Consider the following 144,179-nt stretch of genomic DNA (forward strand, 5'->3'; position numbering starts at 1 on the left):
CAGGCCTGGGTGAGCAGCGGCTACCGTTAGCGTTTTGCTGCAGGAGCGCCGCAGAGGCGACCGTAGATGCTTCGGTTGTAACTGTGTCTCGAGACGGGAAACGGCGATTTTCCGCGCGAGTGCTGCCGAAGTCGGACGGAGGAGATGAGGCATGACAGACATGCCAGGATGATGAAACCTCGGGAATCACGTGGTGGACTTCTACTGACGAAGGCGATCCCCGAAGGGCTTCTTGGGTCTGGAGAGTCCCATGGCCAAGACTTCAGGTGCCAGAGTGGTTCATATGATGTCTGGAACAAGTGGACTACCACCTGACTGACGCGCCCTCGGTGATTCCCGGATATATAAGGAGCGGTGGTGCAGTCAGGTCACGAAGGCTGTTGTGGGAGGAGAAATTGGCCCCAGAGTGGATGAGAGACGTCGCCAAGTGGAGCACCCACCAGGAGGAGGCGGGGCTTCCGTCATTAGGGCGTCGGTGGGTGGCTCGCTTGGGTCGAAAGTCGTAAGACCTGACCTCACTCGTTACTGGTGGTGGACTGTGCGAGCTCATTGAGGTCAGAGAGTCTCATAGAGAGGTTAGGTCAACGGCTGCTTAATGTGATAATTACAACGGCAACTGTGTACCAGATTCCGTCGCCCAACACTACAGAATGAGTACAACTTCTGTGGTTGTAGCTAAGAGTCTTAAAGGAGAGGAGAGGAGAGGGAAGAGAATCATGTGCCTCTTGAAGGCATAATTTGGAATATTAGTTAGCATTATTAGCATGATTATTGTTTTTATTATTATTAGTGTTAGTATCATTTCATTAGCATTATTATTGTAATTATTATTATTATTATTATCATTATTATTATTATTATTATTATTATTATTATTATTATTATTATCATTATTATTATTATTATTATTGTTATCATTATTACTGTTTATTATTATATTTCATCGCCGTTTCCCACGTCATCGAGGTAGCGCCAGGAAACAGACGAAGAAAGACCCATCCACTCACATGCACACATATATACGTACATATTCATAAACGTACATTTACATATCAACATATACACATATACATACACATACACAGCCATATAGATATATATTAGTAGTACTAACAGTAATATCAATATTACTAAAGTTGTTATTATCATTATTATTATTGCCGTTATCATTATTATTTATCAAGTTTGCTCATCGTCCCTAATCAAAATGACTCCGTCTTATCGTCTCCTACCCTCTGCCTGCTCGAAGTCCTCACTATTTTCGTCTATACTTCACCACTGTGCTTAATGTAGCCAGTAGTACATTAGGATGAGTCAATGTGTGGCCCGGTTTGGGTGCATAACATTTGGAGAAAGAGAGGGACCTATGGACTCATAGGAATATAGGGGTCCCGGGTTCGATCCTGGCTGTTGGAGGTTTGTATGTTCTATGAAGGTGAGCGTTTTTATGCACTTTGTTCGTACATATACCTCCGCGTTGTACAATTAGGTTCGGTAAAATGTTATCTGCTGGCTATGTGCGCCTGTTGGGAAATGACCGGTGTAGACCCCGTTGCTCACCAACGTGAGACGAAGGGTATTCGAGTACATTATATATATATATATATATATATATATATATATATATATATATATATATATATATATACCATATGGCGTCCTAGCTACGTCTCTTCGTTGTATATCAACTGACTTAAATTTCTCTCTTGTGTCTCCCCTGATGACGTGATTATTACACGAAAGTGCACTTGAGAACTTATCGTGTTTCATTTTCCCCGTGGACTCATAGGAATATACTTGATCACGTACAAAATTATGATCCTTTCCAATATATATATATATATATATATATATATATACATACATACATTAGCGTTAATTAGATGGCCTTCATCAGCGCCTCATTTGCCCCTACCGTCTGAAATACCATAATGAAAATCACTCACGGATTTGGAGAAAGCGTATTATAAAGTTGACCAGAGCGGCCATGCGGGAGGTGCCGAGTGAGGCAAGGAGTTTTTGCTGTCAGGATAAGTAATCCTTATTCATCACTAATCACATTAGTTCATCACCAGCTCAATCCCTGTTCATCATCGCTACCCGTTATCAGCACAGCCCCTTGTCTTCAATCGGCAATAATCACCTTGTAATCTAATCGGAGAAATTTATGTACACGACGAAGGTGATGACGAGGTTAACCTCTTTGTTCACAATACCAGGTGATGACATCCAAGTCCCCGATCGGCCTCCGTCAGTCGATTGTTTGCAGGAAACTTCTAAATCATTAGTTTAGATTGTTTACACCTGGACTTGGCACTGTTTACAGTAGATAGCTTACGAGTACCTTATAGTACCCTGTTGACTGCAGTCAAGATAGTCAGAATTCTAATTGGGTTCGTGTGTGTGTGTTCGTTGATATATTGAGATCTTGATGTCAAGGTTGCTTCACCCCCTTATTACAAAACCGACGACAACAGAAATAGGAGGAAAAATGTTTTGTGGGTTGGATATGTTTATAATGCAGGAGGTTTGGGGAAGGAGTGGAGGGGGGACGGGGAGGGTTTTAAGTATTCAGACTCGCCACTTCGAAAATATGAGTAGAGTGAGTGAGATTTTGCGTGCAGGTGTTGCTACGAGCGCACACACTGGCTCAGCGGTTTCGTGCCTACTTCTTACAAATTTTTAATTTATTGATCAGCGGGACAAACAGGGCGCCCCTGGGGTGTGTGTGTGTGGTGAGGTCGCAGCTGGGCCCGGTGAGGGTGGGGTGTGAGGAGGTGTGAGGACGTTGTGTCATGGGTAACACGTATCTGGACGCTGACTAGGTCTTGGCTGGGTCGGGCGAAGAGGATCATGGCGGGTGCTGGCTCGAGCCGCTACCGCTGAGGCGGCGCTCCGCCGGCGCCTCCAGCAGCCCACATCGTCCGCTCATGGTTCCTCCTCCTTCAGGAAGGGGAGAGTAGGAAGAATGAGCCTCCGGGTTGACCTTGCGGGTAGATATAACGGTTGAGAGAGATAACGGGTGGGCAGAGATAACAGATGATAGAGATTACGGACGAGTTGAGATAACAGGTGATAGAGATAACTGGCGGGTAGAGATAACAGATAGATAACGAAGATAGATAATGAAAAAGGTGGAGATAAAGACAGGCGTTACTGACTGCGTCAAAGATAACGGACGGACGTAAGTAACGGGCACTGTGGGTACTTCATAGGAACGGGGGATAAAGGAGGGGCATTATGGCATGATAATGATAAAGGTCATGATAATGATGATAATAGTAATAATGATTATTGAAATAATGATAATGATAATTTACCACTTTTACAGTCCACAAAAGTTGAAAACCTAAAGAAAATGCACATAATATAGACAGCAGGATTAAGCATTGGGGTTAACAACCTTTACACATATATGAGGACAGACTATTGATTATGGTCGATGTTCACGGTGGTTGAGATGTGGCTCTTCCTGTGATGGTCTGTACGTGCTATATCGATGGGGTTCGATGCCCTTGTTGGGGAAAACTGCGAATGGATCTCGGTTGGCATGAGATGAGGACGGCGAAGAGAGTGTAGTGGTCTGTTTCAGCTGCTGGATGGTAGGATGATGGTGGTGGTGGTGTAGGAGGCACGAAGGATGATCCTGCATGCTCTTTTGCAGCTCTCCTAGTAGCCATGTTGGGCTCTAGATTAGGAGGAAGACCAGGCCGGTGGAGGAGACATGAATGAATTCAGGAAAGATGACAAGTAATGTAGATATTTTTGAGTTTGGTTGCAGTATGGACACCAAGTGAACTGACCCCGACGGAGAGTACAGAGATGTCAGCTGAGATATTTGATGATGTTTCTGACGTGTTTTCTTTCCAGATTAGTATCCACTGTGACGCTAAGAACCTTGGTGGACTGAGCATCCTGGAAGGGTTTGTGGCTTAGTGAGATAAACCTGAAGAAGGTCAGAAGCGAGGATATAATGTGTATGACTGCGGCCTTTGCCGGGCTGATGATGATCGGCTTGGCTGAACCAGTTTCAGGAGGCTGTTGACCATGTTTTGCAGGATAGCGAAGTCGAGAGGTCTGACATGTCGCCGACACTGAGTCAACCTGTGGTGCTGTCGTCAACGCGCTTCCATCAAGCACGTACGTCAGTCAGGATTTCACTTATAACGAAGAGTAAGCACGAAGAGGATCCTTCTTTTGTGGCCTTTGGCTATGGGATCCCACAGCTGTAGAACTATGGAAGATGGAGATGACCCCAGGGGATGCGTATGGTCTGACGTCTCTCACTGGGGAAGTCTGTTATCCATGGACTGAGATTTCTTGGCAGCCCAAGGTTTATTATGTGGGGTCATTGATGGCGACTGCCACAGATCCCTTGCGTCTTTCTATGTTGCTATGGATAAAATCTGGGCCACTGACGAGACGGTGGTTGGCAAAAGGGGTTTTCCGAGGAACTGCTGATGGTGCAGAGACCTTGCTGCGTCTGTGTAAGGCCAGTTAAACACATCTCCTGTGGCTAGCGGTAAGCTTGGTGCTGCTCGTCACCGTTGTTCGGTCTGCCTCGCTCTCCAGGCCGGGACTCATTTGCATGTATATTGGCTGGCCGCCATCACGAGCAGCGGAAAGGGCGGGGTCAGCCGTGGATTTCCCGCCCAGTGAGGACCGCTGGATCTCCGGCACCAGCTGGAGGAACATTCCCAGGGGCGCTGAGATGTAGGCGCATCTACCGCTCTCGTGCCTCAAAACACAACGGACGCGTCTTCACTGTGGACCGACATCAGCGGTGTGGTGTTGTGGCAAGGTGTTGCGGTAGGCGGAGCGCTGTCTTGCTCTGACGAGGTATTGTGAAAGCTTCGTGCGCCCTGTATGACGAGGTGTTGCGGCCCACTGGTGTGACGCGCTGTTGTGACGAGGTGTTGTAATGGCTATTCGCATGGTGAGGGAGGTAAGGGAGTGTTGCTGTGGCTTGTCTTGCGGTAAGCGAGGCGGTGTGTTGCGGTGGCGAGGTGTGGCATCGGCTGTGTTTTGTGGTGTGCGCAGTGAGGGGGATCAACGCGCGGTGTTGCTGTGGTTTGGTTACCAGTGAACAAGACTATGTGGTGGTGAGGTGTATGGCTGTGGCTTAGTCTGTAGTGGACAAGGCAGTTCGCTTTTTTCCTCCTCTGTGTTAGCTGTTACGCTACGGGCAACTGATTGCCCTACTCAAGGCTGTCTCATCAACGCTATATATCTATCGATCTATATATATATATATATATATATATATATATATATATATATATACACATATATATCCCTGGGGATAGGGTAGAAAGAATACTTCTCCCGTATTCCCAGCGTGTCGTTGAAGGCGACTAAAAGGGAAGGCAGCGAGGGGCTGGAAATCCTCCCCTCTCTTTTTCAAGCTTCCAAAAGAAGGAACAGAGAAGGGGGCTAAGTGAGGATATTCCCTCTCAGGCTCAGTCCTCTGTTCTTAACGCTACCTGGCTAACGCGAGAAATGGCGAACATGTATAAAGGATATATATATATATATATATATATATATATATATATATATATATATATATATATATATATATATATATATATATATATATCTATTCTAGCCTAAGCCGGGTAGCCAAGTTATCGACCATCCTCTAAAGGAGGAGGAACATCTGGGTTGACTGTGACCCGACTGCCGAACCCACGATTCGAACCCGTCCGACCCCTGGCGGCCCGTGAATTTGTCACTGTGTATGTGACTAAGTGTTGTGGAAATTTACCTTGCGTTCGGCGGGGAATTGTCTTAGTGAAGTTGTATAGTGTGTTACGGGGTTTTGAGCGGGGCAGAGTGTGTTGCTGTAGCGAAGACCTGTGGTTTGCCAGGTTTTAAGGCGGTGTGTTGCATGCCGGTGTTTGGAAACTGTCTAGGGAGAGTGGCTGGAGTATTTGCTGGTCTATGGCTTGAGTGGTGGACTAAATAGAAGGTACGTTGCTGATTATACTTCCGTGAAGTGTAGTCACTCCCTTCCCACTCGACCACACTCCAGAGCTCATGATTCTTGATATTATGAAATGTTTACGTCACGTATTTACATTTATGTCTATATCCAGTACGCGGCCCGCAGCTAGCCTAGCTGTTCATCCTCCTCTCGGGGCTAGTCAGTAAATAGGCGTAGACCGTAATATATATATATATATATATATATATATATATATATATATATATATATATATATATATATATATATATATATATATATATAAACACACACGCACTCACACAATATGGGTGCTTTTGTGTTTGTTTATTAAGACAGATAGATACATGAAGAACGGCTCATGAAATCAAGCAGACATTGGGCTGAAGATACAGTTGAGGAATTACAGAATTGGGTGGTTACAGTGGTAACTGGTCAATCACAAGAGAGCTTAAGGTCAAGGTGAGGCTGGATACATCCTACTACCCTTTGGTTAAGCACAATTGAAATCCATCAACATAATACAGGAAGTTTGACAGAGCAAAGTTTGTGATTTGTACTTTATACATTTAGTGGTGATTCGTCGAACATTTCGTGATGTAAAGTTACATATTGGTTGAATTGCAGCGGCGTTGATATACATTATTCATTTGATAGTGAACATTAAGTTGCTGTAAAGTTAAATACTTGTGGAACTGCAGTAATACTGTGTTGACATATGTATTTCATGGTGAATATTAAGTGATGAATAGTTTGACGTTGGTTGTGTTGCATTAATATCGTAGTTGACATACACATGATTATGGTCAAATTTATCTATTTACTTGCTCACATCTGTACTTCTTCATGGATTGTTTATGACGTGTGTGTGTGTGTGTGTGTGTGTGTGTGTGTGTGTGTGTGTGTGTGTGTGTGTGTGTGTGTGTGTGCATGTGTGTGTGTGTGTGTGTGTGTGTGTGTGTGTGTGTGTGTGACTGGACCCCGTCTGCTGAGGTTGCACCGTGAGTGAAAAGTCACCGTTGGCGAGGCTGTATCACCCAGGAGTACATTCTCGTCAAAGAACTTATAACTCCAAAGGAGACTACATTACCCTGGCACTTGAAAGTAGCGCAGCCTTGGGCTATAGAGCAGTCAGTTCTGGTTCGGTCAGGACCAGACATCACTGGGGTACAATTAGGAGTTATGTTCATATATTTTTCAAACTTCAAAATCAATCACAAGTTCGTTTGAATGATGATTATGACCTACATTTTATGAACATATTTTGAACACAGACGAATGAGTTTGGAACAGGCACCACTGGTATCTAAGTGTTCATTAACAAGTATTTCTTAACAAGTTTGTTCATCTTAGATCAAAAGACTTTTAACGACTTCATAACACGACAGGAGTGGAACACGGCCAAGTTGGATGGACATCTGTTTAACAGATGTTCGTTTTCGTGGTTTCATTCGTTTTGGTAGGTTGAGGGTGGGGATGAGGGGAGTGTGTTTGACATTTCTTGACAGTTGTGGAAGGGTTGTGGTTCCTCAATTGTCGTAGATACTGTCAGACTTCGTATCACAGGTTATGTATTGAATACAATGTGATGGGAATGTCAGATATAAGACTGGAAGAAACAGTATGACTTCGTGTATAGTATGGTATGGTTTGTGGAAATTGGTTTAACAGGTGTATGGTATACTAGACTTGGTTTAACAGGTGTATGGTATACAAGACTTGGTTTAACAGGTGTATGGTATACAAGACTTGGTTTAACAGGTGTATGGTATACAAGACTTGGTTTAACAGGTGTATGGTATGCAAGACCTGGTTTAACAGGTGTATGGTATACAAGACTTGGTTTAACAGGTGTATGGTATGCAAGACTTGGTTTAACAGGTGTATGGTATGCAAGACTTGGTTTAACAGGTGTATGGTATGCAAGACTTGGTGTAACAAGTCTACAGTATGCAAGACTTGGTGTAACAAGTCTACAGTATGCAAGACTTGGTTTAACAGGTGTATGGTATGCAAGACTTGGTTTAACAGGTGTATGGTATACAAGACTTGGTTAAACAGGTGTATGGTATGCAAGACTTGGTTTAACAGGTGTATGGTATGCAAGACTTGGTGTAACAAGTCTACAGTATGCAAGACTTGGTTTAACAGGTCTATCGTATGCAAGACTTGGTTTAACAGGTCTATCGTAATCAAGACTTGGTTAAACAGGTGTATGGTATACAAGACTTGGTTTAACAGGTCTATCGTAATCAAGACTTGGTTAAACAGGTGTATGGTATGCAAGACTTGGTTTAACAGGTGTATGGTATACAAGACTTGGTTTAACAGGTGTATGGTATGCAAGACTTGGTTTAACAGGTCTATCGTAATCAAGACTTGGTTAAACAGGTGTATGGTATACAAGACTTGGTTTAACAGGTGTATGGTATGCAAGACCTGGTTAAACAGATGTATGGTATGCAAGACTTGGTTTAACAGGTGTATGGTATGCAAGACTTGGTGTAACAAGTCTACAGTATGCAAGACTTGGTTTAACAGGTGTATGGTATGCAAGACTTGGTTTAACAGGTGTATGGTATACAAGACTTGGTTTAACAGGTGTATGGTATGCAAGACTTGGTTTAACAGGTGTATGGTATGCAAGACTTGGTTTAACAGGTGTATGGTATGCAAGACTTGGTGTAACAAGTCTACAGTATGCAAGACTTGGTGTAACAAGTCTACAGTATGCAAGACTTGGTTTAACAGGTCTATCGTAATCAAGACTTGGTTAAACAGGTGTATGGTATACAAGACTTGGTTTAACAGGTCTATCGTAATCAAGACTTGGTTAAACAGGTGTATGGTATGCAAGACTTGGTTAACAGGTGTATGGTATGCAAGACCTGGTTTAACAGGTGTATGGTATGCAAGACTTGGTTTAACAGGTCTATCGTAATCAAGACTTGGTTAAACAGGTGTATGGTATACAAGACTTGGTTTAACAGGTCTATCGTAATCAAGACTTGGTTAAACAGGTGTATGGTATGCAAGACTTGGTTTAACAGGTCTATCGTAATCAAGACTTGGTTAAACAGGTGTATGGTATGCAAGACTTGGTGTAACAAGTCTACAGTATGCAAGACTTGGTTTAACAGGTGTATGGTATGCAAGACTTGGTTTAACAGGTGTATGGTATACAAGTCTTGGTTTAACAGGTCTATCGTAATCAAGACTTGGTTAAACAGGTGTATGGTATGCAAGACGGTTAAACAGGTGTATGGTATGCAAGACTTGGTTTAACAGGTGTATGGTATACAAGACTTGGTTTAACAGGTGTATGGTATGCAAGACCTGGTTTAACAGGTGTATGGTATGCAAGACTTGGTTTAACAGGTCTATCGTAATCAAGACTTGGTTAAACAGGTGTATGGTATACAAGACTTGGTTTAACAGGTGTATGGTATACAAGACTTGGTTTAACAGGTGTATGGTATACAAGACTTGGTTTAACAGGTCTATCGTAATCAAGACTTGGTTAAACAGGTGTATGGTATACAAGACTTGGTTTAACAGGTGTATGGTATGCAAGACCTGGTTTAACAGGTGTATGGTATGCAAGACCTGGTTTAACAGGTGTATGGTATACAAGACTTGGTTTAACAGGTCTATCGTAATCAAGACTTGGTTAAACAGGTGTATGGTATGCAAGACTTGGTGTAACAAGTCTACAGTATGCAAGACTTGGTGTAACAAGTCTACAGTATGCAAGACTTGGTTTAACAGGTGTATGGTATGCAAGACTTGGTGTAACAAGTCTACAGTATGCAAGACTTGGTGTAACAAGTCTACAGTATGCAAGACTTGGTGTAACAAGTCTACAGTATGCAAGACTTGGTGTAACAAGTCTACAGTATGCAAGACTTGGTTTAACAGGTGTATGGTATGCAAGACTTGGTGTAACAAGTCTACAGTATGCAAGACTTGGTGTAACAAGTCTACAGTATGCAAGACTTGGTGTAACAAGTCTACAGTATGCAAGACTTGGTTTAACAGGTGTATGGTATGCAAGACTTGGTTTAACAGGTCTATCGTAATCAAGACTTGGTTAAACAGGTGTATGGTATGCAAGACTTGGTTTAACAGGTCTATCGTAATCAAGACTTGGTTAAACAGGTGTATGGTATGCAAGACTTGGTGTAACAAGTCTACAGTATGCAAGACTTGGTTTAACAGGTGTATGGTATGCAAGACTTGGTTTAACAGGTGTATGGTATACAAGACTTGGTTTAACAGGTGTATGGTATACAAGACTTGGTTTAACAGGTGTATGGTATGCAAGACTTGGTTTAACAGGTCTATCGTAATCAAGACTTGGTTAAACAGGTGTATGGTATGCAAGACTTGGTTTAACAGGTCTATCGTAATCAAGACTTGGTTAAACAGGTGTATGGTATGCAAGACTTGGTTTAACAGGTGTATGGTATGCAAGACTTGGTGTAACAAGTCTACAGTATGCAAGACTTGGTTTAACAGGTGTATGGTATACAAGACTTGGTTTAACAGGTCTATCGTAATCAAGACTTGGTTAAACAGGTGTATGGTATGCAAGACTTGGTTTAACAGGTCTATCGTAATCAAGACTTGGTTAAACAGGTGTATGGTATGCAAGACTTGGTGTAACAAGTCTACAGTATGCAAGACTTGGTGTAACAAGTCTACAGTATGCAAGACTTGGTGTAACAAGTCTACAGTATGCAAGACTTGGTGTAACAAGTCTACAGTATGCAAGACTTGGTTTAACAGGTCTATCGTAATCAAGACTTGGTTAAACAGGTGTATGGTATGCAAGACTTGGTTTAACAGGTGTATGGTATGCAAGACTTGGTGTAACAAGTCTACAGTATGCAAGACTTGGTTTAACAGGTGTATGGTATACAAGACTTGGTTTAACAGGTGTATGGTATGCAAGACTTGGTGTAACAAGTCTACAGTATGCAAGACTTGGTTTAACAGGTGTATGGTATGCAAGACTTGGTGTAACAAGTCTATCGTAATCAAGACTTGGTTAAACAGGTGTATGGTATACAAGACTTGGTTTAACAGGTGTATGGTATGCAAGACTTGGTGTAACAAGTCTACAGTATGCAAGACTTGGTTTAACAGGTGTATGGTATGCAAGACTTGGTGTAACAAGTCTACAGTATGCAAGACTTGGTTTAACAGGTCTATCGTAATCAAGACTTGGTTAAACAGGTGTATGGTATGCAAGACTTGGTTTAACAGGTGTATGGTATACAAGACTTGGTTTAACAGGTCTATCGTAATCAAGACTTGGTTAAACAGGTGTATGGTATGCAAGACTTGGTGTAACAAGTCTACAGTATGCAAGACTTGGTGTAACAAGTCTACAGTATGCAAGACTTGGTGTAACAAGTCTCGCCTTCCAGGGTCTCTCCCAGCCCCTGCCGGTGTCCCTGGGTCAGGGCCTCACCCAGCCGCCACCCCTGCCGGTGTCGCTGCCGCAGTCGTTGCCGGTGTCCCTGTCGCAAACTGTCTCCCAGAATCTGCCGCGCCTCAGCCACGTCCCCTCCCTTGCCTTGTGAAGACCACCGCAGCAGTGAAAGAGAAGGGATACACACAGCGTCAGGTTGACTGTGAGGCTACGACGAACGCGTGGCGCACGCGAGTAGACGACCCTGGTTTACGGTGACTGGTTGAATGAGGTGTCCGACGACCAAGGACAACAGCATTCCTTACCCACACCACACTTTGTCATGAAGAGGTCTGCCACATGACTGAATGAGGCGCTGGACTACGAAACAAACTGTGTATCTTGCTTAGAGAAGGATGAATAAAATGATGAGTCGTTATTTCAGAAAGAGTCACTTCGGCTGAACCTAATGAATGCATGACGAAGGGGGAGAAGCTGTTGTCAAGGAGAACTTGACTGACTCAAGACTTTTCCACGTCATGCGAGGTAGGTACGCTGTCAATCCCTGAGTAACTAGCAGGATGTTATTGTCTGACACACTACAGCTGTGCCCAGAGACTGAGCTAATTTGTTAACTCAGTGCACAACAGGAGCAATTTACTGCGAGTAGGCTAGACATGTGTGGCGCCTTCCCCAGGCGCACGGCCAGACCAGAGCTGTTTACTTGCTCCGTCCTATATGTCAACGGAGAGAAGCGAGGCCCACGCATGTTGACTCTTGGCTGTCATACAAGAACTCTTCTCATTCACACGCTGATTATTTGTCATTCATTATCTTAAAACTGTAATTTCTACCCCATGTAAATTTGTGTTTGCCATCACTACGTAATGGAAGACTCTGATGTCCTTGCTTCGTGTAGATGATGAGTGGAGTAACTGAATACATCCAAGAATAATTGGGTCGCAAACTCTTCTATACGAGGTTCAGTCACAACCCAAGTGGTTGTGGCTGGCAGCTGTGCACTCTGGACCAGCGCCATGCCATCTCACAAGGATCCGACACCAACGAATGTTTCAGTGAATCACTGAATCAAAATTAAGTAGAATCCAGCCATGTGACTAGGGATTTATGCCAAAATTCTCCTGTAGTCTCCCTTATCTTGCCGTTATGTAAAGTCCTGATGTACACCATTAGGATAATCCTACTGTTAGAGTTTGTATTAAGACTTTATACATCTGGAGCCAGCGAGTCCTTGTGCCATGGAGACCAGTTTACCACGAAGAAAGGATCACATAGGAAGGGGGCGACGGCACACGAACCTGGAGGATCCGTTAACTGATACGTAAATACTGTCGTGCCACAGGACAGGTGTAGGCAGCTGTGTGGTTGTGATCGAGTATTCATGATACGAGACTAATGCAGGCAGCTATGTGTGTGTGTGTGTGTGGAGGGTAAACAAGCGTCGTGTCACAGGACGAGTGTAGGCAGCCATGTGTGAGGGAGTGGCCGAGTGTCGCGGTGGAAGATTAGCACAGGCAGCCATGTGTGTGGAGAAGTGAACGGGTGTCGTGAGACAGGACGAGTACAGGCGGCTGTGTGTGTGTGTGTGTGTGTGTGTGTGGGAGTGAACGAGAATCATGATACAGAACCACCGCAGAGAGGAGGCAAGAGCTGCACATGGCGCTAGTTGTCTCCAGTCGAATCTAGTTAACATAAGAGCGAATATCATACGTGTTTACTGACGTGGCGCTGACATGATCGACGGCGGATGAGCCTTGGTGGATGGAGTTCCGCTGGATGTGATGACGTGGGGAGCCAGAGCCGGGGTTGTGAGGCAGTGGGAGGCGGTTAATGTCTCGTCCTTGTATATAGTGAGTGTTTAGAGGGTCTGGTGTCGTGCCGTCGGCGTCGCTTGTCGTTTACACAAGCGACTGTAGTTGTAGTGAGTGCTGCTGTGAAGCTGCCAGTCCTCATACCAACTGTTGAGATTACTTTCCCGTACTTCAGGATTGAGAGAATGACCTTTACTGGGTCGCTGTATATAGTATTTTCATGCCTTCCGACCCCCTGACTGTTGTATGCACATGCTACAACCAGTATCTTGTGTGTATAAAATCCAGAAAGATAAGCTATTTACATTTTTCCTTTGTTCATACTGATGAAGACAGACGATAGTGTTGTTTAAGAGACTAAACTGATAGGAATGTACATATGTGTGAGAGAGAGTGAGTGAGGAATGGTGACCATCTGACTGTACTCTCACGCGGCCAGTCTCCCCGCCAACCTTGTGAGAGGCAGGTGGTGCCACTTTGTGTGTGAGAGGTGGTGTCCACCTGGTGAGTGGCAGCTGGGGCTCACCCAGTGAGTGGCAGATGGTACCGGCCCTGTGTGTGGCAAGTGGTTTCCATCCCTGTGAGTGGCAGATCGTGCCCATCTTGTGCGTGACACGTGGGCCCATCTTGTGAGTGGTAGGTGGTACCTTCCCTGTGAGTGACAGATGGTGCCTCACTACTCACCACGTGCTGAGTGTTATCTGATAAGGTCCTTGTTATTCGAAGTCATTATTCTAAAATGTTTATATCCAGTGTGAGCTGCCCTCTGGTTGTACGACACCAGACATGTTAAACTACCTATTAGAGATTCTGCATTAACTAAAACAAACCTGATGATCAAATTATGTATTTTCCAGTAAAGACTTGAATGTTTCCTGAGAGATTCTGTCCCCATGTAGAGATGTGAGCAGTGGTGTCTGTGAGGCAGCCTCAACACCGCCGCTCTTATGTATGTCTGGCTGTTACATGAGTCATGTAGCTTGGCTGTCCCAGGTGTTCTGTCTGTGTCCCCTGGCTGCATATCTCCTCCCCTGTACTACCTCTCCCATGAGCACCGTCGTGTCCCCTGGCCGTATATCTCCTCCCCTGTACTACCTCTTCCATGAGCTCTGTCGTGTCCCCTGGCCGTATATCTCTTCCCCTGTTAACAATGCCCCAGTTCCATATGCATGCCTCTGTCTCTTCACCTTCAGGAGTACCTCAACATCCTCATTTATCCCCGGCAGTGGTTTAACAACCCCCATCTCCGCCCCAGCAGTGCCATGACAGCCCAGCCTCCACCCCAACAGTGCCATGAAAGCCCTTTCTCCCATCCCAACAGTACCCTAACATCCCTATCCCCATCCTAGCCGAACCCTGGCAGATCTATCCCAATCCTAACGGATGATTGCCTTTCCCATGTTAGTCCTACGTAACTCTTCCCTCCCTCCACATTTCCCGCACAGGAGCTCTTACCTCACCCTCACGCCCGGACAGCCATGCCTCCCGTTGTCCTCAACAGTAACACAGCCCGTACCCCAACAGGAAGGGGAGCCAATGTTCCTACGTATTAATCAAAGCTGATCTAACCCACAGGGTAGCGTGTAGACTTACTCGAAATGTTTATACATACTACTAATAAAGATACATTTATGTACTGAGACATTATTATCCCAATGGCATTTATTGGTCTTATTTTGTTGTAACAAAGCAGTGAATGCGATATGTGATGCTGATGTAGCAAATAGCTGTATCACTGAGGACAGTGAATATACAAACATGTCAGCGAGGTACCGTGGGCCAATGATTACTGGAGGTGAGGAGACGAGAATGACTTGGTTGGCGGGAACCCGGGGCTCTGTACACACGCACACACCACAGACAGAGAATTACCGTGTCCTTTCCGTGTGGCCGGATGCAGACGGGAGTCTAGCATTTGTCATAATTTATTGGCCGTTAAGAATATGTGGGACCATCTATAGCCTTCCTCAGAGTACAGATAATGTAATCATAATACTTGGGATAATTTATCATCATTTATTTGGCCATTTCCCACCATCATCCCTTGACTGTGTCCTTCCCAAGACAACTGCTTCCTCCGTGCATCGTGGCGGGCGGCCCAGCAGTGTTGGACGCCTCTTTGCCAGTAGTGTATCGCCGCTGTATTAGCGCTGAATGCTACGCGATGTCGCCTTCCACTACACCTCCTACACTCGCTGGAGTCTCCCTGTATATCTGTGAGTCGTATGAGCTTGTTAAAGGCCAGCGTTCGGTAGAACCTACCAGTAGTATTACAACTTTCTTTCGGCTGGGATGGAGGTGGTGTTTGGGCGGCGACAGGGAGACTGAACGCGAAGTGTTCTATCCCCGGAGATCATATTGCGAACTCGGGGTTCCACTTGTGTTGAGGGTTCAGCCATCGTATCTCGTCGATGCAATCTTGAATTCTAGCGAAGTGGGATGGCTTTGTTTATCGTAATTTGAAAATAGATTTGATGTATGCCGAATGATTCATGAACTACTAAAGTTAGCGAAAAAGAGATTACTGATTATCCGTTATGAGTTGAGCGGTTAGCGTTCCTAACCATGAAGCATTCACTAGCCGCGCGGGGTCGGAAGCATAGGTTCGAGTCCTGGTTGCGGCAGTCGGCTCACAGTGAACCCAGCTGTTCTTCCTCTAATAGGGGTTTGTCGACAAAATGGGTACGTAGCTTAGGTCAGGATATATATATATATATATATATATATATATATATATAGATAGATAGATAGATAGATAGATAGATAGATAGATATATATGGGATTGCAAGCTGTTGCCCATGCCCTCTCGGCTCGCTTGAAAATATAAAACAGTTCATCTCTTAATACAGTTCATCACTAACCTAACTAAAGTACCGCCGTTCAAATGTGCTCTACGTCCTATCAGAGTTTACGTTATTCAGAAAGAGACTTTCTCATAGTTACTACAAAATTGCTTCCTGTCATAACAATATATATATATATATATATATATATATATATATATATATATATATATATATATATATTATTTTTATTCATTTTGCTTTGTCGCTGTCTCCCGCGTTTGCGAGGTAGCGCAAGGAAACAGACGAAAGAAATGGCCCAACCCACCCCCATACACATGTATCTACACTCACGTCCACACACGCAAATATACATACCTATACATATATATACAGACACATACATATATACCCATGCACACAATTCACACAGTCTGCTTTTATTCATTCCCATCGCCACCTCGCCACACATGGAAAACCATCCCCCTCCCCCCTCATGTGTGCGAGGTAGCGCGAGGAAAAGACAACAAAGGCCTCATTCGTTCACACTCAGTCTTTAGCTGTCATGCAATAATGCCTGAAACCACAGCTCCCTTTCCACATCCAGGCCCCACACAACTTTCCATGGTTTACCCCAGACGCTTCACATGCCCTGATTCAATCCACTGACAGCATGTCAACCCCGGTATACCACATCGATCCAATTCACTCTATTCCTTGCCCGCCTTTCATTCTCCTGCATGTTCAGGCCCCGATCACTCAAAATCTTTTTCACTCCATCTTTCCACTTCCAATTTGGTCTCCCACTTCTCCTCGTTCCCTCCACCTCCGACACATATATCCTCTTGGTCAATCTTTCCTCACTCATTCTCTCCATGTGCCCAAACCATTTCAAAACACCCTCTTCTGCTCTCTCAACCACGCTCTTTTTATTTCCACACATCTCTCTTATCCTTACGTTACTTACTCGATCAAAACACCTCACCCACACATTGTCCTCAAACATCTCATTTCCAGTACATCCACCCTCCTGCGCACAACTCTATCCATAGCCCACGCCTCGCAGCCATACAACATTGTTGGAACCACTATTCCTTCAAACATACCCATTTTTGCTTTCCGAGATAATGTTCTCGACTTCCACACATTCTTCAAGGCTCCCAGGATTTTCGCTCCCTCCCCCACCCTATGATTCACTTCCGCTTCCATGGTTCCATCCGCTGCCAGATCCACTCCCAGATATCTAAAACACTTTACTTCCTCCAGTTTTTCTCTATTCAAACTTACCTCCCAATTGACTTGACCCTCAACCCTACTGTACCTAATAATTACCTTGCTCTTATTCACATTTACTCTTAACTTTCTTCTTTCACACACTTTACCAAACTCAGTCACCAGCTTCTGCAGTTTCTCACATGAATCAGCCACCAGCGCTGTATCATCAGCGAACAACAACTGACTCACTTCCCAAGCTCTCTCATCCACAACAGACTTCATACTTGCCCCTCTTTCCAAAACTCTTGCATTCACCTCCCTAACAACCCCATCCATAAACAAATTAAACAGCCATGGAGACATCACACACCCCTGCCGCAAACCTACATTCACTGAGAACCAATCACTTTCCTCTCTTCCTACACGTACATATATATATGTATATATATATATATATATATATATATATATATATATATATATATATATATATATATATATATATATATATGCAATTGTTCACTGCACTTTTTTTTTCCCCTACAATTTTCTCGTTGTCTGTGATATATCCAACCTGAATTTATCTAGTGATCACCAAACTTGGTGGATTTACCGCTTGTAACTGAAATAAGTACTGGGTTTATGTGGATAATGGCACAGAAAGGTCAAAATTCGAGGTCTCGCGTGTGTGTGTATGTGTTTATAATATATATATATCTATACAGCGCAGTGTACACACAACCCCCCTCCTCCTCCTCCTCCTCTACCCCCCCACTGATTGTGGTTCCCTCTGTCAGTGAGACGAGGAAGTAATCTTTCATCATAACCATGGAATTACTATCGCCTGTATCACCATTGATTTAACTCGCCTGTAATCACAAACGTTTGAAATAAGGTCTATTTATAGGATTTAGCATCAGCTACTGTAGGGTATATGACTAATTTTTGTTTTCTTTTTTTGTGTAATTTTGAAAGTATAGTTAAACAAGTGAATACGTGTGTGAATTACTTTAGTCGTATTCGACGGCCAACAGCATTCGGTAAACAATAATACAAACAAAAATACCACAACAATATATTAAAGATATTAAAAAACACTACTGCTCGTACGTTTGTTTACATGATGAACATCAACGCGTATACAATCAAATCTCGATCAAAAAACCGAAAGCGTACGCTGTCCGCCACCTTTGATAGATTCCCCTAGACCGTGCTGTTCCAATGCACCCGTTACGTCAACATGCGCATCGGCGCGCGGCGCCGGAGCGTTGCTCGAACTAAGTTTCCCATAAGATCGTCGATACTACGCATGTCTCGCTTTCATATCAGTGTTCGTTATTTGATAACGTATATAGTGAACAGAACCAAGCAACCATGGGTCCTAGTGATGTGCAAAGAAAAGCAATCGGTGAGTAAAGATACATTTAATGTACATTATTTACATTATATTGATAGTGAACAGAACCGAGCAACCATGGGCCCTAAAGATAGTGATGTACAAAGAATAACAATCGGTGAGTAAATATACATTTAATGTACATTATTTACATCAATTTATATTGATTTTGTTTGTAATTTTGATCGTAGGATATGGCCATTACCATAGAAATCATCCTGATTGATAGGATAATCGACATTAACGGACGTCCCTCTTCCCCGTTATCTCTCTGTTAAATCAAAGTTACATTGTAATACGTTTATTTTAAAAGTGCAATCGAGGAAACTGCTCGTATAACGACCGTCCGACAATTGTTACCCAGTTCTAGTACAGTAGTTTGGCCCGTTGTTGCCACTGTTTCGAGCCTGACTTCTTACACTCACGCAATCAGGTAAATTCTGGTAAATTCATGATCCATCAGGTGGTGACTGACCATCTAATGCTGTGTCGCCATTCATCCCTTAGTGAGGGAGGTCATGGTGGCTGTGTGGGCAGCACACAGACCATAGTAGTGGTTGTAGCTCGCACAACACAGCTTACAACTCAGAGATCGAACATCCTCCTCACCAACACGCAAGCCTCCACACACGGTTCATATAACCATGGCAGGTTGCACACACACACACATACACGTCTCTACTTAATACAGGAAATATGAGGAGCAAAGCTTGCTGTTCCATGAATTGTAATCGTGAAGGTAAGTTAGGAACGCACTGGAGTTAGCGGGAGAGCGACCTGAGTGTTTACTTACGAACAATGTCTGATAGATGAAAAATTGCAATTAATAAATGTAATCAATGATTACGTAGAAGTTGTATGAGCGCGGTCTGATACATGAAAAATTGCATTTAATAAATGTAATCAATAATTACGTAGAAGTTGTACGAGCGCGGTCTGATACATGAAAAATTGCAATTAATAAATGTAATCAATGATTACGTAGAAGTTGTATGAGCGCGGTCTGATACATGAAAAATTGCATTTAATAAATGTAATCAATGATTACGTAGAAGTTGTACGAGCGCGGTCTGATAGATGAAAAATTGCATTTAATAAATGTAATCAATAATTACGTAGAAGTTGTACGAGCGCGGTCTGATACATGAAAAATTGCATTTAATAAATGTAATCAATAATTACGTAGAAGTTGTACGAGCGCGGTCTGATACATGAAAAATTGCATTTAATAAATGTAATCAATAATTACGTAGAAGTTGTACGAGCGCGGTCTGATACATGAAAAATTGCATTTAATAAATGTAATCAATAATTACGTAGAAGTTGTACGAGCGCGGTCTGATACATGAAAAATTGCATTTAATAAATGTAATCAATAATTACGTAGAAGTTGTACGAGCGCGATGTCAGATCTTGTACTCCCCCTCATTCTCTCTCCCTCCCCCACCCCGTTACTCCTCCTTCCCCACATCAGTGATGACCAACCAACTCATTTCCATATATTCACAACTTCTTTTTCCCCCACAGTCAAATGATAACAGGGAATCAACACATTATATAATGTCATTTTGGTTATCGTTTTACACGTGAGATGTTTCCATTCATTTGAGTAATGTAAAGGCATTTGATATGTTTCCGGGAGTAAACATGGTAACTTGCACAGCTATTGCCGTCATATTATACTGCAATACTATAATTATGAATTCTTGTATACCCACTCCTGTTGTTTAGTAGATACCTATGAATTAATTATTGCTAGCACTGTATTGCATCTATAGGGATAAATACGAATAAATGAATTAATACAACAAGACTGAAGGCAGAAGCTCACATTACAGATAACATAGGAAGGAGGAAATGTGTTGTTTCCAGTTACGTGTGTGTAACGCTTGCACATCTCTCGTATACGCGTTACTCTATCCCTTACGTCTTCTTACTATCCTCCATCCATCCCTTCCTACAGCCATCCTATAGTGCCTGTCCCTCCATCATCCCGTCCTCCACAAATCCCCCCACTTCTCCCCACACACATGACTACCGCCATCATCTGGCCCCACATTTGACGAGCTTTCGTCGTACGTGCTCGTACGTAGGCAGCCCACATCCCATCACCAGTCTGCCCTCTTCCCTCCTCCCACCATCAATCCCCATCTCCCCGCCTCCCATCACCGATCTCCCCACCTCGCCTCCCTCCGTCGCTCCCTCCTCTCAAGCCTTCCTTCATCACCCCGCCACGCCCTCCCAACACCACATGCACCAGGAGAGGGAGGGAAACGCAGAGGGAAAGGCGAAAATGGGAATGAGACTCAGACTGCCGGAGAAGTGTGTGACGTGCGCGAAGGTGAAGAAGAAACAGAAAAAACAAAGTTAAGATGAAGCGGCAGAGAAAGCAAGGTTGGTGCTTGATGTGGCCGTGAGATAAGGATAAGATGTAGGGAAGGGAACATAAAAAGATGAGAAAGAGAGAGTTACATAGATACACAGACCACACAGGTCCGAGGTCCAATAGATAGAGAGGGGAGGGGGGAGTGAAATAAGGATAGGCAACAGGAATTATTAAAGAAAATGAAAGGTTAGAATCAAGATATCGCGTCAGGTGATGAACATAGAGTGCCAGCTGGGTTGCAGTGAGGACCAGTAGTGTTGACATCTTGAGCACGACGGTACGACCCTTGAGCACAACGGTACGACCCCTGAGCACGACAGTACGACCCGTGAGCACGACGGTACGACCCTTGAGCACGACGTTACGACCCTTGACCATGACGGTACGACCCCTGAGCACGCCTCACGACCCTGGGCATTTGTGTTATGTTCTTGCAAAATCGTGTCGACTATTTTTCGTGTAACTATCGTCGATGATTTGTTCCCATTTTCGTTTTCTATATTTTCTTGCTATGAACCCCAGTCTAATCTATTTTAGCAAGAGAAGAATTCTAAGTTAGTTCGCTTGTATCCCTACTGCCATTTTTCCTTTGTCTTCCGAAAAGACCCACGGGTTTGCTGTTATTTGAATACCTTTATATTCATTCTTCCGCTTCTAACTTGACATTATTTGCGCCTCATCAGCTGTACGACAAGTTAACAAGTCCTCCTCTATAATAATTCTGTATATCCTCAACTCCTATTATCACAAACAGCATCTTTAGGACCCAGTGGTCTGTCGCTGTTTGAGTTCATTTGTGTTACAGTTTGTGGTCACTATGATGAAGTCATGATCAGAGATGGTAGTGTTGCTGGCTCCACTGGTGAGTGTGACATCGTAAGTAACCAGTAGGCACAATGTGTTGCTGATCCATGTTGGTTTGTGTATAACTTGGATTTGATCGAACGTTTTACAACATTTGGTGACAAGGCTGATGAGAGAGACATATAAAACGATAGAGAATATCATAGGAAAAGTAGTGAGAAAGAGATAGACACAATTCTAATTACAAACTCAGAAAAAAAGTAATTAGATGTGCGATGACGTAGGAAGAAGACGCCATACACGATGTATAGTCATGCTGGTCGCTCGGCCTTCATCACTGACTACAGCACATACACCAGAGTTCCGTGGTGGAAAGAGGGTTGTGATTTATGTCCTGTTCTGTTGACTGTGGACGTGTCAGGAGGAGGTCAGGAGATAGCATCGTCAGCACTACTGAAACAGCTGCTGCATTAGCAAGAATGTCCTTCACACAGAGGCTCCACCTCTGACGACCATCTGCACTGTGACGACAGGAAGTGTTCAAAAACATAAGTCTTAACATGAACGAGTCTTGCATAGCCTCTTGTCCTGTTTATCTCAAACGAGGAACGCAAAAAAAGGTCTCCTGCTCAGCTCTGTTCAGCGCCTGGGGAAGAACGCATGGTGATTTCAGAGGTATCGGGAGTAATGTGTTGAAGGAGAGACGTAGACTCATCCTTCACCAAAGAAGACGTAGATACACACCCTCGTTTCCTTGATCATCAGAGACCAGCCAATTCCCAGTCGATGAGTTAAGGAGAGGCACCTGGCGTGTGAGCAGCTTGCTTGTGCTGGTGGCTTTCGATCCAGACGCGTAGGTACTTCGTGGAGACGTAGTGGGGTGGCGTATATTGACAAGACGTATGTTGAAGGTGGGAAGGGGAGGTGGGCAGTGAGTACGTTACGCACGATGGGGAAATACGTGGTTATGGCCCGTACGCACTCTCCAGTGACCCTCACTCTCTTCACCCCATGAGTACGATGGTGTGGCATTTGACCTGATCCGTAATGGTTAAGGAAGTGTATATTAGAAACCCTAACTAAAGACAGGGATACCACATAGTGGATATATATATATATATATATATATATATATATATATATATATATATATATATATATATATATATATATATATATATATACATATATATATAGCAACGTAGCGCATGGAAACAGACGAAAGAATGGCCCAACCTACCCACATACACATGTATTACATACATATCCACACACGCACATATACATACCTATACATTTCAACGTATACATATATGTACATACACAGACATATACATATATACACATGTACATAATTCATACTTGCTGCCTTTATTCATTCCCGTCGCCACCCCGCCACACATGGAATGACAACCCCTCCCCCCCGCATGCGCGCGAGGTAGCGCTAGGAAAAGACAACAAAGGCCACACTCGTTCACACCATCTCCAGCTGTCATGTATAATGCACCGAAACCACAGCTCCCTTTCCACATCCAGGCCCCACAAAACTTTCCATGGTTTACTGAATTCAGGCTGGCTTTCGACTGATAATGTTCAGTTCAGATATTACAGAACTGGGGATTATAATACTGACTCGTTGATTCATTGCAAAAGAGCTTTTAAGCTTAAGTTGGGGCAGGATACTTCTACGCTTTGGATAAGCATGTGAGTGAGGCATATCTACATTGTATAGTATGTTTTCACTGATCAAATTCTGTGGTTTATACATTATACATTTAGTGGCGATTGTTCGACCATTAAGTGATGAAAGGTTACATATTGGTTGAATTGCAATGATATTATGATTGAGATTCATTACGTATCTATTGTTGAATATCAATTGATGAATAACTTTACGTTGGTTGAGTTACAGTAACATGGGAAAATTGAGCTGTTTACTTGTTTAGATGTGCCATTGTTCATGGATTTGTTTACATTTACAATAGAAGGTATAAGACTATCTTGTATCGGTAAGTACGAGCAGTGTTGAAGACGAGACGATTGTGGTACCTGACGTATATGGGCTGCGCTACACTCAGTAGCAGGGATAGGATGGACTCTTTTAAAGCAAAATGTTTGGTGACGAGACTCCTTCGTTCCGTCAAATGACGATGATCCAGCCTGGTCAAATGCTGCTCGTTCGCTATTGTTAGTGTGGTGTCGAGGTGTTGTGTGGTCGTCTGCACACGAAATCATGAGAGTAAGCAAGTCATATAGTATTCATGGACGTGTTAGGTTCTGTTACCTAAAGTACTCCCTCATCTTTACTGGTACTGCTATATGATAAGCTACAGGTTAAATGCAAAGAGTGATTCGTGATAATCAGTTCATTGGTATATGATCAGCAACAGGAGTAGGTATACAAGTATACGTAACGATAGTATTGCAGTGTTTGATAATGGTGTACTGCTGTGGCAACCATTAAGTTGATTACCGAAAATGTAAAATGTCTTAATGATAGTCAGATGATGAACGAAATTATCTTACATGTGTCTGTGCAGCTGCTGTGTTGGTGTGGAGGCTGCTTGATCTGTGCAGCTGCTGTGTTGGTGTGGAGGCTGCTTGATCTGTGCAGCTGTTGTGCTGGTGTGGAGGATGTTCCGTCTGTGTGGCTGCTGTGTTGGTGTGGAGGCTGTTCGGTCTGTGCAGCTGCTGTGTTGGTGTGGAGATTGCTCTGTCTATGCGGCTGCTGTGATGGTGTGGAGGCACCTGTGCAGCTGCTGTGTTGGTGTGGAGGCGTCTGTGCAGCTGCTGTGTTGGTGTGAAGGCGTTTGTGCAGCTGCTGTGTTGGTGTGGAGGCGCCTGTGCAGCTGCTGTGTTGGTGTGAAGGCGTTTGTACAGCTGCTGTGTTGGTGTGGGGATTGCTCTGTCTGTGCGTCTGCTGTGTTGGTGTGGAGGCTGTTCGGTCTCAAGAGCTGTAGGCTATGCATCGTTGTAGAAGGTACACCACTGATGTGGTCTGTGTGCTGGCCGCACAGCCATCACGACTTCTCTCGCTAAGGTTGGAACAGAAGACAGCAACTTTGCGTTAGTCACCACCTGATCATCAATAATGATAAACTGCTATGGTTACCTACTTGTGTGAGTCGAGTGTGAAACAGTGGCAACAGTGGGCCAGGGTATCCTACCATGATTAAGATCACAACTGGGTAACGACCGTGGGACGGTCGTTATACGAGCAGTTTCCTCGTTTGCCATTTCACTCTGCAATTTATGCATAATTAGCATAGATGTTTATTATGGAAGTAAACGTAGTAGTAACAGTAGTCAGTACTAATATCATTTCACATAAAACATATGTTCTGGGGACTTTGTTTACCAAATCATATGTTGCTGGTCGAATATGACCACAATCATTTTTACAGGTTTTTTCCTTACGTTTTCATATACTTCCAGAGTTGCAAAACAACCTTAATTAACGTTATACATCCTATAACAGGTCATACTAAATCCTATAAACAGATCTTATTTGAGACGTTTATGATTTTAGGATGGTTGAGTCATTAATGATAACAGGCGATAGTAATTCCATAGTTATCAGGATACAATACTTCGTCGTCTTACCGACAGAGGGAACCACAAGCAGTGGTAAGAGGCTAGTTGCGAACTTTCCGTGCCCAGGTATGCTGTATCGTGTTGCATCCCCGTAATCTTACCACCTCTGGCGGAAAGTCTTGTGCCAGTGGAAAGTTAAGTAGTGTTCGCATGAGGCAACATAGTAGCGTTACTCTCAACCTGAAAATTGATGTGGTAAAGCCACATTAGAAATGGAGAACGGGCTGTCGACATTACGTGCCCTCTTGGCCTACCTGCGAACGCTCTGGGTACCATCATCGCCAAGAACTCTGACGAGATTTTGGCAAAAGCGAAGTGTACGACGCAGCGAGCCCAACCAGGCCATTTTATGTCTGTGTGTTACAGATGTACATTCGTTATGGGTTTTAGTTACGTATATGTAAGCTAGTTGGTCATATGAACGTATCTCAAGGTAATGTGATTTCGGAATTCTTTATGGGAGGAAAATTCCCTCGTTATACGTCGTTTCGCTGTAAGTGTTACGGGGACGTAACGCTATCTTACATCGAGGACGCTGTGTTGTCTTGCGTGTTATTCTCAACGGTGTTTTAGTGTCAGATTCTCCTTAGTGATGTTATGTTGGGAGGAAAATTGAATTCGATTACTTAACCTCATGAGCTCACGATGGTACAACTTAAGTGATCAGGTGACGGTCCAAGCCATTATACACAAGGGTCGTACCGTCGTGCTAAAGGGTCGTACTGTCGTGCCTAAGGGCCCCATCCGTCGTGCTCAAGGGTCCCTCCGTCGTGCTCAAGGGTCATTCCGTCGTGCTTAAGGGCCCCTCCGTCGTGTTCAAGGGTCCTTCCGTCGTGCTCAAGGGTCCTTCGGTCATGCTCAAGGGTTCTTCCGTCGTGCTCAAGGGTTCTTCCGTCGTGCTCAAGGGTCCTTCGGTCATGCTCAAGGGTCCTTCCGTCGTGCTCAAGGGTTCTTCCGTCATGCTCAAGGGTCCTTCCGTCGTGCTCAAGGGTCCTTCCGTCGTGCTCAAGAGTCCTTCCGTCGTGCTCAAGGGTCCTTCCGTCGTGCTCAAGAGTCCTTCCGTCGTGCCCGCGGATCCTGCCAGCGTTACACTAAAGACTCTGAAACCCATTTTCCTCGGAGCGCCCCACACGCGGGGGAGTGGCTACCAAGCCATGATTGAAGAAGGGTAACCACGACGCAGACAGTGGTGGTGTAGGAGGCACGCCCTCACAACCCCTCACCCTCCCTCCCCCAGGCTCCCGTCCGGGGTCTCTATTCACGCCGCACCACCGCCACTGTGGCTAGCCCCACCGCCACACCCCGCTAGCTGTAATACCCACGCGACGCTCTGGGTACGACCATCGGTGACCTGTGTCTGTTTGTTATCTTTTTCTCTCTCCAGTTATCTCAAGGTCTCCTGGCGATCTCTCCCGCCTGACCCACCTCTGGTCCTCGTCTGCCTCAGGGATTTTGGTGAATCTCTTACCGTGGTGTTTGACATCTCCAAAGCATTGGATGGCATGGTACAAACCTCTCCTTTCCTAATGTTCTTTCCTTTGTCTTCTCTGCGCCTGTCTCATCTTTGGTTCATGACTTCCTCTAGTCGATATCTTACAGCAGTGGTTCCCAAAAGTTGTGGGTGTTGTAGAGGTATTGGAATCATTTACCTTGTGATCAGGTATCTCATTATGAAGTACTGTATGCATATCTGGGATGGATCCTCATTCACCTTTCTATGAGCCAGAGTGGAATAGAAAAAACTAATCTCATTAAGTCTACTGCCGCCACCTCTCTTCAACCATCCTATTTTCTCCCATTGTGATGTTGCTGCCTTCTTCAACGTGTTATTTGGACCACTGGTTCCGTGAAGTGCCTGCCGGTGCCCCAACCACTGAGACATGAACCCGTGGTATGCCATTCGTTGCTCTTTCTTTCTTTTTTTTTTTTTGCTTTGACCAGCCACATGAGGACTGACAGTCATGATACTTCCTTCTTTCCTCGAAAGCCACGGAATAACCTTCCTTCTTTTATCTTCCCCGTCTTCGTTATAACTTTTCTACACCTATGGATCTGGTCGACAAATACATAAGAGGCTTCGCTTAACCTCCTCCCCACATTTTCCTCACACACGCTAGTTTTCTATTGATCCAACATGACCAATATCAGGGTATGATTTCCTCCGTGTCACGTCGGTTACCGGAAGATGAAGAAGTACAATTAAGACACGGTACAGGGATCACTGAAAGGCCAGTTCACGGTGATGACTTGGCTATTACAGTTTGCTGTTGACTGAACATGTTGAACATGGTCTGTGCACCCCACTGGTGCTCTGTTTTGAGCCTTGAATTTGAAGGTCAGGTTAATGGGGTCATTAAATTGGGACTGGCTGGGTTAGCGTGGGTGAGCATTTTGCTCGAGAGCAATTTACGTCCATTTCTTTGTTTGGCTGCTTCTTGTGTTGTTACGCTGAACCAGTTCAGCAAGGCTGTGCTTCGTGCACACTGATATACTCGCATCACTGTCGAATATCATACACATTTTTTTTCATGAACAGCCTTGAAAATGGTTGTCATATATTGTCGTCCCTTCCGTGTTTGCCGTCCCTTCCGTGTTTGCCGTGCCTTACGTGGGTGTCGTGCCTTACGTGGGTGTCGTACCTTACGTGGGTGTCGTGCCTTACGTGGGTGTCGTGCCTTACGTGGGTGTCGTGCCTTACGTGGGTGTTGTACCTTACGTGAGTGTCGTACCTTACGTGGGTGTCGTGCCTTACGTGGGTGTCGTGCCTTACGTGGGTGTCGTGCCTTACGTGGGTGTACATATACTCCGGTTCTCACGTGCCCTCACCCAGCTGGGAGACTGTGAAGGAGCCACAGTGTAGTACATTTATCCTAGGAATCCTCAGGATCCGTCACGCCTCTGGTGTGTGTGTGTGTGTGTGTGTGTGTGTGTGTGTGTGTGTGTGTGTTCCTGGTCTTCTCCTCCACACAAATTGCTCGTCCAGTCTTTTCTCTTCGTCTCACAAAATAGATTTAACGAGGACTGGATCTACAAACAGTTTTTACAGGAACCAGATTACAGGAACTTACAAGATCCTTTTGTAAATACTTTGTGTACCTTTCTTCCTTATCTTTCCCCGACATTGTCTGCCTCTTCCTGGGTCTTCTCTTCCATCTTCTCTAGTTATGCCTCCCTTCCCAACCACCCTACCCAACACCTCTTCCCCCTTCCTACAAGAGCCTCTTATTCCCCTCCCCCTACATCAAAGCTGTGAGTCATGCACGGTCGTTACGTCTCATGAACCTTGTTGTTGGACTATTAAGCTTATTTGCGAAGGCGGGGGCAGCTTTATGTCATCTGGGGTTGTTGGCGGAGACGATGATCCCCAGAACCGTGCGAGGGATTGCCAGTCCTTCCGCTAGGAGGCCGCGTTCATCACCCCGACCCTGTCCCTCCAACCATGGAGTCCCCCTGACGTACTTACTAGGTGGATTTGGTCGTTCTTCCCCCGCCACTTCCCCGTGTCTCAGACCTGTGTCTCCGCTAGTCTGTGTTGGGATAGTTGGACTTCACGCAAGATGGGTTTTAAGGATTGTATCTCCAGGGTTTGTACTCCCATGTGAGGTGGGTTAGGCAGCAGCGTCGAAGAGCATCATATCTGTACACGTTGGATGGATGGAACACTGTCTACTGAGTTATCTTTATGAAAGGGGCAATTGTTTACTTCCTTCTCTGCCCCTTCATAGAGGCTTCCTGTTCACCCCGCCGCCACCTTCCCCCTTCCCCGCACACTCCTCCTCACCCACGTCTCCTTCCTCCTCCCTTGCCTCACACCTCTCGTCCTTCCGTCTGTAGTTCCTGTACTCCTCTTCCTCATCTTTTTCTTCCTTCGTTGTCTGTTTTTCCTGTGGCCCCACAGACCGTATCCCTTGTGTTCCATCTTGCCTCTCTTGCCTTTCTTTTTCTTCTTCCTTCCTTCCTTCCTTCTTTCAAAGGCCTGCGCCATTCCTTCATTACTGAATCAAATGACACGACACCTGGCAGGGCTGCATCTTAGCTCAGTACTCCCACCCGCCTTTATCAGTCTTTCATCTGGTTATCTTACCGGATTTTTCGAGATCAAAAGATCAGACAAGTTAAGGACACTTTGAGCAGTGACTAAGACGATATACCGTAAACATATGATTATCCACGAGCCATATTTTTGTGTTTCTCTGCATATCATTTGCCCATACTTCATCTGGTGTTTATGAAATTTGGAATAAAGATTGAATTGTGACTTTCATCACATTATGCATGCGTAAAATTTGTGATTTAACCAATTTTGACCAGTCTTATATGGTCAAAACTTACTTAGAGGTGCGGTATATATGGTTTTTGCCCACTGCTCATCCATATTTATATATATATATATATATATATATATATATATATATATATATATATATATATATATATATATATATATATACATATACCCCATATAATGCATTCTCCCTTCCTCCACTTATCACCCCATCTCCCGCCCCACACCCCCTGCGCCACAGAGTCGTGGAGATTGTGATGAACGTGGCTCTCAGCGCTGCTGCTGGTCATGTCTCCAACACTGTGATGATCTTGGCATCATCTCTCGTAACCCGCGGGAATGACTCCTCATTTAAGGAAGGCCCTGATGGGACCAGCTTTTAGCCCCAGTAGCGCCAGACTTTATCTAACCGGAGACTGAATTAAGCAACTTGGATTTTTCAGTGTGAAATTATCTGATTATTTTTCTTTTCTTCTCAGTTATTGAGGAAAGAGACAAAGTCTTGTAGAGTGTTGTAGTGTGGTACGAGAGAGCAGTTTATAGTAAATGCCGTCATGACACATGTGAGACGGAACTCTCTCTCTCTCTCTCTCTCTCTCTCTCTCTCTCTCTCTCTCTCTCTCTCTCTCTCTCTCTCTCTCTCTCTCTCTCTCTCTCTCTTTATATGTGTGCGTGTTACCGGATTCCGCCTTCCTGTTCGAGGCCGCAACACGTGAAAAGTCACATGTAGCGATGCTCTGTCGTTGGCAGTACAGTCTCGTCGTCGAAGAACTTCTCATTCCAGAGGAGTCCACATCTCCCTGCTACTGGAAGTAACGCAGTTTTGGGTTGCTAGAGGCCTTGGATAACGCCAGGACTCTTTCTTAGTAAATGGTCTTGGTGTAATGCTATTTCATGTGTGGCGGGGTAGCTACGGGAATGGATGAAGGCAGTAAGTATGAGTATGTACATGTGTGTATATGTATATGTCTGTGTATGTATACGTGCGTGTGTGGGCGTGCATGTATACCCATGTGTATGTGGGTGGGTTTCGCCATTCCCCGTCTGTTTCCTTGCGCTAGCTCGCTAAGACATGGTACACATATATACAAAGTTAAGAGACGGGGGCAACACGAGTGTAAAACTGTCTCACCTCGTAACACACAAACATAATTCAAACACATTTTTATGTTTACAAGCTGTCGTTGTTGTCCTGTATATCATCAAGAGGGTGTGGGTGTAGGGGGAGTATATCTGTACCCCAGGCTATGACCCTCATAAAAGCTTCACTAAAAAGAGTCATTACTTTGTCCTCAGTGTAAATGTTGAGTGGATCAGTGTGTGGAATCATGCCAGTGAGAGGAGCCAGTGTCCCGATACGTCTTGGGTGATCCATTGTGGTTTTTGAGTATTACTGATGCTCTGATGAGACTCTCGTCACTGTGGTTGAGGGGTTTGAAAGCAAGCACAATTTGACCCGTATCGGTGAGAAGCAAGCACAGTTCTCATTATGAGGTTAGAGGTAAGACGAGCCACAGGATCTGAAGACTGGGAGATAGATTTCGTTGATTAAGATGGAAACCAACTCAGTCCAATCCTAAATTCGGGTTCTGTTCTCGATTTCTCCAACAAATGATAGTGGGGACGCTAAGCTTAAGTGATGGTGAAGACTCCAAGCTCAGGTTATAGTGAAGATGCTAAGTTCAAATGATAGTGAAAGACTCCAAGTTCAGATTACAATGAAGAAGCTAAGTTCGAGTGATAGTGAACACCCTAGGACGTTCAAATGATAGTGTCACCGTCAACTTATAGTGAAGACTCCAATTTCAAATGATAGTGAAGACTCCAAGTTCAAATGATTGTGACACATGTTTGTACAGATCCATACGTATGCTCAAGTTCGTCGGTCGCAATGTAACATCTTGTCCTCGCCGTAGCATGTGGAGAGAGAGAGAGATAGAGAGAGAGAGAGAGAGAGAGAGAGAGAGAGAGAGAGAGAGAGAGAGAGAGAGAGAGAGAGAGATTAATGAATTCACAACAAGAGACGAACACTGGAATCAAGACGACGCTGTCTGAGGAGAGGTATGAGGCGTTGTACTTCTCTTGTGGTGGTAGTAAGAAGAGGGTCGACCAGGATAGGGTTCGATATGGGGCGACCCCAGTGATGGTAATGATACTCCGTTATGAGTCAGGAGTTGAAAAGTCCTCCTCATGGCCATGAGGTGAGGTGAATGGTGCGTTGAGGGTACACATGAAAAGGCCACATGAACAGAGGAACCTCATATCCTATGACGAAGTCATGCGCAGAGGGACAGTAATGGTATAATGCTCTCTATGGAGCTAGGATAGTGAAGAGGGATAGGTCTGGCTGGCTAGGCGCTCTGTACGTGCTGAGTTGTGTGTGTGTGTGTGTGTGTGTGTGTGTTGGGGAGGGTGGAGGGTCACAGGCTGACGAGCGAGGTAGGAAGTGCCACGGTAATGATGTCTGTCTCTCATCCACTTATCTCCAACACTCACATTTGATGCTTCGTATTGATGCACTCAGAGCGGTGACTACGTCAGCATGGGGCCACAGTGGACGGTGATATATATATATGTATATATATATAGGCAGTAAATGGTTTCGATACTAGCAGACTGTGGTAAAAGCAACAAGACAGAGAAGCTGGATTATCATCAACACGGGAGGTTAATGATTAATGATGCAAGAATTGATTCATCCTACTGAATAAGATTCCCGAGAGTACAATCAATTTATAGAAAAATGTATATACATAAATCAGGGACAAAATGATACCAGAAATACACAAGAAGTTTTGCTACTTATGGTTTTGTCTTTATTTTCAAGTCACCAAAGCTACTGAGACGTAAGTCCGCTGTTGCTGGCCTCACTCGCCATTTTGTTAACACTGGGTTCCCCCTCTGCCGCCCGCGGAACACGCCGCCTCCCCCCCACCTATTTCCCAATTAGGCAGACTCTTGAGGTTCAGCCAATTTTTCCCTCCCATTTAACCTCCGCCTCCTATAACCTCAGAGCCGAATCTTTGCTGTTATTGCTACTGACGAGGACGATGCTGCAGCTGCTCCTGTTGCTGCTGCTGGCTACAGCTGTTACAGCAAGAACAGCAGAAGCAGCAGCAGCAGCGTCAGTCATAACAGCCACAGTAAAGGGATCTGTGTTTGTATATTTGTCCTGATCATGACCGACCTGACTGGTGAGTTAGTCTCAACTCCTTTAGCAGAGGAAGATATTTGTGCAATTCAGATAAGATAACTACGATCGCTGTGCAATCCAGATCAAGCTAGGCTACGATTGCTGTGCAATCCAGATCAAGCTAGGCTACGATCACTGTGCAATCTAGATCAAGCTAGGCTACGATTGCTGTGCAACCCAGATCAAGCTGAGCTATGATCGTTGTGCAATCCGGTGGGAGGCTAGGCTATGATGACGCGGCCTTTGACTTGACCTGCAAGGGTCGGGGTGCAAGACCAAGCCATCATGTACCCAGAGGATCGTCTCGTCGTCCTCAGAGGTTCGCACAGTTCATGCAGAAGGATCCTACCAGGTCTGAGAATATGGAGCATCGCATTCTGTAGACACAACATGATCCGAATCACCAGACAAAAGTTTCAATCCTGTCATAAGATGGATAACAGATATCCTCACTGTAAGTAATGTCTGCTTCAGTGAGTCATTCTGGGCCAAATAGCATAATTCTTACTGTCATTCATGTAAAGCGTCATGTGTCCTTTGATTGTGTGGTGACTTGTTAAGCACCATCCTCTCAAGTGCTTCGCACAAGCAAATCATCAAGGAGTCGGGACGAAATTCATCAGGCTGGATGAGTTTTGTTTATGATATGATAAGACGTGTTGGTCCATATGGAAGGTAATTGCCAGCTGCATTATTCACACAGCTTTACTCATGGGTTACCAGGTACGTGTCTTAGAAGACCAGTCATGTCTTAAGTGATACTATCCTCCCCAGGGACATTGTCCATACCTCCTGGTAAGGGCGACATGAAGGTCTTACTCAGTGAATGGGACAACACATTTATTATTTATCTTGAACACAAACTGTGTTAGGTCATTTTTGTCTCTGGATTCGATATGCAAAATAGTCTTAGAAGACGTCATGGCAGAGTTGGAAAGATGAATTTATTTTGTAATTATTTCGTTTTCCTTTTGCAGCGAATTTGGCTAAGATGATTTTTTCATTTTTCTCTCCAATGTAATCCATTCTTGTTCAATTGTTGTGAAATTCACTTACCATGTAAATTGCCGAATGATTCGTTGTTTCCCAAATTCAAATTATCATTTTTCTCACTGTGCATCCTGTAATGTATTTCAGTCATTGCGGCTCAGTCCCTGAAACTTTTGTGCACTCTGTAACCTCTTTCGCGCCACCTCCCTCAGGATAAGTAGGACTGCGCCATGAACTAGTCGATCTTTGCGGCAAAAATCAAAATAAAAGAATGAATGATTTTGTGTTTACTTTTCCAGGCTTGGCTTAAATGATTGTGTTGTGTTAATCCCTTGGCCGACTCTTCCCAGGCATTTTAGTCTAAGTTCAGTCATTTGTTCCCTCGCAGCTGCAGGCGAGATGTGAAATACTTTTTGATATTTGGGGTATTTGATTTTCTTATAACCACCTCTTTACCCGGATATAGACTTAGATTCTTTCAATGTGGAGTCATTATAGTAGTGGTGTGGTTTAGTAGTGTGAGGCTCCTTTCCTTCTACTCTTTCGATTACTGTCGGGTGTTCGAGAGGAGAGAGGCGTTCAAGAGGCAGTGAATTATTTTTATGCACAGTAAACAAGTGTTACATAGATAAACAGACCATACGTACCCAAGGTCCAAGACATACAGTAAACAAGTGTTGCGTAGATACACAGACCACACAGACCCAAGGTCTGAGACATACAGTAAACAAGTGTTGTGTAGATACACAGACCACACAGACCGAAGGTCTGAGACATACAGTAAACAAGTGTTGCGTAGATAAACAGACCACATAGACCCAAGATCTAAGACATACAGTAAACAAGTGTTACGTAGATACACAGACCACATAGACCCAAGGTCTAAGACATACAGTAAACAAGAGTTACGCAGATACACATACCACATAGACCCAAGGTCAAACAGAGGTGTTCAGGCCTTAACACTCCAGCCATTTCTGTTCCTCGCCACACTCACCCGTCACCTTCTCTATCCCATCTCTCATGCTACCTTTCCTTCCCTCCTTCCTCCATCCTCTCTCCCTTATGCCTCTAACCCCACTCATCCTGCCACTACCCCCGAGCCCGCCAATAATGTACCCCCTCTGATATGAACCCCTTACCCCACCCCACCGCCCTTGCGGTCGCCCATATACTACGCGCCCTTCCTACCACTACCCGGCTCTGCCTACCACTACCCAATCCTTCCTTTCACTAATGAACCTCCTCTTCCCCTTTCTTTATCTCTAACAAGGTGGTTAGTGAAGATGGGAGGAGGGATTGGGTGCAGGAGAAGATAAGTTTTGAAATGGTAAAGAGAATTATGGAGTATACATAGGTAGATGTGGTATGGGGTGTGTGGCGTGTGTGGAAAAGTATTTTGGAGTCGTGTTAGCTAAGTTAGTTAGTTCGTAAGTTAGCTGAGTATTGTTTGTTGTATACATCAGTGAAGGGTTGGGAGTTCCCTCAGTGTACTGTAGGAACCAGGGGATGTTCCATGTTTGTTTTGGTGAACAGGTCGCGGGTACGTCTCTCGTCTGTATCCTCGTAAACTTCTAGCCTCATCCATAGGCCTGCTGCCTCCGCCCCTTCTCTTGAATACTACGCGCCACTTGGTTCAGTTTTCTCTGCCACTACCTCACTCTTCCCGTCACTACCTTACCCTTCGTGCCACTACACCACTTCGCTGCTATTGACTCGTTTTTCCTGCTCTTACTACCACTATTTCCCCTCTTCCTGCCACTACCCACCCCCCTTCTCGTGCCACAACAGTTGTTCTTCTTACCACAACCAATGACATACCTCCCACCACCTCATCCCTCTTACCACCACCTCATACGAAGCCACTGCCTCAGACTTCACGCTACTGCCTCGCCCCTTCACTGACCTTGATGCCACTGCCTCTGCTCTTGTCTCTCCAACCATATCCTGCCTCCAACACCCGGGGCGTCCGTCTCCCACTGCCTCGACCCATGCCTCTACAGCCTTCATCCTGCCCCCAACACCCGGGGCGTCCGTCTCCCACTGCCTCGACCCTTGCCTCTCCGACCATTATCTTGCCCCCAACACCCGGGGCGTCCGTCTCCGTCACCTTCTCGGTCGTTAAGCACGAGGTTCGCGCCGCCCAGACGACCATTACTGTAACTAGAGGCGACATCAGCGCCGCCGCCAACGCCCTGCGTCACACAACCCCTTGGCCTCACGCAGCCTCATGCATGGCTGTGGTGTGGCCTCATGCATGGCTGTGGTGTGGCCTCATGCATGGCTGTGGTGTGGCCTCATGCATAGCTGTGGTGTGGCCTCATGCATGGCTGTGGTGTGGCCTCATGCATAACTGTGGTGTGGACTCATGCATGGCTGTGGTGTGGCCTCATACATGGCTCTGGTGTGGCCTCATACTTGGCTCTGGTGTGGCCTCATACATAGCTCTGGTGTGGCTTCATACATAGCTCTGGTGTGGCTTCATACATAGCTGTGATGTGGCCTCATACATGGCTGTGGTGTGGCCTCATACATGGCTGTGACATAGCCTCATAAATAGCTCCGGTGTGACTCCAAACCTCTCGGTGTGATGTCGTCATCTATGAGGCCTGATGTGGTGTTCTACGGTGGGTCTAGTGATATCCTACACTTGCTTTGTTATGACGTCAGAAGTTGAGTTAGCATGACGTCATACAATGAGTATCGTTGCAGCAGTGTAGTGTTTCGTCATAATGGGTCTTACTTATCGCTATAGACAGTCTTGTGGCGTCATAGTGGGTCTTATGTGTCGTTATAGAAGGTCTTGTGTGGCGTCATAGTGGGTCTTATGTGTCGTTATAGAAGGTCTTGTGTGGCGTCATAGTGGGTCTTATGTGTCGTTATAGAAGGTCTTGTGTGGCGTCATAGTGGGTCTTATGTGTCGTTATAGAAGGTCTTGTGTGGCGTCATAGTGGGCCTTATGTGTCATTATTGACAGTCTTGTGTGGCGTCATAATGGGTCTTATGTGTCGTTATTGAAGGTCTTGTGTGGCGTCATAGTGGGTCTTATGTGTCGTTATTGAAGGTCTTGTGTGTCGTTATAGTGGGTCTTATGAGTCGTTATAGAAGGTCTTGTGTGGCGTTATAGTGGGTCTCATGTGTCATTATTGACAGTCTTGTGTGGCATCACAGTGAGTTTTATGTTTTACCACATTAGTCTTGTGTGTCGTCATAATAGGTCTTGTGTGTCGTGTAAGTGAGTCTTGCGTTTTACCACATGGGTCTCGTGTGTTGCCGTACGTCATCAGTAGAGCAGTTGGTGTGGTGGTGGTGGTGGTGTGTCATGTTATATGTTGTGATGATGCAGGAGGCGTAACCCGCTGCCATGGTGTGTGTTGCGATCCTCCAGTCTCGCTCATCCACTGATGGTGTAATGTAAACAAACGCTTGGCCAAACGGAATTGATCTCACAACAAACTACTTATATCTCATTACTACACTAGACTCGCCCTTCCCTACACTTCTCTCCTGTTCCGTCCTTCCACCTTTCCATCGCATTCCGCCACCATATCTACCTTTCCCATAATACTCCGCTTTCCTGTCTTGTCCCATCCCTTCCACTGGCACCCTTCTCTTCCTCTCTCCCACCTTGTCATATTACTTACGTCTCTCCCATCCTCCTTCACCTTTCCATCCCGCATCTTCCCCTTCCTTCACACTATTCCTTCCCCATACTCCATCCCTTTTCTCTCTCTCTCCACAACACACTCCTATCCCTCCTGTCTCACTCCATAATGTTCACCATCCCACTCCTATCCCTCCCATTACCTCCAGGCTCGCTCCCCCGCCGTACCCCGACATCACACGATCGTGGCGTCCAAACACATACTCTCCAGATACCTTCTCGCGCTTATAACTTCTGGCTCAGGCAATATTTCCTATGATAATAGTAATACTTGGCCGCTGACGTACGGGGCCTGCCCGCCCACACCGTTAACTGTTCCCAAAAACAGTCTACTCTTGGTCGCCAAGTGGTTCTGTTGGCGACAACAGGTGTGTGTGTGTGTGTGTGTGTGTGTGTGTGTGTGTGTGTGTGTGTGTGTGTGTATGAGTTTATTCATTGTTCATAGACTTTGTATGGAGCATTATTGTAATGTTGGTCACGCGTTATGCATATATGTTCGTCTCCACGACCACGACGGTACGACTCTTGATCACGACGGTACGACCCCTGAGCACGACGTTACGACCCTTGAGCGCGACGGTACGACCCTTGAGTATGACGGTACAACCCTTAGTACGACAGTGCGACCCTTGAGCACGATGGTACAATCCTTGATCACGACGGTATGACCCTTGATCACGACTGTTCGACCCTTGAACACGATGGTACGACCCTTAAGCACGATGGTGTAAACCATTACTTATGTTAGAATTACCCTTCACCTAAATTTGAAGGAGTTAGTTCAAAGGCCGGGTTATTATCATACCCAAGGGTCATACAGTCGTATTCATCGTGTCGTCGTGTTCAAGGGTCGTATAGTCGTTTTCATCGTGCCGTCGTGTTCAAGGGTCGTACAGTCGTATTCATTGTGTCGTCATGTTCAAGGGTCGTATAGTCGTGTTCATCGTGTCGTCGTGTTCAAGGGTCATACAGTCGTGTTCATCGTGCCGTCGTGTTAAAGGGTCGTACAGTCATGTTCATCGTGCCGTCGTGTTCAAGGGTCGCACCATCGTGTTCGTTGTGCCGTCGTGTTCAATGGTCGTACCGCCGTGTTCAAGGGTCGTCCCGTTGCGCTAAAGGATCGTATCCACCATCCTGAGGGAAGTAAGTAAAATCACTTGCACTGCCACTTGCCGTAGAGCATGAAACACACCTTTTCCTTTAGTCCCTGGCGTCACTATACATTACATCTGTCATGCTATCATGAGAAACATGCAGTACATCTGATTGCCAGCGGCAGACCGCATGACAGCCAGCACTCACGACGGCATTGGCTGGCGGGAATCACAGAGCGCTCTGCTGTTATAACCCCATAACCCAGTTCTTTATGTGCACGTAATGCAGTCCTTACAGCGTCATGATGGGAAGTTACGTCTTAGACGTGATCAACCACCTGGGGTTTTCTTTCAATAAAAAAAGAATCATATTTTGTTTCTAATCTCGTCGAGAGACTTTATCTATGGAGCTGTTTCAGACAATGACCTTATAAGTGGCCTTTACGTTCAACGATATGCTATAAATTCTAATGATAAGCTGGATTGCTAGGCGTGAATGAAACAGAAAATGTGTCCATGATGGCCTGCCTTACTGGTTAACCTAGGATATCCAGCCTAGCCCGGTCCAACCTAGCCCAGCTTAGCTCAGCCCCATCCCAGTTTAGCTTAGCCCAGCTTAATGATACGTCACCAGATACCGAAGAGGCTGTACTGTCCAGCAGAAGAGATGAAGTTTGAATAATCCAGTTAGTTTCCCTTACATATTTCTAACTCTGGTGCTCCAGGCAGAGCACAACCATACATACTGGTTGGTTGGGTGACAGACTCTTTGGTATAGTGGTGCTCCAGGCAGAGCACAACCATACATACTGGTTGGTTGGGTGACACACTCTTTGGTATAGGTCCTTGATTCAACTGCAGAATGGCTGGTTGTTTTGGACTTTAGCCTCTCTCATCTTCCTTATTACACCGTCATCGTCAAGCTACGTCCGCCAACATCATCTTAAGGTGTTGAGGATGAGTGTAAGACCACGTACACTCCCACTACATATGTGGCACTTGATTACACTCGTCTTTGTCTTTTTTCCAGTGATATTGCTGATGGCTGATGATGGGTTTGTTTTTTCAGTTACTTTCTTTTTATCATTTTTGTTTCGTCTGTTGCTCTTGTGTTCATCATGTAAGGAAAACTGAATACAGTGAATGCAATTGAAGTTACACTGTAACAGACCATTAAGTACCAACCAGGATGTTTGTAATAGTGGAAGAAAACGGAGACTTAGAGACTAGTGTGGTAGGAGCAGGAAGATATGCAGCTTTTGCAAAGAGGAAGACCTGTACACTTATCGTGTAGCTCAAGGAGACGTAAATAATGTCACTCATGGATTTAAAGCGAAATATCAAATACGTTCTTGAAACGTTATCTAATGGCACTTTTTTCAATTACTCACATTAGGAAATCGCTCCATATGTCAACAATCCTGCTGAGGAAAGAGTGCTGAAAAGGGCGTTGATATGTGAACAAGTTCTGCATTGAAGAACGTCTTTCTTTACCCTTAGGTGCTGGGGGAGAGGAGGAAGAGGTGGATAGAGCGACGTTGTGGTGTTTTCCTCCATCGCTTCTTATACCATCTCACAGTCTCTGCTGGGAAGTCTTAAGTTACGTTCAGTAAGGTGAAGTTTAAGCTATTTTTTGTATCTTTGATAGAATAGTTTGCCTTACCATAGGAAAACCAGCGCTGGACTTTCATTGTTTTAGCACAAATTCAGGTACTACTTTCGTGCCACAAACATTTTCATTTCTTGATAACCATAACAACTTTACACAGGTGAAATCAACTGCAGACATCGATGGCATTATTTCCCACTGATCTAGACACTTTAGTAACAAGTTGTTTGGATCTTAACCACCTTGATTGGCAACGGTCGTAAAGGAATCGTAATTCTTACACCAAGTGACATAGCACAGGACTGGAGTCGTAACATTCCTCCTAAGTGAAGATGTCCGGTTGGTTTATTTGATTCATGAGACGTCCGAATAAGAATTCAGATGGTTCAGTTCTGGAGCCGTGGTGCTGATCACAACTTGAGAACGATGGTAGACATTTGAATACAACAATTGTGCCTCTTGAGTATGATGGCTTGGCTTTAGACGTGACGGAAGGTTTTCACTTCGTCCTGCTCGAGTTTAAGATTGAAACTTTAAAACACAGGAGTTCATACAGTCAGGAAAATGAGCGGCAAATATTTGGGCTAACTCGGGCTTGTACAGGATCTCCGCCATTTGGTCGTTCAACGAAAGAATACGCAAGTTTCCGTTTAACGCGAAGTATGTCGGAAGGAGCTAGTGTGGGAGCGGCCGCCAGGGGGATTATTTTGGTGGAGGTGGCGCCTGTGTCGTACTGGTGAGGGAGGACTTGGCACGGAGGCGGGGAGACAGCTGAAGTAATCACTGGGTGGCAGAATTATCGCCCCTCTACCCACCTGCCCGTGTCCTGGCCATCCTTCATGCTCCGCTCCGCCACACATATGGGTTTTTTTTTAGTAATGGGATGGTTAGAGGAGAGGTAGAAGAGGTGGGACGAGGGATAGGGATAGTTTGAAATGGAACAGAAGATGGAGGTGTGTACAGGTGTTTGGTGTAAGTTTTTTCATGCTTCATATCCACGATCATTTTGCTTTTCCTTAAATGAAAATGGTCTGTTATGTATGAAGTGGTGGTCTGTTATATGAAGTGGTCTGTTATAAGAAGTGGTCTGTAATATGAAGTGGTTAGTTATATGAAGTGGTCTGTTATAGGAAAGTGGTCAGTAATATGAAGTGGTTAGTTATATGAAGTGGTCTGTTATAAGAAGTGGTCTGTAATATGAAGTGGTTAGTTATATGAAGTGGTCTGTTATAAGAAGTGGTCTATAGGAAGTGGTCTGTTGTATGAAGTGGCCTGTTGCTGTTTGTATTCCTTGGTATTCCATGTGGATGGATCTCTAGAAGCTTATTTTTGGTGCCATATATATATATATATATATATATATATATATATATATATATATATATATATATATATATATATATATGTATATATATATATATTCCCGGTAGACGAGGGGTGTATATGTTGCGTCCTTTGCTTTTTTTGAGGGAAAGTCAGTAAGCTGAGCTAAGCGTTGTTCAATGTATACATCGATGGATGGCTGGAGCCTCCCAGAGTGCTGTGAGGTTCCCAGGGAACCAAGGTGTGTTCCAAGTCTGTACTGTTGTCCAGATCTTAGATTTGTCTGTAGTTTGTATCATTGTTGTCTTCACGTCTCTGCCATACCTTTCAGGCCGCTTCTTTCAAGTATAAACCAACTGGTTTGATCTCCAATCGTTCGTGCTATTCTACGGTGCTTTCAGTGTAAGGGGTATATATTTTTTTTCATTTGTGACGAATCGTAGAGCCTTATTCTGTTTCCTCTGTAACTTCAGCGTACATGATTTGGAGGTGAGGAACTTTGGTATATGTGAGAAGGTTAGGACAGGTATTATCATGGCTCTGATCAGGTGTCATTTTTGTTTCTCTAAAAAGTGCCAGATTCTGTACTGACTTGTCAGGGTCGGATGTCCACGTGCGCAGATCTCTTGTTGATGTGGTCTATTATCAAACCTTAATACATGTGACCCAGGTTTCTGCAGCTGTTCTTTGTCTTATAATGTTACTATCGTTGGGTTTTATACTTCCTGACGCCACGACGATAATAATTTTTTTCACTTTTTATCTCCGAATCTGTTTCGAATTTGCCTAGTCTGGTTGTGTCTGGCTGGACCAAACAGGTATGTTGCTGGGGCGAACTCCTGGAGGATATACTACGTGGTTGTGAGTGGCGTCATCGCCACAGAAGATATCCATGCTGATGTCCCAAGCTGGTGGGGATAATATCGTCTGTGTGAGTTATGAATAGTGTTGGTGATCGGATGTTTCCCTGGCGTACTCAGCCTGGCAGAGGAACAAGGGTGACGTGGCAGGGTAGATGATGATGATAATGATGTCTGTCTTGCTTTGATATACAGAGTTATACAGTAGTGTTGCTATGATATCAGGTATGCTGAGTTGTGGACCGTTTGTCGACACTGTACAGTTTATTCCACGTCCTCTGAACACAGCGATTTTGATTTACATTGAGAAGCAGTTGTTATGGGACAGCCGGGCTGAGTTTGGTGTGGGATGCCTCTTTCTCCGCTCCGAGTTAGCCAGTCAGTTATTTCCTCTTCGTGGTTTTCGTAGTAATTTGTGTGTTCTTCCGACGTAATCTTGAACACTGTTCTCCATGTGTTTATGAGTTCAGTTGCCATACCTTCATCATCAGTTTTGTTTTTCGTTAGTTTCCAAATATTTGATGTTACATCTGGGATTCCTGTGTCAACGTCTGATCCCTTGCCAGAACGCATCTGGGTCACTATATTTCCGCGTTAGAGAGTTGGTCGCATTTCCCCAGTGTAGGTTAGGTTGTCATCTTGCTTCCTTCTTCCATTAAGTTCAGCTGGAGGTCTTCACATTGTTGGTATAGAGCATATGTCCAGCTGCGGGGGTTGATGTAGGCTGGGACACTGAAGAAAATGGGTTTAGTTATATGATTTCTCGAGTGGACCGAGGGTATGAGAGTCTTGATGGAGATTGCAACTCATTGTGTTATTCCACTTATTTCATACCACCCGTCCAGACCCTTGCATACCACCTGTCCACACCCTTGCCTATATCATCAGTTTGCTTCCCTTTAAGTTTTGAGGAGATTTATGTTATTGTACTTAATAGATTCTGGTTGGTTTTCTGAGCAGCCACTCATTGTGTGCCAAGGGGGGAAAGGATTGGAGCGGTTGATATAGTAATTACCATGGGCATATGATCGCTATCTGTGAGGTCATCTTGTCTGGTGTGGATACTGTGGTCACTTTTACCATTTCCAAGTCTTCTGTCCGGTGTGGTCACAGCTGCTATAGGAAGGTGAGGGAAGTTTGGACCGAGGTGTTGAGCGCCACTGCAATTTATCATTGATGATATATTTCCACCTGTGGTGTTTGTGGTAGGATGTACGACGCTTTGTGTGTGTCTAGCGTCAAAATCGCCGATGGCATAGGCTGGTAACCTAAGGATCTCGTGATGTGGGAACATAAGACATCCTCGCCTTGGTGGGGATAGAGCCATTGTAATCATCATCGGATAAGTTGTCACCAAAGTGAAAATCATCGAAGATATTGTGCTGTTGGCCTTTGCTTGACGGGTATGGCCAGTCCTGCGTGTTACTGGCTGGTGGGTTGTGAAGCCTCGGATTTGAACCCTTCTCCCCAACACCACTATTTACCCCGTCTTATGACCTTACGCAAATAAACATATATATATATATATATATGTATATATATATATATATAAATATATATATATATACATATATATATATATATATATATATATATATATATATATATATATATATATATATATATATATATATATATATTTATATATATATATATATATATATATATATATATATATATATATATATATATATATATATATATATATATATATATATATTACATGCAACTTTCCACACCTGGACACCATCTGGAGGTCGTAAGTCAAACATCAAGAGAGTCACGTAAGCCAAAATCCTACAGAAAGGTTGTGTACGCAGACTCTGAAGACTTCGTGAACAAATCCTCGCCCAAATTGTACCAAACTACGTAGAAAACTGTACGTCTCGCGAGGCTCCGGGATCTTACGGGTGGAAGATCAAAGTTACAAGGTGACGTTCATTAGATACAACAGCAAGTGCAGGGAGGAGATGGAGGCATAAGCGTTTCAAAAATACGTTTTCATGTTGCACCTGTCCCCTTAAAGACGCACACACACACACACACACACACAACACACACACACACAGAGCCGTGGTTACAGCTGTAGAGATGGTACGCGAACAATTTAGCGAGTGGTATAAACACGAGCATTACTTGTGGCGGAGTCGGAGCGTGAGATGGCCAACCGGGCTTTACGCCACACTATATCTTCCCTCTCTCGAGCTGAACTCCCCTGCGATTGTACTCTGATGTCTGCGAACATAGTTGAATTGAACGCGACTGTACAACCATTGAACGCAACCTTACGACCGTTGAACACATCGGTGCGACCCCCTAAACACGGAGGTATGGTCTTTGTACACGACATTACGACTCTTGAACACGACAGTTGTGCCTATAAACACAACGTGACGACCCTTGAACACGATGTTACGACCCTTGAACACAACAGTACGACCCCTGAACACGGCGGTATGAACCTTGAGTATGATGATCTGGCTGTTTGACCTGTCCCCTAAGGGTCATTTCAAAAGCTTAACGATCATACTGAAGGGTCGTAACGTCATGCTTGTGTGTGTAGTCGTCGTTCTCAAATGTTGGTATTGTTACGTGACTTGTGACGGTGTTACCTCGTCACTGTCTCGCCCGCATGATGCGATCACACACTTATCTCTGATGCTTCCACTGGAAGGTTAGTGTTTGGCTGGGAGATTGTAAGTGCGGTAGGTGATCAGGTTCGTGTGGTGAGAAGTGGTAGTGTGGTGGTTAGTTATGGAGCGTAGAGGTATGTGTGGTGGGTATGTAGTGTGGTAGGTGGTCATGCTTAGCAGTGGTAGTGCAGTGGTTGATGGTGAGGGTTCCTTGTACCACTGTGATAACCACTGTAAGGTAATGGTACCCCTCGCTACCATACTGTGATCATAAGAAGACGAAAGTCCCTCCTTCTCCTATGATGAACCATATTATAATAAGGACATATTCCCTATTCTTGAGGCTGCCTCCCTCACTCGGGAAACAGCGAGGTGAGGAAGTCGGGGTGAGGACAGACAGATGAACCCTGGGTCGTGTGTGTGTCCCGTCAAGGGCACAGCCTGTTGTATACGCCGTCAGCAGCCTGGGAGGGCGAGTTGTAATGTCAGTGTGTGTGTGTGTGTGTGTGTGTGCGCGATGGCTCGCCCGCTTCCTCGCAGTTCAAAAAGAAATGTCGAGTTTAGATAACCTTTGAAGTCTTCCCTCCTCCTATTTGCTAAGTCTCATTGCGATTTAATCTACGCTCTCTGACAGACCGCTGGATGGCATAAGCCCAGCAGGTGAATGAGCGGGTGTAGAGCTCAGGTAAAACATGGTCACAATCCCTGCAGAGGCGCCCAGGACGAGTGTGGCTTATCTCGGTCTGTGTTGCTGGGCATCTCTTGCGCAAAATCCGACTCCATCAATGATAGATACACGAACGCCCCCAGCACCCTACTAAGTCAGAGATGGCGCACAGCGAGGAAGAAGAGTGATGGTGATTTGAACTGAAAACCTTGTGTTTGGAGGGCACGACAGAACATGATCCATTATCAATTAGAAACGTCGCGAACGTAATCAGTATAGAGAATAAACAGACTTTAAGAAGCCATATTGGATGTTGAACAACTCTTATTCTTATGACGTCGATCGATATTCTGAATCCGGATTTTAAGGTGAGCCACAGAAATGTAAACCGAGACACCTAATGAGGCTTCGCCATGTATATGTGATAGCGGTTTTGACTAGAGTGGGTGTACGCTGGTGAGATAGTACGCTGACGCGAGCGTACGTCACGAGCTGCGTCCGCGGTGGTGAATATCAGAGGGATAACGACGATATTCGACATTGATGAATGCTTTACAGTAGAGGTCGCATGAATAACGAAGAATATCATGCACTGAATTGTGAATGACGGGGGTGGGGGGAAGATATGGGGACGTATGAGTGAATCATGAGGCGCTTGTGTGAAAGTTTGCGTTCCCTGTAAGATGTGATTGTGAAGGGAAACACATTTCGTGCATCTCATTTACCCGGCAAACAACTCATCTCTGTGAGTCTGTCGTGTTTACCCTCAGATCAAGGCCAGAGATCACCCCCGGCAGATCCTTATGAAACTTTAAGACTTCATTGAACTCGACTCTTAATCATTGATTAAACTTATACAGAAACCTCAGTAACGCGGATCAAAAATTTAGTAATAATAACCCCAGCTGTAAATGCGTATAGCCAAATTTTGATCGGGGTAACTTACGCTCATTCAGAACGCCTCTTGGCATGCGTAATGTCAGTGAGGTAGTAGGATGACATCAGTCAGACGTTGAGTGGAAAATGGGGACGCCCTTGACGAAAATGAGTCAGGTGGGTGATTCAGACGGCCCGGGAGAGCTCTGATGCCACAATACACGGCAGAAGATCCGGCTAACAATCATTACTGGTAGTGTCATAACCACGATTTCATATCCTGGTTGTTCGATGAGATAGAAGCGCTCAGTGTAAACCTAGTTTCCTTGAAAGCTTAAAGAATTGTTTTTTGTGAGGTATTTTATAGTTATCTTATATCAGTAAGGATATTTGTCGCTTTCGTGACGGAGATTCGACAGTCGCTCATGGGATTTCTACACTTTACACGTTTAATTCCGTCCAGACATCGCGTTGTGGAGGATAAAAACAGAGGGAAGAAAATGGTAGCTGGTGATTGGCTGTTGTAGGAGTCACGTGGTTGACGCGGGGCCACGCCCCTCTTTGTCCGCCTGACACCCCTGGCGGGAAACACGAGCGGTGTAATTAATCCGGTCAGCGGGTGATCGTCCGGTGTCCGGTTCTTGTACGATGGTGGCGTCTCCCCGCGCGCTGCCCTACCCACGCTGCTGCTGCTGCTGCCGTCTCTCACACCTGTCCTGCCTTGATGACGTTCATCTGTACACCGGGCGTCTCAACCTCTTCTTGAGCATGACGGTACTACCCTTGAGCATGGTGGTACTCACGACGGTACTACCCTTGAGCATAGCGGTACTTCCCTCGAAAATGACGATACTTCCCTCTCCCCAAACATGGCTCCCTCATCCTCCCACCCTCACCACCTTCCCTCCACACCCGTGTTATCTGCAGCTTATACACAGTCTCCACAGTATGTGGTTAGAGAGCTACTGTGTCGTACTTACTCGCTGTTGTGTCCTACTTACCAGGCGCTGTGATCTACAAGCTAGCTACTCTGTCGTAATTGCTCGCTGTTGTGTCTTTCTTGCTAACTGTTCTGTCGTACTTGCCATCTACTGTGTCCTTCTTGCCGTCTATTGTGTCCTTGCCGTCTACTGTGTCCTTCTTGCCGTCTACTGTGTCCTTCTTGCCGTCTACTGTGTCCTTCTTGCCGTCTACTGTGCCCTTCTTGCCGTCTACTGTGTCCTTCTTGCCGTCTACTGTGTCCTTCTTGCCGTCTATTGTGTCCTTGCCGTCTACTGTGTCCTTCTTGCCGTCTACTGTTTCCTTCTTGCCGTCTACTGTGTCCTTCTTGCCGTCTACCGTAGCCATCTTAACGAAGCTCTCCATCTTAAGACACACCTACAACGTTCATCATATTCCAGACATGACTGACCGTTGGCCAACACGCTGGTGGCTCCCTCATGATATACCTCATCAGTATAACTGTCTGGTCGAGGGTGGTGTGGTAGGTGGCGCGCTCCGATGGTCTGGTTGTATGAGGTCCTCCCCCAGCAGGAGCAGTGGTTGGTGCCTTCCGGACCATCCAGTCACTCTTACAGTCACTTATCCTGCCAGGGTCCTGATCTCCCACCCTGGCAGGGTTCTCTTCTCACACCCTGGCAGGGTCCTCTTATCCCACCCTGGCAGGGTCCTTTTCTCCCACTCTGGCAGGGTCCTTTTCTCCCACCCTAGCAGGGTCCTGATCTTCTACCCTGGCAGGGGCCTGATCTCCCACCCTGGCAAGGTTCTCTTATCCCACCCTGGCAGGGCTCTCTTCTCACACCCTGGCAGGGCTCTCTTCTCACACCCTGGCAGGGTTCTCTTCTCCCACCCTGGCAGGGTTCTCTTCTGACAGGGTCTCACCCCCTGCAATTTGCAGGGCGGTGTTCACATCCTACTGCAGTAGTGCTCTCACGAAGGATTTCCTCAACCTTGACAAAATTTTGATCTTTCTTGACAATGTTTTTGTCTCATTACATGGCCTGGTTTCTCACCCCTATTTTCGCTGGGTATAACGCTAGTGAACTTGTGAAATGTCTTTAATCTTTCGCACCATTCATGGGTCTTTAGTCTTTCGCACTTTCATGGGTCAAGTGATCAAGTGTTAGATGTGACAGTGATCAAGTGTTAGATGTGACAGTGATCAAGTGTTAGATGTGACCCTTGAGTGATCAGGTGCGAAGCTAAGGTCATACCCAAGTGCTCAAGGGACGTATACCGTTGCGCTGAAGCAGTTAGATTATTACGTGACTCTACAAGGACGAACTTAGAAGGTTTTGACCATCTATAGTAGCATCTAACACCATCACAACACCATTTACAATGAAGAATATCGTGTAAAAGTTACTTTCACTCGACTGTAGCGTTAGGAAATTAAAATGTAAACGAAATATTTACATTCTTTAACCTAGACTACAGGATCATTAACTACAAAACACTATAGCAACGTCTGTCTATCAAAAACGCTAAATATAAGACTCGTCATTTACTTTTAAACACTGTAAAAATATCACTTACATTTAAGCGCCGGATGAGAAACGCCCGCCACACACTTAAATTATAAGTAACATTCATCACTCACTCGTCTAAGCCACACCTTGACTTGAGCCGCTGCATAAGATCCCCACACATCAGGCACACAAATAGGCGGTGAAATTTTGATGGGGTTTCGAACCGCCTGAAATTAAAGAGGAGATTTTCTTACCCTGATGCCAGCCAGCTCGGCTCCGGCTGGCCAGTCCCCACAATGTCTCGGCCGAATGAGAGATGCTTATCAAGGTAGCGACGTGTAGCGCGTCCGTTGCCAGATTACACTGGCGAATTATAACTCCGGCGCAAGTTATCCTGCTGGGCACGAAGTTACTCTCTCTCTCTCTCTCTCTCTCTCTCTCTCTCTCTCTCTCTCTCTCTCTCTGTTGCCGGAGGGAGGGGGAGAGAGAGAGTCTTTGATTTAGTGTCCTTTTCTTCCCTTTGGGGGGGGGTGGTCTGCGTGGTCTGTGTATCTACGTAGCTCTCTCTCTCTCTCTCTCTCTCTCTCTCTCTCTCTCTCTCTCTCTCTCTCTCTCTCTCTCTCTCTCTCTCTCTCTCTCTCTCTCTCTCTCTCACACACACCACTAATCATGAGGCGTGAGATTTACGGCCTCACATGCAGCAGCAGCAGCAACTTCTACTTCCATTCCAGCTGTTGTGTGAGTCAGTCAGCGGTCCAGGGTGCGCCACCCATTGTGCTTGGGCCGTCAACACATCCTACAGTCGGCTCCTTTACTGACCAATAAAGTCGGCACTGAGCATCTCCTCCGCGCGCCGCCAACACCTCCTCACACCCGACCTGTACACTGCAGTGTTTTGGTTTATGGAAGCGAATACCAGATGGCTCAGTGCTGGTACCCCAGACGGCGTGGGAGCTTGTTAAACCTGCTGGTGTAGTTCGGGAACGATCGTTAAGATGGATCGTCATAATCTGCCAATAATCCTTCTCGCTTAACCTTGTTTGATACATCGTTAGACTTCGGTCGTGGGGGACGTGCATACGGCTTGCGTCTGACGTGTGTCAAGGAAGGCGATACTGTACTGTCTTGCCTCATAGTACCTCACCCTCTGTAACTATGCTTCGTTGCGCCCACCTCCACCCCCGTGATGTATCGTGTCATCATTTAATGGCCATGGTCACCATAGGAAGCATTACCAGTATGAGTTCTGGTGGGCTGATATATTATTTCTTCCTATGCTCAAAATTCACCAGATTGCTATATGTGTGTCTGCATCACGAGTACATACACAACTCACCAGATCCATATACATCTTCTTCACGTGCTCATACACACCTGGCTCGCCCAGTGGTCCAACATGTGTACTGTACTTGGGTAAGAACAATGATGTGCTTCAGACTTACTGCCACTCCACACATTTGTTGGAAGTTTGGCTCGTCGGCTCGTTTTTCAGGCTTGAATCTCGTGTTCATATACTTTGGCGTTTGTAATGATAATGATAAAGGAAAGTTTCGCACAGGCAGTGATGGGGTTACTTGAAATTATTCAAAGTAAATCTCTCTCACTTGTATTTACTTTTCATGTGTATAAGTTACTTACTTTCTAAACATGTGGCGCCGACATGCAGGTGATTACGTGTATCTACTTCAACAACACATCCGCCAGGAGCAGCTCCTGTCCAGGTTACTCAGCAGCGTTCTTGGCGCCTGAACATGAAGGTGTTGCGTTGCAGATCGAAGTGTCAGGGGCGTCTTGCTGTGTTGGGATGGACCACGCGACCTACCACCACACTGTCGCCTTCTAGAGTGAAGTTCATCACATCTGATAACGAAGTTTGTGGTGGGGGCAGCTGGGACTTCCTTTCATTTCAGTGGTTAGCACTGGCTATTTAACCCACTGGGCATGAATGATGGTGGCTTAGCCTTTGACCTGACCTTTAACTACCAGGTTGGAGACCAGGGTATCATAGTCAAAGGTCGTTCCGTCGTACTCTAGGGGTTAAGGAGAAAGACATCCAGGTTTGGGATCAAGATGTTAGAATAGACAGTTGAGAATCTGTCTTATGAATTGAATTGCCCGTCGTACTCATCGCTTTAGAGTTCATGGAAATCACTACCACAGACAGTTTGATTATCTCTGAGTCTTAGTCCTCACTACTTGCACTGAGTGACCTGAGATCAGAATATAACATACTGGTCTCTGAAGCCATATGGGTGTGTGTACTGTTGGTCGAGGGATTCAAACTGCGCTAGGAAAAGACCACAAAGGCCCCATTCGTTCACACTCAGTCTCTAGCTGTCATGTAATAATGCACCGAAACCACAGCTCCCTTTCCACATCCAGGCCTCACAGAACTTTCCATGGTTTACCCCAGACGCTTCACATGCCCTGGTTCAATCCATTGACTGCTCCAGCATTCACCGTCTCCGTTAAGACAACGTCTCCCGCATGAGTCCCTTTCCTGTGCACCTGTGCAGTAAACACCAGGTTAGAGGAGTCAGTATGAAGGAGGAAAAAAGGATTGCCTTGTCGACGCTTTACCCTGCGACGAAGCGAAGAGCTGATAATTCGGCCGTTTTCTGTCGAAGGCGTTCACAAATTTATCAACTACGTAGTATATATATATATATATATATATATATATATATATATATATATATATATATGGTTCAACTGCCTGTTGTGTAAACACCTGATTCTCGATACGCCACAATTAAGTTTGAGCAGAGCACTCTAATAAGGTCCCTCAGGGCATCGGAAAACAGCTTCCGTCGCACAGCTTCGCAAGGCATTTCTCGGAGGATGTGCTCCGTCAGGCGGGGTGGTTGTCTGGTGGTGTGGTGGGTCGATAGTGTCGACTATCAACAAAGTGGTATCATCCACTGGTACGTTCGTGGACAGACCCTCGACGTCTAGGGAAGCCAATGATCCACGTAGGAAGTTTAATGTTGATACGTATATGAATTCACTCACGGGTGTTACCGGACTTCTCCTGAATGAGGTTATACCGCGAGTGGATAGACATCTCAAGCGGAGTTGAATCACTGTGAGGACAGTCTCTCCAAAGAACTTCTCACTCCAGAGGACTCTCCATTTCCCTGGAACTGGAAGTTAGCGCAGGCTTGGGCATCAGGGCTGTAGAAACGTCTTGAGTGACACCAGAAATCGATCATAGAAATTGGTCCTGGGATAATTATAAATGAATTAATTCATCCACAGGTTTCACAGTACATTTGGCTTGGGGTGTAAAGAGAGGTGAATCCTCTTACTTGTTTAGCAAACTGGTATGTAGTGGGTGTGTGGCAACCTGGTAGATGATTGGATTCTCAAGTCTGTGGGTCTTCACCATACCACAGAAGTACGTGTCTTCGTTCACAACTGCGTCAGTGAGTTTGTTCGATGTCGTGTGTGCACAGTGTCCAGACAGGGTTACCCAGGATGTCTTTGAAGAGATATTTCTAGTGGCTTCCCTAAGACGGCGAGTGCCTGATGGAACAGGTCCTCTGAGAAATGCTGCGTGAGTCTTTACGAAGGAAGCTGCTCCAGCTGCTGCTGCCATAACAGCTGCTGTTGACTATATCACCGCTCCTACCCTCTGTTGTCAGTTTCATCTCTGTTGTCGCGAGTGATGTTCCTGTTTTTTCCTGTTGCCATCCATGATTCCACCGTTGCTCCGACTGTTTGTGATGCTGGCGCTGCTGGTTCTGATTTATGTTCTTCCTGCTTGTGTTACTGTTGCTTGTGTTACTGTTACTGTTGCTTGTGTTCCTGTTACTGTTGCTTGTGTTCCTCTTACTGTTGCTTGTGTTCCTTTTACTGTTGCTATACCTGCTTCTGTTGCTACCACTGCTGCATTTGCTTCAACTTCTGTTGCTACGGATTACGTTGCTACTGATGTATCCTCTGTTACTGTTTCTGCTCCCTCTGTTTTTACTGTTGCTGCCTCTGCCTGGACTGTTGTCGCTACTGTTTCATCTGCCTCTGTCGTTGCCTCTGGTACTTCTCATGTCACAACTGTTGCTTCTGCTTCCGTTGTCGATACTCTCCTCCTCCTGCTGTTGGCTGCGTGCCGTTACTGCTGCTCCTGCTGTTGGCTGCGTTGCCGTTACTGCTGCTGCTGCTGCTGTTGGCTGCGTTGCCGTTACTACTGCTGCTGCTGTTGGCTGCGTGCCGTTGCTGCTGCTGCTGTTGGCTGCGTTGCCGTTACTGCTGCTGCTGCTGGCTGCGTTGGTGTTGTCGCTGCTGCTGTTGTGTAGGCGACGTTGCCACTGCTGGTGGTGCTGTTGGCTGCGTTGGTGTTGTCGCTGCTGCTGTTGTGTAGGCGACGTTGCCACTGCTGGTGGTGGTGTGATGGTGTTGGCAACGTTGGCGTTGGTTGTGCTGGTATGCCCATGCAGGTAGCGATCATCCAACTGGTCTGGGAACATTATCAGCGGTGTAGGAGCGGGGGCAGCGAGGCTCGAGCGTGTACCTCGCCGGCCGCCCGGCCTGCCTATGAATAACAATCAAGGTAGCGAGGGAGGTAGCCTGTAGTTAGGCGCTAAACGCCCGCTAATAGTTCAGAACCACAGGGACATATCGCCCTCCTCTACACATCTCCGGAGAGAACCGGCTGACTGGCGGACCACTGGGTTCTTCCACTAGGCTGACGGACCACTGGGTCTTCCCACTAGGCTGCTGGACCACTGGGTTCTCCCACTAGGCTGACGGACCACTAGGCTTTCTCATATGAACCGGTGGACCACTGGGCTCTCACGTACCCAACTGGGAGACTGAACCGTGGAGTCTTCTGTTCTCTGCATGTACAGCAAATGTGGTAAACACGCGTTGTACCAACCACAACCTTCATACATGTTCAACGAATATGATAATAATGATAATAACAGTAATGATAGTAATGATGATAATGATAATAATGATGATAATGGTAGAGGCTCCGTGTGTGGTGGGAGTCTGTGGCCGAGGAGCTAATAGTGGTTATGTATACAACACCAGCAGTGTACACCCACCAGCCCGACGATAAGACAACACCAGCTGGACAAGACTGGTAGATGAACACGACCGCCTCTCGCTAGCACTGAGTGTGTTCCTTGCTCACCCTTCACTAAGTTCGGGACAAAATGTGGTTACTACAGTCGAAGTTACAGCACAAGCGATGGCTCAGATAAGGGATAGATAAGAACACGAGTGGAGGTAGGAAGGAAAGACGAACTAATGAGAAATAAGTCATTGAGTTGGGAGCTGTGTGATGGGTAACTAGGGCGTGAGGCCACAGGGAGTGGACGAGGCTGCCACGGTAACTTTTTTTTTCCCTTCATGGCTTACGAGACGCATCTTCTGGGCTCTCCATGTAAAGCCAGCTGACTAATTAACCCTCAACGATAAGGACCATCTGAGCACTCCTTGCCAGATAACCAACTGGCTCTGGTGTGTTATCACAACATTAGCTAATGGTAGCCAAGGGTAGAGATACAACTAGTAAGGTAACGTTGATTATATCCTATTTTAAGTAACGCTTCTTCGTTGATCCTAAGCGTCTGGATGGCCAAAATCTGTGGCTATCTATCTTGAGTGTTGACTGCAGGGTTGGATGTAGGGAACTGAAGAGCGGGATTACCAGGCTCGCCTGGAGTGCGCTGGGTAAGAGCAGGTTAGGGAAAAGAAGAAAAGTTGAAGGGCGTTGGATCTTAGGTTTCATCCCAGGTCCCTTATTGTTTGTCTGTTTGCAAAATCGTACGATTTTTCATGTTATCTGAAACCAGGTACCCAATTTTTTACTGAATAATCTTAAGGAGGAACACCTGGGTAAACTGCAGGCCGACTGCCCCAGCCAGGATTCGAACCTATGTTGGGCCTGATCTCCGGGCGGGCCCGTGCATGTGTTGTGGTTTAGGTAACGCTGGCCACCACACCACGGAGATCCCATATACCCTAAATTACGAAATGGTTCTTCGTATCTTGGTCTTTCTCATATCAAACTGGATTTCTCACTGACTGCCAGTATATGAGAAATGTGTTCACAGGGAAATACAAATTCTCCATAATATGTAATAACATGACACTTCAGTTTTTTAAAGACATTTTTTTTTTTTTTGTTCGGGAAATCATAAAGTGTGAACGCAACAAATATTATGTATTAGTTGGTGAAGTGAATGAGGAAGAATAACATGAGAAATATGAGGAAAGAAGTGACTTGGTGATTATACCTCAAATGGTGGCAGGCCTTTACTGAGCTGTTGTCTAATCACCTCGTTACTTGTTCGAGAAACCACATAACAATAGTAGAAATTTCCTCTTTTGTAATCCCGAGGTAATGGAAGGGTTTTGGTCAGAGACAACACGTACAGGACTTGAGTATTTCCGAGAAGAAACACGTTCAAATAGCCTCCTCCCTACCACAAGTTCCACTCAATCTTCACTCTGAAGGTTAGGGCAGAGGAGGTAGTACAGTCATGTCTTTTGAAATGTACTCATGGTATTCAACACAGCTTAATGAAATATGGGTTGAGTGTTCGGTCTAAAGCAATGAATCTTACAAACATCGTATTCTAACTTACCATGATGTAAGTTTCACATAATTTTACACATATAAGATTTACGCACACACATTTAATTTTCCAAAAGAAGGAACAGAGAATTGGGCCAGGTGAGGGTAGTCCCTCAAAGGCTCAGTCCTCTGTTCTTAACGCTACCTCGCTAATGCGGGAAATGGCGAATAGTTTGAAAGAAAGAAAATTAAGTGTCAGGCTTGGCATGAAGATATATATATATTTGTATAGCACACGAGGAGTCAGACTTTACCTGGGGGTTTGTTGTCTAAAACAGTTTATTTGATTTATACAGTGGTGGTGCTTGTCTATGACAAATTAAAGTGATTTCTGCAGTGGCAGAGAATAATGAGAAATGTATGAATATTCCCAGTGATTAACAGTGGAAGATCTCTCAGTGGTTGTTGATATTGATCTGATAAAGATGCTTATATTTTCATGAAGAATAATCAGTTATCTCTCTCACACTGACAAGAGACTCCATGCACTCTTAAGCATGACGGTATCACCTTGAGTATGATGACCTGGTTTTTGACCTGACTCTTACAGGTCACGTTAGAGGGTCGGTCGTTGTACTCACTCGTCCTGTTCACGACTTGAACTCTCTGCTTTCCGTCGCATCAGTTCAGAATTTGGATTTTTCAAAAATTACCCTAAAAAAGATCACACCTCTTGGTTCAGAATTTGGAGTTCTTATTTGAAAGTCGTAATTTACCAAATTCCAAAATATGATCAGGGACTCTGGAAGTTAAAGATAATGGCGTATATCAGTGACAGGAAAACACACGAAGATCTGGGAAGTAGAACGAAGTAGAGTTTAAAAGACAAGAACAGGCTTTTCCGTAAGTCAGTGAAAGCAGAATGAAAGTATGTATGAGGAACGAAAGCGTATTAGACAATTCTGGGCGAAGGTTAGTAACAAAAGATGAGGTTCGTATGAGGTGTGAAACATTTGTGTGAACGCTTTGCAGGTGATTGTGAGAAAGACGTGTGTATTGAGACAGTAGGGGACAGAAGTAAGAAGATACAAAACCAGGAATAAGGCAAGCGAGGAAGTCAGAACAGAAATGCTCTTAAGGAAGAGGAAATTTCGGTTAAAGGGTAGTGAGTGAGTGGTGAAGATTGGAGATGAGATTCCTGTGGAAGGAATGTGGAGAGTGTGAGAAGAAGCGTGGAAGAATGGTCAGGCATCTAGGTACTAGATAAAGACAGTAATTGTCCCGCGGTATGAAGGTGAAGGAGAGTAAGAGTGTGAGGATTCTAATGGAGTAAGCTTCCTCTGTGATGTTGCAAGTGTGTGAGAGGATAGTGAATAATCGTATGAAAACGATTCGCGAACATCACCTTGCTGGTAATGAATATTGGTGGGAGGAGAGGAGAATGTTTTGGGAGGAGGTGAGTGAATATGTCTATTCGTATATAACTTCCATACACAAAATGCTTCCGTGGCCATTACTCTCACTGCATATATCCATCATCTTGTAACTTGTCTTTATCAACCAGCCAATCATCTGCCATGTATTCTACACAACCATACCTGATCTCAAATAACTTTTAGACGTACGTCTTCATAACGACTTCACGCCATATCACAACTTCATTCTACCCTCATAATTCCAACTATCCTCTGCAAATGATCTGGTTTTTAACTCGTCTTGATCAAACTTATCCTGACCTACATACACCTGGGTTCCACAGCCATACATCAGGGTTGGGAAGAACCCTCCTTCGCGCAAGTGCAAGCCTATGGCACACTCTGCGCCCAGTGTCTCATATTCACCCAAGTTCTCGGGGTAACCATTGATTTTTTTTTCTCTCATACTTTACAGTACACCTCAGCTTCATGCATGGCAGTGCATCTCAGCTTCAGCTTTCTTACAGGCCCTCACTCCCAGATGGTCAAGCTTCAGCTTTCTCAATCCTAGTGGTTCAAGCTCAAACCCTAACTTTTAGTTCTTCAGAACAGAAATCACCTCCTTACCCTTAGGAACCTGTATAATTTACTCTTTTTTCTTCTATCATTCATCCCACTTTCATCATCTTTCTCATACACACATCACCGCACCGGACCCGCCATTCTATTCATTCTATGTTGGTGTTACACATGTCATTTTGTGAGGGTCTGCTGTCATCTGACTTCACCTCACTAATATCATCATCAGTTTCGCTATCGTTGCACTCGTCTTCTCGAAGATGATGGCTAGCATCCCATCTAGTCTCTTAGCAATTCTTCGGTTGTTCAGCTTAATACAGCTCTTCGATAACTCAGTATTCATTAATGCATTACCGTAAGTTGATTGAAAAGTTTATCATCTATTATCTTCGTGAGTTCTGCGGTGAATATTGCTTTGCATCATTCAGCAAATACATTGTCATATTTTCTTGGACTAATTTTCGTTCTTTTCCCCAATCTAAAGGGTCCGATAATTGATTTTTCCTCTGTTTAGAGTCCAATATTTGATTTTTCATATGTTTAGAGTCCAATATTTGATTTTTCCTCTGTTTAGAGTCCAATATTTGATTCTTCCTCTGTTTAGAGTCCAATATTTGATTCTTCCTCTGTTTAGAGTCCAATATTTGATTCTTCCTCTGTTTAGAGTCCAATATTTGATTCTTCCTCTGTTTAGAGTCCAATATTTGATTCTTCCTCTGTTTAGAGTCCAATATTTGATTCTTCCTCTGTTTAGAGTCCAATATTTGATTCTTCCTCTGTTTAGAGTCCAATATTTGATTTTTCCTTTGTTTACGAGAATAATAACTTTGGGCTCCTTCCTATGTTATATATCTCTAGTTAAGCATTTCTTGCTCCCGTGGAATTTCACTGTCTCCTTTTCGGTATTCTTCATTCTCTAATCACATTTTGTTCTTTCTTTACTCATTTCTACTTTTTGTTCTTATGTATATGTCCTTCTTGTATTCATCCACCGTTTTTTTGTCTCTTCATCTTTTCACTTTCCTTTTTTTTTTGTAATTACCAAATGATGCTTTGTATCAGTTTCTCATGCTCTATTTTTTGTGCTTCTCTCTGTGTTATAGTCTTAGCATCATGAAAAAATATTTGTGTTGCTCACTTTCCAATTTATGTCAGCATGAAAATACATGACAATGCCATTGGTTAGTGCATCATGTTTACATACATGTATTTCCACACTGTATGTTGTGGTTATTTATAGTGTACTACGATAACAATAAGATTATATCATTTGCTTCTGTATTTGAGAGCAGTAACATGTCATTTGTAAGGGCAAGGTCTGTAGTAATCTTTTCTCTTATCGGTCAGTGATATACCTGTCCAAAGTTGAATGACTCGTAAAAGACGAATTAGACTTTGGAATTAACCTCTGTCGTCTGTTGAAATTTTGTTCTTTTTTGGTATTTGTGTTTACATCCACACTCTGCTTCTCTTTCTCTCATTCAATAAATTGGAAGTTAAAATCACTAAACCGTAGAATCACGGGATCAAATGAGCTCCTTTCCTCTCATTATTTTTTTTTCCACTTTTGTTGATAATTCTTCGTAGTCGGTTTTAGTTTGATCTTTTGTTTCCTTTATGATGTTATTGTGTTCATGGCTGGATCTTTGGTAGGGTTAGTTTATACTCATTTTGCCATGTCTTTTACATTTAGTTTCCTACCAGCTTATTATCATATTGTTACCCAGCCTTGTTTGGTTTTGGTACTATCAACATAGAACCTTTCAGATGGTTCTGTCTCGCCTTACACCATCCCACACAGCTAGGTTCCTGTCATGCCGAATAGATTCATCTTATCTGTGACGTAGCCAGTGATGTAATTCACTTTGATTCCGGAGTTTTCGGTTATCGGACTTCGTATATTCGTTTGTATTACCTTCCAACAGTTCAATGATATTCCTTTATTTGTCCTCTGTTTGTTTTCTAACTTTGCATTTTCATTTAGTATATGCAGTACGACATTACACAATTGGAACAGTGGTTCACCACCCATAACATAATGTCTGCTTCTCCACGGACATCTTCAGTCACTCTCCTAACCCTAGGCAGACACACAAATCCGGCTCATGCCTTCCATGTGCGAAACAGCGAATATGTATGAGAAAAAAAAATACGTTCACGTATCACATTTTATCAAGGCTTACGCAGGCGTTAACTGAGGCTCATGTTAGGTAAACCTCATCCACACCAAATCAGTCAAAATTCAAAGGCAAAAACGCTCTTTGTCCTCCAAGACGCCAACTGACCTCACCAGGACTCGAGTAGATACCAAGTCAGACACACACACACACCTCACCAAGTCCCTTGTAGACAGTTCCTCCCCCCAAGACACACAGACACACCTTACTAAGACTCAGCCAGGTCCTCTTCACTACGACAGGAGAGGCACATCAAAACCCAGGCGAGACACCGCATTATCCCAGCTTGTCAAACAACATTCAGTCAGGCCAGTTTAATTGCTCGTCACATTTGCATTAACAAGACGCTGGTCGGCTGCCGGCGGCGAAGGGAGGGTAAAAACTGTTTGGAATCTTAGGTACTTGGCCGGGGTCGTGTCGCTAATATGAGGAAATGGGTTACCCATTGAGTAGTCCCAGGAACCCAATCTCTCAGCCAACACCGCTAGACTTCACTAGTCCCAGGACCCCAATCTCTCAGCCACCACCACCAGACTCCACTAGTCCCAGGACCCCAATCTCTCAGCCAACACCGCTAGACTCCAGTAGTCCCAGGACCCCAATCTCTCAGCTAACACCGCTAGACTCCAGTAGTCCCAGGACCCCAATCTCTCAGCTAACACCGCCAGACTGCAGTAGTCCCAGGACCCCAGTCTCTCAGCCAACACCACCAGACGCCTTTCGTCCCAGGACCCCAATCTCTCAGCCAACACCGCCAGACTCCAGTAGTCCCAGGTCCCCAATCTCTCAGCCAACACCGCTAGACTCCAGTAGTCCCAGGACCCCAATATCTCAGCCAACACCGCCAGACGCCTTTCGTCCCAGGACCTCAATCTCTCAGCCAACACCGCCAGACTCCAGTAATCCCAGTTTCGATAGCCTTCATTCACGTAGCCAGCAACGTCCTGGGCCCCCCGTCAGCCTTCACCTTCGAATCCAACCCACACACGGCCAGACTTGTGTCGTGTCTTGAATAACTGGCTCGCTCTTTGTGAGTCGAGATGAGGTTTTGCATCCCACAAAGGATGAGTGACTAAGAATGTGTGTAAATGCCGGAGTGCCGTGATGAGGTCTTGACTGTATGGCGCCTCCCTCACTGAAGATGAGTTATTTACCGTCCCAAAGCCGATCCTGCAACCGCTCTTACACACTGCCTCTTTGTGTGTATGAGAGAGAGAGAGAGAGAGAGAGAGAGAGAGAGAGAGAGAGAGAGAGAGAGAGAGAGAGAGAGAGAGAGAGAGAGAGAGAGAGAGAGAGAGAGAGAGAGAGAGAGAGAGATGTAGGTATACAATGATAGTTACATAGATATAGATCTACTCGTAGATACAGACGCAGAGAGAGAGGTAGAATGAGATAATTGTATCTAAATAGATATGGATTAACAGACTGAGATAGTTAGACAGATATAGATATGAGTGTATAGTGGTAGAAAACGGATTAAGATAGACAGATATCTACATAGATATAGAGATAGACAGACAAGTAGATAGACTGATAGATAGATAGAGATATGAATGAATATAGAAAGTAAAAGATAGAGATAGCTGGACAGACAAACACAGATTTGATATAGATTGACAGATGAAGATATGTTTATGTGAATCGATGTAAGTGGATTTAGATGTACTGACAGATAAAAGATAGATAGACGTGGAGATACAAAGATGGATATCGATATACAGATATAGACAGAGAGATACTGATACACAGATAGAGACAGATAGTTGTGGATATAGATAGATAGATATTAATATATCTAAATCGATCTATCTGCCGGGAGATTGCTGTCCTTTCCCTTATCTTCAGGCATCATCTTGGCCAGTGTCTACATGTGTCTCCGCTGCCGAGGCTTGGACGCGTCTGGCCTCTTTGGGTCATGGCCTTGTACTCGATAGCGAATCCTCGACTCTAGTCCACATTGAAAATGGGACTTCGAGCAACAGTGACTCTGTCATTTTGTTGAGCATAAGGCTATACACTGCCTGTCATGGCAGGGTATCACAGCAAGTAGGGTATATGTCACAATGGCGACTGGAATTTCCTGAAACGCCTTACAGAGATACAGAACCCTGGCGGTGATTTCCAGTCTGTACCGGAAACTGTCGACCACCTGACACTCAGAATTCACCTTCCAGAGGAATCGACAGGCGTCAGGACAGAAAAACACCGTCGACAGGTAGAATCGACAGGTCCTAGAAGAACAGGGAAATCACAGTCGACAGGCAGACTCGACAGGCCTCAGAAGTACAGGAAAACACAGTCGACAGGTAGAATCGACAGGCTACAAAAATGCAGGAAAAGACTGTCGACATCCCTCACCTCGACAGTCTCAAATGAATGCCAACAAACTGTCAGAACAAGAAAGCTACGTTATGGCAGCTGAAACTAGGCTCGAGCTATGCAACCTTGTAGTGTGTGACAAAATGACCCATGTCAAAAGTACAGGGGGTGCGCAAGCAAACCAGACGTACCTCGGTGAGTATATGACACCATGAATTCAGGAAAAGTTTTGAGCCGAAAAGCGAACTTATAAACATTCTTACACATTTAGAGAACAAAATAAGGCCATTTGTACAGTATGAACCATGCAAGATAGAACAAACAAGGCGAAGTTTATCCCTCATAACTTAGCAAGGTAGAGCAAACAAGGCGAAACCTATCTCTAATACAGCTCAGATAAATGACCATTATAGGAGGAGACGGATGAGAAGAAGGGAAAATAAGGAAAAAAGACGTTGAGTTTGGGGGTTTGTCAAGCGAGAGGCAGGATGAGGAGGGAGGAACCTGAGAGTTGAGAGCACGTACAGTGTGGTGAAATCAGCATATGCTTAGATCGTACCACCTCGAGGACGAGATGAAGAAATCGTAGGACATTACGAGGTGGACAAACTAGATGTATCTGTGTTGAAACTTCACTGCAAAGTGAAGAGACTGGAAGATGCCCTCCTCGTCCCGACTGCACATAGGGCAATGTATGGGAGGAAGAGACAAGAAGTTTGAGTTAGATCTGTAGTTCTGTGGCTGATGACGACCATCAAGCCAGTATAAATGACGAGAGACTGAGGTCGAGGGATTTCAAGTAAGCTATACAGGCACAAGTTTGCATCTCATTTAGTAGGTTCCCTGACGTTGCAATTCTCATGAACGTTCGATGTGAATGCTCGGGTGTTTCATCCAGGGGCACCTTCACCCAGGCCCTTAGAACCCTGGCAGCCCAGGCCCTCAGAACCCTGGCAGATCTGGGTAGTGTTGTCTCCTCTGCTGCTGCTGCTGCTGTGTGTGTGTGTGTGTGTGTGTGTGTGTGTGTGTGTGTGTGTGTGTGTCGTTTTCTTTTATTTGAGGCATTAAATATGGCCTTTTTTTTCTAACGTCTTGGCTGCGAATACTGACTGCTGTAACCTTTGCGTTATCTCTCGTGGTAATAGTTTGAAATGGCCTTTTGTATTCGAGATTGACACACAGTCTCATTTGCTTTAGAGTAGCGGAACTGGAAAGGAAATTGGAATGAGCTGTCAGATATTTTTTCTCTCATCTATCTAATCATATTTCGTAAATGGTGTTACCGGACTCCACCTCCTCGAGGTTACACCGCGAGTGAAAAGTCGCCTTTGGCGAGGCTGTATCACTGCGAGTACAGTATCGTCAAAGAACGTCACAGTCCATAGGAGTCTACATTTCCCTGCTACTAAAAGTAGCGTAGGCTTCGACTACGGTGCCTTCAGAAAGGTCCTGAAGAACTAGTTATAGATAAATAGATGAAATACTGCGATAATCACAATGTAAACTCATAATCTTACTTACTATGTCAGATGTTCACTGTGAGAATCTGTTATTAACTATATTTTACCGAACACGTGATGATTCTGGTTTGAAAAGAAATATAAAAATGATACTATCCCTGGGGATAGGGGAGAAAGAATACTTCCCACGTATTCCCCGCGTGTCGTAGAAGGCGACTAAAAGGGGAGGGAGCGGGGGGCTGGAAATCCTCCCCTCTCGTTTTTTTAATTTTCTAATTTTCCAAAAGAAGGAACAGAGAAGGGGGCCAGGTGAGGATATTCCCTCAAAGGCCCAGTCCTCTGTTCTTAATGCTACCTCGCTAACGCGGGAAATGGCCAATAGTTTGAAACGAATATTGGTAAGATTTTTTACGGGTATATTGATGTACTGAGGGTATAGAATAGCACTGTTTCCCTGCCTGCAAGATACAGATAGACAGGAAGCTGGTGACGCAGGGTTACGGCGAGCTGTGAACATTTCGACTTAGACGGACCACTCGAGGATTAACCGTTGTGATGCCTCCTTCTACCCTCGAACATCTAATATGTGGAATTCCCTTCCTTCCTTTGTCTCTTCCTTTACATACATCTGCTCTTCCATTAGGTCAGGTTTACAATCACCTTTGGAGTCATGACTAATTTCTATTTTCTTTTTTGTTTTATTCTCCACTCGAGATGGTCGTAGCTTCGTCTCATTAGTAAACCACACCTCGTGGCACCACCTCATCACCACCACCATCACCCACTACGCCATCAGGAGGATGGAAAGATCCTCCAAGGATAGATCACCAGGGATATTGTTCCTCTGTCTTTCCATTCACCTCCAACCTTGAAGGGGAAACTCCAAGAATTTTTCTCTTGTCCGCTACATTCATCACCCGAGCTTGTTCTCCCATCCCCCCTCCTACCACAGTTATTAACCACACACTGCCTTCCATCCCAACCCCTCACTCACCCGACTTGTTCAGCCTAACTTCTCATGTATTTCAGAATGTAATTTGAACATTAGGTTGTGGTCAGAGGCACGCCAGCGACCGCAAAAGACCATAAACTTACCTCAGCGTAGCGCGACGAGTGACTGTTTTAATTTGTGGCTGTTGTGCCGTGGGTTGTGTGCTGGTTGGCTTAGGTGACGCTGTGGTAGTGTGACGCTCAGGTAATGTGACGGCTTGGTGGTGCGTCACCGTGGGGTCTGATACAGTGATGGTATTGGTGTAACGGTGTGATTGCGTGACAGTGTGTTGACGTTGGCTTGCGACAGGGTTACGACGCGAGAGTATAGTGGTGTAACGATGTGGTGGCGTGAGGGTGTAGAAGTGCGAAAGTATGGCGGTGCGAAGGTGATGTGGTGTGAGGGTGTAGCAATGTGACTATGTGGCGGTGTGCGAGGGTGTGGTAGTGTGTGGGTGTGATGTGGAGGTGTGATAGCGTTATGCTGTGGTTGGATAGTACTGTGGTGCGATGATACGGTGTTGTGACACTGCCGTGTGTCACAATGTGGTGACGTGTTGTCATGACGCTGCCGTGTGTCACAGTGTGGTGGCGTCACAATGTGGTGACGTGTTGTCGTAACACTGCCGTGTGTCACAGTGTGATGGCGTCACAATGTGGTGACGTGTTGTTGTAACACTGCCGTGTGTCAGTGTGGTGGCGTCACAATGTGGTGACGTGTTGTTGTAACACTGCCGTGTGTCATTGTGTGCTGACGTGTTGTCGTAACACTGCCGTGTGTCACAGTGTGGTGGCGTCACAGTGTCGTGACGTTGTGGCGGGACGTGGGACCATCATGTGGTGGTTCGGTGGTGGGAATGGATATCTCAGCTGGTTGCTGGTGACGTGCTGGTGTTGGTCCGTCACTGTCACGTTGTGACGGGGGATGACGGGTGAGCGTGAGTGACGTTAATGGACGTAGTGTGACTGAGTTACTTAGGAATCCAGAGGATCTCAAACAGCGACAGCGCAACGGGTCCTAACAAGGCTGTTAGTGATAGTGGAGATGATGAGGGATTCATAAAATACTGTGGTAAGATTAGAAAGACGTACAGGTGTCTCAAAGTGAGGGAAAAAAAATCTATAGTCTAAGGAGACGTAAATAATATCAGTCGTGTATCTAAACGAAATATTTATCACTTCGATTCTTAGATGTATCTACGATATTGCTTTCAAACTTTCAGCCGCTATGATTGGTAGATTTTCCCATACGTTAACCATCCTGTTGAAGAACAGATACTTTGCCTCATTCCACGTCACTCGTTGCTCGCGGAGGAAACCACACGAATCTATTCTGAAGTTGCTTGTTTGACCGACAGTATATGAAAGCCTTTGATGATTTTGAGTCACTGTATTAGATCACCTCAACCCCTTTTTTTTTCCTATGCTAAATAAACTTAGGACGTTTGATTGGCTCTCCTAGAATTCATATTTCAGTTCAGATATCATACTGGGAGCTGGACTATTCTCTCTCTCTCTCTCTCTCTCTCTCTCTCTCTCTCTCTCTCTCTCTCTCTCTCTCTCTCTCTCTCTCTCTCTCTCTCTCTCTCTCTCTCTCTCTCTCTCTCCCTGCAGTGTATCTGTCCTTTATCAAATAAGGTGACCAAAACTGTAGACAGTATTCAAGATGGAGACGCTCCAGTGACATGTAAAGAGCGAAGAATACTGTTGTTGTCAGTTCGGTAAACCGTTAACTATGACTCCAAGAATTTTGATCGCTCTTTCTTACCACTTCTTTTCACTGTTTACTTGATTTTAGGTCACTAGAGAATATCACATCCAAGTGTGTTTTTTTCCGTTATTTACCTTTTAGCTCAAAAGAATTCCCTCTATTGCTTGTCTTCTCATTTTTGTTGATACTGAAATTCATTTGATACCTATCAACTCAGCCTATGAGTTTGTCTATGTCAGTTTAACGCTGTAGACGTTCAATTTTTGTTGTGCATTTCGATGTCCTACACTGTGGCCCATTATCAATATGATTAATATACATGAGAAAGAGAACCGGTCCCAAGACGGATCCCTGTAGTACACCACTTGACCATCAATCACTACATTTTAGCTGTGGTCACTCAACCAGTTTCCTAGCCACTAAATTACAGTCCCATACACCTGAATATTATTAGCCACCTTCGATGCGGAACTTTGTTGAATGCTTTTTGACAATCTGAATATGTGGCATTAACTGCTTTACTTACACATGTTGATTAAATGACAAAAGAAATTGAGTAGACTTGTCAGACGAGCCATTTCGTCGCAAACCATGTCAAGAATTGTTTACAAAATGGTGATCGTCGATATGGATTACAGTTTTGTCGTTAATGATGGTTTCCATACGTTTACCAGCTACAGACGTTAAGGTAAGTGGACGGTAATTGCCGGGCAGTTATTCAATACCTTTACATCATCGTTCCACCACTTTAGCCTCGCTCTGGTAAAAGATTGTATGCTTCTGTACTCACTGGAACATCTGTTTCCCGCCACAACTTCGAAAATCTTATTGCAAACTTTCCCAAGCGACATCCTTATTGTTTTCACTGATGGTATCATCCCAGACTTGACTCTTATGAGCAATACGAAGTTCATTAGGATTCGAAAGTCTAGAATCTGGTAATCTTTTTTTTTCATGGCTTGAGCAGCATTACAGGCAAAGATGAGAGTTAACGTCAAAAGTAGATTACCGGTGGTCATCTGAAACATTTTTTTTTCTCCAACTTTACCACTGTTAACGGGATCTTCCTTTGTAGCTAGAACGGTACAACATCCCTCACTTCCCAGTATGTACTCCGTATCATCCCTCACCTCCCGGTGTGTACAGCATAACATCCCTCACCTCCCGGTATGCACAGCATAGCATCCCTCACCTCCTGGTATGCACAGCATAGCATCCCTCGCATCCCGGTATGCACAGCATAACATGCCTCACCTCCCGGTGTGCACATCAATACCCCTCATCCCCCCGGTATGCACAGCATAGCATCCCTCACCTCCTGGTATGCACAGCATAGCATCCCTCGCATCCCGGTATGCACAGCATAACATCCCTCACCTCCTGGTATGCACAGCATAGCATGCCTCACCTCCCGGTGTGCACAGCACAACAGATCCATGAATATGCGAGTGGTGGGGCTGAGGCACACACATACATATATATATATATACCCTTCTCGCACCGACGCCTCTGCTCAAGACAGTCATTAAGAGGTAGTTTGTGGCAAAGCACATAGGCCGTTGTGGCGCTGAGCCTGCCCCCTGAACACAGTGATTAAGAAGCAGTTTGTGAAGAAGCCAATATTGTTGACACGAATTATGTGTGGCTAAGCCTCCTCCCGACAGCCCGCGCTGTGATTTGTGGCGCCTCTCGCTTATGACTGTGGTGATGGACATGGTGCCGAGGGGCGGGCCGAGCCAGCCAGCGGCTTGGCAGGAGGAGGGTATACGGGAAGGGCGGCAGGCATGGACGATGAGGACACAGGATGAAGATTGGATGGAGGATAGTAAAGGGAAGGATGAAGGAGGGTAGGAGAATAACTGGGATATGAGAAGATGGAAGGAAGGGACGGTATATAAATCTACTTTACTGATTTTACTCAGACTTTGATAACTCATACTTCAGACCTGTTTTGATAACTTCAGACATTCGTATTTCCAACATTTTCTTCTGTGCTAATCTTTGATTCCGTGATTGGTAGATGCAACCTTCTCAGTCTGTATTTCCCCCTCGATCATATGATCTTGTTTTCCTTCATTCGCGTCACAGTGAGCCGTCATGATCCCAAACGTGTATGATGCTTTGGTTAAGGTATGTCTGGGATCTTCTGACACCAGCCAGTGTGGATCATGTGATCAATGGCAGACGGAACAGAGGTGGAAGAGTTGCCTGTTGTTGCTCGTCACTTGAGTTCTATCCTCAATACCATATGTTCTCTTGATGTTACGTGAAGCCGGCGCACACTAGCCTCGGCCTCCAGGTGACACCGATCCGAGTTGACCTGGGCCTCCAACAGTGCTAGGTGACATCAACACCCTATCTGACCTTCAGTATTGCGACCTCCAGTGTTGCGAGGTGGCGCCCATCTAATTTCAAGAGCAAGGGTGTGTTGTATTGTCAGGGCCGAATCGTAGACCTACCGACTCTAAATTTTGGGTCATTTTGGGCGTAGATACTTCAAAGACTGGGCAAGGATTGAAGCTACCACGCGATAGCTCTGAAGTGTTTGTTACCCTATCACGGCTGCATCGTAGCACTTAGAGGATCCAACCTTCGGGTGTGAATACCACAGAAACTGACAAGGTTTTCAGCCACGTCGGTGTTGAAGGCCGTTTTGAGTCCGCCAAAGGGCCACATTTCAGAAGCCTTTTTAGATCACGCTTAGCCCGCTGAGCTCGTACATAAAAAGGCAAGCAAGCAGCCTATAATACTGAAGGTACCTCAGGTTCATTGGCGCAATCCAAGAGTACAAGCCCCTGGTCGTAAAGACCAACCAAGTCACCTGAAGCTAAAGTAAAGACTTTTCTCATAAATACCACTGAAATGTGCACGTCTAGAGTTTCTCTTTCGCGAATTTCGTGCGAACTAGCATTATAGGTTAGGCTTTGATTTGCCTCAAAAGTGATTTTCTAATGATCAGCTGTACCAGACTTTTCTCCCACCGCGACGTTGCAGCTTGAAGGAAATCTCATATGCTCTCCTCGCGAGTAAGTTACTCAACTGTGTGAGGACACTATCAAGCAGACACAGGTAGAGTCCACATCCCGAGCTGCTAGTACGGGATTCTCTTCACTGAGATACCGGGGTGTTGAAGTCTTCCATTATGATTGATTCTTGTCTATTACAGATCTCTGCCAATAAAGTCTTTCATCTGTTGTCTGTGCTGGAGGCCTATAAACCAATCCTGCTGTTATTTTCTTACGAAGTATATCTTTCATTTAGAACAAAAATTGAGTTGATTTTAACATTTACAACTTTCTAGTACGAGATTAAGATTATATTTCATGAGGAACAAGACATCATCGTCTTGTCTTTCCCTACCACTGTTAAACAGACTTAGATATGATTATTTCTGGGGATCTAAAGCCAAGTAAAAGGCGTACATGAACAGGAAAAAGGATAAGAAAAAAATCATTACAGGTAGAGAATTCGAACGAAAGTTTGTAATTAATTCTCATATCTTATCGTTTGATGGCTCGTTTTCACTACGAAATTTGTGGCCAGTTTTACTCGCCCTTCTTGAAGGACATGGACGAGCTAGGGAGCTGCAAGCTACCAAGATGTTTCCTAGACTTGAGAAACAAGCTTTATGACAGCCTTATGGATAAGAGAAACTCATCTAATTTGGTAAAGGTTAAGGGGCGGTTAGACACAGGTCCTGAGGTTGATCAACAATTCTGACAGTCTTGTTCGAAGCAGCGAACTAAAGTTGTTTGGTTGTTATTTGAACTTTAGCCCCACCGACTGCCAGGGTCATCAAGGTTGTTCAGATCAAGTTAGAACCACCACACGATGAGTCTTTAATCCCTTCAGTAAGACACTTCTAAGACCACATACACTCTCGCTGAGTGTATGTGGTCATCAGTTAGCAAAGGACAGATCAGTCTGATTTCGCTGGTGGTACGCGATAACATACTCGTAGGTAAAAGGTATGCGTATGATGAGACAAAATACACCTTCAACAAGACAGTTCAATATCAGAATGATTTACCATTATCAGTCGATAAAAGAAACACCAAAAGCAGGTTTGACGGTAGATTTGATGAGCACTTCGTTTTAAGCCCACGACTGAAATTGTTTGGGCCTCCTTACTTATATATAAAGTTAACGAGTGATTTTCCTTAAATTATGTTCGTTAATCTACTCTTTCCATACAGAGGTCTGTGTTTCTGATCTACTTTACCATCACACACAGACTCAAGAGGACCCAGTGGAGTGTTGCTGTCTGAATTCCTTTCTCACTTTAGTTTGTGCGATGCCTCCAACCTCCTACCCTCGCTCCTGCGTGTGGGCAGGTAGTACATACAGGCATTCAACGAACTACGAATTATCTTACAGCTTCACTAGAAAGCAGAACACTGGTCGGCCCTTATACTGTCAACCCCTGTTGCTTGTAGCCTGGCAGTCCCTCAGGACACTGATGGCTGTTGGGAGTTTGAATAGTTATCTTAAACATGACGTTACGACCCTGGGGCCGTATGCAGAAAACTTCTTAGAATGCTTAAGTATGCTTAACCCCAAGAATTTTACTTAACTTTAAGAATTTTGCTAAGCATGTTTCTGAGAGCTGTCCTACGCTTAAGTATTTGCTTAACAGACGACAAATTTTGACCCAAACCACATTTCATGCTTCTTAAATATTATGCTTGAGTTTTGCTAAGCATCGTGCTTAGTCCTTTTCTGTGTGGCACTTAAGTCACTTGCTCAGCTAAGCATAAAGATAAGCAGAAATCTAAGAATTTTGCTGCATACGACCCCTGGAGTATAATGGGCTGACTTTTGAACCCTATTCCCGTCGTGGTCTAAAGCCATCTCCTCGTTCTCAGGGGAGTTAAAGGCGTGAGATAGTGGTGCTAAACACACACAATTACAACGGACTGGTAGAGTGAAGCAGCGTGTACTCTTAAAGATGGTATACGCTGGCATTACTGTGGTATCATTGTGCAAGCGAGATAGTCATATTACGGCACATTATGTCATTGTTGCCATCATCATTGTGGGAGTTTGGCACGTGCAACTCATGTTCTAGGGTTTTTTTCTTCGCTGGGATGTGGTGGCAACGCTTGGCTCGTTGTGGGATCCGTTCGTCAGAGGCTTGACCATATGGCTGATGATCCTAGAGAACTTGGGAATGGTTATGAGTAATTACCTGTTTGTGGAAATCGAAGACGCCAAGCACGGAATAGAAGTCAAGTATATGATTAGGCTGTCAAAATGGCTAATGTGATTAGCATATCATAATCACGTATATAATTAGCCAAAAAAAAAATTTCCCTGATCAATTTTCGTTAACTTTTTTTTTTTTTTCAAGAGAGAGGAGTCAGGTTTGTAAACATGTCAGTCATGAACCAGCAGACGCATGGCTGCCGTTGACTTCCCTCCCCACAACAGCCATCCTCACCCCCCCACACACACACACCACCACTCCACCACTCCCCACACCTCATCATAATACGTTACTAAGAAACACCTTCCAGGATCTGGTAATCATACATTATTTCCCCCGTAATGTTCACGTGATTCTATCTAGATCACGTTGTTGTGGGGGGGTTAACGTGGAGGTGGGGAGCCATATTGTAGGGTGTGGGGGGAGCAGCAGCGGTGGGAGAACACATCGTACAACACATCGAGGGAGGCAGGTCGTCGTGGCAGGCATGTGTGGTGGCAGTCAGGCGTGTGGTGGCAGTCAGGCGTGTGATGGCAGGCAAGTGTGCGGTGGCAGACGTGTGTGGTGGCAGGCGTGTGTGGTGGCCGGCAGACGTGTGTGGTGGCAGGCGTGTGTGGTGGCCGGCAGACGTGTGTGGTGGCCGGCAGACGTGTGTGATGGCAGGCAGACGTGTGTGGTGGCCGGCAGACGTGTGTGGTGGTGGCAGACGTGTTTGGTGGCTGGCAGACAGACGTGTGTGGTAGCAGGCAGGCGTGTGGTGGCAGACGTGTGTGGTGGTGGCAGGCAGACGTGTGTGGTGGCAGACACTGGTGGTTCCGTGCCGGGACGCTGTTATCACCGGCCAACCACTTGTGCTGGTTGCCCCCACTTGGGCGCCTGATCCCCCACTCCCGCCATCACCAGGACATGTGTGGCGCTTCGTCTGGTCCTTGTGGTTGTATGGTATCTACAACCGCACCACTGCGCATGCTCGCCACACTTCGTAAGGAGGCGGTGCTGTGTCTCGTAATGATGAGGGTGTGTGTGTGTGTGTGTGTGTGTGTGTGGAACAATTACTATGGGCGGTTTTGGCCGCAGGTGTTGGGCCCTCGTCACCCATACGCCACACTGGAACACCCACGGACGCCCTCGCTTGCAGAGCCAGACGCCCCATAGGCTAGAAGTCCGTCTATGCCCACAACTCCCACGTTTTCTGGGGTCACTCACGCCTCTGTTAATCGTTTTCTATTTTTTCTCTCTTCCACGATAGTGCTCAGTGGTTGCATTAACGCTCTACTTGTGTGTAAATATTAATGGAAGGAGTGGTTGGCGAGAGGGTGGCGCGGGCCAGCCGCCAGTGCGTGTTTGAGGCCGCGCCAGAACCCCTCATTACTCCACGCCAGACCCCGCGCCACACACACGCCTTCCCGCGCCCTGCCAATCCCTCGACACTATTACTCCACGAGCACTCCCCCTCACACACTACAGTACCCTTACAAGTACTCTTGACGTCCCTCCACCAACCCCCGTCATGCTAATAAGACGTCCCTCACATCCCTCCACACAACCCGGTCTGTCCCGCTTCCCTCTGCATTGTTCTCCCTCCCACGTCCCTCCTTCCCCTCACTGCCCCTTCACGCTGCTTTACCTCACCACCCACTTCCCTCCACAGTCAACACCGGGACATATCAGATCCACATTTGAGAAACCCACTTCAATGTAATACCAGTACGACCCTTAGACTCTAACTGCTGGTTATGTTCAGGTCACGGTCGTTGTGGTGGGGTCGTTTTTGTCTCCGTCAGGAAGACTTAATGGTCATCTGCCTGGCCGAAATTTCATAACGTAGATCCAATTGGCTTTCGGTCTCGAGAGGGACCAGTGCCTTGTTACTGACATGACCATAGAGGCTTCAGATAAATCATCCACATCTTAATCCTGTGTTTCTATTTCATATAAATTTACAGTACAAGTTACTCGGAATCAGGTGCTATAATACAGTAAAGTATTCATACACAGTTCGTCATGCGAACAAGACTTTAGCACCAAGTTCTTTACTGTAATATTTTCAATCGTTTTAGTTATATTATATAGTTATATTTAGTTATATTTCGTTATATTTAGTTATATTTAGTTATATATATGGTGCAGCAAGACCCACTGTGGTGGTGACGCAGCAGGACCCACTGTGGTGGTGGTGCAGCAAGACCCACTGTGGTGGTGGTGCAGCAAGACCCACTGTGGTGGTGGTGCAGCAAGACCCACTGTGGTGGTGCAGCAAGACCCACTGTGGTGGTGGTGCAGCAAGACCCACTGTGGTGGTGGCGCAGCAGGACCCACTGTGGTGGTGGTGCAGCAAGACCCACTGTGGTGGTGGTGCAGCAGGACCCACTGTGGTGGTGACGCAGCAGGACCCACTGTGGTGGTGGTGCAGCAAGACCCACTGTGGTGGTGGTGCAGCAAGACCCACTGTGGTGGTGGTGCAGCAAGACCCACTGTGGTGGTGGTGCAGCAGGACCCACTGTGGTGGTGGTGCAGCAGGACCCACTGTGGTGGTGGTGCAGCAGGACCCACTGTGGTGGTGGTGCAGCAAGACCCACTGTGGTGGTGGTGCAGCAGGACCCACTGTGGTGGTGGTGCAGCAGGACCCACTGTGGTGGTGGTGCAGCAAGACCCACTGTGGTGGTGGTGCAGCAGGACCCACTGTGGTGGTGGTGCTGCAGACATTGGTGGTTGCCAAGACCCACTGTGGTGGTGATGCAGCAAACCCATGTGGGGGTGCAGCAAGACCCACTGTGGTGGTGGTGCAGCAGGACCCACTGTGGTGGTGGTGCAGCAAGACCCACTGTGGTGGTGGTGCAGCAAGACCCACTGTGGTGGTGGTGCAGCAAGACCCACTGTGGTGGTGGTGCAGCAGACCCACTGTGGTGGTGGTGCAGCAGGACCCACTGTGGTGGTGGGCAGCAGGACCCACTGTGGTGGTGGTGCAGCAAGACCCACTGTGGTGGTGGTGCAGCAGGACCCACTGTGGTGGTGGTGCAGCAAGACCCACTGTGGTGGTGGTGCAGCATGGACCCACTGTGGTGTGGTGCAGCAAGACCCACTGTGGTGGTGGCAGGCCACTGGGTGAGAGACCATTGGTGGTGCAGCAGCTTGTGGGCTGGTAGACCCACTGGTGGTGCAGAACCCAGGTGGTGCACATGCCCTCTGTGTCTGGTGCAGGCCCAGCATCTAGGACCAGAGTCGGTCGTCGCGAGTCGCTTGACTCAATGTGTCCTGGTGGCCCGGCATCCACGACCAGAGTCGGTCGTCGTGAGTCACTTGACTCAATGTGTCCTGGTGGCCCAGCATCCAGGACCAGAGTCGGTCGTCGTGAGTCACTTGACTCAATGTGTCCTGGTAGTGCAGCATCCAGGACCAGAGTCAGTCGTTGTGAGTCATTGAGTCACCAGTTGGTGAAAGTGGGTGGTGGCGCCTCTGGTCATATGTAGATCACAATGGCTTCGTCTTCACATCCTCTCAATGACTTGTTTTCTTCCTCTTGCGTCAGTCTACGAGGCCATTGTCTTCGGGACGAGCTACGTCCTTGCTTAAACAAATGGATACTTAAGAAAATCATTTAGTAAAATCATGTTTCCTTCACTGGTGTGTGGTTAAAGCTATTTCGATTTAAGGAATCTTACTTCCCGTCTCTGATGAAGACTTCTTCTTAGATCCACCATAAACAAGGAATGCAATCTGACCTTCCCATACATTTACCTGCTTAAGAAAATGGTAGTTTAGTCAGATTTTGCGACATTTAAGATGGAATAGTTGTATCTTCACGTGTTTGTCTGTCCTGAGGAAGAAACTGTCCCCCGCGCCTCTGTTGGCCTATATGTAGACGCTATTGATGAAGTTGCTGTGGTGTGCCGGAGGAGTAGCAGGTCCTCCATAATGTTACAGTTAACGTGACACTTGTGGGACTCCTCCTTGCTACGTCGCAAGGCATCACACCGTCGCAAGGGCTACGTCGCATCTTCTATGACCAAGACACCATCGTCTCCTGATGGGGGAGTCGCTATGATAATCGGTGTAGTGGTTCCTCCTCAGTAAATAGCGAGTCATTGTCAGGTTCTGACGCCGGGTGTGTGTGTGTGTGTGTGTGTGTGTGTGTGTCCGGGGGAGGGAAACGTGTCATGCCATATTCTCATTACAACGACATACACACCGCAGGATTTCAATTAGATGTGTGTTTCTCCCCTCGTACGGGTGGTCCTCCTATGGGTGGTGGAGTCGGTGTTTTATGATGATGTAGCAGACCTGTAATGACGGCTGACGCCGCCTCCCACCTGCCCACGCCCTTCCTCCTACTGACGCCCATAACTCGATCACAAAAGATATCTTTTTTTATGGTAGCTGAGACGACACGGGTGACTGAATGCCCTGATCAAGGCCGTCCCATTAACGTTATATATATATATATATATATATATATATATATATATATATATATATATATATATATATATATATATATATATATATATATATATATATATATATATATGCCTTAGCCTAAGCCAGGTACCCATTTTATCGACCAGCCGACCGTTGGGAAAGATGATCAGCTACGTTGACTGTGTGGACCGACTGCCATAACTAGGATTAGAACCTATGCGCTCGACTCCGGGCGGCCCGTGAATGCTTGACGGTCAGGGGTGCCAGTCGGTGTTTGTAGCTTCCGATTCTCCATAAGGTTTCAACAGTTCAGTCCACAGTAAATGATGTGTTTATTGTTGTGATGTTGAAGAGTGTTTACATTTGAAGGGTTCAAGCTGGTCATTTCTGCTGCGGGCGAGCAGATGGTAAGGAAGGGATGGAGAGTAGATGAGGGTGTTACAGTGTGCTGTGATGCCATCACTGCTGTCGGTACTGCTAATGCTGTTATTGCTGTTGCTTATGCTGTACCTGTGTTCTCCTAATTTCATCGCAGCTGAGCAGGTCATGCCATCATATTCATGGGTCGTACTGTTGGCCCTGAGGGATTATTGTTGGCTTTGATCATTCGTATCGCAAAGGGTTTTGTGGTTCCATATAACACCAAGCTTTTGACCACGTTTGCTCTGCATCATGTACGCACACACACACACACACACACACACACACACACACACACACACATCGCAATACGTCATGACCTGTGGTCCCGATCGGTGGACGTAGCCAGCTCCCTGAGTGCTGCAGGAGCCTCCCATCAATTTCATTTCGACTCTAGAATAAAGACGTATTCTCCAAAAACCTCATTTTTCATAATGGATGATTTTACTATCCAAAGCAACCATCTGGATCTCCATAGCAACGAGCGTGCTACAATATAGCATGAGATGCCTTGATCATAACATGATGATGAGGTAAGGTGGCGGTGGACAGCAACGAGGTAGGACTAACGCCTCGGGTTGATGAGGTGGGCAGCAGCATTACCTCCTGGTAGACAACGGTGAACACATGGCCAGTCATTCCCTCCCGTTATTATTGGCTGTCGTGTCGCTGCCGCCTCACGCCCGCCTCCTGTCCGTGTGTCGCTTCCTGAGCTTCGATCTAATGGTATGAGTGACGCTGGTTCCTCAGGCGTACGCAACCCGTGGCCTGCTGGAGTCTTCAGAAAGAGGTCTTGGGAAACACCAGGACTTTTATCATTGAAATTGGTCCTGGGGTAATCGTTGATGGAAGTAGAATACATGTTCATAAAATATTCTCATATTTCAAATCCTGACGTAAACTATTCAATGCCACTTTTCATAATCGAATGCGTTTTATCATCATAAAAGTTCTCTTGTGTTCAGTCACTACACTGGATTAGGTTTTATATCACGAGAGGTCAACTATCATCGACTTTATCAAATATATTCTAAGCTTGGTATCATTTTCATAATCATGTCCATGCATATTTGATCACAGACCAATACGTGGTAATTGCAATAACCCCCACACACTATAAATAACCCTATGGTCGTTTTGCCCGATGTCATGAATAAACAAACCACACACTAAGCACCACATGCCGGATGTGCCTACTTAAGTTAGTACATGTATTACATCTAATTACGAACCATGGGTGGTTGATTAATGACAGGTGGTTGATTAATGAAAAATGAACAACTGGAATCTTTAAGGATAATCGAGTGTGTAGGCCACTGACTGACCGTACAGTGGTCCTGGGTTCGAACCCTCGGCGTTCAGCAGTAAATTGTAAGTGTTCAGTAAATAGCGAAGCTGTATCCCCGGGAGACCAGTCTCGGCAAAGAACTTCCTACTTCTTCCCTGCTACTGGAAGTAGCGCAGCCCTGGAATTGTACGAGCCATAAGGAACAAAGGGCGACAAGTGAGGATATTCCCTCTAAGGCGTGGTCCTCTGTTCATGGCGCTCCCTCACAAATGCAGGAAATGGCGAATATGTATGATTACATTATATATATATATATATATATATATATATATATATATATATATATATATATTTTTTTTTTTTTTTTCTTTTTTTTATTTATTTATTATACTTTGTCGCTGTCTCCCGCGCTTGCGAGGTAGCGCAAGGAAACAGACGAAAGAAATGGCCCCCCCCCCCCCCCCCCCATACACATGTATATACATACGTCCACACACGCAAATATACATACCTACACAGCTTTCCATGGTTTACCCCAGACGCTTCACATGCCTTGATTCAATCCACTGACAGCACGTCAACCCCGGTATACCACATCGCTCCAATTCACTCTATTCCTTGCCCTCCTTTCACCCTCCTGCATGTTCAGGCCCCGATCACACAAAATCTTTTTCACTCCATCTTTCCACCTCCAATTTGGTCTCCCTCTTCTCCTCGTTCCCTCCACCTCCGACACATATATCCTCTTGGTCAATCTTTCCTCACTCATTCTCTCCATGTGCCCAAACCACTTCAAAACACCCTCTTCTGCTCTCTCAACCACGCTCTTTTTATTTCCACACATCTCTCTTACCCTTACGTTACTCACTCGATCAAACCACCTCACACCACACATTGTCCTCAAACATCTCATTTCCAGCACATCCATCCTCCTGCGCACAACTCTATCCATAGCCCACGCCTCGCAACCATACAACATTGTTGGAACCACTATTCCTTCAAACATACCCATTTTTGCTTTCCGAGATAATGTTCTGGACTTCCACACATTCTTCAAGGCCCCCAGAATTTTCTCCCCCTCCCCCACCCTATGATCCACTTCCGCTTCCATGGTTCCATCCGCTGCCAGATCCACTCCCAGATATCTAAAACACTTCACTTCCTCCAGTTTTTCTCCATTCAAACTCACCTCCCAATTGACTTGACCCTCAACCCTACTGTACCTAATAACCTTGCTCTTATTCACATTTACTCTTAACTTTCTTCTTCCACACACTTTACCAAACTCAGTCACCAGCTTCTGCAGTTTCTCACATGAATCAGCCACCAGCGCTGTATCATCAGCGAACAACAACTGACTCACTTCCCAAGCTCTCTCATCCCCAACAGACTTCATACTTGCCCCTCTTTCCAAAACTCTTGCATTTACCTCCCTAACAACCCCATCCATAAACAAATTAAACAACCATGGAGACATCACACACCCCTGCCGCAAACCTACATTCACTGAGAACCAATCACTTTCCTCTCTTCCTACACGTACACATGCCTTACATCCTCGATAAAAACTTTTCACTGCTTCTAACAACTTTCCTCCCACACCATATATTCTTAATACCTTCCACAGAGCATCTCTATCAACTCTATCATATGCCTTCTCCAGATCCATAAATGCTACATACAAATCCATTTGCTTTTCTAAGTATTTCTCACATACATTCTTCAAAGCAAACACCTGATCCACACATCCTCTACCACTTCTGAAACCACACTGCTCTTCCCCAATCTGATGCTCAGTACATGCCTTCACCCTCTCAATCAATACCCTCCCATATAATTTACCAGGAATACTCAACAAACTTATACCTCTGTAATTTGAGCACTCACTCTTATCCCCTTTGCCTTTGTACAATGGCACTATGCACGCATTCCGCCAATCCTCAGGCACCTCACCATGAGTCATACATACATTAAATAACCTTACCAACCAGTCAACAATACAGTCACCCCCTTTTTTAATAAATTCCACTGCAATACCATCCAAACCTGCTGCCTTGCCGGCTTTAATCTTCCACAAAGCTTTCACTACCTCTTCTCTGTTTACCAAATCATTTTCCCTAACCCTCTCACTTTGCACACCACCTCGACCAAAACACCCTATATCTGCCACTCTATCATCAAACACATTCAACAAACCTTCAAAATACTCACTCCATCTCCTTCTCACATCACCACTACTTGTTATCACCTCCCCATTTGCGTCCTTCACTGAAGTTCCCATTTGCTCCCTTGTCTTACGCACTTTATTTACCTCCTTCCAGAACATCTTTTTATTCTCTCTAAAATTTAATGATACTCTCTCACCCCAACTCTCATTTGCCCTTTTTTTCACCTCTTGCACCTTTCTCTTGACCTCCTGTCTCTTTCTTTTATACATCTCCCACTCAATTGCATTTTTTCCCTGCAAAAATCGTCCAAATGCCTCTCTCTTCTCTTTCACTAATACTCTTACTTCTTCATCCCACCACTCACTACCCTTTCTAATCAACCCACCTCCCACTCTTCTCATGCCACAAGCATCTTTTGCGCAATCCATCACTGATTCCCTAAATACATCCCATTCCTCCCCCACTCCCCTTACTTCCATTGTTCTCACCTTTTTCCATTCTGTACTCAGTCTCTCCTGGTACTTCCTCACACAGGTCTCCTTCCCAAGCTCACTTACTCTCACCACCCTCTTCACCCCAACATTCACTCTTCTTTTCTGAAAACCCATACAAATCTTCACCTTAGCCTCCACAAGATAATGATCAGACATCCCTCCAGTTGCACCTCTCAGCACATTAACATCCAAAAGTCTCTCTTTCGCACGCCTGTCAATTAACACGTAATCCAATAACGCTCTCTGGCCATCTCTCCTACTTACATAAGTATACTTATGTATATCTCGCTTTTTAAACCAGGTATTCCCAATCATCAGTCCTTTTTCAGCACATAAATCTACAAGCTCTTCACCATTTCCATTTACAACACTGAACACCCCATGTATACCAATTATTCCCTCAACTGCCACATTACTCACCTTTGCATTCAAATCACCCATCACTATAACCCGGTCTCGTGCATCAAAACCACTAACACACTCATTCAGCTGCTCCCAAAACACTTGCCTCTCATGATCTTTCTTCTCATGCCCAGGTGCATATGCACCAATAATCACCCACCTCTCTCCATCAATTTTCAGTTTTACCCATATTAATCGAGAATTTACTTTCTTACACTCTATCACATACTCCCACAACTCCTGTTTCAGGAGTATTGCTACTCCTTCCCTTGCTCTTGTCCTCTCACTAACCCCTGACTTTACTCCCCAGACATTCCCAAACCACTCTTCCCCTTTACCCTTGCGCTTCGTTTCACTCAGAGCCAAAACATCCAGGTTCCTTTCCTCAAACATACTACCTATCTCTCCTTTTTTCACATCTTGGTTACATCCACACACATTTAGGCACCCCACTCTGAGTCTTCGAGGAGGATGAGCACTCCCCGCGTGACTCCTTCTTCTGTTTCCCATTTCAGAAAGTTAATACAAGGAGGGGAGGATTTCTGGCCCCCCGCTCCCGTCCCCTCTAGTCGCTTTCTACGACAAGCGAGGAATACGTGGGAAGTATTCTTTCACCCCTATCCCCAGGGATAATATACATATATATATACATATACACATACACACACATACACATACATACGCACATATACACACACACACACACACACACACATACATATATATACATATGAAAATGTAAGAAACAATTTAGAAAACTGAAACTTCTAGCTTGAAATGAATGAAAAAAATGAATGTCACATAATGGTTCAACCTCTGGCTATGGAAAAAAGGAAATGTATAATTTATTTACACAAACGTCAATAGCAGTTCTCATCAATTTAACCACTGTATCAATAAGCTTCTATGTCTAAGCTACATTTTTCTCCAATTTCACTATTTTCTTGTCAAAACACCATGTATGAAAACTATCACTCCGGTAACACAACTATAAACATTTACTTCCCCTTTAAAAAAAGTTCTGGGGAAGTCTGTCTCGATACACTGCGGGACACTCTACCACCTGGCGGGGTTTGTGTTGCAATGGTTTATATATATATATATATATATATATATATATATATATATATATATATATATATATAAATTATCATTCTTTGTTATGAACTTTCAGTGCACATATACGTATGAACGAGAACATAGGAGCCCACGAAATGTGAAGTGCTCAGACGTCAGGGAACACAGGGAGAAATACTGAAGGTAATACTTAAGTTCGTCATGACAGGGGGATGTCAAAAGGCCACTGATATCCTCCCTCATCCTCAACCCCCCTGTCAGCCGCACAACTTGGCCCAAACAACGAAGTTTTCCCGAGTCAGCTCCGGGTCGTAGTGACGGTAGGACACTTGAGGTAAACAATAGACGTAGCTACTTAACGTGGTGTCCCGTGGTACCGCTGCGTCCCTCAGTGACCATAGGGCGTGACCCGGACAGCCTGAATGATTATGATCACTATAACCCGGATGTATATGATCAATAATGTTGTTATGGTAATGTGACAACCCTCACGCTGAAGAATGGAGCAAGATACACTCATCTATCCTCATGGTGACGCTCTGGATGAGATCTGGAGAACAGGTTGACAGCGATCGTAGGGGAGTGATGGCGCTGGACGACTGATTATATTAGGTCGCCATCAGGTGTCGACAGACTTACCATACCCTTGCTTGAGGTTGCGACATCGTCAAAACCTTCGGTCACTTCAGCCAAAGACATTATTGGGGTCACAGGTGGCAAGTTTGATGTGTAAGTCTGGAGCTGGTTTAGCCCTCACGAGCAGCCGGTGCCAGATCCGACAGGAAGGCACTAGTCTCTCCTTCCTCTTGTTCCATTCCTATATTCCCCCTCACTGGGTTTCGAACTGGTTGCTTTTACTTGGTGTTTGAGTTATCTCAATTGTGATTGAGAGTATGAGGGAGATGGGTAAATAGGGGTCAGTAGCGAATGTTGCCATTGCTTCTGGAGTGGCTGGCATAGCCTTCTCCTGTGATACCACTCATCCTTGTCTTCGTCGCTAACTTGGCCTTGAAATTCGTCTGAATGTGCCATTTTTTTTTTTTTTTTGTATTGAAATTCGTCTGAATGTGCCATTTTTTCTATATGACGTATGATGAATTTCGTTATAGCCAACTTGTGATTGAGAATTGCCATTACCGTAAGCGCTGTTTTAACCTTCGTTAACAAGCGTCACACCTCGACCAACCCCTCAGTTCACTGTGTAACTTGCTGTTGTAGCTTGTCACAACCGTAGCCCTTACTGTTGTAGCTAGTCACAACCGTAACCCTTACTGTTGTAGCTAGTCACAACCGTAACCCTTACTGTTGTAGCTTGCCACAACCGTAACCCTTACTGTTGTAGCTTGTCACAACCGTAACCCTTACTGTTGTAGCTAGTCACAACCGTAACCCTTACTGTTGTAGCTTGTCACAACCGTAACCCTTACTGTTGTAGCTTGTCACAACCGTAACCCTTACTGTTGTAGCTTGTCACAACCGTAACCCTTACTGTTGCCCTGAGTTGTGATAAAGCACCATGAATGTCTAGCTCTATTGCTTTCAGGTCTCGGCTGCTTTTGAGTGAAGCTGTACAAGATTGTGGAGACGTTGCTGTGCTTGGACATTTGTTCCTGTCAACCTCGCCATTGTGTGGATGTCACACTCCAGTGTTCAGCAGCCTAGAGGTACGTGTGCCGCTGCCTCCGTCCGTGTTGTCAAGTATTTCCTCGTGATTATGCCTACAAGTCGTATGTCGCCCCGTCATTACTAAGATATACTCGCTCGCGTATATATCAATGGGTGGGTACACGTCAGTTCCCGACGTAGATTATAAAATACATTCATTCCACGACAATCTGGTGATGCGGTAGGGTGAGGGAAACAGAGTTTGGGTGGGAAACACTGTACTGATTCTAACGTTTCGACAGATTCCTGATCACTGAATGAGTCACTGAATGAGAACAGAAGAACAGGACTCCAGCTTATATACGCGTCGTCGTCGACCTTCAACGACCCCTCCCCCACTCTCATCCCACCCTGAGTACCTGGCATGACCTCTCTAATGGTTGCGGCCGGCGTTTGACCTCGCCGCCTCTGCCATGTTCCACCACCTGGCCGCCTTTGTCGTCACTGACCTCGCCGTCTCCGTCAAGCTTTGTATTCATCGCCTCTGCCGCGGTGATGTGTCTTGCCGCTGCTTTTGTGTGCCTTGCAAGAGCCGAGCTGGAGATCCGTGCTCGATCTGTGATCATGACTGTCGAAACGTTAGAGCAGTATAGTGTATGCCACCCAACCTGTGTTTCTCTCACCCCACCACATCACCATATGTAATGTATATATATATATATATATATATATATATATATATATATATATATATATATATATATATATATATATATATATATATATAGATTGGAATAGAAAAATAGACTTGGATGAGGTGAGAAGAAGGTAGTGAGTGTAAGCTAGCTTGGAAAAAGGCTTGTGTAAGTGAGGGCGTCCATACCAGGAGAGACTAGGTGCAGAATGGCATAGTGTGAGACTAAACGAAGCTAAGGCTGTGGGTGAGGAAAAGGAGGTATTTAGGAAACCAGTGCTGGTATGTGCGAGACAAGTGCGTGGTATGCAGGTCGGCAGGTTAGAACGATGTAAGAGAGGTGTATGGGCGGTATTTACAAGGAAGGAATGCGATAAAGAAAGCTACAGAAGGTCCAGAGGAAGATGCAGGGGCTGAAAAAGAGGGCAAATGAGAATTGGAGTAAGCGGGTGTCAGCAGTCTTCAGGGAGAAAAAGAAAATGTTTTGGGAGGGGGTTAACAGTGTGAGGAAAACGAGAGAAGAAATGGGATCATCGGTGAAAGGGGGCAGATGGGAAAGTGGTAAAAGGCTGTAATGAGGTGAAGAGAAGATGAACTGAGGACCTTGAACAATTACTGAATGTACCTGATGATACAGTGACAGATGTTCGGATGTTTATGGATCGGTGGTTCAAGCTATTTGCGACAGGAAGTGTCAAGGACAGGCCAAGGACAGGACGCACCCATCAACATGACAGTAGTAGTATGTACCTGTTACTGGTGCCGGCGGGAGATCGCCCTGTGGGACGCTCTGCAGAATGATATCACCTCTCGAAGTTCCCCCGAACAACAGTGAGGAAGCTCATGAAAGATGGTCTTAAATTGGAAGCATATCGACCAACGTTTGTGAACGAAATGAATAACAGTGATGTGCTACATAAACCTAACTTGTCCACGTTTTCTTGGGTCAGACTACTAGAAATAGAAAAAAATTATATATAATGAAAAACAGGAGATACAGGACGACAGGACTTTGTTCACAATATATATATATATATATATATATATATATATATATATATATATATATATATATATATATATATATATATATTGAGGACAATGTGTGGTGTGAGGTGGTTTGATCGAGTAAGTAACGTAAGGGTAAGAGAGATGTGTGGAAATAAAAAGAGCGTGGTTGAGAGAGCAGAAGAGGGTGTTTTGAAGTGGTTTGGGCACATGGAGAGAATGAGTGAGGAAAGATTGACCAAGAGGATATATGTGTCGGAGGTGGAGGGAACGAGGAGAAGAGGGAGACCAAATTGGAGGTGGAAAGATGGAGTGAAAAGGATTTTGTGTGATCGGGCCTGAACATGCAGGAGGGTGAAAGGAGGGCAAGGAATAGAGTGAATTGGAGCGATTGTGGTATACAGGGTTGACGTGCTGTCAGTGGATTGAATCAAGGCATGTGAAGCGTCGGGGTAAACCATGGAAAGCTGTGTAGGTATGTATATTTGCGTGTGTGGACGTATGTATGTACATGTGTATGGGGGGGTTGGGCCATTTCTTTCGTCTGTTTCCTTGCGCTACCTCGCAAACGCGGGAGACAGCGACGAGGTATAAAAAAAAAAAAAAAAAAAAAAAATTTATATATAGATATATATATATATATATATATATTATATATATATATATATATATATATATATATATACATATTGTCACTTGTTTACCAAATGGCGCCCTAGCTACGTCTCTTCGTTGTATATTAACTGACTGTTATATTTCTTTCTTGTATCTCCTTGATGATGTGATCATTACATGAAAGTGCAGTTGTGAAGTTATCGTGTTTTCTCTGTCTATGTGTGCGAGTTCTCTGGTCTAGCCACGGTCATAATAGGGAATGTGTCAGCGGACTGTCTCTACGAATCGCCTTTTCCATCATCAGTGTCTGATGACTCACCTTAAGAGCCAGAGATGTTGCGTTTAAGCAGCAGCAACAATAGCATCAGGAGTGTTCCTGAGTGCAGTTCCTTGTACCTGAAGAATTCAATGTTAACGTTACTCTTCCCTCCACGCCGTCTGATATACTTCTCAATTCTGTGTGGGATCACGACGAAGGAAAAAAACTGCTGAGTTCCAACTTCTTACACCCGACATATCTCCTGGAGTCGTAGATCGCTTGGAGGTGTGTGTGTGTAATCATTTGTGAGGACCGTAGCACCAGAGCGCTGGTGTTCCTATCTATTAACCTGGGTCTTTTCCATCAGCCCAGAGGCCTTCCCTGATACGTGACGAGACAACACAGTAGCGAGGGAAATGCCTCCAGGGGCGCTGTTCATCGTCGGAAGTTGTATCTTTTGATAAAAAGGCGGCGAAAACTTAATGGGTATTCTCAGACCTTCCTTTTTTTTCAACCCTCACTGGAATTTATGGATGGGAATGACAGTATTTCAGAGCTTTTCAAAGGGAAGCAAAGAAAAAAAAGAGAGAGAATCATGGTTTTTGCGGCGGGGAGGAGAGAGTTGTTGAGATTGTTGGGGAAGACTGAGGACTTGTGATTGTTGGTAATCTGCAGTTTCCTCCTTCATTTATCGACCACTTCCTGGGTTTACGCCTTTGTGTGACATATCAAAATTGTCCGTTTTTAACCCGCTATATTATCAGTTATGTACTTAATTCCATAACATTTGATTATTATGGTATCTTTCATAACGTTTGATCACTGTGGTATTTTTCATCTTCCGTATCAGCACATCCACTTCATGAAGTCTTGAAAATACGAAAGAAAAATATAAAACTTTTAGCGCCAATATCCTGAAGAGACGCCATGTTTTTTAATATATAAATAATCTACTTTTTTAAGGTTAATCTTTAAATAAGTTTTATTCAAATTCGATGGATCAACTCAAAGAGTGTAGATATAATGGTAAGATGAAAAACATAGGACATTAGTTCTCGTGGTGCATCGGATATTATCATTATCATTATCATTATTATTATTATTATTATTATTATTATTATTATCATTATTATTATTATTATTATTATCATTATCATTATCTTTATCATTATTACTATTATCATCATTATCATAATTATTTATTATCCCACCACTAATTATCATGAGTTTTTGAATTACTCAAGACCTTTCTAAAGGTTCGTGTTGCCAAAGGTTTCTTAACTTCTGTTATCAGGGAAGTGTAGACTCATTTGGGACGGGAAGTTCTTTGAGGAGACTGTCCTCCCACTGATGATACAGCCTCGCCCAAGGCGATGTTTCGATTCCTGTGTAACCTCCAGTAAGCGGACCTAGGAAGACGTTAATTTTCATTTATCTATTATCATTATTATTATTATTATTATTATTATCATTATTATCATTATCATTATTATTATCATCATTATTATTATTATTATCATTATTATTATTATTACGGATCCATGTGGAAAATCTGTCTTTAGCTGTTGGCGAGATAACTGCTCTAAGGTACAAGGGTAGATGTCCTACAAGGTTGTTGACACCAGCTGTCTGGATGCATCAAGGAGTGAGGTAGGAGCAGGGGCGTGAGTGCTGAGCCACTGTTCGAGTGATCCTTCTTAATCCTACTCAAGTAAATCGACATTTTGAGGTACTACGGCGAGACGCTGAACCCCCCCATGTGTATGTCTTTGTTACGACTTGCGAAAATGAACCAGTTTCAGGCGCTGGACTGATGTCGAGGACTACGAACACGAGGTGAGGTTGGTCAGTGACTCAAGCATTCGAAGTCGGCTTTCCAGGTGCCAGGGTAGATGATGCGGTCGAGGGGAAACCACGGAAAGGTCTGTGGGGGTCTGGTTGTAGAGAGGGGGCTGTGGTTGTTGTGGTTTCGGTGCATTAAACGCGACAACTTGAGAGTCGATGTGAGCAAGTGAGGCCATTTCTTCGGTTGTTCCTGGTGCTTCCTCGCTCATAGGGAAGAGGGCGTGCGTGTGTGTGTCCCTGGGTGATGCTTCAGTGTGTTGGAAAGAAGCTATACTTCTCCAGTTGATGCTTCAGTGTTTCGGGATGATGCTCCATTATCTGAGGTGATGCTTCGGTGTCCGGGTTCTGAGACCTGGGATGGTGTCTCACTGTCCCACGGTGAGGACACGGCCACCAGTGGGTGGAGGAGGTTATGGACACTGACTGTGGCAATTCACGACCCCAGCAGCGACGTGCACCTTCCTGCCCTCACCCAGGGGCCACGCTCGGCCACTCGGCTGCCCCTAGGCAACACCCGCTGCTGCCCCTCACGATAAAAAAAACACGAACACAGTGTGGCCTGTGGTGTGTCCAGCGGTGTCACAGAGAAGAAACAGCAGAAAGAATACAACCCGCCTAGCCGCGCAGTTTATTAGCGTATGTGTAAACGACAAAAACCAGCGTCAGGTGTTAATATGATGAGGGAACGACGGGTGGCGTGCGGCGCGCCACACCGACCATGGTACTTCGCTGTGTCTCTGAGCTTGGGAATCAATCATGGACACTTGTCCCCCAGCAGACACCTCTCGTAGGGGGTGATCTGACGTATGTATCACCGTCACGAGGACGCTAACGGTGACCTTAAAGTATCTGAGATGTATGTGTTTAGTTGATACTCTCTCTCTCTCTCTCTCTCTCTCTCTCTCTCTCTGCGATGGAGGCTCCAGTCACGGACAGAAGTCCACATCAAGGCCGGACCTTGACTGAAATAGAGAGAGGATTACGAAAGGGCAAAAGAAGAGACGAGGGAAAGTATCTCTTTTTTCGAATTTTGAAAGAAGGGAAACTCTGTTTTTAAGGTGTGGCAGTTCATAGTTACTGGGAAAGACACGAGAAGGTTGAGAGTATTATGATACTCATCTCAGCTGTGTTGTTTGTTTCTCTATCAAGCCGCCTGCGTGGCGCGGGCGAAGGCATTCCCTGTTTGAGGAGAGAACAGGTTGAGGAAAGGTGATGCCAGGGAAGCTGATAATGAGACGAGAGGTTTTCGATTCGACTCTGGTAGATGCAGAGGAGGAGGAGCCACCCCAGACGTGTGAGCAGAACTCCACACGTTAGCTCTCTGTATACCACATCGCTCCAGTTCCTTCTGTCCGGTGCACGCCTCGTACCTTCCTGCATGCATGTTCAGGCCCCGAGCATTTACAATCTTCTTGAATCCATCCTTCCAATCTTCTGTTCGTTCTTTCCCTTCTCCTTGTCCCCCCCTACATCTGAGACGTACACCCTCGTTGTCAACCTCCCCTCAATCATTCTCTCCGTATGTCCAAACCAGCTCAGGATACCTTCTTCAGCTCTTTCATCCTCACTCGCATTACAATACCTCCCTCTGAACCTTATCGTTTCTTACGCGATTAACCCTCTCCATAACACATGTTATCTTCAGACATTTCGTTTCCAACACATTCACTCTATATTCATCAAGCAAAGTTGTTGTTGAAATACTGGGGGATGGGATCCATTTCTCGAATCGAGTGAGCCTCGCCACACAAAAATCCAATGATATTAATAAAGCCGCCAGAAGCATTTAGTCAGAACTCGATGACATAGCGTGTTAGTTGTCATGAGGGTTCGAACCCCTCGCAACACTTGCCAGGACGTAATGTGTTGACTCAAAGCTGAGCAAACACCAGCGTCTCGTTAATTCGACGATAATTTAGCTATACACCCGTTACCTCTGATTATCACCTTAATGCTAATGAAGTTAGGGGTCCTTTTCCTTATGTACACATGTACGTATTTACCTGAAAAGTGGATATGAAACTTATCTACCTTGACCACAAGGGTAATAATCTCGTTTGGTGTAATGGCTTGGCCTTTGGCTTGACCCTCAGGTCTTCTGCCATTTATATACCAGACAGTCGCATCTGAGGTTCAGTAACGAGACATCGAGACAGCGTTTGAAACAGGGTCGTGTGTCGGTGGTTGTGCTACAGGGCTCGGCCGATCACATATGCAAGTCGCATGTCTCCCACTCGAGTTGCTCCAAGCTCCAAACACCACGTAACCCAGCATCTAAGACTTCAATATTTCACACCTCAAACAAGGTAATCACCTGGCGATATTTTATTCACGGCTGAACGTCGAAAATTTCGGTAAGCGGGCTTGTGTGTGTGTGTGTGTGTGTGTGTGTGGAGGGTTGAGAGAGTTGTATAGTGTTGCGACAGTGCTGATTATTACTCACACTTGTACTCCAATAATGTTGCCAGTATTCGCGTACCAGTTTCATGCTCGGACAACACATTTACACTCCACATCGTTTACAGATTTACGCTCAGGCAACATATATAAAACAACACAGTTTACAGAGTTACATTCCAGTTTACATACACTCGACCAGTGTTCCCTCTACTGAAGAGGCGTCTGGGGTAAGCTGGATTGTACAATACACTCTGACTACCATCATTACTTGGTGAGTAATTTCGCCGTAATAAAGAACAAATGATTACCAAGTATGGAACAATATGATCATAATACTCTTACGAGTAATCCTTCCCTGTACATTACTCTTGTACAATGGACCTCAAAATGAGATCATTTTCGGCATTTTAGTGGACAAAATTATACCCATTTGTTCATAGGAACTCTGCACATCACACAAGAGTGTAGCTCCTGATTACGCGTATGATTACAGGGACATAATTACAATACCTTTCCTGATAATGTCTTTTGTTATGTATATATAACTCTGAAGAACAACAAAAAACACGAATCATTACAACTGTTATAACTTCAACAGAAGGGAAAGTCTCAGGGTTGCCAGAACATATACTTGATCTGTCTCACAACACAAATTGGATGATTGCTCGTGTAAAGCGAAATTTCCATTCGTTTACTGAGGTCCGAGTAAGAATCCAGTCGTTCACACAGTCCTCCCAGGACTGAACTCTCTCTTCAGCTTGGGATCTAACACCATTCACGTTCACCTCAGACCATGGCTAGAAATGTGGCAGTGGCAGGGAGGCTTGTTATCCTTGGGTGTGATAAGACTGTGACCTTACAGGGAAAAACAGTGAGGCAAGTCCTGCACCAGGGGAAGACAGTGAAGCGAGTCCTGCACCAGGGGAAGGCAGTGAGGCGAGTCCTGAACCAGGGGAAGACAGTGAGGCGAGTCCTGCACCAGGGGAAGACAGTGAGGCAAGTCCTGCACCAGGGGAAGACAGTGAGGCGAGTCCTGCACCAGGGGAAGACAGTGAGGCGAGTCCTGCACCAGGGGAAGACAGTGAAGCGAGTCTTGCACCAGGGGGAGACAGTGAGGCGAGTCCTGCACCAGGGGAAGACAGTGAGGCGAGTCCTGCACCAGGGAAAAACAGTGAGGCAAGTCCTGCACCAGGGGAAGACAGTGAGGCGAGTCCTGCACCAGGGGAAGACAGTGAGGCGAGTCCTGCACCAGGGGAAGACAGTGAGGCGAGTCCTGCACCAGGGGAAGACAGTGAGGTGAGTCCTGCACCAGGGGAAGACAGTGAGGCGAGTCCTGCACCAGGGGAAGACAGTGAGGCGAGTCCTGCACCAGGGGAAGACAGTGAGGCGAGTCCTGCACCAGTAGAAGACAGTGAAGCAAGTCCTGCACCAGGGGAAGACAGTGAGGCAAGTCCTGCACCAGGGAAGACAGTGAAGCGAGTCCTTGCACCAGGGGGAGACAGTGAAGCAAGTCCTGTACCGGGAGAAGACAGTGAGGATGCGTGTGATCTACATTATGACACTAGCCACTTAACCCACTAATTCACAGTAGGATATTACACAGCTCGTTATCAGTTCGGCCAACTGCTGGTAATTGATCTACAACCATCAACAAGAGACGTTCATTAAACCCTCACAATGGCTTCGACTTCGTTTAAGTACCGGACGCACACTCCGACTGCGAACCTACCAATGATAACGCCGATTCCGGCGGTGGCTAGGTTGCCATTGGTACAAGTGACGGAGAGCTGAGATTAACGATTGGCTTCCTCGAAGGCGAGGGGGAGAGCGGTCGTAATTGTGCCAGGTCGTTACTAATTGTCTGACTAATGATGAGCCTTTCATTAGCCGCAGGAAGGCTAATGAGGATGGGAGTTGTTCTCGGCCTAGATCAATAGACCAATAAAAACCTTGGGGAATGGGAGGCCATTTAAGAAGGAATGACTGAGCGTCAGGCTGCTCTGTAAACAATGAGGTGATGGAAATGCGACTTAGGTTGCCGACAACCTCTCGTGGCGTTGAACAAGGCTTTGATAGCCTGGCCCCCTCATAACAAGGCGGTATGCTCCTAACTAAGGGGCAAGGGTTGTACCGTCGTGTTCAGGGGATGTATAGTCGTGCTCAAGAGCTGTGCAGTCGTGCTCAAGAGTTGTACGGACGTGTTCAAGGGTTGTACGGTCGTGCTCAAGAGTTGTACGGTCGTGTTCAAGGGTTGTACGGTCGTGCTCGAGGGTTGTACCGTCGTGCTCAAGGGTAATGCCGTCGTGTTCCAGGGTTGTGCCGACGTGCTCAAGGTTTGTACCATAGTGTTTCATGGTTGTATCGTGTGTTCAGGGTTTTACAATTTGTCGTCAAGCATTATACCGTCGTTCTCATGGATCGTACCATCGTGCTCATGGATTGTACCATCGTGCTCATGGATTGTACCATCGTGCTCATGGATCGTACCATCGTGCTCATGGATCGTACCATCGTGCTCATGGATCGTACCATCGTGCTCATGGATCGTACCATCGTGCTCATGGATTGTACCATCGTGCTCATGGTAACTCCCACCTTCACCAGAATCATCTCCAACAGGACATCTACCGAAGGATTCTAGTCATTGCCCTGAGACCGATGTGGAAAGAGTTTCCGTTTGACGTGGATAAGCCAAACAAATTTCCCCTCTCTTGTATCTGAACTAAACACTACAACTTACGTCCTGCCGGTACAACCAACTGACCACAACTTCCGAGCAAGATATAACAGTTTGTTATGGAGGTACAGGCGCTCAAGATACCTATACATCTCAATGTATACATATACATACACACACAGACATATACATATATACATGTACATAATTCATACTGTCTGCCCTTATTCATTCTCGTCGCCACCCCGCCACGCATGAAATGACAACCCCCTCCCCCCGCATGTGCGCGAGGTAGCGCTATGAAAAGACACAAAGGCCACATTCGTTCATACTCAAGTCTCTAGCTGTCATGTATAATGCACCAAAACCACAGCTCCCTTTCCACTTCCAGGCCCTATAAAACTTTCCATGGTTTACCCCAGACGCTTCACATGCCCTGGTTCAATCCATTGACAGCACGTCGACCCCGGTATACCACATCGTTCCAATTCACTCTATTCCTTGCACAACTTTTACCCTCCTGCATGTTCAGGCCCCGATCACTCAAAATCTTTTTCACTCCATCTTTCCACCTCCAATTTGGTCTCCCACTTCTCCTCGTTCCTTCCACCTCTTACACATATATCCTCTTTGTCAATCTTTCCTCACTCATTCTCTCCATGTGACCAAACATTTCAAAATACCCTCTTCTGCTCTCTCAACCACACTCTTTTTATTTCCACACATCTCTCTTACCCTTACGTTACTCACTCGATCAAACCACCTCACACCACACATTGTCCTCAAACATCTCATTTCCAGCACATCCATCCTCCTGCGCACAACTCTATCCATAGCCCACGCCTCGCAACCATATAACATTGTTGGAACCACCATTCCTTCAAACATACCCATTTTTGCTTTCCGAGATAACGTTCTCGACTTCCACACATTTTTCAACGCTCCCAGAACCTTCGCCCCTCCCCCACCCTATGATTCAATTCCGCTTCCATGGTTCCATCCACTGCCAAATCCACTCCCAGATATCTAAAACACTTCACTTCCTCCAGTTTTTCTCTTCAAACATACCTCCCAATTGACTTGTCCCTCAACCCTACTGTACTTAATAACCTTGCTCTTATTCACATTTACTCTCAGCTTTCTTCTTTCACACACTTTACCAAACTCACTCACCAGCTTCTGCAGTTTCTCACCCGAATCATCCACCAGCGCTGCATCATCAGCGAACAACAACTGACTCACTTCCCAAGCTCTCTCATCCATAACAGACTGCATACTTGCCCCTCTTTCCAAAACTCTTGCATTCACCTCCCAAACAACCCCATATATATATATATATATATATATATATATATATATATATATATATATATATATATATATATATATATATATCTCGGAAAGCAAAAATGGGTATGTTTGAAGGAATAGTGGTTCCAACAATGTTGTATGGTTGCGAGGGGTGGGCTATGGATAGAGTTGTGCGCAGGAGGATGGATGTGCTGGAAATGAGATGTTTGAGGACAATGTGTGGTGTGAGGTGGTTTGATCGAGTGAGTAACGTAAGGGTAAGAGAGATGTGTGGAAATAAAAAGAGCGTGGTTGAGAGAGCAGAAGAGGGTGTTTTGAAGTGGTTTGGGCACATGGAGAGGATGAGTGAGGAAAGATTGACCAAGAGGATATATGTGTCGGAGGTGGAGGGAACAAGGAGAAGAGGGAGACCAAATTGGAGGTGGAAAGATGGAGTGAAAAAGATTTTGTGTGATCGGGGCCTGAACATGCAGGAGGGTGAAAGGAGGGCAAGGAATAGAGTGAATTGGAGCGATGTGGTTTACCGGGGCTGACGTGCTGTCAGTGGATTGAATCAAGGCATGTGAAGCGTCTGGGGTAAACCATGGAAAGCTGTGTAGGTATGTATATTTGCGTGTGTGGACGTATGTATATACATGTGTATGGGGGGGGGGGGGCCATTTCTTTCGTCTATTTCCTTGCGCTACCTCGCAAACGCGGGAGACAGCGACAAAGTATAAAGCAGCAGGTTTGGATGGTATTGCAGTGGAATTTATTAAGAAAGGGGGTGACTGTATTGTTGACTGGTTGGTAAGGTTATTTAATGTATGTATGACTCATGGTGAGGTGCCTGAGGATTGGCGGAATGCGTGCATAGTGCCATTGTACAAAGGCAAAGGGGATAAGAGTGAGTGCTCAAATTACAGAGGTATAAGTTTGTTGAGTATTCCTGGTAAATTATATGGGAGGGTATTGATTGAGAGGGTGAAGGCATGTACAGAGCATCAGATTGGGGAAGAGCAGTGTGGTTTCAGAAGTGGTAGAGGATGTGTGGATCAGGTGTTTGCTTTGAAGAATGTATGTGAGAAATACTTAGAAAAGCAAATGGATTTGTATGTAGCATTTATGGATCTGGAGAAGGCATATGATAGAGTTGATAGAGATGCTCTGTGGAAGGTATTAAGAATATATGGTGTGGGAGGCAAGTTGTTAGAAGCAGTGAAAAGTTTTTATCGAGGATGTAAGGCATGTGTACGTGTAGGAAGAGAGGAAAGTGATTGGTTCTCAGTGAATGTAGGTTTGCGGCAGGGGTGTGTGATGTCTCCATGGTTGTTTAATTTGTTTATGGATGGGGTTGTAAGGGAGGTAAATGCAAGAGTCCTGGAAAGAGGGGCAAGTATGAAGTCTGTTGGGGATGAGAGAGCTTGGGAAGTGAGTCAGTTGTTGTTCGCTGATGATACAGCGCTGGTGGCTGATTCATGTGAGAAACTGCAGAAGCTGGTGACTGAGTTTGGTAAAGTGTGTGGAAGAAGAAAGTTGAGAGTAAATGTGAATAAGAGCAAGGTTATTAGGTACAGTAGGGGTGAGGGTCAAGTCAATTGGGAGGTGAGTTTGAATGGAGAAAAACTGGAGGAAGTGAAGTGTTTTAGATATCTGGGAGTGGATCTGTCAGCGGATGGAACCATGGAAGCGGAAGTGGATCATAGGGTGGGGGAGGGGGCGAAAATTTTGGGAGCCTTGAAAAATGTGTGGAAGTCGAGAACACTATCTCGGAAAGCAAAAATGGGTATGTTTGAGGGAATAGTGGTTCCAACAATGTTGTATGGTTGCGAGGCGTGGGCTGTGGATAGAGATGTGCGCAGGAGGATGGATGTGCTGGAAATGAGATGTTTGAGGACAATGTGTGGTGTGAGGTGGTTTGATCGAGTAAGTAACGTAAGGGTAAGAGAGATGTGTGGAAATAAAAAGAGCGTGGTTGAGAGAGCAGAAGAGGGTGTTTTGAAATGGTTTGGGCACATGGAGAGAATGAGTGAGGAGAGATTGACCAAGAGGATATATGTGTCGGAGGTGGAGGGAACGAGGAGAAGAGGGAGACCAAATTGGAGGTGGAAAGATGGAGTGAAAAAGATTTTGTGTGATCGGGGCCTGAACATGCAAGAGGGTGAAAGGAGGGCAAGAAATAGAGTGAATTGGAGTCATGTGGTATACAGGGGTTGACGTGCTGTCAGTGGATTGAAGCAAGGCATGTGAAGCGTCTGGGGTAAACCATGGAAAGCTGTGTAGGTATGTGTATTTGCGTGTGTGGACGTGTGTATGTACATGTGTATGGGGGGGGGGGTTGGGCCATTTCTTTCGTCTGTTTCCTTGCGCTACCTCGCAAACGCGGGAGACAGCGACAAAGTATAAAAAAAAAAAAAAAAAAATATATATATATATATATATATATATATATATATATATATATATATATATATATATATATGTGGTTTCAGAAGTGGTAGAGGATGTGTGGATCAGGTGTTTGCTTTGAAGAATGTATGTGAGAAATACTTAGAAAAGCAAATGGATTTGTATGTAGCATTTATGGATCTGGAGAAGGCATATGATAGAGTTGATAGAGATGCTCTGTGGAAGGTATTAAGAATATATGGTGTGGGAGGAAAGTTGTTAGAAGCAGTGAAAAGTTTTTATCGAGGATGTAAGGCATGTGTTCGTGTAGGAAGAGAGGAAAGTGATTGGTTCTCAGTGAATGTAGGTTTGCGGCAGGGGTGTGTGATGTCTCCATGGTTGTTTAATTTGTTTATGGATGGGGTTGTTAGGGAGGTAAATGCAAGAGTTTTGGAAAGAGGGGCAAGTATGAAGTCTGTTGGGGATGAGAGAGCTTGGGAAGTGAGTCAGTTGTTGTTCGCTGATGATACAGCGCTGGTGGCTGATTCATGTGAGAAACTGCAGAAGCTGGTGACTGAGTTTGGAAAAGTGTGTGGAAGAAGAAAGTTAAGAGTAAATGTGAATAAGAGCAAGGTTATTAGGTACAGTAGGGTTGAGGGTCAAGTCATTTGGGAGGTGAGTTTGAATGGAGAAAAACTGGAGGAAGTGAAGTGTTTTAGATATCTGGGAGTGGATCTGTCAGCGGATGGAACCATGGAAGCGGAAGTGGATCATAGGGTGGGGGAGAGGGCGAAAATCCTGGGGCCTTGAAGAATGTGTGGAAGTCGAGAACATTATCTCGGAAAGCAAAAATGGGTATGTTTGAAGGAATAGTGGTTCCAACAATGTTGTATGGTTGCGAGGCGTGGCGCTATGGATAGAGTTGTGCGCAGGAGGATGGATGTGCTGGAAATGAGATGTTTGAGGACAATGTGTGGTGTGAGGTGGTTTGATCGAGTAGTAACGTAAGGGTAAGAGAGATGTGTGGAAATAAAAAGAGCGTGGTTGAGAGAGCAGAAGAGTGTGTTTTGAAGTGGTTTGGGCACATGGAGAGATGAGTGAGGAGAGATTGACCAAGGGTTATATGTGTCGGAGGTGGAGGGAACAAGGAGAAGAGGGAGACCAAATTGGAGGTGGAAAGATGGAGTGAAAAAGATTTTGTGTGATCGGGGCCTGAACATGCAAGAGGGTGAAAGGAGGGCAAGAATAGAGTGAATTGGAGTCATGTGGTATACAGGGGTTGACGTGCTGTCAGTGGATTGAAGCAAGGCATGTGAAGCGTCTGGGGTAAACCATGGAAAGCTGTGTAGGTATGTGTATTTGCGTGTGTGGACGTATGTATGTACATGTGTATGGGGGGGGGGGTTGGGCCATTTCTTTCGTCTGTTTCCTTGCGCTACCTCGCAAACGCGGGAGACAGCGACAAAGTATAAAAAAAAAAAAAAAAAAAATATATATATATATATATATATATATATATATATATATATATATATATATATATATATGTGGTTTCAGAAGTGGTAGAGGATGTGTGGATCAGGTGTTTGCTTTGAAGAATGTATGTGAGAAATACTTAGAAAAGCAAATGGATTTGTATGTAGCATTTATGGATCTGGAGAAGGCATATGATAGAGTTGATAGAGATGCTCTGTGGAAGGTATTAAGAATATATGGTGTGGGAGGAAAGTTGTTAGAAGCAGTGAAAAGTTTTTATCGAGGATGTAAGGCATGTGTTCGTGTAGGAAGAGAGGAAAGTGATTGGTTCTCAGTGAATGTAGGTTTGCGGCAGGGGTGTGTGATGTCTCCATGGTTGTTTAATTTGTTTATGGATGGGGTTGTTAGGGAGGTAAATGCAAGAGTTTTGGAAAGAGGGGCAAGTATGAAGTCTGTTGGGGATGAGAGAGCTTGGGAAGTGAGTCAGTTGTTGTTCGCTGATGATACAGCGCTGGTGGCTGATTCATGTGAGAAACTGCAGAAGCTGGTGACTGAGTTTGGAAAAGTGTGTGGAAGAAGAAAGTTAAGAGTAAATGTGAATAAGAGCAAGGTTATTAGGTACAGTAGGGTTGAGGGTCAAGTCATTTGGGAGGTGAGTTTGAATGGAGAAAAACTGGAGGAAGTGAAGTGTTTTAGATATCTGGGAGTGGATCTGTCAGCGGATGGAACCATGGAAGCGGAAGTGGATCATAGGGTGGGGGAGAGGGCGAAAATCCTGGGGGCCTTGAAGAATGTGTGGAAGTCGAGAACATTATCTCGGAAAGCAAAAATGGGTATGTTTGAAGGAATAGTGGTTCCAACAATGTTGTATGGTTGCGAGGCGTGCGCTATGGATAGAGTTGTGCGCAGGAGGATGGATGTGCTGGAAATGAGATGTTTGAGGACAATGTGTGGTGTGAGGTGGTTTGATCGAGTGAGTAACGTAAGGGTAAGAGAGATGTGTGGAAATAAAAAGAGCGTGGTTGAGAGAGCAGAAGAGTGTGTTTTGAAGTGGTTTGGGCACATGGAGAGGATGAGTGAGGAAAGATTGACCAAGGGGTTATATGTGTCGGAGGTGGAGGGAACAAGGAGAAGAGGGAGACCAAATTGGAGGTGGAAAGATGGAGTGAAAAAGATTTTGTGTGATCGGGGCCTGAACATGCAGGAGGGTGAAAGGAGGGCAAGGAATAGAGTGAATTGGAGCGATGTGGTATACTGGGGTTGACGTGCTGTCAGTGGATTGAATCAAGGCATGTGAAGCGTCTGGGGTAAACCATGGAAAGCTGTGTAGGTATGTATATTTGCGTGTGTGGACGTATGTATATACATGTGTATGGGGGGGGGGTTGGGCCATTTCTTTCGTCTGTTTTCTTGCGCTACCTCGCAAACGCGGGAGACAGCGACAAAGTATAATAAAAAAAAAAAAAAAATATATATATATATATATATATATATATATATATATATATATATATATATATATATATATATATATATATATATATATATATATATATAAACCATGTCCTTACTCTTGCGTGTGTATAGAAATACCACACACCCTCGCCTAAGCCAGGTACTCCTTTATCCACCAGCCCCGAGAAGAGGATGAACAGCTGCATTGAGTGTGGGCTACGTCCAGGATTCGAACCCATAAAGGCCCCTTGCTCACTCTGGATTAGTAATTCTGAACACTGCATCACGGTGGCCTATACGTATGCGTGTGTGTGTGTGTGTGTGTGTGTGTGTGTGTGTGTGTGTGAGAGGGGACAGTGCTCGCGTGAGTGTATTTGTGCGTGCATCAGCTTAACTACAAGGCATATTTATCCCACTCATTATTTTCGTCTCTATTTACAGAAGTTAGTTACAGTGTGTTGTCCACTCAAGCTCTGAGTAATTCCATTGTGTCTCTGTGGTGATTACGTTATTTCAGGGGTGTGTTTAAGTGTCCTACATCAAGCCTTTCACTTGATGACGGTGCGAAGTGTAATTTTGTTATTACGTCTTGCATAACGGGAGCAGGGATTATCAGCGGATCGCTGCGGGTAGAGAGGAAGTGGTGGGTTTTAAGTCTATAGGTGTGTGATCGTCCCTACATTTGCTCCAAGGCAAGTGACTAGGAAAGGGACAGAAGGTTAATGTTTCCCCTGAATATCGTTTTCTTTGATTGGGAAAGGCACTTCAATGCTTAATAATTAATCACTGAGGAGGCTTGAAGCCTTTTTCCTATATACGTGGCTCCATTCACGGACACAAGGCCACATCAAGGCCGGAGCTCAACTGAGATATAAAGAAAGTTGATGAAAGGGAGAAACAAGAGATGAAGAGAAATTTGTACTAATTTCAGAGGATGTGAAAAATCTTTTATGAAGCGACAGGTCATAGTAGTTAGGGAAAGACACGAGAGGGGTAGAGTTCCAAAGCTTCGGGGGCGTAAGGTAAGAAACAGTTATCAAAACCTAAGGTGCCAACGGTCGCTCAGCAGTCATGTGACGCGGCAGCTGCCGAGTATTATGGATTTACTAGGAAGCTGCTGACAGTGAGAAACATTTTGAAGAAACCATACGACAGTCTGCTTAAATCAAGTAATGATCATAACAGCTGCTGACCTGTTTGAAATTCGGCGTGAGATCAGAAGAAACGCGTCCTGTCTACACTGCTCTTGATCACATATGGCTAACGTTACGAGAAATTTGTATTCTTCAGGGAAGCTCTTGAGATACGATACGCAGATGACATACGTATGTCATTGTGAATGTGAACACCAGGAGTCAAATACGACGATGCATTGATGGTATGGAGTTTGAACAAGGATAAGATGAGGCAGATATGCAATGTGGACACCATTTTCGGTGGATATTGTAAGACTCCTAGGATGTAATAGATAGATCCCATCTGGACACTTCCCTTGGTTAGCGAATGGCGGATCCTAGCTTAGTGTTCCTTCAGGAGCCAAACTAGACCAGACAGGTCCTGCTGGCCCGGCACACGAGGCCCCCAGAGGAAGCCTCGGAAGTGGTCTGAGGAACACCAAGGCGCGTAAATGATACCAGGTCGGCAACATATGGAATTATATGAGCTAAAGTGAGCTATTGGGAGCGTGAGGGGGCAAGAGTCCAGAGTGCACTGAGGATTGTGTGGAAGGAGAGGTCAATGCCTTTAAGGGCAAAGATTCTTTTTAGCACAAGTACAGATACAAACAGTACTCACACAACTAATGAAGGAGAGAAATCTAGATATTCTTGGACTGGTAAAAACCAAATAAATGATAAAAGAAACTTGTAAAGAATTAAGGTACTATGTTCTCGTGTACAGTGGAGTTAAGGAAAGAAATGTAAAGTATGTTGCAGTGATAACAGTGGGGGCTTATAAATCGTAAGGTTGACGAATGAAAGGATCATGATATTTACTATCCTTCTACTGAGGGAAAGTCTTCACAAGTTCCGGGTGTGGGAAAGTACGAAAGTCCAACACACACACACACACACACACACACACACACACACACACACACACACACACACACACTGTTCTCCATAATGCGGTGGTTAGCATCGCAACTCAAAGTCTAATATTCCCGGGTTAGAATCCCGAACAGGGCCACAGATTCACATACGACCTAGCAGTTCCTCCTCCCTTGTGCGACTGATCGATCGATGGGTATCTGTCATAAGGCGGGCGGGAAACATTGAGAGAGAGAGAGAGAGAGAGAGAGAGAGAGAGAGAGAGAGAGAGAGAGAGAGAGAGAGAGAGAGAGAGAGAGAGAGAGAGAGAGAGTGTGTGTGTGAGTGTAGAACATGAGGATGAAATATAGCACTGTGTACAAGGTTACAGACGGGGCAACACGAAGTGTAAAACCCTATCTCCTCCCCGTATCATACAATAATCACACACACACACACACACTCGTCCCTCTGATTACACTATCGTCTTGATTATAAATCGCTTTTACCATGAACATTGAGTGACAAACTCAGTGTCTTTACGATCCGGTATCACTTCCAGCGACCATCTGGGCGAATGCGTTCTTTGAGAGTGCTCACTCCTCGTACTTAGCCATTCTAAATCAGATCAGAACTCTACATTGAGGCAGTGATTATATGACTTCATACCCGGTAATCTGACGCTCTATTACGCTTGAACTGTGCGTATTGGCTGGCAGTAAACACCGGGACCTACAGCTTGCCGAGCCATCACGAGGACAAATGAAACCATTACTCCAGGTGTGATGGGCCCCACGACTCACACACACACACACACACACACACACACACACACACATCAGCAGGAGCAGAACAGGAAATCTCACTGATGTTTCAGTCTCGGGTACACGTGTAATCATCTCATAAGGAGGGTGGGCTGGCCATAAGGGTTTCCTCTGCCGGAGTAATACAAGGGTAGAGCGCTCTTAAGGGGAACCCCCCCCCCCCTTTTTCCATCCTAAACCCTACCCCTTCCTACCCCCTACACCCTCCTACTCATAGCAATACTTAGGTTGTGCTAGATAATGATTCAATTTCATTTTTTCATATTCACAGTTCAGTGCAGTCTCTTGGGATGGAAGGAATGGTTGACACTGGTTGGCCAGAGCCTCTGTATTGTTGAAGGTTATAATTATGATAGTAATTAAACTGAGAAAATACCATCAAAATTAAGATTCTTCGTGAGGAAAGCTTAATGTGGCCAGTCGTTGTCTGTCAGGCTTCGTGTAGCGACATATGTAGCGACATATGTAGCGACATATGTAGCAGACATATCCCTTTGTGACAGCCGTTGCTTAGGAAGGCAGAAAGAATGTATATGTAACATAATCGCATGTGAGATTCCGTTCCTTTGATCAGAGGTCCTACGGCTACCTCACGGGAGTCGGGGAGTTACGACAGTAGGAGTATGGGATTCGAACCTGAGCCTCTCGGACACCCTCCGAAAAGCACATCGACCACTGACCTAGCATCTCGTGGTTGCTGCATGTTTATTAGGACTTACAATACGCTACTAACTGGAACTAAATGGCAGAGGGTAGACTGATCCCTCCCAGGGAAAAGATGGGTATATTGCCTGACACGGGTACTGAAGAACACAGTTTCACAGAAGCTGAAGAAAAATGATGCTAGATCTATACACACACACACACACCAGCTATCTACAGGAGGACGCTTGAAGCCCCATACTCTCCAGATGCCTACAGAACACACGGTGCCCAACACGTTAACTGTGTACAGGAGAACACCAGGTCTACACACCCACCAGCTGTCTACAGGAGACTGGGTCTCCACACACAATGGCTGTTTGTAGGAGATCGTCTGGTCTCCGCGCACACACACACACACACACACACACACACACACACACACACACACACACTGGGTGCAGGTGTAAAACGAAAGATAAAGATCATCCATATATACTTCCTGCCATACTCCAGTCACCGCCAACTTCTTGACTTTACAATCTTTGACGTCTTGGGAAACCAGATCAAATAAAATAGTTTCAACAACGCCAACGTTTATAACATATCTCCGGTACAAAATGACGAACGCTAACATTTATAATACGTTTGATACAAACAAAATATGGAACAAACATGACAGACAATCCCAGACATAAGACATCTCACAATTACTGGAGGTAATGTTGACCCGTGGGTAGGAGCAAGGCTCAAGTCTTGGCCTTGTTCAGTAACCACCTTGCCATTCTCCCACGCCTGCATATCGTCTGTCCTGATGCACGTGTGAAAGCAGCGAGGGAAAATATGAGGGAAAATGAACACTGTTGTCTGGATCTTGGGTTGATTCGCTGCCCCGACATGACCCTCTGATATGCTCTGCTTCAGTCCACCTGCGTCCCTACCATTTCACCTGCCCGTCACTCCTACACCAGTCCCGTAACTGTCTCATGTTCCATTTCAGCCAATCACCTAACTGCTATCGAATCACATACGTAATACCGTTAATCAGTAGTTTAAACTGCCAAACCACTTAGTTAATTCGTCACGTCTTATGATTCGAGGCACTGACATACGATCAAGTTTTGATACACAGGGCTTAGTTGTTGTCGAAAATTCAATGGCAAAATGTCTGACATGTTCACATGTACCTAAGCATTTCAGGTGAGGAGAGTAAACAGGCAGCCTTTACATAGTTCTTGGGGTTGGAATCTACTGATCGTGGTTAAGGTGTATAAAGGTTCTAGATGAGGATGCTCTTGTAGCAGTGTGCACGACGATATGGGAACGAAGGTTCTCAGAGAAAGAGAAAGTTGGGAGGACCAGTGTAGCTGTTAAGTCTCTCGTGGTAGGTGATGTAAAGAAGGACGATGATTGATCTTGCGTGCCCTTTTCTGCACCTCTGCTTTATTTTATGGTGGATGAGGATGGAGGCCAAGCAAGGGAAACATGAATGAATTCTGGAATTTTGAAAGTTGTGTCGATGCTCTGGAGTTCAAGAGCTGTGAGGCTAAGTTTCTTGAGTCAGAGGAAGTTGTAGAGACGATAGTTGGGAAATGGATGATGAAGTTGACGTCTTCCCTCCAGCTTGGCTTGCTGTCCAGAGTGACACAGAAAAGAAGGGTCGACTGAACAACCTGGAGACCTGTGCGATCTAATGAGACAGGCAAGGGTGGATGAAGTGTGAGGGCAAGGCTGACGTGCTTGGCTGTGTTGTAGTTATAGTTTGGCTGGTGACATGACAGGCAGTGATCCCATTCTGGATGCTGTTAAGGGTCTTCTGGAAGGCGATGTAGACGTGAGAGTTGTTACCAATTTTAATCCCACTAATGCCATAGTCAACATACTTCCGTAGAGCATTTACATTCACCATAGCGCCAGTGTGAAAGAGATAAAACAGACCCTTCATGGTACCCAATGGGACGTCGTATATGAGAGGCTGGAAGGTGGAAAGGGTTCCCCTGGAAGTCTGTAACCTGACGACGACCACTGAGGTAGTCGGCATGAAATGATTTCTCCGCAGCCTTCCTCGGATGACTTTGGTTGTGATTATATTACGAATGGCTAGGTTGAACACTAAAGTGAACCTAGCGAAGATGAGAGCCACAGGGGTCTTGCCTCTCTCCAATCTGGGGACAGATAAAGACCAAGAAACTTTCGAGGCAGCGAGTGACACAAAAAATAGCAGTATTACCAAATTGCTGAGGACTTAGGAAACTTGTAATCCTAGTTGAAGCGTACAACTTACACAGAGTAAGCTGGGGACCAGGATGTTGACCATAAACAATAACTGATTGGTACATTGTGGTACATTCATACTGTGATTTGCAGGTCCTGTTGGGTTAGCTGTGCTGTCAGGCGACTGTAATGTGTATTATAACAACTGACAAGTTGTTCTCGGTTTATGATAGAGGGGTAGAATGTTTTTGTAAACTTTGCAAAGCAAACCTTAGTTTGTCTATCATTGTAATTAGCCCATAAACAACATCTCTGAAAGAGTTCCTAGTATTACCCAAGACTTTTTAAAAGGCTCCTGTAGCCCAAGGCTGTGCGCAACTTTCAGCTGCATGGACAAGTAGACTCCTTTGGAGTTAGAAGTTCTTTGATGAGGTTGTATTCCCAGTAATACGGCCTCTCCCAAGGTACACCTTCACTCACGGTGTAATCTAGTGCAGGCGGAGTCCGGTAACACCCATTGGGCTTTATAATTAGTGTAAATACTCGCTTTTCTTCTGTGTATTACCGTCTTTAGCTGCCTTCATATGACTTCTTTGCCTCACAGTATCTTATGCTTTCAAGGTACTGGTACGCTCCTAATCAACTAATGATTTGACTAGTATTCTATAGTTTATTTATACCACCTTCAGGCCTTTGTGATTTTCTCATGTACATTTGCATCCTGGCATAATGTTCACGCTATATTTTCTCGCATGCGTTGCTGTGTTGTCAGATTAGTGTATGTGGTCTGAAACTTGTGCCAGAGTCCTGTACAGCAAAGAGCGATGGCTGTAAATGCTCGATAGATTACAAGGTATGTCCGTAATGGAACGTCTCTGTGGGTCGACATGAACACAATGACTAGATACACATGATTTAGCATCCGCTCAGCATAACAATAGCTGTGATACGCCCCTCCTCTGGCCAAACCTATAGTCACCTATGAAACACTTCCTCCCCCACGTTATCCCTCAGGGTAAAGACATGGGGGGGAAAAAAAAGGGGGTAAGAAGAAAAAAAATGTGAGTCCCAGTGTCTCCATGGTCGCTTTTACTTCCAGTGTCATTATCACTTCGCCCTAACGTACAAAATGTTAAGGCGGTGGTCCAGTTAAAGGCGGGTCGTGTGTAATGAGTAGCGATTGAGCCGGAATGAGAGGTGGCTGGTGGTGTACGAGGCGGGTAACTGTCGCCAGTGTCACTAACTAACTCCCGCTCGACCACTCCTAGGCTACACACACACACACACACACACACACACACACACACACACCACCCCAGCCATCGGCAAGTTTCACAGGATCATATATTCTCCTTAGATTTATATCCAAATTGGGCCTTCCTCTATAACTTTAGTTTCGTATCCCTTCGGAAGGAATGAACTAATCTGTTTCTTCTGTTTTTTTTATCGTTCAATTCTCTTTTTTACGTTTGCCGTTACGCTTCCCATCTCCCATGACTGGGTTAATTGGGACCTCGGTTCAGTTTCCGGGATATTTCAAACATTTTTATTTTTTTTTCTCCTAATCTAGACCTTCGTCCGTATGTTGCACGACAGACTGAAAGACGTCTCGTTCGTTATCGAATTTGGCTTTATTAGATTTATAAGTTGTATCTGAGCATCGCTCCTCAGCCTATTGCCACGCCATAGGAATCCAGTACCCTTAAACATATTAGGGTTTGGGCTGATATCCCAGACTTACCTGGGTATTGTCTTTGTCGTGATATAAGTATATAGAGATACATGCCTTTGGCTCTGCTTGATCTCTGTAATTTCGAGCGGAGTAAAACATTGTTTTGCCCCCAGCATGAGGAGTATCTTTGGAGATATATTTATCGCCTATCACCATCATGAAATATATGAAGGCCCACAATTGCTCGTGTACAGGACTTAACAGCCATATAACAACCGAATCGTCTTAGGCTTACGGTGCTCCGCGCGCCGCTGAGGCGAAGTGGCGTCGATTGATCGCCTTGGCCAACATTTTCTACAGTCGTCTTCTGCGCCGCTGAGCGTCGCTTGCCGATGTCTGCTTGCGGTGTGTAGAGTTTCAGTTGTCACCTTCACCGTCGTTTATTCCCGGGTCTTCCATGACACGAACCGTAATTTTACTGAGTTATGACAACAAGCCAACCCAGAACCAACATCCGTGTGAGTATATATGTGTTTTAGGATGGCCAACCTACCCGCTACTTTATATAGTTTTGTGTTATATAACATCTCCATTTTTATGGTTCTAGATTGAGTTAAGCGAATACAATTACCAAATTCCCAGTGGTGACAGTGGGAGGCACTATTCTGTTGATCAATGTGTTCACAGTAATTCTGGTTATTAGGGAAACATCTAAATATATCGATTCATCAAAGGCTTGGGATATTCTTGACTTTCGATGCAAGCAAAGAAACTTGATATATCTCAGTGCTTCCCTCTAGGCTAAGATTATCGTCGTAGATTTTCACTAAATCTGTAGTACTGATTTATCTCGAACACTTCTAATAACAACAGAGTCAAAGTTTTTTTTTTCTTTTTTTTTGGCTTTGTCGCTGTCTCCCGCGTTTGCGAGGTAGCGCAAGGAAACAGACGAAAGAAATGGCCCAACCCACCCCCATACACATGTATATACATACACATCCACACACGCAAATATACATACCTACACAGCTTTCCATGGTTTACCCCAGACGCTTCACATGCCTCATTCAGTCCACTGACAGCATGTCAACCCCGGTATGAATTATTGATCAAAAATTATTTTCTTTTCAGAATAATAGCTTCTTTCTTCATGACTGAAAACTTCCAATCATTCCAGATCAGAAGTTCACTTCGCCCTGGCTTAGTTGAACGCTCGAAAAGTTCGCCTTGCGTTCAACCACACAGCTCTGTTGCTTCCCTATAGCACAGATATCGTAGATCGTATTGTAGACCTTGTGTTATTAACCTCTGGATCTGTGATAAAGGGATGTTTGTTCAGCAGAGCTGAAGTTCTACGAAGGTCACTTCGTTCTGACGAGCGTTTCAGACAGGTGTCATTAACCTGAAATGTATTTACCTTAGAAATGACTTTTTCTGCTAGATGGGAGATGCCAGGAAGGTGTTAGTGGAGCCTTGTGTTCTTACTCAGTCAATGATGAACGTTATCTGAAATGACTAACGCAAGAGTGCTCTTTTTCCCTTCACTTTTTACAAGGTAGGTATACAGTTGTAGAGGCTACTGTAGTGTTTATTAAGCTAGTATACAGTTGTAGAGGCTACTGTAGTGTTTATAAAGCTAGTATACAGTAGTAGAGGCTACTGTAGTATTCATAAAGCTAGTATAGAGTTGTAGAGGCTACTGCAGGTTTTCAACAAGGCTGGCATACAGTTCTAGAGGCTACTGTAGGTGTTTACCCAGGCACAAAAAAAAAAGAAAGCATTCTTGGTATTTTGTCACCGTCAGCAAACATATCCCCTCAGATGAAGCTGGTGTATTAACCCAACACTAACATATCCTAAGATTAAAGTCTCTCTGTGTCCCTGGACATATCTTCCAAGATTTTGTATTCCTTATGTTATGCCGTTAAGCTCCCAGTCTATCAAGAGTTGCTTAAACTGTTGTTTTCTTACTACAAGCCCCTGGACCAGAGACCTCCTGATATTGATATCTTCATCTGTCGTATATGTGTTTGTTTATGTCTCTATCAAATCCTTTTGTATTTCCACGACGTGGGTCAGGTAATACAGCTTCTCAAGGCAGTCATACGTGCGAAGCTTCTTGTATTCACCGATGCTAAGGTCAAAGATTATCCAAAGCCACTCCTGCCTTATAACGCCCGCCTTGCCTATCTTAATCATACTACGCTTCTCTATCCTTCCCGCCCTCCTCTCACGCCTTCCATCTACTTTCTCCATCCATCCTATCCACCCTTTTCGTCCGTTCTATCCCAGCGACCACTCATCCGTCACACCCACAGATATAAACGTCACGTTAACTACACATGGACGCATCTCATGTCGTCTCTTTGTGATGCATATATTTCGTCAGCACACTAGCCGTTCAGCCTTCCTCAGACGTGGCAGAAGGGACCGTGCCAGCTCACCGGATTCCCTGAGAACTTGACCATAAATAACCGCCAGGAAAGACTACTCCATCTGCGAGGTCGGTACACTAATAATTTTCCTAAATTGCCAGTTAGTTCCCAAAAAAGAATCATCGTTTAGTTAGTTACGGCTTCCTTTTACTTTCGTTCGTTGCATGCCTTCGTTCACTCGCTGTGCCTTTAGTATCTTGAAACACTTGTCTTCTGAGTTTCTTAGGATGATGAATTATCCTTTTAAGAAGTTATATGAACAGGAAACGAAAAAAGATACAAGAAAGTCACATCATGATACAATGATTTTGAAACTCCATCTTGTATAGCCTGAGTGGATGATGGCAGCCAAGTATTCGTAATGCCTTGGTGATGTATTCGTTAAGTCCTGGTGATTTATTCACAAAGTCCTGTTGATGTATTCGTTAAGTCCTGGTGATTTATTCACAAAGTCCTGTTGATGTATTCGTTAAATCCTGGTGATTTATTCACAAAGTCCTGTTGATGTATTCGTAAAGTCCTGGTGATTTATTCGCAGAGTCTTGGTGATATATTCTTAATGTCCTGGTTATGTATTTACAAAACCCTAGTGATGTATTCGAAAAGTTCTGATGTATTCGAGAAGTCCTGGTGATGTATTCGCAAAGCTTTGACGAAGATTTCTCTGAGCTCCAGCAATGTATTCTCAAAACTCTGGCGAAGCATAGCACGGCGTACAGTTGGATGTTGACAGTTCCTCGTGTGGCCCAATTCTTTTATTTGTCCATTAGTGAGCCACTGAGGTGGCGTTTGACACACGTACTGCAGAATGCATGACGATATCAACGTCTTCGGTGTAAAGGTAAGATTCTTGAGCATGACGGTAGGGGACTTTCAGTATCAAGGGCCAGAAGCTTTGATATGACTCTAAAGGGTGAAGACAAAGGTTCAGATCACCATACCCAAGGGCTGTACCGTCGTGCTTCAAGGGTTGTGCCATCATGCATCAAAGGTTGTGCCATCGTGCATCAAGGGTTGTGCCATCGTGTTCAAGGGTTGTGCCGTCGTGTTCAGGGGTTATGCCGTCGTGTTCAAGGGTTGTACCGTCGTATTCAAGGGTTGTGCCATCGTGCTCAAGGGTTGTCCCGTCGTGTTCAAGGGTTGTGCCGTCGTGTTCAGGGGTTGTGCCGTTGTGTTCAAGGGTTGTACCGTCGTATTCAAGGGTTGTGCCATCGTGCATCAAGGGTTGTGCCATCGTGTTCAAGGGTTATACCGTCGTGCTTCAAGGGTTATACCGTCGTGTTCAAAGGTTGTGCCGTCGTGTTCAAGGGTTGTTCCTTCGTGCTTCAAGGTGTTAAGGTACACGTGTCCATTTCTGTTCCAGCATGTTCTTCTTCCCTTGTTTCTCCTGCTTCACTTCACACGATCTATTCCCTACGTCTGTTCCTCCAGTCTACAGTAACACTGGTTCCTCTTCCGACCTCCAAGGTGTGGCGGCACCTTAGCCCCAGCGGGTCGTCAGGTGCAGATCTGAAGGTGTGGCCTCGGCAGGTCGTCAGTGTTGGCTGTAAGGTGCAGTACGTCAGCTGTTGGGTCGTCAGCGCGGGCGGATGCCAGCGGGAGGGCAGCACGGTTTAATGCTAATGATACGGACTCGCCCGTAATACCCAGTGATTCGCCGACACGCTATAAACGCTAATAACACCTGCGACACCCTGTTTTCACGCCACTTGGCCAAGTGCGAGCAGGGCAAGGAGGAGGAGGAGGAGGAGGAAGGGTTACACCCTAGGAGTACGTGTGCTGCTACTCCTGCCGCTGACACAGGCAAGATGTGGGGTCGCGTGAATGTTTTGAGCAAGTTACTCTCACAGTAGGAGAACAGGAGGTACTCGGGCAGGGAGAGACGGCTTGCTGTGAGACAAAGGTGTAGAATTAAGTGAAATAAAAGAAAATGATGATTTAAAGTGAGGTCCAAAGTATGGAATCATCCAAAACGATATGGCTAAAGAGTCTCTCTCTTTCTCAGTCTCCTTGTGAGGATGTGTCATCCCATTCACGGTTAGTGAGGGTAAAATATATAGCACCGTGACCTTTCACCTCCGGTTACATGGTCACTTATAAGACAAACGACTTATAGATTCGTGCACTGCAGTCCTTCAGCGGGGGAAGAAAAAAGTAAGGTCTGAAATTGTGTTCAGTGGGGTTAGGTGAGGTCGTGTTTCACACACATTTGTATGTGACTGTTCATCCACAGTGTCTCAAGGGAAGATATAATGTTGATAACTTCCCGTTCCCAGTGATCAGTGGCCGGAGTCGGTACGTGGGAAAAAATTAGTTGATTTAGAAATGGTGTGTGTATGTTTATCTGTAAAATGGCAGCATATTTCATCTGTAATGGTGATAACGCACGCAGTGGTTGTTATCTTATCAACGAATGCCCTCACTGAGGCTCGTATTTTTGGCAGTTAGGTGAGAGGGGTCGTAGGAAAGCCGATCAGACATTTGATCTTTTTTTTGGTGTATGTGTAGTTCCTTATTTGTACTGTACGGGGAAGGAGCCATCCACACATGGGGCGTCCACCTCTTTGCCTTTTTCTACCGTCAGACAACCATTTAGATATCCATATGCTGTCCACATTCAGTGTCGATAGTCAGTTTCACTCTTTTTATCCGCTTCTATTGTGTTGATTATATCGTACTTATTTACGTACATTTTTCTAAATTTTGCTTTTACTTAGCATCATACAGTGGCCTTTGGTTGTACTGTCCTCGCAAACTGTTCACTGTAATCAAGCTGGTTTAAATACTTAAGAGTTGTGATCAAATTGCCCTTTACTCTTCTCTCCTCCATTGTGGATTAATGTGTGCCCTTAAACTTCTTTCTGCGACTCAACTCTCTCAGTTCTGGCACCATTTTCTATCGACCCTCCTCTAGACCTTCTCTATCACTTCTTTGTTCTTTGATCGCAGTGACCAAACTTGAAAAGCATATTCCTGTTTTGGCCTCACGCAGGATTTAAACAACTTGCTGAAGGTTTCCATGTTCATTTACTGTACTTTATTATGGTTCTGATATTTGACAATAGCCAGTTCCTCCTTTACTATACTCCTAGAGACAAGTTTGGGACGATGTCCAGTTCTCAGTTTCTCTCACACACATATTCCTTCCTGCAGCTCAGCTCATCTTCTACATGATACTCATATCAGCGTCTTCTTTCATTGTGTGTCATCCTTATACTTCACATTTACTCGAGGTGAACTGCATCAGTCATCCATGTATATCAGACCAGTTTTGAAGTGTGTTGTGTGTGTGTGTGTGTGTGTGTGTGTGTGTGTGTGTGTGTGTGTGTGTGTGTGTGTGTGACTACTTCTTTGTACTTTATTGGAGGGAGATGTACACTCGTAGGGCCCCATCTCTTGAACATTCTCTACTATCATAGGCATTTCTTCCATATCTGTATGTTGTCTGAATGTACTATGTCCTCCGTTATTCTATTCCAGACGTCTCATCCTCACCCACGTCTGCGGTGCGGTGTTGTATCAGATGTACGTGGCAAACTCACGGGCCAAATGGCGAGTATGGAAGGTGAGGAGTCGCTCCCACCGGAGGGGGCGGAGGGCTGCGGGCTGGCAATAGACGGCGACGCGTTGTCGTACGTTCCTCCTACCGCCGCCGTGACTGGAGGCGTCCGACACACCGCTCTCGTAAATATACAAGTATCGGTTGTGGCCGCCGGTCGTATATCACGTAATAGTATATGTCTGGCGGGGCCACAGCCTATGATGGACGGGCATATAGGCTACGAGCGTCGCCTCCAGCGGCGCCAACAGCTCCGCCCTGCACCACTCAACCCTGCCCGCCGCCGCGCCATCTGTTAACAACTCCCCGGAAAACGAGCGTAGCATCGGCCATTCATGACGCGCGCGCTCCGTCCAGCGTTTGTTTTGATTCTTTGAGATTATGCACAAACGCGGTGTGACGTCACACCTGTTATTGACCCGTCATCGACGCAACAGCCTGTGGTTACCTGAGGGGGTGGATGAAGGAGGAGGGGGAAATCACCACCTCCATTGTGAGTTGCTGGTGTGGTGGAGGTCGAGGGTTACGTACTCTCCCCCTCATCAGGAAATAGTGTAGCACTGCGCACTGTGGTGAGCTGTGCTCCGCTGTGCAGATGCTGCGAGCCCTACAGCCCTGACGAGAGCTGTGCAGCCCTGACGAGAGCTGTGCAGCCCTGACTAGAGCTGTGCAGCCCTGACGAGAGCTGTGCAGTCCTGGCGAGAGCTGTGCAGCCCTGGCGGGGGTTATGCAGCCCTGACGAGAGCTGTGCAGTCCTAGCGGGAGTTATGCAGCCCTGACGAGAGCTGTGCAGCCCTGACGAGAGCTGTGCAGCACTGGCGAGAGCTGTGCAGCCCTGACGAGAGCTGTGCAGCCCTGGCGGGGGTTATGCAGCCCTGACGAGAGCTGTGCAGTCCTAGCGGGAGTTATGCAGCCCTGACGAGAGCTGTGCAGCACTGGCGAGAGCTGTGCAGCCCTGACGAGAGCTGTGCAGCCCTGGCGGGGGTTATGCAGCCCTGACGAGAGCTGTGCAGTCCTAGCGGGAGTTATGCAGCCCTGACGAGAGCTGTGCAGCACTGGCGAGAGCTGTACACCACTGGTGAGCTTTGCATCGTGCTGAAAACTTGCCGTCTTGGATGATGCGTTATCGAACTTGTCATTTTTTCGAACGCTTCTCTCACGCCACGTCGGAGTCTGCGCTTTTTTGAGAGAGAGAGAGAGAGAGAGAGAGAGAGAGAGAGAGAGAGAGAGAGAGAGAGAGAGAGAGAGAGAGAGAGAGAGAGAGAGAGAATAGATCAAAATCTTTAATCCATTCCTAATAAGGCTTATTTCTGAGTCAAGGGATTAATTTAGTTGCTCTTCTTTGAATTTGTTCAAGTGTCTGTTTAGCACTGACCAGGTTCCGGAAGCAGAACTGGACGTCGCACTGTAGATGAGGTCTAACCAGGGATTAAAAAATGAGTAAGCAACGATCACATCCTTTGTTTTGTAGTCACCATGTCTCGCTCTGAAACCTGACATCCTATTGGCTCTGTCGTAAGCAGGATGTTGTGTGCCATATTCTAAGGTCATTGCTGAAGATACTCCAAGGTCGTTCGCCACGAAGATCATAGACCAAATGAGACGATGAAAACTCCAAATGCCGCGCACGTATGTCGTTGGCTTCATTATTGTAAGATTGGTTTGCAGTCCATTTCCTGTTATGGTTATAGTCAATAATATCCATGTATTCAGTACTTCATGACGCAGTACTACTGGAGGACATCCTTATTGTCAATATTCTATGATATTTGCGAAAATCCGCAGTAGATACATGCATCCAGGTACTGCAGAGCTGTCGCACAGTTGGAAGAATCAAAGAATGTGCCTCTGGGTTCCAGTGCCTTCCTGTGGCGTTGGATCCACATGCGTAGAAAATGTATTCATGCTTGTGTTCTTTGGTTTTGTCTGGTGAAGACAGGTATGCAGGCTGGACTAAGAAACATGCTTTCCATGATTTTCCATGACTGTGTGAGACACGAACGCTTAAGCAAGCCATCATACTCGGCCGAGCTATCATACTCGACCAAGCCATCATACTCGACCAAGCCATCATACTCAACCAAGCCATCATACTCGACCAAGCCATCATACTCGACCAAGCCATCATACTCGACCAAGCCATCATACTCGACCAAGCCATCATACTCAACCAAGCCATCATACTCAACCAAGCCATCATACTCGACCAAGCCATCATACTCGACCAAGCCATTGTACTCGACCAAGCCATTAAACTCAACCAAGCCATCATACTCGACCAAGTCATCATACTCGACCAAGCCATTATACTCAAGTGTCATAGTGTTGATCTCAAGTGTCGTATCGTTAGCCTCAAGATATTAATGATGGACGGATGTTAGGTAAACAAAATTCCTGCCTTGTATAAATATTGATAATGATTCTTATCATTTAAGGGAAGAACTGTTATTGCGCTGAGGTCAGTAATGTGTGTGTGTGTGTGTGGTCATTCTGTCGTGGTTATGGCCCTCTGTTGGAGCTGTGCAGCCATGACCTCTCACCAGAGGCGTGGGGCCCTGAACTGCTGGTGGTATACGACCCTTGGCATTCCTACCTGAGATGCGCGGCTCTGACCTGTCAGGTGGTGTGTGGACGTTGAGAGAGAGAGAGAGAGAGAGAGAGAGAGAGAGAGAGAGAGAGAGAGAGAGAGAGAGAGAGAGAGAGAGAGAGAGAGATTACTGAATCAAAGTGTATTCAAACTGAGAAGGGACGAGTTGATTAAGCGACCTGCTTTTGAGTGACCTCCGTCGAGAAGGAGTGTGCAAGACCCCCGAGAGAAGCATTGATCATTGCCACCTGCAGGAGTCGGTCCACATCTGAAGCTGCTCTAATGTTTGAGGCTTTCGGAACCGAAACAAAATCCACGTCTCTTCACTTTGAAACATTGGTATCGCTAATATTGAGTGTCATGGAGGTATAAGCAGAGAGATGAAGGTCGAGACAGAGAAGTTAACAATGGAATCTTTGGAAAAGGAATGTTACAGAGGCAAGTATGAAAAAACCAGGATGTCACTATAGAGAACACTGGTGTATACATGATAACACTGTAGTGATAAAGAACACTGCTTTATACAGAGGAACACTGAACTGATACAGAACACTGGTATGCACAGGAAGGCTTGTACTGATACAGAACACTGGTATGCACAGGAAGGCTGTACTGATACAGAACACTGGTATGCACAGGAAGGCTTGTACTGATACAGAACACTGGTATGCACAGGAAGGCTGTACTGATACAGAACACTGCTGTATACACAGGACAAAGTCTAGACTGGTAACCAAGCTGTAATAAAGCGAAATAAGACCAACAGATCTGACACGGAGGGTGTATGATGGTTCCGGCCATCACTTCAACACTCCTAAAGTCGTGCAGTAACGTCCTGATGCAACACTGTGTATGAGAAAAGGGAGGAAAATACAAAGAAAGCAGCAGCAGCAAGGGAAAATTGAAGAGTGGTGTAAGAAGAGGAAGAGGAAGAGGGAAACATAGGGAAAGAACAGAAGGAGGAAACTAATGAGGTGGAAGAACATGAAGAGAGGCAGAGTTAAAGGAGGAGTTGGAGGAGGAGGAAGAAGAAGAAGAAGAAGAGGAGGAGGAGAAAGGAGAAGTAGGCGAAGAAGAAGAAGAAGAAGAAGAAGAAGAAGAAGAAGAAGAAGAAGAAGAAGAAGAAGAAGATGATGACGATGATGATGATGAAGAAGAGGAGGAGGATGAAGAAGAAGAAGGGGAGGATAAAGAAGAAGAAGAAGAAGAGGAGGAGGAGGAGGAGGAGGAGGAGGAAGACTAGAGCGACATTTCTCCATTGATCTTGATAGGACGCCAGACTCAGCTGAAGCAGGAACAACGGTAGTGAAGACGGTCTATATGTGTTATCGCATGAGCGACCCCTCCAGGTGACGCATACACGGTGGCTAGGTGTCACCAGCCTCACCCTGAGTGTCACCAGCCTCACCCTGAGTGAGTGTCATCAGCCTCACCCTGAGTGTCACCAGCCTCACCCTGAGTGAGTGTCATTAGCCTCACCCTGAGTGTCACCAGCCTCACCCTCAGTGAGTGTCACCAGCCTCACCCTGAGTGAGTGTCACCAGCCTCACCCTGAGTGAGTGTCACCAGCCTCACCCTGAGTGTCACCAGCCTCTACGCCCGCAACACAAAACAAACGTGCCTGCCTGATCGACTGTGTCACCAGTCTGTTTATAGCAGAAACCAGTTCTCAAAGGAGGTCATCAGCTGTGCACACACAAATTACGAGAGACTGCTAATGACTAACCTTGAGGAGTGTAGACAAGCCTTAAGTAGTGTAGACTAGCCTTAGGGATTGTAGACGAGCCTTAGTGAGTGTAGACTTGCCTTGGGGTATCAAGAATGTCAAAAATGTTTCACGGAACATCGTAAAAATGTGAAAATGTCGTGGGGAGGAGAGGAGAGAGAAGGGGAATGAAGACAAGGACAGTAAAGTGAGCTCTTGCCCGAGGGAGAGTGAAGAGACACAAAGGACCTCTCTGTTTATGAGGATGCAAATGTCACTCTCGGAGAGAGAGAGAGAGAGGAAGACGCTGCGGGAAAACTAGCTGTCGCCATTGCGCCAGTCGGCATGAGGAAGACCTGACAGTACCGTCAGCAGGCTGAGGCTGGGGGATGGACAGGACTTACCCTCTCACTTTAGAGTAACAAGTCAAATAGGAAAGTACCATGCTGGAATATTACAGTACATGACGCCTAACTCAGGTGGGTCGTGGTGTCCACAGCCAGGGGCAGCGGTGGCTCAGCGCGGTGGGGACCACAAGCGGGGCAAGTGGATAATGAGGAGGCAACGAGGGGGACGTCAAGGGAGGAGGAGGAGGAGGAGGTACGTGTCTCACCCAGCAGGAGAAGGACGGAAGCGATCCTGAATACTTAGTTTCCGACGTTAGCGAGGTAGCGCCAGGAACAGATGAGGAAAATCGCATCCGCTCACATTCAATTTCTAACAGTCGTGTGCAATGCACCGAAACCACGGCTCCCTGTCAAGACCCAGGCCCCGCTATCCTTTCCATTTCTATCAATCCATCCTTCTATCTACAGTTTAGTCTCCCAGTTCGAATTGTTCCCTCCACTTCTGACATTTTCCTTTTTGTCATCCTTTCCTCACTCATTCTCTTCCCACATATGTCCAAGCCATTTCAGCGCTCCCTTTTCAGCGCTTTCAACCACACTGTCTTTATTCCGACACATCTCTCATACTTTCAATGCTTACTCGATCAAACCATCTCACACCATATATTGTCCTCACATATTTCATTTCCAACACACCAATTCTCCTTCGCACAGTCTTATCCATAGTCCATGTCTCGCATCTATATAGTAATGTTGGAACTACTATACCATCAAACATAGCCATTTTTGCACTCGCAGATAACGTTCTCTCTTTACACCTAATCTTCAGTGCTTCCAAAAACTTCGTCCCCTCAGCCTCCCTATGACTCACTTCCACTTTCGTGGTTTCATTCATTAGTGCCAAGTCCACTCCCAGATATCTAAAACACTTCACTTCCTCCACTTTTCTCCATTCAAACTTACATCCCAGCTAACCTGTCCCTCAACTCCGCTAAACTGATAACCTTGCTTTTATTCACATTTGCTATTAGCTTCTTCCATTCACAAACGCTCCCACAACTCAGTCACCAACTTCTGCACTTTCTCACTCTAATCTGCCACCAATGCTATATTATCAGCAAACATCATATGACGCTTCTCAGGCCCTCTCATCCCTTATAGACTGCATACTTTCCTCTGTCTCCAAGACTCTCTCATTTAACCCCCTAACCACCCAATCCATAAACAAAATAAAGAACCATGGTGACAGCACACACCCCTGCCGCAGATCAGCCTTCACTTGGAACCATTCACTCTCTTATTCGCACACATACCTACATCCTTGATAAAGATTTACCGCTGCTTCTATCAGCTTTTCTCCCACACTGTATATTCTTGAGACCCTCCTCAAGGCATCTCTATCAACCCTATCATATACTTTTTCAAGATCCATAGATGCCACATACAATTCCATCCGTTCCTCTAAATATTTCTCACATACATTCTTCAATGCAAACATCTGATCCATACATTCTCTACCACTTCTGAAACCACACTGTTACTCTCCAGTCTGATGTTCTGTGCATGCATGTATATCATGCCAAGGGTATGTACTCGAGTCTTCATATACTTTTTCTCACCTTCCATTTGTCACTTTCAATTGTGCTTCACTCACAACCTACTCGTAGCGGTGGCCTATCTCTCCTGCAGCTCATGTCCACTGCTGTGCTCCACGCTGATCTCTCAGCAGGCAATGTAACCAAGGAGCTGGAAAGCTGCGACATTCTCGCAAGCACAGCAGGTCGTCGTGGACAGACTGAACTCATCACACTCTGTGGTGAGGAAAAATCTAAGACTGTTTTGCACTGATGTCCGCTCGACGCTGGGTTCCCGTTCATATTGGCATCCGTGGCGTGAACGAGGTGATGATGATCAGGCAAAGTCAGCGACCACTACCACCCCTGACGCTCGTTTTCTTTTTCCACACAGATAAGAGAAAGTCTGTGTACCAAATGGGGGAAAAGACGGAAGCAGATCAGCAACAACAAATTGCGACAGATTAAAGATGTCCTGAGCAGCTGGGTGACGGTTTTTCACGCCACACGAGAAACAAAAGTGGTTCTAGCAAGGATGAGGATCGGACAGTCATGGGTGGTTCATGGCAGAAGACCAACCTTCAATCTGTGAAGTGTCAGATGGTATGTGTCGTGTGTACGTGTCGGGTGTGGAAAGCATCACGAAGATGATTTTTAATCTCTCCTTATATAACCTCTCCTTATATGACCTCTCCCTATATAACCTCTCCCTATGTAACCTCTTCCTATACAACCTCTCCCTATGTGACCTTTCCCTATATAACCTCTCCCTATATGACCTCTCCCTATATAACCTCTCCCTGTGTAACCTCTCCCTATATAACCTCTACCTATGTAACCTCTCCCTATATAACCTCTCCCTACGTAACCTCTTCCTATATAACCTCTCCCTATATGACCTCTCCCTATATAACCTCTCCCTGTGTAACCTCTCCCTATACAACCTCTCCCTATGTGACCTTTCCCTATATAACCTCTCCCTATGTAGCCTCTCTCTTTATAAACTCTCCCTATATAACCTCTCCCTGTGTAACATCTCCCTATATAACCTCTCCCTATGTAACCTCTTCCTATACAACCTCTCCCTGTGTGACCTTTCCCTATATAACCTCTCCCTATGTGGCCTTTCCCTATATAACCTCTCCCTATGTAACCTCTCTCTATATAACCTCTCCCTATGTAACCTCTCCCTATATAACCTCTCCCTACGTAACCTCTTCCTATATAACCTCTCCCTATATAACCTCTCCCTATATGGCCTCTCCCTGTTCACTATAGTTCCCGGGGAGAGAACAGTGATGTATTTAGCATGTTTGGTCTCCCAAGGGAAACCGGTATACTTTATAATATATAGTTTATAGCATATATCATATTATTTCTCTCGAATAACTTATTATATATGAATGTGTACGTATCATTTATTTACCATTTTCTATCTGTATTTCAATGATATATGCTGCTAACAAGTCACAACAGCTGTTGACGCTCCAAACAATCGTAGAAAGTCAATTACTCTCACATCTCTGCTAAAAGTGCTACCATTGTAAATCAGGCAAATCTTAAAAGATAAGGGAAGATTAGAATATTGATTGAGTATCTACCCTACAAACTGAACTGTTCGCTGTACTCATTACTCTTGATGCTGCAGAAACTACAACTGCAGACAGCTTATCTGTGATTATGTTCACTGTAAGGTTATGAGATAAACCAGTTTTGTAACAAGCTATCAGCCTGAGAGGTCTGATAAAATAAAAAAAAAACATTGTTATTGTTTTGTCCTACTGCTCAAAGGATGAGTATGGGCGGCTCAATACACCAGCCACGACACCCTCTTATGCATAGCATTAGAGATAAGCTGATTACAATATCATTTTTGCAAGATGAGTGTTAATGGCATAACAGATGCTTGATACTAATCTAATCTACCTAACAAGTGATGCTCATTTTTATCTTTTTAGTGCTTTCCTCCTCCGCTCTGGGAATGTCGTGATAAAACAATACTGGAAATGAAACTAAGGCATTTTTCCCGTGTTTAAGGAAAGTAGTGCAGCCCTGTCACTGCCAAAGTCAGACCTATGTGTACGGAACACAGCCTTGCTCTACCTATATCCTGGGCTCCGACCCTGTCTGCGGGAACCTCCTGCCTCGCTCCACAATTCCGGTGCTAACTCAGCGTTACAGACTCGTTGTCTCAACATTACAGAGGTCGCTCCTGCTGTATTTCGCAAAGACGACATCTATCGATGTCTTGTCCTTGTGAAAATATAAAAATTTTTACCCATCCTTATCGTCCCGCTGCTCAAAGTTCAGCAAGTCACCTACAGAACCATGTAAGATCTGGACGCGTCTCACATGAGTTGCATTGGATCACTACAAGACATTTGAGATTTGTAAATATTTTATTCCCTGTGAGGCGACGGACCGGACCAGCAAGTACAGGGTCTGGCTGGTCTGGCGTAGGGCAAGGTCCGGTAGTGACGTGGAAGTTACACTATCACGATCAGGATTGCAACCGATGTTTACATACTCCATTGTTGTGTGTGACTCAAGAAGTGTTTCAGTTGGTTCTTTCAGGTAATTCAAGATTTTTAGCTGAAGATATTGATATAGAACCATCTCACGGACAAAATGAGATCCGTATGTTTATACAACCAAATTTCCAAAAGCCGAATTAACAGTTAGACAATGTCACTATATGTCTAAGCGAAAATGACCGAGACGAAATTCAGCGTTGCGTAACACGGCGAGTGTTGTGTTGTGGTTGAGGTATCGAGGGTGTTGTACAACCCCAACAACTCTCTCTCTCTCTCTCTCTCTCTCTCTCTCTCTCTCTCTCTCTCTCTCTCGTCCACACGGGTACATGGAGTGGTGATGACGACTGTACAGTGTGCCGGCCCTACAGTGGCTGTCAAATGTCACTCCTTTGGCCCAAGGCAGTTGTCTTCTTCCTCTGCCTCATCCCCATGTGGCCTGCGGGCTTTCAGTCCACAATCATACAATCCCTCCACCTCACACACAACACTTGACAGCTCTTTACCCATGTGACCTGTTCTTCCTATTGTAAGTGCTCCACGTTAGACCTACTGATTGGCAAAATCTCATCGTAAGTACGTGTAAGTACTCTCTCTCTCTCTCTCTCTCTCTCTCTCTCTCTCTCTCTCTCTCTCTCTCTCTCTCTCTCTCTCTCTCTCTCTCTCTCTCTCAAGTATCCTTCATTTGGCAGTAACTCATGCAGGGTATAATACGACCACATGAACTGCCGCTAGTACATTGGTAACACCATTTTATCAAAAACCATTCGAAAATATCTGGGATTATCCATTCCTCTTCTTTCTTTACTTCTCTCTCTTCTTTAGCTCCTCTTTCTTCTAACTTCTCCTCTTTAACTCTTCTAACTCTTCTTTCCTCCAACTTCTCTATATCTTTAGCCTTTCTGGTATGATCTTATTTGATACCTGACCTTCGTGACGAACTTTGACCATAGCCATAAACCTTTGACAACAAAGACCCACCAGTCACATGAAGACCCTGGCCAGATTCCCTTATTCTCCCATAACTTGTGATCTGATCTCGTTTTCTCTTACGTCTTTTGCGATCGGATTAACCAGTTGTTTGATACTGGACAGTCCTCGGCTGGCAGGGCGATCACGAAGGCATTTGCAATGTGTCGTCAATGATGTGTCATTCTTATGTATGCAGAGTTGTAGGAGGAGGCTCAGAGGAGACGCCTAATGACCTGATGCTCCACGGTGGAGTCTGGGGAGCCAGTTTCCTGGGCCAGGCTCACGCTCACATCTCTGTTGGCGAGGAAGTTCGCTGTTAAGGCTAAGTAGTTGTAGTTGGTGGCGCGGGGAGGGGTTGTTGACAGAGTAAAGGAGACGCCATGTCCCAGGCTGTGGCAGGCTCGTTGACTTCGTCCTCGCACGTGTGGCGCTCGCCATACAAGACTTGAGCCAATCGCCTCCTTCACGGCACATCTCCCTCACGCCCACATACACACCCTGGCTGGCCTCCCCTTCCGTCCTGCCCTCTCGCACTCTGTTCTTCTGCGCCGGACTGAACCAACACAGTGACCTGCTCTGCATTAGTTATCACTGATCGTGAGTTTTTGAGTTAGAATATATGTATGTATATAAACATATATATTCAATGGCATATATACAAAAGCAAAGGTACCGATACATCCATTTATCTTCACCCTCATCACCATACAGTAGTGGGCGGTACCACCATATCTGCGGGAGTCATCATCACTGCTACAACACCACAAGCTAGTCCTCCTGCACACCACCATCGCTGCTAATGATGACGGCACGCCCGCGCCTCCTGATGACGCCTCCCGGACGTGACCCTACTCAAAGTCATAAAACGTCAACACGACTCTTTTCAAGTCTTCGCCACATCGTTAGCTCGTACGGAAAAATTCTGAGGTAACGAACGTAGGAATTCATTTCGCGAGTCAACGAAGACGTGGGCGGAGAGAGAGAGAGAGAGAGAGAGAGAGAGAGAGAGAGAGAGAGAGAGAGAGAGAGAGAGAGAGAGAGAGAGAGAGAGAGAGAGAGAAGCCAATTAATTATCGGCCTTTTACCCCCTCCTCCCACTCACGGGCGGCGCCATGAATCAGAGACAAGATTTGCCTCTATCATCTCGGGCTGAACGACAACACCCCCTTACAAAGGTGATGACGTACGCCCTAATTTACAGCCATAACTCCCTCACCGCCGCGTTAACCACATGTAGATTTAGCTGCATCTTATACCGGAGGAGGGGGAGGAGGAGGGAGGAGGAAGGAAAGAAAAATAAAAAAAAGAGGACCCAGATGCGCAGCTCCTACGTCGTCTGTTTCGCGCGTTAATTTGCCGGCATGCGGTGGAGGCGGTGGGCGGCAAACGCTCACACCATCATGCCTCGCACATTAGACGAGGGGGGGAGACCTTCCAACTGCCTCGCACATTAGACGAGGGGGGACCTTCCAACTGCCTCGCACATTAGACGAGGGGGGACCTTCCAACTGCCTCGCACATTAGACGAGGGGGGACCTTCCAACTGCCTCGCACATTAGACGAGGGGGGGAGACCTTCCAACTGCCTCGCACATTAGACGAGGGGGGACCTTCCAACTGCCTCGCACATTAGACGAGGGGGGACCTTCCAACTGCCTCGCACATTAGACGAGGGGGGACCTTCCAACTGCCTCGCACATTAGACGAGGGGGGACCTTCCAACTGCCTCGCACATTAGACGAGGGGGGACCTTCCAACTGCCTCGCACATTAGACGAGGGGGGACCTTCCAACTGCCTCGCACATTAGACGAGGGGGGGGGGGACCTTCCAACTGCCACACACCACATCCAATATTTATTTCTGCCTCGGTTTTGCCGTGTTCCGCGCGCCAAGCGACACTCCTCCCGCGAGCTGAGAGGAAGCCTGAGGAGGGGGTGGTCAGGGAGAGGCAGTAGGAGTACAGCGCGAGGGAGGAAGTGATGGTAGAGAGCGGAGGCAGCATCAGGGCGACGGCATGAACACATGTCATGAAGAAGTGCGGGCGGCGTAAAAAAAACGGGACGAGGAGTGAATGATGGCATAATTTTAGGCATCGTTGCCAGCTGGGGGATGAGCGCTGCGCTCGGCTCTTAACTCGCTTTGTTTAGCTGTAAACGCAGTAATGATTTTAAACTCCAACCGACGGTAATGCTAACGACCTCTGCACTTTGACTTGGGGATTCGCCGATAGACACTTAGAAAACGGGGTTCAGTGTGCACTATCAATTTTCTACTCTTGAGGTTAAGAGAAGAGAAATAGCCCGGCAAAGCAGAATGCAAGATTTGAAGAAGTAATAAAGTAAGGGAGGATAAGTTACGGGGGCGTGAGGGACATCTTGGGGAGGCAAGAACGACCCCCCAGCTCCACGCCCTCAACTTATACTCCCTCATTACGAGCTAACAGCGGCCGGTGTCATGTTCCTGTCGTGTTCATGCTCGTGTTTAACAGCTGAATTGCATCGATCATGGCTTTCTCACCTCCCTTCACATCAATGGGCCCCGACGCCGTTTTTTACCAGGAGACTCATTCGCAAATGTCATTTTCGTTTCCTGGCCACGCTCTTGGGAGCCGGAGATCTCCCCCCACGAATAAGGGTGATACATCTTCTTAAAGCCTTAAGGTCGACTTGTTACCGAAACGTCAGTGTAAATGGACTTTAAGTGCGCGCGCTATAGTGGTCTTTATTATCTTAAAGTACTGCAATTTGCACCTGAAACTCGTCTTGGTCATTTGTGTAGCGAGGCTCAGCGAGGAGAGGCGCTTCCCGCGTTGATGTGTGTGTCCGTCTTCGTCAGTCGGCGTCATAGCGGCCTCTTTTTGTCTCGCCCTTGTCCAAGCCTCGCGTCCTCCCGCACTTGGCCATCTTTGTGATGTCTCGCCATCGTGAATGCGAGGGAGGAAGGTCGTCAGAAATTTATGAACGAGATGAAATAAGAATGGTTAAAGATTTGATTACTCAAGATGTATGACGTGAGGGACTTCCTGCACCCCTGTCATGTACATGTGACTGCACCTCTGTCATGTACATGGGGCTGTACCTCTGTCATGTACATATGACTGCACCTCTATCATGTACAAGTAACTGCACCTCTGTCATGTACAAGTGACTGCACCTCTGACATGCACAAGTGACTGCACCTCTGTCATGTACATGTGACTGCACCTCTGTCATGTACATGTGACTGCACCTCCACATTCCCGGGTCATTTGTTTTGATGACGTCCCTCATTCACATCTCGACCAAGAAACGAGCGGGAGGCCTGGTGCTCGCTACAGCTCACTTGGAGGCAGAATGAGAATTGTCTCTCTCATTCATTCTTATTTACGACGCCCGTCAATTGTCAGGGACTTGCCAGCCAATTTCTTGAGGTGGCGGCAGATGTGTATAATCGAGGTAATATCGTTTGCCGACTACGCTAGTGGCCATGGTAGGACCTGTGGTGACTGCTCTTGGAAGACGTGTGATCATAGTGAGGTTAGAGGAGGGGGTGTGTTCTCAGACCACACCCGTGTCGCGAATCACTTAAATTTTCCCCCCACTCCCCCACCACCACATTTACACTTACACTTATAAAGCTCGTGTGAATTATGTGTGTTACGGAGCCCGGGAGAACCGTGCATTCAGCGTAATGTTAGGATTTGTAAGTTTGTGTGGCTCTCGGTGTTAAATGGTGGGATTGTCTTTTATGTCAGTTACAATAAGCCTCTGTCTCCTCTATGACTTGCAGCTTAAAACGTGTCAGACCTGGGAATGTGGGCGTTTTATGCCGGAGGAGTAAGTACTGTGAGATTGTATGGAATTGTTCGTGTATATCCTAGTGTGTGTGTGTGTGTGTGTGTGTGTGAGAGAGAGAGAGAGAGAGAGAGAGAGAGAGAGAGAGAGAGAGTCTGTGTTTTGTGTATGTGTGTTTACATAGTCTTGTGATTAGATACTTGTGTTTTACAGGAAGGGAGTTTAACACTTGTGATATTCCATCTGCCCTTATACAGCTTTTTGAACTCCTTTCTTCACAGTTCCTTCACTTCACTTAACCCATTTATCCATTAGTATCTTACTATTAGCAGTACTTTTACTTTACATCTTGTGATTTCTATGTTTTTACCTAGTTTGTTGCCTTTTTACAGTGGATCTATTTCTTCTCGTCTAGAAAATTGGTTAATACCATTTTGAACATTCCTCCCACTGTCGTCTCCTCTGAACTGACTGAGACTATGGCTGCGATCCTCTCACTGTAGTTTGAAATCTAAACATCATAGTGCAGCTGCTTATCTAAAAAAAATATCATAACATTTGTGTATTTGATGAAACCCGCAGATTTGGCGAGCATACAGCGCCATGTTTAACTGATGGATCAAGAATGTGAGGTACTTGAAATTATACACGTTTTCATTTTTCTGGCTTTCAAAATTGGTTATCATACGTTTTTGTCGCTCGGAACCTGTGATCCGCCTTTTGAAATAGAATATTTCAGTTCTGTATGTACCTTACTCCTATCAAACAACTCCACTGAATAGGTACTGTATTTGCAAAGTAGTTTTATTTGTGCAGGTTAGATACAGAAGCTGGGCTTACCCACAAGTACTTTGTTGGTGAAGTCATAAACTTGATGTAAATAATTATCCACTGACGCCGAGGAGATGCACTTAGACCTTTCAAATTTGTGTGAGCAAATAACAGCAGTTTACACAGGCTTCAAATACTGCACAAGTATCATGGAACTGGAGATGTATATACTTGCCTTTGTACGTTCATAAAAGAGACCAAGTTTACCTTACATATTGATCCCTTAACTGAACTAGTCCTATGGTTGTTGGCACTAGATCATACGAGATATGCAAACATCCTAATGTAGCAGAAGCATTGGCTGCTGGCAAGTTTACTGTGCGGAGAACCAAGCATGAATGTTCACGCACTGCACTAAATCATGGCCAGGAACAGGATGACGCAAACGTCAAAGGATATGGCGGAGTCGTTGGTCTGACGAACAGTCCAGGTGCCCACCGTCGCTGGACGATTGCTGGACCAGAGGCTGCCTGGGTATGCTCAGCCATACAGCACAGTACACAGAGAGACAGCCGCCTTTGTGGTCAGACGCCGGGGGCGTGGAGGGCAAAGGCAAAGGATGTGCAATATCTTGCAGCAACCACGGAAGAACCTGAAGATCCTTTTCTAGAGGAGAGTACAGACCTGCAAGTCCTTGATACCGAGGAGGCTGTCGACCAGTCTGCAGTGAAGATTGTCGACCAGTCTGCAGTGAAGATTGTCGACCAGTCTGCAGTGAAGATTGTCTCGGGTACTCAAAAGATTATCCAGAAGCAGTATGAGGCCTTCACCGAAGAGCGCCTCACTGAAAGACGTAAGGAAGTAGACATTCATAGAATGCGGCCAACTTGCACTTGATAGTGAAGTTCACATTCAAGAGTGTGACGAAGGGCAAGCAGCATCTGGTCTCAGTGAAGGAAAACGTGGAGCTCTCCTCACGCATGTATGTTGCCTGCTAAACACGACATGGAAGACTAGACGGTTTCTTTCAAGACCAAGCCTGGCCACCATCACTGTCATCGTCTTCCTTTAACCTCTTTCAGTGCTGATATCACACATATATGGGACGCTCCGCCTCCGGGAGCCAGCTCTGAGCATTCCATGTGCAAGATCTCATTTTTGAAAAGTCCGCGTGCTGCTGGAAGGTTTGTGGGTGCTGATTATTCAGAATTCACTCACTGGCATCTTAGGGGATATTCCCAAACAAAAGCCAATATTCTTTTTCCCCGTGCGCGTGATTAGTAACCATCGCAAAGCCGAAGTGTGTGGCATAACAACTTCGCCTTGTGCAAGCGGTAGAAGACCCCAGACCATTACATGGACTTGTTAGATACGCTTGACCTGAAAATTTTAGAGGAGAGTGATAGTGAAACACGTAGTCGTAGAGGATCCCACATCCTAAAACTGTGCATCAGATTATAGATCAAAAAGAAAAATCGCTCATTATCGCACGGAATCCTAAACATGCCCAGTTTGGTATAGATCCTCAAAACCGTCCATTCCTCTGTGTAACTACCTGCCACTGGAAATTAGTAAACAAGCTTTGTGAAGTACCTCCAGCATCGCCATCATCATAGACTACCCTGGTGCAGTGCAAGTACCCCAAATACTGTATATCCTACACCACGTCTCACCATGCAAAGTTAACCAGCGGCACACAGCATCGCGCAGTAATACATTATTATTATTCAGTATCTCCAGCTTTACCAAATGTTTCTACTGCATCCAAGCGTCCTCACACCAGCCATCATAACTACAGTATTTTACCACCACGTAGCATCACTATCATCACCCAGCATAACTACTGTAACGTCATATCCCAGTAACACAACACATATGTCCCGCGTCATCTCCCTAACAGTTAAGGACCAGACGTTCCATGACCTGATCGACACCTGACCTGATGTCGTAACTCGGTCGCCTTAATGTTAAAGGCATGTGACCTTGCCCAACCTCTCCTGGGTGACATGACCTTCGTACCAGAAGTTCCCAGCAAATCCCACCGATCAAAGTTCTTCCTTAATCCCCAAGGGAACCATTATCAATGAAACTGGCTCTTACTCCCACACCGACAACACCCTAGCGTAATGTGGCCTAATCTCTCACGAACTGTCGGACTTTTTCTGTCTACATGAGTCAGTCAAGCAAACACAGCCTCTGAGACAACCGAGGCACCATCTCCTTCAGGAAGCTTTCATCATGTGCCCCTAGCAAAGGCTCTGTGATCATCTCTCACGGTCTTTCAGCAGTGGCCCCAAATTACTCCGGCTCCCGCTTCCTTCGACAGATCCCCTGTGAATCACCCTGAACACCGTCACCTGCAGCAGCTTGAACTTGAGGTAAGCTCCACTCCTGCACAACACAAAGCACAACTTTCAAGAATTGCCCACTAACGCAGGACTTTGGCAGCACCTCTTCCCTCCTACAGAAGCTCCATGAGACCCGGTAGCCACGCAACTCTCCCACGGGTACATCACGCTTCACATTTCTTGCATGGGCGCCATGAAACGACTCATGCAAGTCTTTCCATCATTGACTTCTGCACTGGCGCTACGGGACACCCACCTCACCGCGTCCCCTGCAACGACAGCACCGCGGGAACCCTGCCCGCGCCATCTCGCCTGACCTCAACTCACGTCACTTTTTACCTAATGCCACACCACCTGCAGCAACTCGCCCATGATCCACATCATCTTTGTACTCACCCAGCGAAACATTGTGTCGTTATCCATGCTTCCTCGCCCATCCTTCAGTCAATTACATCCACAACTGGAGAAGTGAGTCACATAAGAACTACCCTCGTAACCATCAAAATCAGTCGTCATAACATATTAACCATTATTACTAACCATGACCGATTGCCTCATCCCTACCCTTTAAACACAACCATCACCAAATACCTTATCACCACCAAGCCCGACTACCATTGCTATGGACGATCAAACATCTCCCTATACCTTAGGCATACCAGCACACGCAGTAGTGACCAGCATCATCAATGAACAGCGCTAGAAACGCTCTCCATCAGCCCGCATTCCGAGCATCACTTAGCATCACCATCTTATCACCGCCCAGCACCCAGCAACACCCTACATTCCCAGGACGACGACGACGACGGCGGCGGCGGCGGTAACCAATAGGGACGTCAAGGAAAAGATCAACGTCAGGTCGCCGCCGCATCAGTGGAGACGGACAAACAACATGTCAGCGAGTGACGCTGCCCGCTGTACCCCCGCGTCCGTGTGGCTTGTTGCTGGCTTGGGTGCGCGCGCGCACGTACCTGTGTGTGTGTCTGTGTGTGTGTGTGTGTGTGTGTGGTTATTCCTTAGTGAGCGAGGGAGTATATGTAAAGCATTAGACATGCCTTTCGATTTTCATCATTCGTCGTAAGATTGGCTCAATCACACGTTCGCTATTGACTGTGGGGGGAACGTCTTCTGTCTCTGAGGGTGACTGCCGGACTTTGGTGGTCTGTCACTCCTCATCTTCGCATATCGTCACTGCTGCACGTATCTCCCTCACCTGATCGTACAACAAGCAAGACCATAGTTTACGACTTCCTTCACCACTGAGAAAAAGGAGATCCACCTTTTCTGTATTAGAGTGGCAGGAAAGACTTAATTTCTTTTACATAAGAGAAATTGTCGTCGTTCATGGGTGGTTCAGCGACATGTAAACGGCTGTTCGATTATATTCTCGTAGATAGGGAACGACCTGCACATAATGGAACGAAACGTTGGTCAACACCATCCTGACCTCGACGAATTCCCCACATGATAATTCATGGTTGAAGTTATACTGTACACCTGATAATGTCACCCTATTACATTATAATGTCAACTTCCCAGTTAACGATTCAGATAGAAATAGGCACTGAACTCCTCAACAAAATTTACCATAAGCTTTTAATAGGTTTACATGAACTACGCCAAGTAATAGGTTTACGTAAACTACGCCAAGTAATAGGTTTACATGAACTACGCCAAGTAATAGGTTTACATGAGCTACGCCAAGTAATAGGTTTACGAAAACTACGCCAAGTAACAGGTTTACATAAACTACGCCAAGTAATAGGTTTACGTAAACCACGCCAAATAATAAGTTTACATGAGCTACGCCAAGTAATAGGTTTACGTAACCCACGCTAAATAATAGCTTTATATGAACTACGCCAAGTAATAGGTTTACATAAACTACGCTAAGTAATAGGTTTACATAAATTACATGATGGCGAATTCGTCGTTTCTACATACCAACAAGATGGGAAGATGATGATGTCTGTGTAGATTACACTGTAAATCAGTTTTGTGCGAGTGTTGTCACTGTGGAACAGAACGCTTCTAGGTTTACGAGATCCATCATGGGAAAAACAAAAGACTTTCTTTGTCTCCGCCGTTGCTGGTGCACTGTAAGCGATGCCACACACACACACACACACACACACACACACACACACACACACATGTAGCAGTTTGTTCACATCTTACATAAGACTAAAACCAGAAATATGCATCTCAAGTTTGGTCATCGTACGTAAAGAAGCACACAGAGCTGACAGGGAAGGGCTGCAGGAGAGCAGTGAAGATGGTACCAGAATTAGGGGAGTTGAGTTGCAGGAAAAGGCTATTATAAGCTTTGAATTTGTCCAGCTTCGAAGAGAAAAGAGTGAGGAGTGACTTGATCAGAACCTTTAAGTTTTTAGACATATGATGACTTAGACATTGAACATACCAACATACCTCGAGATATGTAAAGACAGAGCAACCAGCTGACGTAACATGAAAGTAAGCAAGAAACACGTGAAGAAGGACGTAGTGAAGTACTTTAGTAAGGTAATAGTAATGAACGAATGTATAGAATGAATGATAACATGCTGAATACAGACAGCGTGCTGAAATGTAAAGGTTGTACGATGGAAGAGAATGTTCAAGAGATGGGGGTCCTTACGAGTTCAAAAGTCCTTTAACATACAGTTCTTCTAGGTAAACACACATACACACACACACACACACACACACACACACACACACACACACACACACACACTTTGGTGTACATAACATGAAATAGAATATTCCCTTTTTATGCCCTCTGTTGGATTTCAGTCTTCTGGAAATGAGCCTCTCTCACCACACTCTGGACATATTTCTATTCGAGTGTATTGAAAACACTCTTGTTGCGTGTGTGTGACGATGGTCGTATCTAGGACAGCGGTCGTCGCCACTACTTGCGTCAGGTCGTATGGCCGAAGTCGCATCATCACCGCTTCGTCCAGTAAGGTCATGTAGTGTGTCTGAAGTCGGTGCCATCAACGGGTGCAGGAGTCGGGACGCGGGACGTCGGGATCGGCTACGTTCCGGTTGTCGGCGCTCCGGTAAAAAGGTCCCGCATATAATTGCCGGCGCTGTCAGTGTCGTCCGGCAGTCTGGTAAAAGTGTCACCCTCTCCCTGGAACTGCTTGGCTAGCGATCATCCAAGGGAAATTTCCCTTAAAGTTCCTTCAGCCATTAGCTATCCCGTGTTGCAGACTGGACATGCGTTACTAGTCTTGATCGCTGGAGATTTTGTGTTCCAGATAGTGCCACAAGCTTATTGTATTGTTGCTGTAACCACATTCACTACGCCGCTCAGAGATTGGTTCCAGCGGGGGCGAAACAGAGGGAAACGCGCCCCAAGCTTATGAATAAATAGCCGAGCTCCGGGGCAGGGCGAAGCCCGCGCAGAGCTAACAGGATTACCGTAGCCAGGACTCGGCAGGCGCCGCCATTATGACAACATTAGCGGGTGGTATTGTCGGCCACACCAAATTGGCCTCGGCTTTCGCTGCGACTTTTTCGAATCATTTTCAGCCCGACGGTCTGTTTTGTCGGGGAGTTACTGTGGTGTTGTACGAGAGTTATGTTTTTGTTGGAGGGTTTGAGCCTGGCGCAGAAGCGGACAGTGACGGCCGTGGTGAATGGCGACCAAAGCTGAAATGATGTTCAGGTAAACCTGCTGAGCCACGGCAAGTTACACTTCAGTATCCAGGGGTCAACTACCCTCATTTACATGAAATCATGCATATATTAAACAGCAGTATCTGAGGACTCTATCATTCTTAATTTGACGACGTAGGATTATTATATTCGTAGAGTCGTTCGTTTCGTCCACCCCAGCCAGCTGTAGTGCACCAGACAAGTTATTCTTCATGACTGTTTTCTAAGAAATGAGGGAACCCGACAGTGGCGAGGAGTTAATGATGCAACCAAATTATATGATGGAGACATTCTTGGTCATAATTCTCGTCAGGACATTTTACTACTGTTTTTCCAAAGCCATTCAACTTCACTTAATTCTCCAAACATTTATATAAATCATTCAGATCAAGTATTCACAATGTTCACTGAGAGATATTTAAGAAACATGAAGTAACATATTTCGTAGAGTGGTCTTGTGCGTTTATAAGCAGTAGGTTGCAGACATGAACTGCTCAGGGAAGTATTATAAGGTGTTGACGTGATGCCCGGAACCATCTTTCAGTACACTCATCGTGCTAAGACTTCTGTTCTGTCTCGTTAAAGCTAAGTTATCGGGCTAGACTTAACACCTTTTTCCTATACAACCGTGCAATTTACCCCTTTTTTTTTTTTTGGTCTTCACAAATTCTTCCTCTTTAACTGCTAAGCTATTTTTCTCTCTATTTTTTGCCCATTCTTTATTTCTCAAGGCCTGACCTCGATTAGGACTTGTGTCTGTGACTCGAACCTCTTCTTAGAATATGATAGAGGATCCAAACTTGTTTACATCACAAGAAAATACATTTAACTTTCCAGTCACGTAAAGTCTCAGGAAAGAATGAACCATTTGGTAACGAAAACGGCTTATATGTGCACCCTGCTGGTAAAGAGGGTAGGAAAACGGCAATATATTTGGAAGGATGGAGTGAAAAAGATTGTGATTGCTCTGAGCCTGAACGTACAGGAGGGTGAAATGTATGCACGGAATAGAGTGAATTGGAACTATGTGGTATGGGGACGACATGCTGTCAATGGGCTGATCCAGGGCAAGTGAAGCAGCAAACCATGGAAATGTCTGTGGGGCCTGGTTGTGGATAGGGGTCAGTGGTTCCGGTGCATTACACATGACAGCTAAAGAATGGATGTGAGAGAAAGAGGCTTTTTCTCCATCTGTACTTGGCGCTACCTTGGTAACGCTGGAAATGGCGAACAAGTATGAAAGAAAGGGAATGAATATCACATGACAGCTTTCTATATAATCCATTAAGGCCTTCTGTCGTCTAACTTCATCCTCAACCTCTTCCGAATGTTATAACAGTACCCGTCCCTCCCTTCCTCGCCACCACAGTACCTACTCCTCCCTCCCTCACCATCACAGTACCTACTCCTCCCTCCCTCACCATCACAGTACCCACTCCTCCCTCCCTCACCATCACAGTACCCGTCCCTCCCTCCCTCACCACCACAGTACCCACTCCTCCCTCCCTCACCATCACAGTACCTACTCCTCCCTCCCTCACCATCACAGTACCCACTCCTCCCTCCCTCACCATCACAGTACCCACTCCTCCCTCCCTCACCATCACAGTACCCACTCCTCCCTCCCTCACCACCACAGTACCCACTCCTCCCTCCCTCACCATCACAGTACCTACTCCTCCCTCCCTCACCATCACAGTACCCACTCCTCCCTCCCTCACCATCACAGTACCCACTCCTCCCTCCCTCGCCACCACAGTACCCACTCCTCCCTCCCTCACCACCACAGTACCCACTCCTCCCTCCCTCACCATCACAGTACCCACTCCTCCCTCCCTCACCATCACAGTACCCACTCCTCCCTCCCTCACCATCACAGTACCCACTCCTCCCTCCCTCACCACCACAGTACCCACTCCTCCCTCCCTCACCACCACAGTACCCACTCCTCCCTCCCTCACCATCACAGTACCCACTCCTCCTCCCTCACCATCACAGTACCCACTCCTCCCTCCTCACCATCCACTGTACCCACTCCTCCCTCCCTCACCATCACAGTACCCACTCCTCCCTCCCTCACCACCACAGTACCCACACCTCCCTCCCTCACCACCACAGTACCCACTCCTCCTCCCTCACCATCACGTACCCACTCCTCCCTCCCCTCACCACCACAGTACCCACTCCTCCCTCCCTCACCACCACAGTACCCACTCCTCCCTCCCTCACCATCACAGTACCCACTCCTCCCTCCCTCACCACCACAGAGTACCCACTCCTCCCCTCCCTCACCATCACAGTACCCACACCTCCCTCCCTCACCACCACAGTACCCACTCCCTCCCTCCCTCACCATCACAGTAACCCACTCCTCCCTCCCTCACCACACAGTACCCACTCCTCCCTCCCTCACCACCACAGTACCCACTCCTCCCTCCCTCACCACCACAGTACCCACTCCTCCCTCCCTCACCACCACAGTACCCACTCCTCCCTCCCTCACCACCACAGTATCCACTCCTCCCTCCCTCACCACCACAGTACCCACTCCTCCCTCCCTCACCACCACAGTACCCACTCCTCCCTCCCTCACCACCACAGTATCCACTCCTCCTTCCCTCCACCATCGACGTAGGCACAGTTTACCTCCTGGTAAGTCACAGTACTCACGAGCAACATCTTTTAAAACTACAAGAATTGTACAGAGAAGTGTAGAGCTTCGAGGCTTTACGTAGGTTGATAAAAAAAAAAAATTAAACTTGTCGGTTTGTTTCATTTCATATTTCATGTTGATATAACCGATGGGGAACTTTTTCCATTCGACACTTTCCTATGGAATTTCCATGGCAGTATCCTATCACTATACTGCATGGTGATATTTTCTAATCTTTTACCCGCTGGCAGTTGAGCCGGAAGGAGAGGTGGGTCGGATTAGGTCTCCTGTTATCTATCCATCCTACGTCCTTCCGCACTGCGACAGACCACTGCTTATGTGTGTACCCATTTCACAGCCAAACAGGAGTGCCAGAAGAGCCAAAATTTTGGGGCGCACACGGAATCTGGGTAAGGTACTCATCTGGCTACCGCACGTAGGCACTAAAGATCCATTTTCTATGATGTGTGTATTTATGGAACCATCCAAGGCCGAACCGTAGTGCGTCGAGGCCCTAAGTTCTACTTCAAAGCACTTCATAACCTGGACAAGGTTTTAAGATCCCGTCTGTGTGATGTTTTCGAGTGTTTGTGCGTTTCTTTGTCTGCTACACCTACGCGGTCGAACCTTGGTACTTATCCGTCCCGAATTTTGGATGTAAATACTCCATAATCTGGGCAAAGATTGAAGCTACCCCATGTTCGTCTTGAAGGCCATTTTCAAATGCTCGTGCCCTTGTACGTCTGTAGTAGGTAGAAGCCCACACATCTGGGTATTGTAGTTCCTTCAGAACCTGGGCAAGGTTACAAGTAAGGGCATGATGGCCCTTTGATGCCGTTTTAAGGCCACTAAAGGATGCTATTCATTAGCCTTTTAGATTACCCGTAGTCCACTACGCTCATTCAAAATAGGCGATCTACCAGCCTCAAATTTTAACGAAGGTATCTTAGGATCAAAAATTGGATCAAAGGGTACCAGAACCAAGCCTTAAAGGCCAACAAAGGCCACCATTTAAAACTAAACTTTCCCGTGTAGCGCCGGGTGCCCAGACTCCTTAACTATAAGAGGAAGGACACGATACCCACACGTTGCACCGCCCTGGTCACACCTCATTTGGAATACACAGTTCAATTCTGGCGACAAAGAATAAATCCAGAGATCTGATCGAGAGTAGACTTTGAAGAGACCTAGTAAGATTTTTCAAAATGATAATTCTGTCGAAAACACATGAATATTTCCTCACGCCGGAGATCAAACGAGCAGAAATAGCATAATGAGGTGAAGAGGATGGAGATATGGTAGCTACAGGAATATATGTTGCTTGAGTTATAGAGTAACAGAAAACTGGATCGAATTTTCAATGCAAAAGCTATCAATGCCTTTACATCAAGGCTTGACATACGTCTCATTGTCAGTAAACAGATCTGTTTGAAGGATTGGGGGAGGAGGGGGGGATTCAAATTTATTGATTCATTGTTTTAGAAAGAAATTGCCTCTTTTTTTCATTTTGGATTTTGAGAGTCACCCACAAACACCTTAGGTAGAAATATCATGAAATTGATTAATGCTTTCAGTGCTCAACATGTTGACCCGAACTTCCCTTGGCTTTGTAGTCAGCTCAGCCCTCACTCCTTCCGATATCATGACAGGACATGATCAGCCCCACACTACAACACCCACATTTGTCTATGTGGCCTCACCAGCAGGGATCATATCCCTATGACGATCACCACCACAACCACTACCACTCCACGCGTCCTCACACCTGGAATACAGAGGCGAGCCACCTGGAGTTCAAAGAAGGACCACTTCAGTTAATTAATAATCAATGCTAACGTGGCGTAACGTGGCGCATAGGTTCGAATCCTGGTTGCGGCAGTCGGTCCACACTCAACGTAGATGTTCATCCACCCTTAGGGTTGGGTCGATAGAATGGATATCTGGCTCAGGCTAGGATATTTATAAGTATATAGCGTTAATAGAATGGCCATGATTCCTAAGGGCCTCAGGAGCCCGTGTCGTCTCAGCTAACATTTGAAAAAAAAGAATGAATGCTCTCCCTTATATCGACCTTGAAGGAGAGAGAGAGAGAGAGAGAGAGAGAGAGAGAGGACCCTTGCCTCCCTCACCACAGCAGTGTCCCCACAACCTCCCTCCCTTGCATGCAGTAGATGGTAGCTGGTAGGTGCAGCCAGCGACCAGGGAGGTTGTCTCCCGCGTTAGCGAGGTAGCGCAAGGAAACAGACGAAAGAATGGCCCAACCCACCCACATACACATGTATATACATACACATCCACATATTACCGGAACTACCCGCCTGGGTGGCGGGAGGGGGTCACAGACAGCTGAGCAATGTGCGAGCACTTCAGTGGCTATCAAGTGTTACTCCTCTGTCCCACGTAGCTGTCTTTACCTTCTGCCTCGACCATCGTGAGACTTCGTAAATACCAAAGTCCTCATCACACCAATACCCCTGCACCTTCCTCCCTCACCACAACAATGCCACTAAGCCTGACTCCCTCGCCACCACAGTCTCCCTCAATCGCCACCACAGTACCCATTCTTCCCTCCCTCAGCACCACAATACTTGTTTTCCCTACCTCACCACCACAGTACCCGTTCTTCGCTCCCTCACCACCACAGTACCCACTCCTCCCTCCCTCACCACCACAGTACCCACTCCTCCCTCCCTCACCACCACAATACCCTTTCCTCCCTCCCTCACCACCACAATACCCTTTCCTCCTTCCCACACCACCACAGTACCCACTCCTCCCTCCCTCACCACCACAATACCCTTTCCTTCCTCCCTCACCACCACAATACCCTTTTCTCCCTCCCTCACCACCACAGTACCCACTCCTCCCTCCCTCATCACCACAGTCGTTCTTCCCCTCCCTCCTGTCACCGGCCTCCCTCACCACTACAGTACTCCTGCGTCTTCCTCTCCCCCTCACCACCATAATGCCTCTCTCTCTCTCTCTCTCTCTCTCTCTCTCTCTCTCTCTCTCTCTCTCTCTCTCTCTCTCTCTCTCTCTCTCTCTCTCTCTCTACCACAGCCACAATTCTTAGCCTTTCCTCCCTCGCTTTTTCATCCTCATAATTCCGATCTTTGTGTTCAATCTGAACTGAAACTGAAAACGGAGTGTTGAGTCATTATAATTATCCGTTCCTCGTCTGGTTGGTCACTCCTCTGCCTGGCTAATGATTTCTGGTTTATCATTGCTCCTTGCGGTTAATCATTCCTCCGCCTGGTTAATCGTTACTTTGCCTTCGCTTGGTTAATCATTCCCCCGTCTGGTTAATCATTCCTGTCTGGTTAATCGTTTCTTCGCCTGGTCAATCATTCCTTTGTCTGGTTAATCATTCCTCCATCTGGTTAATAATTTCCCGTCGTTAAGATAATCCCTGATAATGCCCGTCTGGTTAACCATGCCTGTCTGGTTAATCACCCCGTCTGGTTAATCATTCCCTCGTCTGGTTAATCATTCCCTAGTCTGGTTAATCTTTCCTCCGTCTAGTTAATCATTCCTCCATCTAGCTAATCATTCCTCAGTTTGGTTGGTTATTTCTCCGTCTGGTTAATCATTCCCTCTGGTTAATCATGCCTCTGTCTGGTTAATCATCCCCGTCTGGTTATTTTCCCTCGTCTGGTCAATCATTCCCCGTCTGGTTAATCATTCCTCCCATTTCTCTCCTAATGCTGAAGGGCGTCAGTGTTGCCACATCTGGTCTAGAGGCACTCCTCCCTCAACCCCTCTTTATTATTGTCACTTCCTGGTGTGTCTCCCTCACCCGCTCCCTCGCCCTCCTCGTAGCCCGCCAATTTTTCGCATATTTATCTCGTGTTTTACTGCCCCACGTCACCGCCTCCGCCTCCACCTCCACCACAGATACTTCTTAACTTACGCCCGCCTGTCACATATATTCATCTCACCTCGACGCTCCTCATAGAAATATAATTAGCCATTTCCGAACCGCATTATGACTAGATTTCGAATAGATTCATTCTTTTCAGTATTCTCTCGGCACTCGCCTTCCCCCTTGGGATAAATTGGGGTTGTTAGGAAGGAAGGAAAGGTTAGACAACCGAAGAGGAACAGAACACAGTTGTAAATCTGGAGATCGCCTTGTCTCCTCTTCCTCCTACCCTCTACCGCTAGCTGGCGGAACACAGCCGCTGAACGCAGCCAGGCTTTCCGGGGCGTTAGTTTGACAAAATAGTACCGTCTCCCACCGGCGTGTAAATCTACCTCAAGATGCGCGTCGTAACTGTTACACACTCAGTGGCCGCCGGTGTTTAGCCGCCCCGCCTGACTGACTTGACAGACTGCACCACCTGGTGACGCTAGGGAGAACCAGGGTCCACACACACACACACACACACACACACACATGTTCCGTATATTGACAAATTTCCTTGTTGAAAAGGTAGGGTGAGGCCGACAGCAACAGAGCGTCAAGAGGTTATCCTAGTCTTGTATGTGTACATCCCTTGGGACATCCAGGTTACTGAACAGATTCTATTCATGACTTGAAATATAGATGTACAATATGGATTCTAAGCGACTGTAATTACCATGGAATTGGACCTCCGTACGCTCAGACATGAGAAGGATTGAATAACACTTCTGGTTATAAGAGAGTACAGTTTGGAACACGAGTAAACAACCATTAGCGCGGACATCCACAAGGTTCTCGTGTCGGTGATCTGAAAGTTTGTTTATCTGACCCAGTGTTGCACACCCGGCTGACTTAACCTGTAAGACGAGCCAATGAAAACAATTAGTTGATGACCATCTCATGTTGAGATAGTTAGGGACTGTAATGGCCATGGGTCTTCCAAACTAGTCTAGCTCCTCTCTTGTACACTGCACCGAGGAGCGTCGCTGACTGGTAAACACTGACTCTTGGTCAGTGTAAGGTTTTGCGGTATATTTTTTCCCCCCTTTTTTCTTTATGGTTTCTTAAACTTTATAGTGACCATCATTGTCACGTGGGTAATTGCCATCGACGCCACGGCAGTGCTCGTAAGACCTAATGGTCTACAGGACGAGGTTTGATATATTGCAGAGAAAAGAATAAAGAGAAACGACTATGGCAAGACGCTGGTGGGCAGGGGTGGATATGGACTTGACTTGGTTGAGGACGGACGTGCAGACGACCACCGCTGTCAGCAGCTCGCTTATCTACAGGTTTGTTTACTGTACATTGGTGCACTGATACCCTCTCTCTCTCTCTCTCTCTCTCTCTCTCTCTCTCTCTCTCTCTCTCTCTCTCTCTCTCTCTCTCTCTCTCTGACTGATGTTACGCCCTCTGTGCACCACATGAACGCCTCACCCGCGCCGACGCCACGGCTTGTTTAACACCGGGATCATTCAGCACCACTGTCGATGGATCACTTAGCACCAACCAATTGTCGGTGGATCACTCATCACCACAGCCAATGGATCACTCAGCGTTACTGTCATGGCCTGATGCATACCACAGTTAATCATGGTATCCACAAGGCTGTTGACGTCTCATCCATACCAATGTTGGCGACTCATCCACTCCACCAATATATATATATATATATATATATATATATATATATATATATATATATATATATATATATATATATATATATATATATATATATATATATATATATATATATATGTGTGTGTGTGTGTGTGTGTGTGTGTGTGTGTGTGTGTGTGTGTGTGTGTGTGTTATTGAAGAGCACGGCATAATTAGCAATAATGTTTCTCATCATATAAATGCTAAGGTGAGTAATGTGAACAGATTGTGAAGTTTTGTGCTGAAAAAAAAGGAATGGCGATTCAGATTACATCATTAAAAAAAGGGAGACACATGTTTACGTGAAGTAAGAAAGATGGTAAGCGGGTATGATCGGATCACGTAATAACTGATAGGCGTGCAAAAGAGAGACTCTTTGATGTGAATGTGCTGAGAGGGACAAGTGATGGAGGCGAGGATGAAGACTCGTAGAGGCTTCCCGACTAGACGAAAAGATGTGGGTGAGAAGAGAGTGTCGAATGGCTAAGGATGAGAGGAGATAAAGCTTGGGGAATGAAGAATGGCATATGTTTAGGGAAGTAATGCTGGCATGTGCGAGAGAAGCATAAGCCATGCGAATGGTGGTAGATGGGCAGATGAGACGGGGTAATAAGTAGTGGGATGATAAAGCTAAGTTGCAAGGAGAAAACAAGATTGAAAACTAAACATATAATCCTGTTAGAGACATCGTATTATAGATACGAGCACTTGCCATGGCTCTGACATGTTAGTAAAACCGTATGTAGCATTTATGCCAATATTGAATACCCTGATTTTTATTTTATGTATTCATTGTCTAGATATACAATGAACCGTTTCAGTGATGATTTGGGTGACGTTCACATATCGTAGGGTAGATATTGAGTATAGTATGATAGTATATAAGTGTGTATAGGAGTATACAGGTTATATAGGGGTAGGTATAGAGTATAGCATATAGTACATAGCACAGAGTTCACAATGGGTACAACACATCGACACAGGAGGCTGACAGGTGGGCCAAAGTGGGGCCTAGGGACCCAAAGGGTTCCCCTTCCGTCAGAGGGCATGGGAGGTCTGGGATATATAGATCTCTGGTTGACTCTATGAATTCACGAGAGCCAAAACAAGCAGTAAAACCTCATGATTATCCCGTGATAAGGCTCACCCAGTGTGGACTTGTTGTGTTGTAGTGGACCTCGTTGACTCACCTCCTTACATCCTGACAAACCTCGCTTTGCCGTGCATTATCTGTGGACATCCCTACACATCACAGAGGCTGGCCACGGCCGCAGGTCCTACCGTATAAGAAACAGAATCTTCACTAAAGTAACGTTAACTGTGTCGAGTACTGTGGGGAAGCCCTCTGGTGTAAGCTGAGCTAAGCTGCTCACAGTTCCCACTGTTTCCTCACTCTCTGACGAACAGAAGTCCATCATTCATTGAGGTCGCGGCGTCGGCCGCCTGTCGCTCGCGGCGGGAGTATCTGTCCACGCGTGATTGATCCTCTCGTTAGGTTCTTCAAGAATTACTTGAATGAGACGAGGACCCTACAGTGGCAGGGTTAGTCCACCGTCGGGGTCACCACTCCAGGGATCACTCACCTTACGAGGACGTTGTCCTGACCCGTGCCTCACCATCCGGGCTTAACGACTCTTGACCACCACTAACGAAGGACTTGGATCCTGTTCCTTACTTCTCCTACTTCACCATTATTGGCTGTTGATGCCGAGCAACGCCACCCAACACGATCGGCCCCCAAGAGTCACTTGCTTACTGACAGAAGACCTCGAGACTGAAGCCTTCAACGGTTAATGAGGCCGCGCGACCAGTGGTGAGTGCCTTACCCTGGCTATAGGTGTGGGTGTTCTCAGACGGGGGTAACCAGAGTCCTTTGGCGACGACAAGCCTTACAACACATTAAGGAGTGTATGCCATCTCGTCTTGGTACACAAGGAGTGTGCGGCTGTAGACCACGTCAACCAATAGGGATAAGAGTTTTGGAAGTTAGTGTAGGAGACACAAGCGTCGGGAAACGAGGGGTTGGTATACAGGGACTTATAGAGTGATGAGGAATGATTGCTGCGGTAAAGAAGGAAATGAGGAGGATGAGTAAAAAAGTATGAAAAATATGCAGCGTGTGACTAGCAGAGGAGAGGAGATAGAGGAAGGAGCTCCTCATACACATCGCCAGATCTCGAGCACGTCTCCTGCACCTTCTTCAGATATCCATTAAATCCCATCGTCCAACAAGCCATGGCCGCCGTTGGTTTTGACGTATTGAAATTGTTCTCGGACTTCCCCGGGTTAGCTTGTATCAGTTACCATGGTATTCCCTGTGGCCTTTCATCAGGCCTGGCTGCCTTCAGCCCCCTAGATCATGGTGAGTCAGTACCTTATCATAGCTTATACTGGGAGACCACAAAAGCATCATCTCGGAAACTAGAATCGAACTGTCCATAGGCAAACTGCAGTGGACTGCGAACACCTGAAGAATTTAAGATGAGAGAATAAAGATATATAAAGACCAGCTCGTTGAATTTACGTAGCAATTCAGTTGAAAATACACAGTTGAGATATTGAAGATATTACAGAACTGAGAGGTTATGATGATAACTAGTTAAGTAAAAGAGCTTAAGATCAAGGTAGGCTGGATATATCCACGCTGTGGATTCACGAAGGATTAATAAGGTGCCAATTCCATGGTACCTTTATTTTCAGAACTGGAAGGAGATCGCCGCCCACTTTATTGGGATCCAAGAGTAGACAAGACATGGTAGACGCGAAGTTTTGCTGTTTTCTGTTTTGTTTTCTTTCTCTTCCTTGATAAGCTCCCACATTCCCCCTACTAACCCACACAGCAGAGAAGGAGGAGTAACACCTTGGTAGGACTGACAGGCCTTGGTTGAGGCGATGA

General features: G+C 45.6%; 1 long non-coding RNA gene across 2 annotated transcripts; it reads left to right on the plus strand.

Moving 5' to 3' along the window:
- The first annotated feature begins 18,493 nt into the window (after positions 1-18,493).
- LOC139756983 (uncharacterized) lies at positions 18,494-119,873 on the plus strand. Of its 2 annotated transcripts, none has more exons than XR_011714475.1 (3): positions 18,494-18,620; positions 83,249-83,369; positions 119,398-119,873. It is a non-coding gene; the product is annotated as an uncharacterized lncRNA (long non-coding RNA). The 2 variants fall into 2 exon arrangements; XR_011714476.1 differs by lacking the exon at positions 119,398-119,873 and adding an exon at positions 107,974-108,155.
- Positions 119,874-144,179: the final 24,306 nt, after the last annotated feature.

Source organism: Panulirus ornatus, chromosome 24, assembly GCF_036320965.1.
Source record: "Panulirus ornatus isolate Po-2019 chromosome 24, ASM3632096v1, whole genome shotgun sequence".
Classification (NCBI taxonomy): Eukaryota; Metazoa; Arthropoda; class Malacostraca; order Decapoda; family Palinuridae; genus Panulirus; species Panulirus ornatus.